At 40.1% G+C, this 102,225-nt stretch overlaps 2 protein-coding genes and 2 non-coding genes across 4 annotated transcripts; 1 reads left to right on the plus strand and 3 right to left on the minus strand.

Moving 5' to 3' along the window:
- Positions 1 to 13,247: 13,247 nt before the first annotated feature.
- Positions 13,248 to 53,209, minus strand: LOC126203361 (40S ribosomal protein S4). The gene is made up of 6 exons (XM_049937658.1): positions 53,123 to 53,209; positions 52,458 to 52,716; positions 28,195 to 28,292; positions 25,209 to 25,380; positions 18,880 to 19,009; positions 13,248 to 13,425 (listed from the first exon to the last, which is right to left on the minus strand). Exons 1-6 carry the CDS (start codon positions 53,123 to 53,125, stop codon positions 13,296 to 13,298), a joined length of 792 nt encoding a protein of 263 aa, XP_049793615.1. The 5' UTR covers positions 53,126 to 53,209; the 3' UTR covers positions 13,248 to 13,295.
- On the minus strand, positions 37,533 to 37,668 carry LOC126204732 (small nucleolar RNA SNORA16B/SNORA16A family). Its single transcript, XR_007540533.1, has one exon. It is a non-coding gene; the product is annotated as a small nucleolar RNA SNORA16B/SNORA16A family (small nucleolar RNA).
- On the minus strand, positions 46,774 to 46,908 carry LOC126204733 (small nucleolar RNA SNORA16B/SNORA16A family). Its single transcript, XR_007540534.1, has one exon. It is a non-coding gene; the product is annotated as a small nucleolar RNA SNORA16B/SNORA16A family (small nucleolar RNA).
- Positions 53,210 to 53,415: 206 nt separating the features above from the next.
- On the plus strand, positions 53,416 to 101,397 carry LOC126204078 (uncharacterized). The gene is made up of 10 exons (XM_049938498.1): positions 53,416 to 53,654; positions 53,968 to 54,191; positions 54,274 to 54,424; positions 54,505 to 54,636; positions 59,467 to 59,692; positions 60,851 to 60,953; positions 67,977 to 69,404; positions 73,356 to 73,499; positions 85,638 to 85,807; positions 101,163 to 101,397. The coding sequence occupies exons 1-10, from the start codon at positions 53,416 to 53,418 to the stop codon at positions 101,304 to 101,306; spliced, it is 2,961 nt and encodes a 986-aa protein (XP_049794455.1). The 3' UTR covers positions 101,307 to 101,397.
- Positions 101,398 to 102,225: the final 828 nt, after the last annotated feature.

Raw genomic sequence — 102,225 nt, forward strand, 5'->3', positions numbered from 1 at the left:
AAATAGGTCCTATCAACCCAAACAATCTTTTACCCAAGTTGCACCACAAACTTGTTTTCTCACCAATTCCATTCAGTTCCTTGTCATTGGCTACCCATCTAATTTTCAGCATTCTTCTGCAGCACCATATTTCAATTGTTTTTATTCTTTTATTGTCAGAACTGCTTATCAACAATATTTCACTTCTGTACAGACCCACTCTCCAGAGAAACGCCCTCAGAAAAGATTTCCCAACTTTTAAATTTATGTTCAATGTCACTAAATTTCTCTTCTTCAGAAACTCTTTCCTTACTATTTATATATTTACTATTTATTACCAGTTTATACTTTATATCCCCCTCCCTCCCCCCCCCCCCCCACTATGGCCATCATGTTATATTGCTATCCAAATAGCAAAACTCATCTACTATATTTGTGTCTCATTCTCTAATCTAATTCCCCCAGCATCACCTTATTTAATTCAATTGCATTCCACTGCCCTTGTTCTGCTTTTGTTAATGTACACATCACATTCTTTCAAGACAATGTTCATTCTGTTCAACTGCACTCCCAATTCCTTTGCTGTCTCTAGCAGAATTACAATATCATTGGCAAACCTTACACTTCTTTTCTTCTCCCCAAACTTTAAATCCCTTTCCTAATTTCTCCTTGGCTTTCTTCACTGCTTGCTCGATGAACAGACTGAATAACACCGGCGACAGGATACAACCCTGTGTTGCTCCCTTCTCAACCACAGTTTCCCTTTAATGACCTTCAATTCATAATTGTAGTCTGGTTTTTGCACAAGTTGTATATGACCTTTTGCTCCCTATATTTTAGCCCCTATACCTCCAGAATTTCAAATAGAGTATTCCCAGTCAATGCTGTCAAAAGCTTTCTGTAAGTACACAGAAGCTATACATGTAGGTTTAACCTTTAAACCTTCCAAGTTAAATCACAGGGTCAATATTACCTCAAATGATCCAACATTTCTCCAAAACCCAAACCATCTTTCCCGAGATTGGTATCTATTAGTTTTTCTATCCTTCTGAAAATAATTAGTCTCAGTGTTTTGCAACCACAACTTATTAAATTGACAGTTCCATACTATTCACACTTGTCAGCACGGCTTCCTTTCTTTGAAATTTTTATGTACTTTGAGTCTGAGGGTATTTCCTCATTTCATATCTTGCACACTACCTGGAATAGTTCCGTCATTGGCCGCTCTCCAAAAGATATCAATAGTTCTGGGGAAATATCACCTACTCCAGGAGCCTTGTTTCAGCTTAGGTCATTAAGTATCTAGCAAATTCTTCCCATAGTATCTTATCTCCCATCTCATCTTCCTCTTCCACTTCCACTTCTTTCTTGCCTTCATTTCCCTTGTCCAGCTCCTCTGTATATTCCTCCTAGCTTTTCCTTCTTCGCTAGATAGTGGTTTTCCATCTAACACTATTCACTGATGAGAAAATGATGCTGGTTCTCAACAGAAACAATCATGTTCCATGATTAAATAGTATCAAAAGAAAGCAAGACCAAGATGGATTTCAGAAAGTGTTAGCTTTTTCCAAGAACTTCAAAACCTGAGAAACAACATTATGCCTGTTGATTCCTGAATTATTGAACACAGATATCCATGTGTGAGAACTCAGCATTGGAAATATTTGCAAGCTTGGAAATTTGGGTTTGTCAGCAATAAGAAAAATAGGCCTCAGGTCCAGTTTGGTTACTTGTAGAACCCGAGTTTATTGGAAACAAACAATATCACGTTTACAGGCCTTCAGTAGCGAATGAAATTGCTGACTTACTTTGCAGTGATTCTTTAATTCCACAAAAGGAATTATCCAAATAAATACATCAAACTTGCAGGTTTCTACACTTGTGAATACATTAATTTTAGGACAGGTATATCACAGTGATTCTTCTAGTGCCCCATTTTTTAAATTAGTTTCCATAAAAATGAGGAGACACATCAGTACAACACAGTTTTTGTATATCCTGCCTGCTAGTATACTAACTTTCAAATTATTTGATGGAAACTTTTCCGGGTGCACCACATTTCACCATGCATTATCTATGAAGTAACACTCACATTGTGCAAGAAAGGCATTTTCCAGAAATACAATTGGTGCCCCCAACTTGTCTATTAGAAGGGCTTCTTTTTTTTTTAACAATTTCAGTCTGGAAACATCCCCAAGGCTGTGCCTAACCCATGTCTCCAAAATATCCTTTCTTCCAGGAGTGCTAGTTCTAGAAGGTCTGCAGGAGAGCTTCTGTGGAGTTTGGAAGGTAGTTGACAAGTTACTGGCAGAATTATAGCTGTGAGGACGGGTTGTGAGCTGTGCTTGGGTAGCTCAGATGGTAGAGCACTTGCCCGCGAAAGGCAAAGGTCCAGAGTTAGAGTCTTGGTCCAGCACAAAGTTTTAATCTGCCAGGAAGTTTCATATCAGTGCACACGCCACTGCAGAGTGAAAATTTCATTCTAGGTAACAATACATTGTCCCAGCCAATGCACTATGACCATCATACATATGATGCTGTGTGGGACACTGGATAGTTGTGACTAATGAAAATGTACAAAATTTTACCATTACTGTTTCACTTTGCTTTACAGATTCATGCAAATATGAAGGCTATTATACTTATAGAATTTTTAGATGTCTTGTGCAGAACTCATTCTCACACCACCAGCTCTGAAATTCTGTAAGTAGAATTATTTGACATATTTGTCATAATCTATGGACACCGGGCATGGTGGTGTAGCAGTTAAGCACACATCTGGAAACCAAGGGGTAACTAGATTGATTTTCACTCTAGCAACTGAAATTTTTCAATCTGCCTTTAACCTTGCTTTCAGCCCTCTAAATCTGAAGACTTAGCACCAGTGATGTGTTTGGATAACACAAACTGCAGGTTTTCGTTCTCTGGTAGGATTATTGGAGTGGACGCAGGACATTTATGTCACCGAAGTGGTAACCAATTGACAGACTTGCACCAAGCCACTGAGCCACACACAATCACTACAGTACAATGACAGTCAGGAAAATATTGCATTTTTACTTTATAGTGAAATTACCGGACTTAATACCTCATACACTGCAAGCAGCAAACTTAAGATCTAAAAATACAATACACTTGAAAGTACCAAATGCTAACCAAAATACCCGAGAATTTCATTCTAAAAACCAGAAAATTATACTTAGTTCAAATATCCTCCGATGCCTTCAAAGTAGTCACCTTGGCCATGTATGCAACGTTTTTCTAATCTTTGGAAGCACTCAAGCCAGGGTGAAGGGTGTTCAGCACCTGCTGTGATTCGCCTTGCATGTCTTTGATCAAGTCAAAACATCGCCCTTTCAACACGATTTTCATCTTCCGGAACAGGTAATAAGTAACACAGGGCGAGATCTGGCGAGTAGGGAGGATAGAGGACCTTTGCCATGGATATGGTCAGGAATTCTTTCATAATAAGCAAGAAGTCCACCGGCACATTGTCATGGTGCACCAACCAGTCTTTTTTCCACAACTCTGACCATTTACGCTGAACATTTTCACCCGAATTGCCTCAGAATGTTGCATTAAAACTGCCCATCGACAGTCTGACCAGGTGTAACAAACTCTTTATGCACTATTCCACAAAAGTTAAAAAATAAAATCAACACTGACTTCACATTGTTGTGAACCTGTAATGCATTTTTCAGCCTCTGAGAAGATGGCGTTTTCCATAATGATTATTGCTGCTTTGTTTCAAGTTCATAGCTGTAGACCCACGATTCATCACCTGTTATGACTCTGGACAAGAATTTTGGACACACTGTGCATATCTGAAACTTGAGGTTTCGTTGATCGATGCTGAGAAAGCGAAAGACAAACTTCGCTGCATTTCATATCGTGTTCAGTACATTAGCTACAATTTGTTGACATGTTCTGTACGACAGCCCAAGTCTGTTACAAAAATCATGAGTTATATGTCTTCAGTCTTCATTAATAATGCCAAGCATTTTAATGATACGTCTGGTGTTGTGTATACTGACAGTCAAAAAGAATATAATGTTCCATAGTCTCAGCCTGCCTTGAAACGCTTAACCACTCAAATGTTCTTGCTGGATTGTCACTCGCATCAAATACCTCCATCAGCAAGTACTGCACTTGAGCTGCAGTTTTACTCAACTTGAAATAGAATTTGATGCAAATCCATTTCTCCTTCACATTATTCATTTCCTGACAAGCACCATTACAATTTTCAACTTCGTATGTCCAAGATGACGCAACTTTGTGCAGCAATACCTGAGACATGTACCTTGAAACATCTAGTGACAGAATGTCGTACCAACCAGTACAATGAAATTCTCCGATGCTTTCTATATAAAAATAACCACAGATTTTACAATTGCAGGCATTCAATTAAATTGTAAAATTTATATCTAAATAATCTACCACTCAAAGTAATTTCTGACTTATGACAATTATGAATATTTGATTTAGTATCCTGTTGTCTTTGAATGCAAGAAATTCACCAGGTAAGCTATAGCTGGAAGGGAGGTAAAGAGTCCTGTACGACACACACACACACACACACACACACACACACACACACACACACACACACACACACACACACAGAACACAATGATTATGTTAAGCCTTTTCATGTGCCAGATTCAGAAGAGTGACAGTTATTTCCAGTTGTTGCGAAATTCTTGGATGGAGAATGACCACTTGTTCCCATTTAATATTACATATACACCAACAAAAAGGTGTCATATGATTCTGTAAATGTGCAAGTAACACTGATCCGTACATTGTACGTCATTACAAAAATTCAGAAGTCATCATTTGGAATCATGTGATCCATATCCTGTGTTCGTTACACATTGTCATTGGAATATGATTGACAACAATTATCAGATTTAAATGAAGGAATAATTGTAAAGTCAATCTTCTCCAACACTAGAACTAAATGTAAGCACCAAATGGTTATTATTAAAATGCAGCTATCATATGTCCAATGTGGACTGTAATTATATGGCTGTGAAACTTCATAGATATTCTAATGCATTAATGTGAAATTTATTGAAGCTAGGAAAAAATTTGTTCCAGTTTTGGCCACCAGATGCAAATCTTGCACTGAATGCAAGAAAGTTCTACTGAAATTTTTCCCCATATAATGGATTAGGAATGGAACATGGGCAGAGTAGGTTAAACAAGTGTGACAGACAATGTTGATTTTTTATTAACTGCCACACACAATTTGCTCATTGTGGGCACCAGAGACATCAACGAGATGCTGTACAACACCAGATTTGCACCTGGTGGCTAACACTGGAATGAATTCTTTTCCGGCGCAAATATGTTCCCCATTAATGCATTGGCATATCTGCCACGTTTCACTGCTGTGTGATAATTACAGCCCACACTGGACCTCTGCAAGTAGCTCCAGTTTAATATAAGCATTCAATATATTTTATAACTGAACAGAAAGATTTAAAGGACAATTTTTTTACCATTGCCTAGAATTAGTTGGTGGAACAGTTGGTTTGAAACTGTTCTATTTGGAGAGTCACTTCCACAATAAATCAAGTTTTAAGTTGCCAAACAGACTAATTACTGTCCTGTTAATTTACAACTTAAGACATGTGAACAGGATTTAAACCCATACAGGTTATGTGAACGATTCTACCAATCAGCTATCTATCTACATGCAAGTATGCAATGCCACATGTACTACACTCACGATTTGAAATGCTCTAAATTTTCAATCATGTGAATAGGTGAGTATAGAGCAATAGAGAAAGCAGTGTGAGCACTATCAGACTTATTAGCATGTAGTGATGTATTTGGCAAGTTAACTAATTCTGCCAAGAGCTTGCTATACTGAAAAGGTAGGCTCCCATCTGTAAAGGAATTGTGGCATCAGCTAAGACATTTTATCCAAGGTATGTCATTGTAATGACAAAGAAACAGCACACATTGAGGAACTTGCACGTTTTCTACATGCAACACTGTATGTAGTGTCTACTTATTACTCAATTCAATAATCAAGTTTAAGCACAGCTGAAAGTAAACAAAGTTACTGTGGTAACTGTCTTGCCTCCCTTTCTCACTGAATATTGAGTATTTGACAAACCTTACTTGGATTTATTGTGCACACCAACAATGTTGAGTCTGCAAATTTTTGCCTCACTGCAATACTGTAAAGATTGGATGAGTACCTTCAAAAATGTAATGCTGAGATGTGCACAATACTATTCATTAACACACTGACTGCCTTGTGGCTAGAGCAGATCCTCACAACTAGCGCTGTAACAGCCATCACTAAGACTACAGCAATCAGAATGTTAATGTGAAAGTATATTCCCTAAGTTAGTCCTAAATGATATTTTTGTTTCTTTCATCAAAGAAACAAATGAAACTAGTTGTTAATGAAGCAATTGCCAACCACAAGATGTACCATTCACCAGTAACAGGGAGAATTCATGTCATTTTAAATTTACATGCCAGATGCGCCAGCACACCTACGCAGGGTGTGTACATGAAAAAGAAAAAAGAATTCCCAGATTTTTCCCACATTTCCCGGGTAAAAATGCACTTTTTCCCATGTGAACTCACACTTCTTCCAAGGTGGAAAACACACTTTTTCCATGATAAGTGACAGTATACTTTCCCCTGGAGGTGTAAAAATATCAATACTTTGAATGGTAAAGGTTTTTTACACCAGTGTACGCTCTTTGATTTAAGAAATTCATTGCACATTCGCAGAAATAACATAATACATCTTGCGTAACAGGAACTTTACTTCACAATGAAGCAGGCCCCAATCAGATATTAATATTTCAGTGCGGTTCTCAGGATGCAAATTTTCTTGGGGTACTAGTACTGTATTATCTCATGTTTGATTCTTTCTTTGGTGCAATTGAAATCCAGTGAACAGTTGAAATTAGCCAAGAGTGGATGAAACAATTCATTTCTAATAAATTGATGGCCTCTGGGGAAAGACTAATAAAAGCCACATTTATTTAGCAAACCGACAAAAATAACTTCATTGTTCTGCAAGGCAACTGACTGCCAAAAACATGGAAATAACATCAGAAAACAAACTAATAACACATTAGTTTTTCATAATTATGTGAATGTATTTTAATTCGCATGATAGCTTCCAACCACATATACCTGTTTTGTTTTCATTTGACATGAGACGTGTAAACAGAAACAGCAAAAATCACTTTATGTAAACACAGCTTACATGGAGACTAACCCCCTCCCCACTACAACCCAGAGTACTACGCGCATGCGGCTATCCGACAGTCTGGGCACACCAGAAAAATTTTTCCAGATAGCATATGGATGCTTGTTGTTACTGCTGATACAGCTAACAGCCACATGTAAAGTAGCCAGAACCTAGAGAAGGTACTACCCATATGCAAATCCACCGCGCATGCGCGTGAGCCCACGGGCAACAGCTAAAACAAACTTAAATGTAAACAGTTGTGACATCACACTCGTCAGCAGCAGTTAATTGTTCTTAAGTATTAAATAGTCTTTGTCCTAAAGCCTTTGACATTTTGCTGTGTATCAGTTCTTACCAGTCAAAATTACAAAAATTTAAAGTAAGTCAATAACAATGAATAATTCCCAGAATTCTAAAAAATTCCTTCTCCTGGATGAAAAAATCCCTGGGTTTTTCCTGGATTTCCCGTAGCATATACACCCTGCTAAGGCACTCTGACCAAAGTGGAACAGAAGCAATGTTGACTTGTGTACTGTCCATTACTGGTCTGCACAACCAATGAAAGAAGCACATGGTCTACAAGGGTGCCTTACATAGCAGAAAGCCTGTGTACTGAAGTTGTGACTGCTGAGCACAGAGGACAGGCCTAAGCTGAGCACACTGAATGCAAGCTGCTTGTTTGCCACTTCTTGGTGTTGCACAAGGACAGCATCTACATGAATGTGTGAAGCAAAATGCTTTGGCTGTTGGCCCCTCATTACCTTGATTCTGTTTACTGAATAAGGGCACTGGAGCCACCAGCAAGAAGTGTTAACAGGGTGTATACGCAGACAAGGAAAAAAAATACCCAGATTTCTCCTGGATTTCCCGGTTAAAAATACACTTTCTGCCGTGTGTAAACATAGTTTTTCCCTGTTAATTGTCAGTATATTTTCTCTCTGAACTGTGTAACTTTTCAATCCTTTGAATGGTTATGGTTTTATACATGGGCGTAGAATTTCCCGGCACTTTAGAAAACGAAACTCGGGGGAAAAAACACCTTTTGGAAAGATGTTTGATGTGCAGTAACATGTACACTGCATATTTTCGTATTACGAATTCCGCCAAACACCGCATGTTACTTTCCGAAGCATTGAAATCGAGATTGCGATGCATATTTGTAAGCCAGTCATACCTCATGTCACATGATCTCACCAGCCAATGACAGCGGATATTCAGAGCTTCAGACATGTTGTGTAGTCAGCCAATAGGAACATCTCTTAAGTACCGCGAACACACGAACAGGAAAAGTTAATGGTTTAAATTTATATATATATTGCTACAAGAAAAACATAGCTTTCACATATAATATTGGTCTCTCAGGCCAATACGCTGCAAGAGAAGCTAAGCTTTCACATATAATGTTGGTCTTTTATGCACATATTACATTTTAAGATATATCAACCAAATGTGCCAGTAAATTTTTTAATAACAACATAAAAGTATGATCTTCTGGACTATAAATTCTTCTACATGGCTCGTCATGAAAGAGCTGATTTTTAAATGAGTCCCAGATTCCCAGTGAAGTAGGCATCAGATATTAAGCTTTTCAGTGTGGTTTCAGGATGTAAATTTCCTTGGGTACCAGTACTTGGTCATCTCATGTCTGGTTCTTTGTTATGGCATAAGGCCATATGTGCTAGAAGATGAAAACACACACTATTATAGCGCAGACTGCTCTGGGCGTCATCAGACCTGTATCCACAATATTTCCAAACCGGGGCAATAGTAGATAGTGGCATCCCTCGAGCGTTTGAGATAGGACGTCAATTTTTTTTTTTTTTTTTTTTTTAAATCGAGTTTTCAAAAATATTTTCATTTTGTAGCGCAAATCTTTCTGAAGAGTCTGATACATTATACATACATGTCCGAGGAATTGTAATATATGTTATTTGATCTTAACCCTAGGACGCCCAAGAGGGGGTTCGTTGAACCCACAATTTTATTTACGTCCCCTGCTTTTGTCCAAATAGCTTTCATACTACATATTCCCTTTGAGTTATTGTTTGTTGGTTATTTTATGTAACAGTGTCAATATATTTTATAGAAAATTCCTGCTTTATAAGAAAAATAAACAAACTTATTATGGCTCCAACAACCCCCCCCCCCCCTTAGGCTTCCATGGTATAGAAAATTGCCCTTAGTAGGATTTCATATTTCTCATCTCTACAACAATGCAAGTTAGTTTCTCGTTTGCTGGTATTCTTGATATTCACAACAATCGGTTTACTTTCAGAGGAAGTGATTGTTGATGTCAGCTGTTATTTATCTTGTAAACTTGCAGTGAGTTAGTGCAGTTCCCTACTGTTCACACCCAGACTTAGAAATGACTCGTCTTTAGAAAGAGTTCTGAATGAATTTTAATTGAAGATTCTGACTTGGGGAGTGAAAGTGAATATGAGGATGGCGTTATGGAGTATGATTCAGAACGGGAAAGTGATGTGGATGTTAGAGAAGATGAAGATAGCGCAGCTTCAGGCAGTGACCATCACGATGTTATTGTGGCCAAGTCTGGATGAAGGTACGTAACCACACAGCCTAGAATTCCTCGGAGGTCTGTTGCTAATATAGTAAGAGAGCAGGAGTAACTCCATCTGGCGTTTGCCATTCACCTGGAGAAGCCTTGAAGTTACTTCTTACGCCTGACATCAGGGATGTTATAGTAAAACATTCAAATGAAGAGGCAGTTAGGTGACTAATGAGAAAGAATTTTATGCTTTTGTAGGAATCCTGATACTTATGGAGGCAAATAAGGACAATTCTGTCAGTGTACACGATCTTTGGTCAGACCTAATGGGTCGGCCAATTTACAAGGGTATTATGGCAAGAGAACGTTTCAAGGAACTTATTGCAATCATAAGGTTTGATGACAGAAGTACCTGCCAGCTAAGAAGGGAAGCAGACAAGTTCACAGCAATCTCTGATGTTTTCAACAAAGTGAATGATAGGTTTACACTACTGTATAAACCAGGGGTCCACCTCACCATTGATGAGATGCTCAGCTTGTTTAGAGGGCGCTGCCCCTTCAAAGTATTTATGAAGGATAAACTGGGCAAGTATGGCATTCTTATACACATGATGTCCAATGCAGTTGACAGATACATCTTGAATATGGAACCCTATGCAGGTAATGTTCAGAATTTGTCGAAAGAAGAACACATTTTGCTGTTGGCAGACGCTTGTATGAGCACTGTGTTTTGTTGCTGTATATGGCGTATTTCCTTTGCAATTTAAGTTTTATTTCAGTTTTTTCTGTCGTTCATGTTTTATTGCTGCAGTATTATTCTGCAGTGGCAGGATACAGTAATATTCTTTGTTAGAGTATTGGTTCTTAGGAGTTAAATTTTTGTAATTTTAACTGAGAACAAAACCAATGAAAAATTCCTGGAATTCAATTAATTCCAGTTTTTCCCCCAGATGAAAAAATTACTGAGTTTTTCCCAGATCTCCCAGGTCGTAGACACCCTGGTTAAGCTGTCGTGTGGAGAGAGCAAGAGCGGGACAGCATGGTGATCAGCTGAGGCTGCAAGAGGTCTAGGTCAGTCATTAAAGGTATATGGCACAGTTTTTTCCTGTATCTAATGTCATGCTGATATTGTTTTGGGTTTTGTTAAGTGTTTCCTGCCATGCATGAGTCATTGTCCTTGTTAAAAGTTGTGAGTTGGCTGGTCTCTTGTATAAGAGAGGGGGCCTGCCGAGTCACACTTCCTTCTCGTTCGTTCCCATTTGTTAAAATTAGTGTTAAGTATGGGTTATTTTTTTTGTATGCATTTGTTAACCATGCACTTTAAGTGCTACAGAAAAGTCACACTTTACTGAGATGTTTGGTTGTGAAGCTTCCGACTGTTCCAGTACCTTTATTACACTGACAGTGCTGAGGTTATGTATCACAGTTTGGTACCTGCTGTTGATTCCAGGATGTCACCATTTGATTCCGTGAAGTTTAGTGCACCAGTTGCGCCAATGTATGTAAAGATTGGGATGTGTCTTCAAGTTGACTGATATAACTGCAATTTATGTTCTTTCATATAAAATTTTGCATGAATATTATAAAGAATTTGTTGATCAGCTGTAAAGATCTTTCATGATTCACAGGGAAAAGGTACCACTGATTCCAAAGATGCTGTTATTGAGAATTTAAATAATCATCGTAATATTTTGGGTTTAATATGTCATCACCACTGTTGTCACCTTTTGTGAATTACTGTGCCTTAATGTTTGTATGTGTGCAAGTTTGTTTGCTTTTCTAATACAATGTGCATGAAAGGCTCCCATCATGTATTTTGCTGCCAGCTGCCAGGTCAAAGACTTGTTATATCACAGCCAAATACAGGCTGGGCTGTTATCAGCCAGGGTGAATCACAATACCGTATTTACTCGAATATTAGCCGCACTCGAATCTAAGCCGCACCTGAAAAATGAGACTCGAAAACAAGGGAAAAAAATTTCCCGAATCTAAGTCGCACCTGAAATTTGAGACTCGAAATTCAAGGGAAGAGAAAAGTTTTACGACGCACCTCCAAATCCAAGCAAAGTTGGTCGATTGTAATACGAGACACAATTAGGTCAAATGAATGACGATACACCTACAGTAGTTTGGTTCGAATCTTAAGCTTAGCAGTTAAGCTTTATCAGGTAGCCATTGCTATGCGTCAGGCGCTCCGTCCGTATTTATACGGGTACCCTTCCTTTTTCACGTGCTTCATCTGGTTTGAATTGATTGCTTCTTTTTCTTTGATCTGATAAGTGCCGTTCTCTTTGTTATAGGTGTTTACGTCACTCTAAGCTGAAAATGCAGTACTGTACTGTGTCATGCATTCTTTGCCGCATTCTGGTAATGAGTGTTTACGGCCTGTCGCCGCTCGCGGCATGGCTTGCTTTTGTGCACACTACCGCCACTTACAATTTAAAAGGAAAGAGAGTAATCGTCTCATTAGCAAAACAATGGCAAGAGACTGCTATTTGTTGTTACTTACACTGCTGCTTTCTTTGATAATGATCGACAAGAACCAAACAATAGACTGCATATGATAGAAGATGTTCTGAACAAGAGTTCAGCGACAATTTTTCTCCGTCTGAAAATCTTTGCAGACGCCTCTTTAGTACATTACATTCTGAACAGAAATTAGAGTCATCTTAGATTTAAAAATCTAGTCAATTGCCGTTCTTCATTTCTGACTGTATCACTATTAGGCGTAAGAATAATACGAATATAAGCATGACATGATATGTATATTCTTCCGCGTTTGTTGTTGTCTCACTCTAGTTTCGTAGTTTATTAGGCAGACAGGATTTAAATGAGATAGCAGCAAACACGGAGGATACATGGCAAAATGTTTATATTCATATTATTCTTATGGTGAAGAGAATACTGCATGTGGTTCACAATTCATAAAAATTCCTATTAGCAACCATCTCTTCTCACGGGTAGGAAAGAATTCAGAACGTAGAGTTGGCCATATTGACAAACATCCCAGTCTTGCCAGTCGGATTTTCGTAGTACATTGAAATGCTGCTACATTCGAAGATGAACAATACGGTATTTGCATTTACTTCGGTGGATAATGTATGAAAATGCACTGGTCGAAACTCGGGGCGGAGAAAAAAAAGCTCTTCTTCCACCTTTTTTTTTAATTTATTTACTGATGAAGAGGTTTTGGCGCCAATATTTATCTTTGTGCCTGCAAAGCATGCCTGTGTAGTGCTACATATATTCGGCGGCAGAAGTTGTTCTGGTGGCATCTACCAACATTTTTCAGAACATCCGCTTAACTTTGCACTCGATTCTAAGCCGCAGGCGGTTTTTTGGATCAGAAAAACAGGAAAAAAGTGCAGCTTAGATTCGCGTAAATACGGTAAGTGAAATTCGGATTTTCGTTTCTATTAACAGATGATGAAATGGAATTTGTCGCAAAAACAATTCTCTTAGAACTCATTTCACTGGAATACCTGAGGAAGTGAAATATGTGATTAATTACAAGCTACAAAAAACAACTTTTTTCTGATGGATTTTTATTAATTAAACAGCATTTTCCACAGAACTATTACATTATCCAGATGCTGCCTTTGCAGCTAGTCTCTTATCACGTTCTTCTGCAATACTCAGTTTCACTCCCTTGCCTCTAGGCAATGAGACATATGGCTTGGTTGCCTTTCCAATGATGAATACATTATTCAACCTGAAACAGGTAAGTTGGCTGTTACTATGACATATTTGAAAAGATAATTATATTTACACACCACTGTTTTTCACATTTATTCACAAAGATGCAACAATTTTAGTTTGTTTAAGAAAAAATTATATTACATATGTATGACTATGACATTAGAACATTAAAAGATGTCTTCCAGTTTAATAATTTTACAATTGACTGATACACCCAGCAGAATTACTAACCTCTGAAGGCAATACCTTTTCTCAGTGATTAACACTTCCTCCAGAAATAAAAACTGAGGTGCAACTGAATTAATAAATCTAGCTTCAATGGAACAACATATTCAAGAAAGAGCTTTGGAGCAACACCACCTCAAAAAACTAAGCATAGCAGAGAATTTTGGATTAATAGACCACCAGCTGATAGAATACCCTAGTTCTCAGAATGAGTTGAAAACTGACCAATGTGGGATACTCAACATCACAAGCCACACTTTAAATACACGAGAAAAATGGTTTGATGAAGTCAGACTGTCTGCTTGTGTCTGTGTGTGCGTGTGTGCGCGTGTGTGTACCTGTCCTTTTTTCCCCTCTAAGGTAAGTCTTTCCGCTCCCAGGATTGGAATGACTCCATACCCTCCCCCTTAAAACCCACATCCTTTTGTCTTTCCCTCTCCTTCCCTCTTTCCTGATGAAGCAACCGTTTGTTGCAAAGCTTGAATTTTGTGTGTGTATCAACATGCCAGCACTTTCGTTTGGTACGTTACATCATCTTTGTTTTTAGATTTTATATATATATATATATATATATATATATATATATATATATATATATATATATAAACAAAGATGATGTGACTTACCGAACGAAAGCGCTGGCAGGTCGATAGACACACAAACAAACACAAACACACACACAAAATTCAAGCTTTCGCAACAAACTGTTGCCTCATCAGGAAAGAGGGAAGGAGAGGGAAAGACGAAAGGATGTGGGTTTTAAGGGAGAGGGTAAGGAGTCATTCCAATCCCGGGAGCGGAAAGACTTACCTTAGGGGGAAAAAAGGACAGGTATACACTCGCGCGCACACACACACACACACACACACACACACACACACATCCATCCACAGATATACAGACACAAGCAGACATATGTCTGCTTGTGTCTGTATATGTGTGGATGGGTGTGTGTGTGTGTGTGTGTGTGTGTGTGTGTGTGTGTGTGTGTGTGTGCGTGCGTGCGAGTGTATACCTGTCCTTTTTTCCCCCCTAAGGTAAGTCTCTCCGCTCCCGGGATTGGAATGACTCCTTACCCTCGCCCTTAAAACCCACATCCTTTCGTCTTTCCCTCTCCTTCCCTCTTTCCTGATGAGGCAACAGTTTGTTGCGAAAGCTTGAATTTTGTGTGTGTGTTTGTGTTTGTTTGTGTGTCTATCGACCTGCCAGCGCTTTCGTTCGGTAAGTCACATCATCTTTGTTTTTAGACATATTTTTCCCACGTGGAATGTTTCCCTCTATTATATTAATCACATATATAATCACACTTAATTCAGGTTATCAGGATCTGGACAGGAAGATGAGTGGCCAACATGTTTGGTGAAGATGTTACTTCAGCAAATGACTTGTGGAAACTACATCCCAAGGCAGCCACCACGTCAAGAGATTTTTACTTTTTTAGGGGTATAAGAACTATACTGAAGAAATATCATCAATACTTTCAGTAACTGCCTCTCTTGGCACTCAAGTGATCGCACCTTTAAAACAAGGCATTTCAGAGGTACTATAAAATGCCGGGAAAATTGCAGCAGGTGACAGGAGTGTTATCAGGCACCAAATCTGTAGCCTGAAATACCAGCATTGGTTCATTAGCACCGTAATAAGTAGACAGCTGCTGGAAGGACTTTATTATAGTAGAGTCCTCAAAAAAAGATGCCCAATAGCTGTAGCAGATTTCATGCAGCTGCTTCATACACCTACCTCAACCAACTGCTTCATGCAATTTTGTATGTGCCTCTACACAACATGTTTAGTGGTGTTACAGTTCTAGCTCTTTTTCACCTGCTGCTGTCTGCACTTCATAGGTGGTAGTTGCAGCACTGTTAGCAGTTATCAGAGGTCTTTTGCACACTACTATAGTTGTGTGCATGCATACAGGGCACTTCCTCTTACCGTTCCCTCATTCCTCTCAGCGGGCATCAATGCAACCATTGTAAATATTGGTCATTTATATGTTGCACACAACTCAATACTTCAAATGCAACTCTCAGTAGCATTGTGAGTTAACTCAGCAGGATGTGTCAATCGCATTGCAAAATTTTGGAAGTTTCACTGTATCTGGTTAACTGTCAGTTATTCTGACAGTTCAGGTACGGAGATTTTTCTGATCATTAGCTGTAACTCTACCAGGAAATAATTTAGCCCCGCCCTTTTAAAGGCTTCACTTACACTATTCTGTTCCACTACATTCCCTCCACATTAAATTACATGAATGAAACTCCCATTACTGGTCTTACTTTGTTTCTGATACAAACTTCATGCAGTGTCCCAATGAATAACTTGTGTAAAATACTTTGCATTGCTTGTTACCAATCTTAAACCTTGTCTGAACTAAGTATCATATAAGGTGTGGTTCCATACAATGGAGGTTTTCTTTTTGATTCACATCAGTCCAATTATAAACAGAACTAGTTATGTTTCAAGTCCAAACTTACTGCTAATTGAGTTTTCAGACATACTAACTATTTTCAAACATGAAAACACAGCTAACCCTTTCACTGCTGTGCCCATATATATACACAAGTAGCAATAGGTACATGCAGGTGCTACACACACACACACACACACACACACACACACACACAAAGGGTTCACTTTTTAATTCCGTATGCCACGCTCGTTTTAAATCCGTTTCTTATATTGCTGTATCTTGCTAAGTACTGTTCTGCTAGGTCTGTTTACTTTGCTTTAAGCTTAAAAATTGTACTGCGTCATTCATGTTGCTTTTCCAACAGGGCATAAATAATCTAGTCTACACTTCAGCCACAACATCTGTAATACTACGATTGTGATTGGGCAGATGTGCCTCTTTCCTGATATTTCCGTCTCGGCCTTTTCGGCCTTTCCAAATTCTAATTCTGAATCAGCAGATAAACATTTTCAGGTCTCTATATTATAATCCTTTTTATAATACATTCATTTAAAAACTTTTCCACCAAAGAATACATGTCACAGAAGTTACTCTTACCTGTTCTACATTTAAATAGTCAGATTTGCCTGCCTTCTGTTTATACTGTAGCACTGTTATGAGCCTTGCAGCCTTCAAAATTCAGCAACAAGGCACTTTACAGTGCATTTACCCACTCAGTAATTCCACAAACTATACAAACTACCATTGTAACTTATCCTTATATCAATCAAGAAATTTAAATAGCAACCTCCTGCAAAAAAACTTGAACAAGAACAATTTAGCCAAATAGAAATAGCTCAACTGATGAAAACGTCCTTTATAGAAAAGAAAAGCTTACCCAATAAATTACCTACACACAAGGTAAGTAAAGTGATACTGATGCTTAGATCACTACACGAAAGAAAAGGACTTATTGTCATTTAGTCGTAGTTTGATAGATGTAACTAAACAAGTGCAAGCGCACTGTGTGTGTGTGTGTGTGTGTGTGTGTAGAGCATTTTTAGAACAATGGGCATCACAAAACAACTGGAAGCAGCAAATTCTATCAAGCTGTGTAGTTGATTCCCATCTGGAAATACAGTACAACTTGCTCAAATTGTCATGTGTATGATTCGGAAATCTGCCCAAACCATACGAGTATTTCAGTCACGACACATTCAGTGCACTTTTATATGCTGATTTTTTGTATGAAGTGGAACATGCCTAATGTGGAAAATACTTAATAATTCACTGTATAATGTGGAAAAGAGCCTATGCGGTACTACTGTATTAAGTTCATTAGTTATTCATGACTCTACAAGGACGTTATTTCTAACCTCTTAAGCAGCACAAAACCATGGAAATAGGTCCAGTGCAGCACAGAGCTGCTACTGGGGACCTAAAATCATGCCGCTCTGTACAACAATGGATAAGTTGTCCTCAGTGTCAGTACAGTACAGCACAGGAATATGTTCGTTCATCAGCGCTCTATCGGCTTTTTCGTTTTCCTCATGATTGACGCACACCGGCACATAAAGGAACATTGCTGCAATGTGAGCAGTGAAAGAGGTGGGTATTGTTCGGTTAAACAATGGATTTACCTGGCAAGGTCATTATTTTCTGCCAGTTCCAGTTGACTAGTAGCACTTGAAGAGATACAGTAATATGATGTTGAACAAACGGTATGTGTCGTTAACACTTAACGAAAAGATTAATGCATTCAAGGCAACTAAGAAAGACAAACTCCACACAAAATTATGTTGCGTTTCAACTGCAGTAAAACAAATTTATGAGACTTTAAGAAACAAGGATACGATTTGGGATGAATGGATGAAATGGGCAGGCGGAAAGAAAGGCGTGGAAGACCGGAAATGAAGAAATTAACAAAATAGTGTGGGAGCATACTATCTGAAAAAGTGCAGACCAGCTAGTACTTAAGAGGTCATAGTGGTGATTATCAGTACCAAGTGGTCACACACAGCAGACAGGATCTGGAATGACTAGACAATGCATGCCTTTTCTGCCAGTTACCACACTGGAGTCCTTTTCATTTATGTTAAAAATTTGTGCACACAATAATATACATACTTGTTTGACTTTAAGTGTAGGGAACAAGTATTTACATTATTACACAGATACACCATCTCTGTGTCTATTTACATGCCTTTTGTGGTCCTACAGAGAAACTGTGATCTTTACTAAATGTATGTAGGTTACAAGAGTATTTTACAGTACACTATTTATTAGTGCTGTAGTGTGATGTTCCATACCTCTACCAGAGTCCTCAGGAAACATAATGACAATGTTATTGCTGCAATTTACAGCATTGCATTTAACTTTTTGTAGCAACCATGTTATACACCAATATAAAGATTATTATTTACATTAATTGTACACTGCATTTGACATTGTAAGACACTAATATAAACAATAAACAACGCTATCCACATTCATTGGTCGCTGTATTTGACAGTGTAACTTACTGGCTGCTATTGTAGTGTATAACAAAAATGAGTAGGCCGTACTGTGTATTAGGCTGCGGTACTAAAGATTAATGCTCCCCATCCCCAAGCATTCACTTAAATACTTAACATACAATTTGAGAACAGAGGTGTAATAAAACTGAAATGACATGTCAATGGTATTCAGTCAACAAATCGTAACCCAATTCTTAAAATGACCTACTGTGCAACTACTCTAACAAGCAATATTACAATCCCCAGCATACCACTTCTTTTGCAGCTACATCAAATAAAGTGACAGTCCTAACCACATAAAATAACTATTTAACAGCAGAAGTCTGTACATACTAACCTTGTAGCGAAAGTGTGACCATTGGCGTCCTTTATATGCACAATGTCAAAGGATCCTGGATGTCGTTCCCTGTTCACAACAGTCCCAACTCGACCCAAGTTACGGCCTCCAGTGATCATGCACAGATTTCCTGTGTGGCAGGAAATACTTATCTTAAAATAACTGCCACAAGGGTTATTTGAACATTAACTGGGCTTCACAAAGATATTATAAAGGTGTGACACACACACACACACACACACACACACACACACACACACACACACACACACACCTTTCTAAGCATAAGTAAGTTTACATGAACATTGAAAGAAAAGTATTCATTTTAAGAACATGAAATAATTAATCAGAAATAATGAGGAAAAAATGTGAACATAAATATAACGGGCATGACATTTCTTCTCACTGAAGGATATAAGACATTGGGCTAGAAATGCATGCTGAATAACGAAGTGTTGGCCAATAAAGTGTTTCAAGAAGAACATAGGTATTACAAAGCACCATGGCTTGGTTATAGTAGAAACGAATACATTGTCTATTTTATATTCATTGCCACTAGATTCTGTTTTCTTGTTTGCTCTGTTACTGCCATGTTGAAAAATGACAACTCCACAGGAGAAATAAATTGTGTTCACAAGCTTGCAAAGTATAATTGCCTCACTGATGTGCAAAGATGTTCTGGGCTGAGGTAGCGAACCAATCCTCCAAATAGATGGAACATTGACAATTTGTAAACACAGGAAGTGTATGTAAGGAAAAGCATCCTGGACACCCTCGTGTTTTCAACAAGTGTTACATGAATTCAAACCATATTTCAACAAAGTCCTACAAAATCAATATGTGCCAGTTGGGAGTTAAAACCCTCAGCGACAATAATTTAACTTGTTTTAAGATGTCAGCTGGTTACATGGCCATGAAAGTTTTAGCTGTCACAGGCTTTACATCATGACAACAAATGTAAACATGCAGCATTTTTTAGAATGCTACTGGGGTTGGGTTGCTTGGGGAAGACCAGACAGCGAGGCCATTGGTCTCATTGGATTAGGGAAGAACGGGGAAGGAAGTCGGCCATGCCCTTTCAAAGGAACCATCCCAGCATTTGCCTGGAGCAATTTAGAGAAATCACGGAAAACCTAAATCAGGATGGGCAGACATGGGAGTGAACTAGAATGCTACTGACAATTATTTTTGCACAACACATGTTCAGTGCTGAGGCGACTTTCCACATTAAGTAGAAAGTGGGAAGTAGGCAATGTTCGAATTTGCAACCAACAAAACCCACATGCACATTGAACATGTCCAAGATTCACCCAAGTTATGTGTTCTGTGAAATATCCCACTCATCTGTTTATGGACCATTCATCTTTTATGGAAACAGCAGTATCTTTCTATGTTACACAACTGGTTTTTCCGAGGTTGAACGAAGACAACATTGAACAAAATTGAGCACCCACAGCCCCTCACTACAATCACTAAGTGCATGAATATCTGAATGAAACTAACAAGCCGCTGCAATTATTGTCCAATAGCCTGCAGCTTAGCACTAATCAGCTGGCCTCCAGTCACCGGATTTGTCATCCTGTGACTTCTTCTGCAGGATTTCATTAAGGACAATGTTTGTGCAGCAACACCACCATGGTAGCTAGAAGAGTTGAACTTGATCCATACTGCCATAACATCAGTGATGATGGACGTATGCTTACCAGAGTATGAGGAGGAATTCTAGTGTCTGTGCGATATTAACTGTGGCAAAGGTGGAAAACATACTTAACATAATGTGACCACAGACTACCAGTTTTGCCCCCCCTCCCCTCCACACACACACACACACACACACACACACACACACACACACACACACACACCGTGAAGTTACTAATTTACTTTGTCGTTTTCCGATGAAGCAAATTATTGTTAATAACCAGACAGATTGTGCATCTTCATTGCTACCAAATCCTGGTAGTATCTAAGTTGCACTAGCAGGTCATGCCATCATAATGTTCAAAAATCTGAACTTCAGTCTTGCCAATGTGAACAATACCTCTTTCACCCACCAATTGCCTGATATTAGTGGTCTGCACATGAACCATGGACTTTGCCATTGGTGGGGAGGCTTGCGTGCATCAGCGATACAGATGGCCGTACCGTAGGTGCAACCACAACGGAAGGGTATTTGTTGAGAGGCCAGACAAATGTGTGGTGTCTGAAGAGGGGCAAGCAGCCTTTTCAGTAGTTGCAGGGGCAACAGTCTGGATGATTGACTGATCTGGCCTTTTAACACTAACCAAAACAGCCTTGCAGTGCTGGTACTGTGAACGGCTGAAAGCAAGGGGAAACTACAGCCGTAATTTTTCCCGAGGGCATGCAGTTTTACTATATGGTTAAATGACTAGCATGGAGAGCTGCATCAAACCAGTCTCAGGACTGAAGACCACCACCACCACCACCACCACCACCACCACCACCACCACCACCACCACCAACAACACACACAGAAATATGAAAATGGTTTACAGTGCCACCGTAGAGGCTTATGACAAAAAGTTGGCAACTGCCGCATTAAAACGGCATCTTCCAAACATGTAATAGAGAATGTGTGTAATCTTTACACATGTTATTAGTTTTATGCCACACTGGTACTGCTACTACATGGTTAAGGTTCTATACAAGTCTCCAATTATATCATGGGGTTCACTTTGGTACACGTCCTATCCAACTGTCTTTCCTTTGCATTAGTCATAACTATGTCTTCAACTCCATTTTTCTGATCCATTTCAGGTCTTTCCTAGAAATTACTAACATTTATCCAATTCACTAATTATTTTGTTTTCTAATAAATCATTTTATGCTTCGTTTCAAACCTGCTCTACTGAATTACACCAACTGAAGTTTAGTGTACAAATAAAAGCAAACGGTAAATTGTTAATGTGGTGTCACGCCAGACACACTTGCTAGGTGGTAGCCTTTAAATCGGCCGCGGTCCATTAGTATACGTCGGACCCGCGTGTCGCCACTGTCAGTGATCGCAGACCGAGTGCCACCACACGGCAGGTTTTGAGAGACGTACTGGCACTCACCCCAGTTGTACAGCAGACTTTGCTAGCGAAGCCACACTGACAAATACGCTCTCATTTGCCGAGACGATAGTTAGCATAACCTTCAGCTAAGTCATTGGCTACGACCCAGCAAGGCGCCATAGCTTTGATAATTAATATTGTGAAGCATGTATCATCAAGAGCGATGTTCTACAAATGTGGATTAAAGTTAAGTATTACTGCAACTACGTCCATTTTCTAAGTTCTCATTTCCTTTTAACTGTTCCAGACCTCACGCCAATCTGCGTGAGATTAATGCGTGCCTTTCGGCTTCCTCTCGTTGTGACTTGGCTGTCTTGCTAAGTCACAACAGTTAACATACAAGGAGGGTTCTGGTACATTCCATTGGCCAGTATTCCTTTCAGTTTAGGAACTATGAACACTCCTCTAGCACTATAGTTCAATTCTTTTATCTTGGCGGCTCGCGCATGCCCGCCTAGACGCGGGAGATTGCTGCGTTGCCAGTTGCACACGACGCACGCGCCACGAGAAGCAGCGCCATAGTATAGCATAGTTTGCAAGCTTACGTTTAGGGGGAGCGCGCAGTTCATGAAGTAAAGCCACCACGGCCGCATTAACCCTTTCGCTGCTACAAAGACGTGCTCCCTGCATTCCACGCTGTGGGCGATTTTGTCACTGCACTGCTCGCCTGTACAGACACATTGTGTTCCGACTGCTTTGACACTCTTTATCATTCGATTCCACAAAAACTATTTGGCTCAAAAATTAGATTTTTATCTATCTTCTTGACTGATACCTTCCCCCCATAAATGACTTAATTTTGTTTCGATGTTCAACGCAGTTATGCAGCATTAAATATAGTAAACCATTGCACGAAATTTTGAAGAGTTTGCAGAGGTAAAGTCCATAGAGTATACTTTCCGGATGGTCGATTTTAGTTGCCACAATGTTGAGAATGAAATGTGGGCAAGATACCTATATATTTCATTTAATTTAAGTACCACATAAGTGTCGTATGTAATATTCAGAAATATTCCACCTTTCGCGACTGTAACAAAAGTTTTACTTACACTGGGCACATTTGGCTTTATTTTAAAGCACTTCAATCAATCAAAAGGAAGTAGACAAAATACATTAAACAAAACTGTGGACTTACAAAAACATTAGGACTTGAATATACCGTCTGTCAGTGAAGTGCTCAGAGCTATGTCAAATATAATTTTGTGTGTGGCACACACAAACAGCATTTATTTGCTAAAACACTGATGAGCCAACACAAACGTTGAATATTGTGCTACCGCAGCACAAAACTACGAAAGGTGACTTGGCAATGGAGGACACAAAATACAGTCCCCTTATGATGCTTCAAAAGAGAGAAACGCATCTGGTCTAAATAAGTCTCTTATTACAGTTGCAGAAGAGGGATATATTTCAATACCATTGGTAAAACTGCAACTGTGGAACAAAAACAAGAAATAGAACTTGAATACCATTGTGTATGTGCCATACCTTTCACCGATGGAAGTGCTTTAAAATAAAGCCAAACGCGCCCTGTGTAAATAAAACTTTTATTACAGTCGCGAAAGACGGAATATTTCTCAATATTACATACGACACCTATGTGGTACTTAAATTAAATGAGATATTGTTATACAGTAAATATTATATGAAATTTAGGTATCTTGTCCACATTTCATTCTCAACATTGTGGCAACTAAAATCGACCATACGGAAAGTATACGCTATGGACTTTTACCTCTGCAAACTCATCAAAATTTCGTGCAATGGTTTACTACATTTAATGCTGCACATCAAAACAAAATTAAGTCAGTTATGGGGGGAAGGTATCAGTCAAGAAGACGTGTAAAAATCAAATTTTTTGGCCAAATAGTTTTTGTGAAATCGAATGATAAGTGTGTCAAAGCAGTGGGAACACCATGTGCCTGCACAGGCGAGAAGTGCAGTGATGACAACATCGCGCACAGCGCGGAATGCGGGGAGCACGTGTCTGCAGCAGCGAAAAAGTTAATGAAGAGGCAAAGCACTAGAAATTTCATTCAAACGAATAAAATTCGTGAAGTAAGGCACTCAAATATTGTTTTTAAATAGAGAAAATATTAAGCACTGCACAAGGTTTGAACTCTTAACCTTTCACTTGGCAGCCCAACACCTTAACCGTTCTGCTACATCGGCTCATCGAACAATGTAACTCCATAAGGACTCCAACACCTCACGCAACTTCTTATAAACACTGTTGGTATGACTATGAATTACTCATGCTTCGTCGAAGTACAATAGGAAATAAACAATTACCACTGTTCTTTATTGCGAAAAAGCAGTTCGTGAGATTGAAACAAACACCTTTCCTTGCTATCGCCTGAATTAGGAGTCTTATTGCTTGTTTGGTTTAATTAATTAATAGAATATGAAGCAATAGGTATAAAGAATGCTTTTTCCAAACTTTCTATAAAAGAAAGTCTGCTATCAAGACATTGCTTTTGTTCTATTACTTTATTTATGACTGAACGTTTCTAAAACTGAAGACACTCGTCCGTGCTCTGCACTGCAGTCGAGATCTGGCAACGTCGTTCTCTGTTCATTGGCTGACTGTGTTTTGTGACGTCAGATGTGCAGAACGAACCTAAACTCGGCCGCCAAGATATATGACGCGCACTTTAAGAAAAATTGTGATGACTTTCCAATCATGAATTTCTCATTAGCCTGTTAAAGTCTAATGGAAGCTGTAATGAAGTAGGTATTCTTTGTAACACTGAAAGACTGAATGAAAAATAGTTTCTCAAGGTTTGTTAGCACAGGCTGTTTAAACTGTTTTCTTTAGTTTTGTTTGTGACCTGAAAATGGGCCACTGTGCTACTTGTGAAACCAAACTGTTCTTTTGCTATATTAAAATCCAATGTTTTGTTTCTTAGTGGATGGTGATATCTTTTGTGAATACTTTTACATTAAAAAGGAAGCAGACATTTTTCTTGCGACGTAGGAAAATTTCAGAATTTTTTCAGAATGAGGGGTCAATTGCACCAACGAATCTGAGGACTGAAGCTTTTGCCATATTTACTTGCAATTATTTCTTCACATACAGAAAAATTATCCGTATACTGAATCTGAGCCAGGCACTGTCATCACAGTGTATATTGAAAAACTCTGAAGATTAAACTCTGTAACAAGTCATTACCTGTCACTAGTCTGACAAATATTGCTAATCACTGAAGTTACCAAACAATACCGAGTTATATTACTATGATTAATTCTCACCTGAGTCAAATTTTATGAAGTCCATTATTTTTCCTGAAGCAATATCCAGCTGAACTGTGTCATTAACTTTTATAACAGGGTCTGGATACCTGATGGTACGTCCATCATGGGTCACCAAGAAAGGGATACCTTTAGGACCAGTCTGCACCCTCTTCACTTTGCACAATTTATACTGAAAATGAAAATGACATTTAGCAAAAATAATTACCGAAATATTACAAATTTAAGTTCTACTTTTTCTCAGATGAGTAAGTGCACTTTCACAAAAGTTCAAAGCGGTGCCTGTAGTATCCTCATTGATATAACAGGATGGATTAAACGAGCTCATTTTGAGTAGCAGAATCTAAACTGCATACCCATAAGCTCTTGATTTTTTTTGCATTGCAGGTAGTAAGTTTTACAACAGAAAATTACACTCATTTACTGTTCCTAATTTATTGAACAGTTTATGGCATATTCTGAAGCAACTAATCACTGAGTGAACTATGTTTCATGCAATAAGGATATTAAATGGCACCCACTCAACCTCAGAACAGCTCTTTAAATGGTTGAACAGCCTCATGATAGATTTAGTCCCTTATTAACTTTGTTCACAGCATCTAATGGAATACTGTCCATCAAGTCCGTATGTGACACAAAAAATAGTAAGGTATTTAGCCATAAAAAACTGACCACTTGCCTAGTGATGTAGAGTTCAGTATCTGGAGTTCAGTTCCCAGAGATTTTGTGAAATTTCAAGAATTTTCACACTGAAGATCTCTGTACCCATAATCAACCATTTAAAATGCCAACAAAGCACACTGAGCACATTTGGTAAGCAGTGAACCTGTGTACCTCTTCCCCTGTCAAATTTTTATATGACTGGATTAGAGTCACATGCATAACTTGTTGAAATGATTGGATGGCAAGGACAATAACTTTCTTCAAAACACATTTAATACAATGTGTACTCCTGACATGCTATATACTACTGCACAGAACATTTAATACTGGTTTCTTCCTGTCTCTTCTCATACCAGCATTTTTAATCAGGCAATGAACCTGTCAACATCTTTTCTTGTACAAATATATTTTTTGAACTATGTGCCTAGAATGAATGGCCAGTCTTAATGGTGCCCACCTATCACCCATCCCTCAAATGAGAGGTTAAACGAAGAAAAGTGGTGTATATCATTACAATGATGTCATTAGAGATACAAAATTAGTCTTAAGAATCACATTTAAAATTCTGATTGAGTATTTCATTCAACCTCTTACTTCAATGCACCACTGCACTTCAAAACTGCACACAATGTATTAAATATTCTTTTATCCTGGGATAATAAGAACTAGGAGAACAGCTCATAAGAGCTATGGACGAGGAACGCAAACAGAGATGGCAAAAGCGGATGGAACAAATGGACTTTACGCACTCCTCACAGAAGAGCTGGAGTCTACTGAGGAAACTTGGCGGAGCACAATTCAAGGGACGGAACATCAATAATAAAATGACCCCTAACAAGATATGCTCTTCTATACTACAAACATCGAGAATCCATGCCTCCGCCTCGAAGAAAAAAGAACTGCACCAACTGATGAACGAAGAGCTAGATGCAAGCGAGGAGGAAGCAGGTTTAGCGAACTGGGTAACACAAGAAGAGATAAATATAGCACTAAAGAAAATGTCACCTGGTAAAGCAGCTGGCTGTGACGGCCTTCTTCCAGAATTCTTGAAGAACTTCGGGCCAAAGGGAAGAGCATGGCTGTCTTCTCTTTTCTCTAATATCATAGATACCAGCCGGTTACCAAAGCAATGGAAAAACGCACAAGTCATAGCCATCCAGAAACCAGGGAAAACAGGAGAGAATGCTAAAGATTATAGACCGATATCTTTATTGTGCACCACTTACAAGCTGTTTGAACGAGTCATCCTAGGCAGAATAGAAAGTAAAATAGAAGCTGCTCTTCCCCCAGAGCAAGGCGGTTTTCGAAAAGGAAGAGATTGTTGCGACCAAGTTCTCGCCCTAACCACTTTCATTGAAAGAGGTTACCAAAACAAAAAGAAAACGGGCATGGTATTATTAGATCTCACCTCAGCATACGACACCGTATGGACAAAAGGGATACTGTATAAACTGTCAAAAGTCGTGAAATGCAAGAAGATCATAGATCTAGTCAGAAATATGTTGATAAACAGGAGATTCAAGGTATCTCTGAATAGGAAAACAAGCAGCTACAGGACACTACAAAATGGTCTCCCCCAAGGGTCTGTGCTGGCTCCATGCCTTTTCAATTTATACATAGCGGACATCCCAAACCTGGAATCTCGTTCTTTTATGTATGCAGATGACATCGCTATCGCGGCTCACGCCAACACTTTCGAAGAACTGGAAGAAATTTTAAACAGGGATCTGGAACGACTACAACAATATTATGACAACTGGCACCTCAAAGTAAATCCGACTAAATCCGTGGCATCAATAATGCACTTGTGTAACAAAGATGCAAATCGTGAGCTAAAAGTGCAAATAAAAGGTAAATTGTTGAAAAACGATAGAACGCCAAAATATCTGGGTGTTAAGCTAGATCGCACCGTCGGTGCGGATATTTGTTGAAAAAGTGGGGTTTCTCCCAGGACCCCAATTGTGAGTGCGGAGAGAGTCAAACCATGCAGCATATAGTTGAGTGCGACGTACACGGACTTTAGGGAGGAAATCTGATGGACATACATGTGATAAGTGACCAAGCACTTTTGTGGCTGGAAACCCTGAAAATTTTATTGTAAATCATTGTTAATGTTAATTTAAATTTTTATGTTGATGTTTGTAAGTGTATCACGCTTTGCCTGTAGCTGAACGAGAAATAAAATTTTTAATGTGCTGGAGGATAAAGTGACACTGTGTTACACTACTTGGTAATTTTCAATGGTAGTTCATTAGGGTAACAATCTTAAAATATACTGTAGAAACTGGCCAAAAAACTGAACTCAATTCTGTTAACAACGTACCTTTGCCTCCTCAGGTGTTATTCTGTGAATTGTGAAACGGCCCTTTACATCATAAATTAGACGGAAAAACTCTCCAGTCTTTTCGATTGTCACCACATCTGAAAACATTTGGAATCAATGTAAATATAAGTTTATTCAACAATTCTTAGCAGTTAAGGCATTATCTCCAGTTAATAACACTGTCGAAGTTGCTACATTATTACTGTCTTTTTAAAGCACTGGTGGTAAAGCTAATCAACAATATTAAGGTAATTCTTAAATACAGGGTGAGCCCTGATCATAACAATTTATTACAGAATAACCATTTGACATAATAATTTACATTTGCTGTGCATGAGACTGCACCAAACATTCGCTGTCTTGCTGTAAGTGTACAGTAGACGTGGAGACTGAACCTTATATACGGACATGACGCCTATTTACCAATTCACTGACAAAAGGTGGACTCATCGGTAAAGCATATGCAATTTAAATGATCGTTAATGCCATCAATCCTGTTGAGAATCTCAGTCGCAAATTCAGCATGTGTCCGCAAATCGTTCAGTTGCAAGCCCTGCAAGATTTGCACTTTGTAAGCACGCAACCTAAGCCTTTCCGTGAAGAATCTTCACCACACTTGCTTGCGGTATTTGAAGTTCACGTGATGCTTGACGTTGAATTAGACTGACTCCATTGAAATGATTACCGAACAAGATCAACAGCTGCATCACTCACACGAGGCCTGCCACTTCGAGGGCGACAAATCCACGCCATTGTCTTCGCTGTCTAACGTAGACTAAGCTGACTACGCAAGATTTGTGACAAATGGTTCCATAATCAAGTCCCTGCCAATTTCCCTGTTGTAACCTACATATTGCAGCTTTTCTGTGTGTCTTAAGCTAGCTGCCCATGCAGATGTTGAGACGTTGTCTATTGCATCATGTGCACGTCTCTCACATCTGCAATTTTGTATTTATTGTTCTTTGCCGCAATATATGCTTTCAACCGAGCCCATACCAACTCAACTGGGTTGTAATAGCAATGGTATGGGAGTAATCAATTGATACGGTGTCCATACCACTTTGCAATTTTATCTACCTCATAAACTATGTCTGCAGGCTTGTGTTGTTAAGAATCAGAAATTCTGCTCTGGCATGCGACAAGTTACAAAGTATTCCATTAGATGACAACCATGCAATAATGTGTCTTTTTGGAGTGCATATTTGGAGCTTTGTTCACTTGCACCGAGTGGTTGCTCGCATTGTCCACAACTATAACTGGAGACACAGGAATATGCGGCAACAATTGTTGAGTAAACCAACTTTTGAAGACTCTGTACGGCATTTCAGAGTGGGAATCTTCAAAAGTCTTAGCCTTCAAGACCTTAACAATCAGCTTATCCTGGGGAATAAAGCTAGTATCTGCTGATCCGACATGAAGCACTATAATCCTATTACCCTTACCAACAGGAACTTTTACTCCACCATACCCATCACTCATTTTCCAGCACATAGCCCTGGTGTGGTTCTGATTAACGAAAGTTTTATCTAAGTAATAAATTTGTGATTTGCTACCTTCTCTGACCTCCTGCATTGTTCTCAAAAACACAGTCCTTGCAGCAACAATATCACTTCGTTTCATTAATAATTTCCTACCATCATTGTTTTCTGATACCTGAACCCCCATGTCTTTCAGTATCTTCAACATGGTCCATTTGCTTTTGTTAAAATTTTCAGCTTCTTTCATATGTGGAACTAGTTTCTCTGCTGTTGGATACTTGTCTTAGCATACATGCAGAACACTATGTGCCACAAAACATTTTTCGCAAAATCGTCTAGATCACCCACTTCTTTTCTGCAGTTGTGCTGCTTCCCTGGTGATTTGAAAACAGCCGAGCCGCAGGCATGCATAGACGTCTCAGCTTCGCTGGAGATTCCCTGAACATTCCTCAAACCAACACCACAGGTCTCAGCTGTCTGCTCCTGGCATTTGACAACGGCGCGACCCATGCCCTGCGCCAGTGTGGATTCAGTGGAAGACTGTATCAAAGTATCGCTACACAGGGAACACTATTTTTCTTGCCTGTTTTTTTTTTTTTTTTTTTTTTTGTGGTTTTCGGGCGCACAACTTCAATGGTCATTAGCGCCCTGACTACTCTAAGAATGCACCGCGAGGCACAAGTTGACAACAACAACTAAAAGGGAAAACACAAAAGACAGACTGACAGGCATAGGATTAAAAAACATCATCAAATGTCCTTAGCGAGGTTTGTCAAATTGATAAAACAAAGAACACGAGCAGCTGCTCGTGGGTCATCCGCTAAAATGGCATCTAAAGTAGTAGGCAGGTTAAGATCGAGGCGCAGTGTTTTAAGATCGGGACAGGACATTAAAATGTGACGAACCGTCAGCAAGTGCCCACATGGGCAGAACGGCGCCGGCGCAGCCGTCAGCAGATGGCGATGGCTGAACCGGCAGTGTCCAATTCTTAACCTTGCTAAAACGACCTCCTCCCGCCGAGAAAGGCGTGAGGAGGACGTCCAAGCCACGGGAAGAGGTTTTAAGGCCCGAAGCTTGTTGTCGGTAAGTGCAGCCCAATCGGCATGCCACAGCGACACAACGCGCCGACAAATGACCCTGCTAAAATCGGACGAAGGGACACAACAAGAAGCTGTCCGAGGCTGGAGGACCGCAGCCTTGGCCGCGGCATCTGCAGCTTCGTTCCCAGGGATACCGACATGGCCAGGAACCCACATAAAGCTAACCGGCGTACCGACGTCCACCAGCTGCTGAAGAGAGCGTTGGATCCGGTGTACGAAAGGGTGAACCGGGTACGGATCACTGAGGCTCTGGATGGCGCTCAGGGAATCTGAGCAGATGACATAAGCAGAATGTCGGTGGCGGCAGATGTACAGAACAGCCTGGTAGAGGGCAAAGAGCTCAGCTGTGAAGACCGAACAATGGTCATGGAGCCGGTATTGGAAACTTTGTGCCCCGACAATAAAGGAACACCCGACCCCGTCATTGGTCTTAGAGCCATCTGTATAAATGAAAGTCATGTTGTTGAACTTCGAGCGAAGTTCCAAAAAACGGGAGTGGTAGACCGAACCGGAGGTGACCTCTTTTGGGAGCGAGCTGAGGTCGAGGTGAACGCGGACCTGAGCCTGGAGCCAAGGTGGCGTGCGGCTCTCGCCCACTCGGAAGGTTGCAGGGAGTGAAAAATCAAGGTGTTGAAGGAGGCGACGAAAGCGAACTCCAGGGGGTAGCAAGGCAGAGACATACAACCCGTATTGAAGGTCAAGAGAGTCGTCAAAAAAGGAACGATAAGAAGGATGGTCGGGCATTGACAGTAGCCGACAGGCATACCGACAAAGCAGTATATCGCGCCGGTAGGTGAGTGGCAATTCGCCAGCGTCAGCATGAAGACTCTCTACGGGACTGGTATAAAATGCTCCGATCGCAAGTCGTAAACCCCGATGTTGTATGGAGTTGAGGCGGCGTAAGATGGATGGCCGTGCAGAGGAGTATACGAAGCTCCCATAATCCAGCTTGGAGCGGACGATCGACCGATATAGGCGAAGGAGGACGGTTCGATCCGCTCCCCACGACATACCACTGAGAACACGGAGGACATTTAAAGAACGGGTACAACGGGCGGCCAAATATGACACATGTGGAGACCAGCTAAGTTTCCTGTCAAAGGTAAGGCCTAAAAATTTGATTGTCTCCACGAGTGGGAGAGCAACGGGACCGAGTCGTAAGGACGGTGGGAGAAACTCTTTGTAGCGCCAGAAGTTAATACAGACCGTCTTCTCGGCAGAAAAACGGAAGCCATTGGCGACACTCCAGGAGTAAAGACTGTCAAGAGAACGCTGAAGACAGCGCTCCAAGACACGTGGACACTGCGCGCTGCAATAGATGGTAAAATCGTCCACGAAAAGGGAGCCCGATACATCAGCTGGGAGGCAATCCATTATTGGATTGATCGCGATGGCGAAGAGAGCGACGCTCAAAACTGAGCCCTGTGGCACCCCATTCTCCTGGCGAAAGGTGTCGGACAGGACAGAACCCACACGTACCCGAAACTGTCGATCCATTAAAAAGGAACGAATAAAAAGAGGGAGGCGACCGCGAAAGCCCCATGTATGCATGGTGCGGAGAATGCCCGCCCTCCAACAGGTGTCGTAAGCCTTCTCCAAATCAAAGAACACAGCCGCGGTCGGGCGCTTCCGCAAGAAGTTATTCATGATGAAGGTCGACAAGGTAACCAGATGGTCGACAGCAGAGCGGCGCCTTCGAAATCCACATTGTACATTGGTAAGTAGGCGTCGAGACTCGAGCAGCCAAACCAATCGAGAGTTAACCATTCGCTCCATCACTTTACAGACACAGCTGGTAAGCGAGATAGGTCGATAACTGGAAGGCAAGTGCTTGTCCTTCCCCGGCTTAGGAATCGGGACAACAATAGACTCGCACCAGCATGCGGGAACATGTCCCTCAATCCAGATGCGATTGTAAGTACGAAGAAGAAAACCTTGACCCGCAGGAGAAAGGTTCTTCAGCATCTGGATATGAATAGAATCAGGCCCTGGAGCGGAGGACCGTGATCGGCCAAGTGCGTTTTCCAGTTCCCGCATGGTGAAGGGGGCATTATAACCTTCACGATTCGAGGAGCGGAAGTTAGGTGGCCTCGCCTCCTCTGCCTGTTTGCGGGGGAGGAAGGCAGGGTGGTAATGAGCGGAGCTCGAAACCTCGGCGAAAAAGCGGCCGAAGGCATTGGAGACAGCCTCAGGGGCCACAAGGACTTCATTCGCGACCTTCAAGCCAGAAACTGGGGAGTGGACCTTAGTGCCAGATAGCCGGCGCAGGCTACCCCAGACAACAGAAGAAGGAGTAGAACTGTTGAAGGTGCTGGTGAAAGCAGCCCAGCTGGCTTTCTTGCTTTCTTTAATAATACGACGACACTGAGCACGTAATCGTTTATAATTAATGCAATTCGCCACTGTAGGGTGGCGTTTAAAGGTGCGTAAAGCACGTCGACGAGCACGTAAAGCGTCCCTACATGCTGCGGTCCACCAGGGGACCGGTACGCGACGTGGAGAAGAAGTAGGGTGAGGGATGGAATATTCAGCAGCAGCGAGAATGACTTCCGTGAGGTGTGCGACCTGACGATCGCAGCTTGTGAAGGTTTGATCCTGAAAGGTCGCCCTGGAAGAGAAGAGCCCCCAGTCTGCCTTGGAGATGGTCCAACGAGAGGAGCACGGAGAGGGAGTATGCTGCAGGAGATGGATAACACACGGGAAGTGGTCGCTCGAATATGCATCAGCAAGTGCATACCACTCAAACCGGCGTGCAAGTTGGGGAGTACATATAGAGAGGTCTAAATGGGAATAGGTATGAGATGTGTCCGAAAGAAAAGTAGGGGCGCCAGTATTGAGGCAGACAAGATTGAGCTGGTTGAAAAGGTCTGCTAACAAGGAGCCCCTCGGGCAGGATGCTGGAGAGCCCCAAAGAGGATGGTGGGCATTGAAGTCTCCAGTTAACAAAAATGGTGCAGGTAGCTGAGTAATAAGTTGCGTCATGTCTGCCCTGGTAACGGCAGATGACGATGGAGCGTAAACGGTACAAAAGGAAAACGTGAAAGTGGGGAGAGTAATGCGGATGGCTACTGCCTGCAGGCCGGTGTGCAACGTGATGGGATCGTAGTAAATATCATCCCGGACCAGCAACATAACCCCTCCATGAGCTGGGATACCTACCACAGGGGGTAGGTCAAAACGCACAGAGGTGTAGTGTGCCAAGGCAATTTGATCGCATGGGCGTAGCTTCGTTTCCTGGAGGGCTACGACGAGCGGACGATGCGAGCGGAGCAGCAACTTCAAGTCCTCTCGGTTGGAGCGAATGCTGCGAATATTCCAGGTAATAAGTGCCATCGTAAGAAAAGGAAGATGAGAGAAGGGGTCACCTCGAAGGCCGCTTAGGGCCTGGCTTCGAGCGAGCACTGCCGCCGCTAGCAGGAGGCGGACAGTCATCGTCCATGGGGTCTATAGGGTCATCGGCCATCTCAGGAGGATGGCCGGGAGGGGGAGCTTCCTCCGCCGGTGAACGGCCAGACGTTCGGCTACCAGCGGTGCGGCCAGGCGAAACGGATGACGGCCTGGGGCGGCAACCGCTGGGTGGCGCAGGAGAAGAAAGGCGCCGCGGCGGAGAAGGAGAACTGTGCTTCCTATGCGCCTTTTTAGAAGGACGTTTGGTGGAAGTACCGGTCGAAGGCTGGGAGGTCGAGGAACGGAGGAAGTCTGCACGGGATGGTTCCTTCTTGAAGGCCCGTGCATCTGACTTCGGGGTCTTCGACTGAGCAGAAGCTGAGGAAGTGGCTGGTGTCTGTGGGGTGATGGGAGGAAGAGGAGACGTCGACCGCGCGATCTTAGCACTGGCCGAACGGACGACCGTGGTGCTGAAGGTCAGATCGCATGTCTGGGTTGCTACCTCCCGGGTAGTCCGAGGAGAGGCGAGGACAGTGCTGTATTTCCCCGCTGGGAGCAGCGTGGGCTTCCTACTAGCCAATAGCTTGCGAGCAGCCGAGGTGGACACTTTCTCTTTGACCCGAATTTCCTGGATACAGCGTTCTTCCTTATAGACAGGACAGTCGCGGGAGGATGCGGCATGGTCACCCTGACAGTTCACACAACGAGGAGACGGAGGTGGACAGTCACCCTCATGGGCATCCCTGCCACAAGTGACACATTTAGCCGCATTGGAACAAGACTGTCGAGTGTGATTGAAACGCTGACACTGGTAGCAGCGCGTAGGTGTCGGGACATAGGGGCGAACTGAAATGACCTCGTAGCCCGCCTTGATGCGCGATGGCAGCTTAACACTATCGAAGGTTAAGAAAAGTGTCCGGGTCGGTACAAGTTCATTGTTGACCTTTTTCATGACCCTATGGACAGCCGTCACGCCCTGCTCAGCGAGGAAAGATTGAATCTCCTCGTCAGTCAAGCCGTCGAGGGATCTAGTATAGACCACACCACGAGACGAATTCAAAGTTCGGTGAGCCTCCACCCGGACAGGGAATGTGTAAAGGAGTGTGGCCCGAAGCAGTTTTTGTGCCTGAAAGGCGCTCTCAGTTTCGAGTAATAGGGTACCGTTACGCAATCTGGTACAAGATTTGACAGATCCAGCTATGGCATCGACGCCCTTCTGGATAACGAAAGGGTTGACAGAGGAAAAATCCTTTCCTTCCTCAGATCGAGAAACGACGAGGAACTGTGGGGCAGGCAGTAGTATTTTTGTCACTGTTGGCTGGTCACGTTTCCGTTTGTGGGTCGAAGTCGAAAGCGATGGAGTAGAATCCATTGCGGAGGAATCCCCCATGATTGCCAGCGTCTCCGATGGCGCGCTCCTTCCTTGTGGGGACCCTCTCAGAGGGCACTCCCGCCTTAGGTGAATGTTTACACCTCAGGTCACACCTCCCGAGAAACAGACGGAGGGACCAATCGGCATGGTCAGAAGGTATCAGCTCAGGCAATCACCCCTCCCCGGGCCTGGCCTTTACCAGGGGGTACGCGCGTGCCTTACATGTCTACCCAGGGCGGGGACTTACGCGTTACCCCGTCACCGGCTACGCGTGCGAACGCGTGGGTCGGCCTTCAGACACGCACAGGGAGGAAGGAAGAAGAGGAAAAAGAAGAGAGAGGGAGAAAGAGGACAGACTGTCTCAAACGCCGAGGCGGAGACCAGAGAAGGCAAGGAGAAGAAGGCAATGAGAAAGCAAGGAGAAGGAGGCAAGGAGAAGGCAAGGAGAAGAAGGCAATGAGAAGGCAAGGAGAAAAAGGCAATGAGAAGGCAAGGAGAAAAAGGCAATGAGAAGGCAAGGAGAAGTCAAGGGAAAGAGTAAGGAAGACAGTGAAGTGGAGAAGAGCAAAAAAAAGGAACCAACAAAAGGAATGAAGAAACGAGAAGTGAAAAACCAGAAAGACCACGATTATAGGTCGGGAAACCGTCCGTCTCCGGACGCAGGCGCTAACTACCCCCGTGAGGGGGATGGTCTCCTTTTAGTCGCCTCTTACGACAGGCAGGAATACCTCGGGCCTATTCTAATCCCCGGACCCGCAGGGGGGTCTTGCCTGTTTGTGCAGCACTTGGCACGATTGCTTACCATCACTCATAATGAACAATATGAAGGCAGTCACCACTCAGCACGCAACATTGTCTGCAATGAACAGAACTTTCTAGCACAGCATGACCCACATGCAACGAAGACAAGAATGTCATTGGCGCATGATTGGCTGAGTGTCACGTGGTACACTTACAACTGTTTTTGCGCATCTGACCCTGACCTGCCTCTGTAGGTGCTCTCCGCTCTAAATCTCATGGAACGTGCTTCGCATCGTGATTTGCATAATTAACTATATAAAACAAATGTCTCCACTGAGCTTAAAGTTATTTTAGGTGAAGGCATTTTGTGCTTCACCCCATAAATGTAAATGAACACACTTTAAAGAGCTTTTTAAGGACAATATAAAATTAAAATATTAATCCAGGGAAGCAGAAAATACTCCCATCTGATTGCACCTACGAGATTTTTTTTTTTTTTTGCCACAGTGAAATTTGGAATGGGATCATATTTACACTTTTTGTCAATTGTAGGCAGGAGGCAGTTTTTAATTTTAAGAACTCTGCTACATACTACATAATTGTAGTCTTTCTGGCATTCTCAGTGAAATTTATGATTTACAAGTTTCTGCATTTGCAGTGAGATCACTTCAATAACTTCCCAAGCAGTCTTGTCAGGCACACTCATTTCTTGCTGTTAAGAAAAACCAAACACTGATCACCGTGACTTCTCCCTCAATATTTTTCTTGGTGTTGCCCAACAATAAAAGCTTGCAGAAATTCAAATGCATTATTGTTCAACAGCACTGGAAAACTTTAGTGACAAAGAATTTACAGTTCTCTATTTGATTGGAGACTGAATAGTGAGCAAGGATATTTGCACTTGACATTTGATCAGCATAACTAGGGAAGTTGTTGAAATTATGTACAGAGAAAGTGACAACTTGTGATTTACCTGAAAACCACAACCATACCACAATGAGCACAATTACAACATATACAATGAATCTCCTCACAGTCACACTTTTGTTGCCAAGTGATTTTGGAACAGGAAAGATTATCACATACACTCCTTCCAACATAGCATGTTACATATGAAGAACTATCAAACTGAGAGTCACAGGAAACCAATAAGTCTTTACAACCTTTGTATTCATAAATGATTAAAAATCACTGAAAATTCAACTGCAGAAAACACTGAAGTTTCCTCAAACTATGAAGTAAACTGCTTGACAAATTAATTTTTGTTTTCATCCCTGGGTAATACTGACCTGATACAATCACCAAATCAGTGACCAATGGGAGAATATTTTATATTGGCCATGTTTTGACTGCCATCTGACATTAAAATTCAAATGCAGCTTCGACCAGGCCTATTGCAACACTTTCTTGCTAACTTGTGACAAAGACTTATTTCAACACAGCATACCACACTAAGAAGGCCAGGGGATCTCAAATTGCCAACCAATGGAGTCCATTTTTTACTTCAAAGAAGGCCCAATTTTTGCCCATTTCTGAGAAAACATCAGCTGAAGCTTATCATACCCAATTAAATAGGAACTTTTACTCCTAAAATTAAGCCCCATTCGAGGAAAGTACTAACAGCCAATGGCTGGGAAGCTGAAAACCTGTGTGATTACTACATGCATTCTGTAGGTTTCTTCATATGCTGGCAGAAATAAATTTAGTAATCTATTGCTAAACGTTTATGAAAGTGCAAGTTTGTTATATTTTCAGTACTTACCGTGCACTGCCTTGTGGTATATGCATCTAATCTGTTCCTATAATGTAAATTATCAAGCTATCAAGCAGATAAATTGCTAAAGAAGTCTTTCCAAAATATAAAAACACACACACACACACACACACACAATCCTCGATACGATTAAACTGAGGACTGCTGATTTGATTTTATCAAAGTACAACAGAGAGCTGTTATTGAAGGCTTTTTAACAGCAACTTCCTTTTGGAAACCAACAGGAATTGTGTAACCAAGTTGACAATTATAGTCCACAGCATCAGTCAAACTTTTAGCACCAATTTTTTCGGCAGCTTATGAAGGGTAGGCATCAAAATTAATTCCCAAAAAGAAATTTTCAAATTTAAAGAACTAGTTGCTTAAGAACTGCATTCATTGCATCTTCTTAGTGCTGTACATTTATTTTCTCCTGACATTTACACGTCAAGTACTATTAATCCAGATGTTCGAAGGAATGTGAAGGTATGTTAACAGCGAGACTGAGAAGCAACCAGGATTAAAATAGTCAATAATTACAGGTGTTTAGAACTTTACCTACCTCCTTGTTATTCTTATAAATAATTTAAGAGTCATTGAGACACGTCATCAAATACCAGGTGCAAAAGAAAGAATGAAAACTTTGCTAGCTTTCAAAAGCAATCTCTGTCCCATTGGCAGTGCGTGCACATGCATGTGCTCTAACACTGATTTCTTCAGAAAGCTAGCAAAGCTTTCATTCTTTTTTGTATGCCCGTCAAAAACTACTGTTCATTGAGTGGCCTCATTTACTCCTAAATTATTCACATTCAGCCAGAACTTCCATTACTGTACTTGTTATTCTTCCATATTGAAATCTCTCCTCCTCCTGGTCCCTACAGTGGAAACACTTTTTCGCCATCAAACCTACCAATAAGACTCAACCAAAGACCAATGTCTAACACCGTTCACTTCTCCACCCAACTGTGATCTACCCCCACTGCCCCCAAACCACCCCCTGTTAACTTTCCAGAATTTCTTAATGACAAACCTTGCCTCACCATCATTCCCAAGTCCATCAACATGCAAACCATCAAGAATCACAGTCCATCTAAAAACTGATCCCAACCTTATAATCCTACCTGAAGACAAAGGCTCCACCACTTGTTTTGAACCACAAGGATTACCTGGAAGAAGGACTCCGCCAGTTGTCAGATACATCCACCTACAAACTTTGCCACAGTGACCCCATTCCAGAAATTCAACAGAATCTCCAGTCACTGCTGAAATCCTTGGGCCCATACCAAAACCTCTCCCTAGAGTCCATCTCTACTCACCCCTAACACTCCCCACACTTCTACCTTCTACATGCTTCCCAAAGTCCATAAACCTTATCACTCAGGATGCTCCATTGTGGCCAGATAGTGTGACCCTACTGAGAGAACCTCTACTCTCACAGGTCAACACCTTCAACCTATTACCCGGAACATACCCTCTTATATAAAAAATACCAACCATTTCCTCCACTGACTATCCACAGTTCCTGTCCCTTTACCACACGATGCCCTGCTCGTCACTATTGATGTCACACCCCTTTACAACCAGCAGATGGCCTTACCGCTATTTAAGTCCGCCCCCAGTAGCTGAGTGCTCAACACGACAGACTGTCAATCCTAAGGGCCCGGGTTCGATTCCCAGCTGGGTCGGAGATTTTCTCCGCTCAGGGAATGGGTGTTGTGTTGTCCTAATCGTCATTTCATCCCCATCGGCATGCAAGTCGCCGAAGTGGCGTCAAATCTAAATACTTTCACCAGGCGAGCGGTCTACCCAACGGGAGGCCCTAGTCACACGACATTATTATTATTATTTCTTTACTTTCTCAGACGTTAAGTCTGGTTGAGAATGGAAAGTGACGCGGACCTTGATCAAGCGTCACTTCCTATTAACTGTACGGTATGTGTTATATTGCATTTAGGAACTTTCGGGTAATTGAACATGTATCAATAATTACGGATTTCTGTAGTTGTATATATATGTTTGGATGTAGCTGTATTGCATTGATGTACTGGTGGATATTGTGTGGTATGACTCCTGTAGTTGATAGTATAATTGGTATGATGTCAACTTTATCCTGATGCCACATGTCTTTGACTTCCTCAGCCAGTTGGATGTATTTTTCAATTTTTTTCTCCTGTTTTCTTTTGTATATTTATATTTATTTTGTATATTTTGTATATTTATTATTATTATTATTATATTATTATAATTATTATTATTATTATACCGCTATTGAACACAACCTATCCCAATGCCCGATAGAGTCCAAACTAACAACCTCCTTTCTAGTCACCATGACCAACTGTATCCTCAACCACAATTTCTTCTCCTTTGAAGGCATTACCTACTAACAAACCTGGGGTACAGCTATAGGCACCCGCATGGCACCATCCTATGCTAACCTATACATGAGCCATCGAGAGGAATCCTTCCCATACACATCGAATCTAAACCACTCACCTGGTTCAGATTCATTGACATCTTTGCAATCTGGATTAAGGGTTAGAACACCCATTTACTTCACCTGGTCCTTCTCAACCCAACAAGCCACCTTCCTGGATGTTTACCACCTCAAAAATAGCTACATCAGTACCACCATCCATATCAAATCTACTAACCACCAGCAATACCTTCACTTTGATGGCTGCCACCCGCTCCATACCAAGAAGTTCCATCCATATAACCTAGCCACCCGTGGTCATCACATCTGAAGTGACGAGCGGTCTCTCTCTAAATATACCAAGGGTCTTACTGAGGTCTTCACAGACTAATTATCCTCCTATAGTGAGATTAAAATAAGTTGCGACCTTTGACAGTTCAGCACAAAGCGAGTGGAGAGAAGCGTAGTTGCTAGTGTGTCCTGGACACATCAGCAAGTGACCACAGTATAATGCCACGCCTTGCTAGGTGTGGGACCTGTCAGGCTCCCACGACAGAGTAAACAGAAAGCCGCGCAAGCTGATAAATCTGCAATCTTTCTCAAACGTTTTACAGAAACTATTCGGTAATAAGCTGATTCTCACACATCTTACAGTTTAATTCGCCAGCTTCATGATGAACCGGCTATCATTTCGTTAATTGTCAAAACTACTGCAAGAACTTCTTAGTTAGCAGCGAAAAATAGGTATTGCTATGAATTGGTGTTTGGTGTGTGATAGGTTACATGTTGCTGCATATTAAGTGTAGATGATATATTTAATTATTCTTTAAACTTAAGTAATCACTGTGTTTTCAATTTCAAGAAAAATTAATGTATTCGAAGCACTCTGTGACAAACTCCTGAGTCAAGGAAAAAACTAGAATAAAATATTCATTACTCCCTCATATCTCATAAATAGTCCGAGATATCCAAACAAGATTTTGTCAAATGATAGCACGCAAAGATAAGAGTGTTTTGCCATATCATTAATATGATAGACTTCCATATCTACCGCAATATGCGACTACAGATCTTTTGAATGAAGTAATTTAATTATTGAGAGTCATTGCTAGCTGGTGAAATGAGAAATGCAATTGGTTTTGTGACAATATAAGTTAAGAAATTACAATTTTATTTCTATACTAAGAATGGGCTGTTTCATAAGCTACTGACCAGACTAGCACTCAGTTGTTAGTGTAATAATACATCATTTCAGGATTATGTTGCAATTTCAAATGCAATGGAGTGTTAATGAGATGAATATTTCTGAACTCTGTTGCATTTTGGCAAAAGAAGCAGATTTTAACATGGCAAGAAGAGAAGTTACGTATTCGTCAAAACTCATCAGTCCTTCATGAATCAATGTCTCCTGAACTGTACACTCTGTATGACCGACATATCAAGACCAGTCCTGTTGTGCAAGATTTACAGTGGCTTCTTTGGTCAGCATTTCAACCTCATTGAGCATAAACTACTGCTTGTTTTCTGCCACATTACTTTTCACCTAGGCCCATATACTCTGTTGGACTTTAATGAAGATGATACAGAGGAAGCCTGATTCACTGTCCTTCAATGCATTGTTGGAGCTTTATGCATCACAACAGAGTGGTAATGTGTTTTATCTATTACTACTGTAGAATTCTAAGGAATATTTTGCAGCAGAACTTTATCTTCCCAGCCTACGAACCTGTTCTCGGACAATACTCTTATTGAACACCTCCTATTCAGATGTACTGCACTGTTGTTGTTAATGTAACGCCAACACACATTACAACGGGAGCTGACGAACATTGATGCATCTAACGCATGCCGTTTATTCATGGTCTGGCAAAAGGGGTTCGTTACCAGCCGATCAGCTGGTGGCGTGGTAGGGAAATCTGACTCGCCATTGGTGTTATCTGGGCAACAGGGTCACGTCCCTATCCAGTCAGCCAAACATCGGAAGTCACAACTAATTTTAAATGCACTATAACCATGCAGAAAAACCAATATCTCGTACCTTGTCTTTCCTATTTACCACCACCTCCCTAAGCCCCACCGTCCAGCCACAGAGGAGCATTTCTCTTTTAACTCGGTACTCAGTACCATCCAGGATTGGAGCAGCTGAATTACATTCTCCGCCAGGGTTTCAACTACCTCTCACTGTACCCTGAAATGAGAGATGTCCTGCCCTCCCACAATGGTATTCCGCTGTCCCCCAAACCTACACAATATATTCGTCCATCTCTACACAATGCCTGCTCCCAACCCGACTTCATGGTTCATACCCTGTAATAGACCTAGATGCAAGACCTGTCTCATACATGCTCCCACCACCACCGCCTACTCCAGTCTGGTCAGGAACATCACCTTTCCCATCAAAGGCAGGGCTACCTGCGAAACCAATCATGTGATCTACAAGTTAAGCTGTAACCACTGTGGTGCATTCTATGTGGGCGTGACAACCAACAAGCTGTCTGCACGAATGGCCACCAACAAACAGGCCAAGAAACTAGTGGACCACCCGGTTGCTGAGCATGCTGCCAACATGACATTTTACCAACTGTTTCACAGCCTGAACCATATGGATCTTTCCCACCAACACCAGCTTTTCTGAATTGCACAGGTGGGAACTTTCCCTGTAACATATCCTACATTCCTGTAACCCTCCTGGTCTCAATCTTCATTGGTCATCATCCTCACCCATCCACCCTCCCTGCTCCCACTCCAGCAGTATATAGCCCTCATTCCACTATCACACCCAGTCCATTTCTCTCCTTTTTCCACTGCCCCTCTCCCCTCCCCTATGTCTAACCTCCCAACTGGACGTAACTGCACTACCCTCTCCACCTCATCCCTGCACACTCCCTAGCAGCACTACACTGTCTGCCACCCCTAAACCCTACTATCCCTCCCCCTCCACACCCCAGCCAGTTCCTTAACCCCACTCCAATCACGCACTGGTGCTGCTGCTCGTAGTGTGGGTGGTTGGTTGGTTTAAAGGCGGGAGAAGGGACCAAACTATATGAGGTCATCGGTCCCTTGTTCCTAATAAAACAATGCCACAAGTGTGAGAATAAAACTGATGAAACATAACACAAAACGGAAAGAAAGGAAAAACCACAACAACGAAGGGAAGGCAACAAACACTAAAAGGAACAAAAGAGGACAAGAAAACAACAGAGACACTAGAAACATAAAAGAGTAAAACATGAAAGCAGATTATTTTGACTGGCCAACCACGAGAATAAAAAGGGAAAGCCAGCCACTCTGCAACATATTAAAACCTCCACCCCATAAGCACTAGGGTGGAGGACACGGACAAAGGACATGTGCTAAAACCTACACAGAAGTATAAAACCATCTCTCACGGATAAAAAGTAAAACTAAAGCTGCTGTGGAGGCATTATCGCCCAACACTGAAGGCAGGGTGCTGGGAAGGTTAAAAAAAGTGTGCCGCAGAGCGGCTAAAAGTGGGCAGTCCAGCAAGAGGTGGACGACTGTCATTTGGGAGCCACAGCAACACCAAGGTGGGTCCTCGCAACTGAGGAGGTAACCATATGTGAGCCACAGATGGCCAAAGCGGAGCAGACAAAGGACAACTGATTCCCTGCGAGAAGCCCACAGGGAAGACTTGCACACATTCGCAGTCTCCTTAATGTCTCCTTGTAGTGTGCATACTGTTATGCCATTCCTTGCTGCGTAAGAAATAACGCAGGTCAGTTTCAGAGATGCTCATCTCCAGGAGCAGTTTCCAAGTAGCCTGTTTGGCCAGCCTGCCAGCAAGTTCATTGCCTGGGATTCCGACATGTGGGGTCCACACAAACACCATTGTATGACAGGACTGTTCCAGGGCAGAGATGGACTCCTGGATGTTCGCTACCAAAGGACGGAGACGGTAGCACTGGTCGATATCTTGTAAGCTGCTCAGGGAGTCAGAACAGAGAAGAAACGACTCACCAGAACAGGAACTGATGTACTGAAGTGCACGAGATATAGCCACAAACTCTGCAGTGAATACACTGCAGGAATGCTGTTCAATATGGCCTCTGTGGACATAGGCAATACCAACATTACCATCAACCATCGAACCATCAGTCTAAACAACTTCAGAGCCCCGAAAAACGTCACGAATCGAGAGAAAGTGACAGCGAAGAGCGGCAGGGTTAACCGAGTCCATAGGGCCATGTGAAAGGTCCAGACGAAGCTTTGACCGAGGTGTATGTGAATGGACCTCAAGTAGAGGTGGTAAAGGGAAGGACTTCAGTTTGGAAAGAAGGGATCGCACGCAAACCGCAATCGTGAGCCCCGACCTGGGCTGCCAATGTGGGAGATGAACTGCCGTGAGTGGGAAAAGGAGACGGTAATTCGGATGCTTCTGAGAACTACGACTGTGTGCAACGTAACTGGCGAGCAGTAGTGCAAGTCGGATCTGCAATGAAGGGACTCTGGTCACCAGACTCATTCTAAAAACTCCAGTCGCTAGGCGAATGTCACAGTTGTGCACTGAGTCGAGTAAACGCAACGCTGACAGCGCCGCTGAACCGTAAACCAGACTCCCATAGTCAAGGCAGGATTAAACAAGGGCTCTGTAGAGCTGCAGCAGTGTAAAGCAATCTGCAGCCCAGATTGTATTGCTCAACCAGCAGAGAGCATTGAGGTGCTGCCAGCAAATCCGCTTAAGCTGATGAAGGTGAGGTAGCGAACTCAACTGGGCGTCGAAAACCAGTCCTAAGAATCGATATGTCTCCATTACCGTGAGTTTATCGTCATTAGAATAAAGTTCAGATTCCAGATGAACTGTACGACACCGACAGAAGTGCATGACATGCAACTCCGCAGCTGAAAACTGGAAACCGTGGGCTAGAGCCTTGTGAATGGCTCCCTGTAGGCACTGCTCAGCAACACCAGTACTGGAGGAGCAGTACGAATGGCAGAAGTCATCCGCATACAGAGAAGGGGAGACTGACTGCCCTACAGCTGCTGCTAGGCCGTTAATGGCCACTAAAATTAGAGATGCACTCAATACAGAGCCCTGCAGAATGCCATTCTCCTGAATACAGGAACTATGGGAGGCACCAACTTGGACACAGAAAGTACACAGCGACAGGAAGTTTTGGATAAAAATCTGGAGCGGGCCCTGGAGACCCCGATCATAAGATGTGGCAAGGATATCGCCAGGGCATGTCGTATGCTTTACACAAGTAAAGAACGACTGCAATAAGGTGTTGATGTCTGGAAAAGGCTGTTCGGATGGCAGACTCCAGGGACACAAGATTATCAATGGTAGTGCAACCCTGGCTGAGGCCGCCCTGACATGGAGCCAGTAGGCCATGTGACTCCAGGACCCAACCCATCCGACACACCAGAAGTTCCAGCAACTTACAGAGAACGTTGGTGAGGTTAATGGGCCGATAGCTATCCACATAAAGTGGATTTTTATCAGGTTTTGGCACCAGAATGATAGTGCTCTCCCACCACCGCAATGGAAAGACTCCATCGCACCAGATCCGGTTGAAGATGACAGAGATATCACTTGTAGTCAGACGAAAGATGTTTAATCATCTGACTGTGGATCGGAACTTTATTTGGAACACACTTTTTATTGTGCCTATCTGCAACTCAGCATCTCCACTATTGGTGAGTAGCAACTTTCCTTTTTATAATATTGTTACATACCATCCTCGATTTTCCATTGTTTGATTTGATAATTTATTCACCACATTAATCCTCTTATTGGAAAAATCATAAAAATACCAAAACACATGCACAAATGCAGCAGTCCTACCTTCTCTGGCAAGTTGACCGTTGCTCAGCCAGCACAATTTTCTGTAATGGCTTTAACCTGATATGTACACAAGTGGCAGTCTTACTTTTTTCTATTTCTCAGGAAAATAAGCATATATGGACCCCATGACTATCAGCCCCATCAAACAAACATGAACTTTAGGGACGGTTTTCACAAAAATTGGATAGGGTGTACAGAGGTTAGTTATCTTAATATTAGATTTTAGGTGATGTGCCAAATTTGAACGCAACTGGTTGGCCATGTTTAAGATGCTCCCCTTGTAAGAGTGTTCAAATGTTAGTGCAGAAAACTACTTAACCTACAAGTTCATAAAAGCTATTGCTTAGAACTATGTTTTTCCTAATAAGCAAAACAATAATTTCACAGCAAACCAACATTAGTTTATCAGTAATTTTGACATTTGTGCACAAACTAACAAGCACTCAAAAACTTGTCAGAAGCAACTATGGAAGTCACTGAAGTTACTATCATGAAAGAAATATTGTATTCTGTAATGAAATCAACATTTTGTCTTCATCCCTGGGTAATACTGATATGATACAATCACCAAATCAGTGACCAATGAGAGAACTTTAATATTGGCCGTGTTTTGACTGCAGTTAAACATTAACAGTGGAACGCAGCTTCGACCAGGCCTTTTTTTGAAACCTGCTCAGTAATAATTTCTACTGTTCATCTGCAATACAGAAGTAACTTGCACAATTTGTAGTGGAACTACATACTAAGGTTATAACATTAGAAGCCAGCAAGTTTCTGGATATAAATGTCCTTCCAGCAAAAGGAGCCTAACTATACATTTAGTAAATATTAGTTGCCTTAAGTATCTTTATAGCCAATTGTGGAAGAAAAATTTAGCACCTTCTGTCTCCAGACTGCAGTCAACAGTACATCACAGCCAACTTATACATTCACATGTAAATGGTGGAATATAGGCTAAATAAGGGAAAGAGTAAAGTTTGTAACTCTGTATAACTGAGGTGTTTGATCACTGATAGACACACGAATAAGACTAAACATTACTAAGCTACCAGACAACCTTAAGTTTTCATATGATTGCCCTTCAAATCTGAACAGCTGATATCTGGACTGAGCCACCAGCTATCTAAAAAGCAAGTGGGACTGCTCAAGATTTTAAGTTAGTACATTTCTTTAAAATTATTAGAAGAATGCAAACAAACAAGAATGCCACAGCCAAAGTCCACGTATGGCGTCAGTGGCTCTTGCACTGCATGCTGATGTTAGTAATTTGTTTAGTCTGTGTAAGTATACAGTAGCCAATTAGGATCACTGAATGATGATTCCTTTTGAGACAAGATACAAGTTGGAAAAAGCTGTTTCCTGTATGACCTGGTTATGATATTTTTAAAGTTTGTTACTAATTTTCATATTTATTTGGCAAATGGAAAAGATTAGATGCACTGACAGACCTGTAATATGGCATGAAGCCTAGATCTGATTGCATTTCAACAATTAGTTTGCAAGTTGGTGATTCCAATGAACCTATGCAAAAATATTACTGCACAAATAGACTAACGCATAGTATAGCCCCAGATCATGTAAGAAACAGATTGCCCGATCGCATGGTCTAGCAGGCAACCCTTGTCAGGGAACGGCCACCAGGCGGCAACAGCGTCACACCCTTACTTGTGGAATCAACCACTAGATGGCACTCCATTCTGTAAAATATGTGGCAACATCAGCCAAACGCGTGCAGCTTTCCACTATTTGGCATCTGTGAAGTACAGCTGTTTCGGACATACCGGTGGTAGTGGATCGAGTCGTCATGCCGAGGGCCTGCGAGTATATCAACTGTGGAAGGAGTAGACGGACAAATGCTGAACTACAAATGTTCAGATTTCCCGTCAATGATAAAGAAAGTGGAGTGGATTTTAAATTCAGGTAAATCAATAAATTAGTTACGAGTAAGAATTAATAAAGAGCCCTAAGCATTCGATCCTATCTAAATTTTGTCGATCTTATGTTCTGATATAATGTGGCAGCCCTTCCTGTACAAGAATCATATATAATTTTTAAATGAAATCTTTGCTGCGATTTGGACTTTTTTAAACTGTTTATTCACTTCACTATCGTAATTTTGGCTGTAGAGGCATTTTGTGTGCAATGTGAAAACTGAAACCAATATAAGATATGGATAACAAACTGCAAAGCATCGCGCAGTAACATTTGGTAAAAAATTTAAGAAGCATTACCTTACAAGACCTTTCCCTTGGTGCTTTAAAATGGCTCTAGAGCTGAAATCGCAACATTGAAATAAATGAATAATAGCCATCATCTAACTGCTAGGTCATCGTGTTCCTCTAAATCCTGGTATATACTAGAGAGAACGAAGTGAGCGAGTGTAAAACCTCGTTTACACTGCTGCAAATGAGTATTCATAGATAATTCGCCAATGTTCACTGCCATTCATTTATACGTGTGAACAAGCGTTTATACTGGAAGGAAGGGAAGAGAAGAGAATAGAAGAGAACGAGCATAGCATGCAAACTATAGATGCCGCCTATTTTAATTATTTTTTTTTTATCTGTGTGCTAATAATCCTCACACAGCTTTCACTCGAAAACAACACTGCTTACAGTAACAGGTCAGCGCGAGTGCGGATATCCCTAGTAGTAACTGTGTTGCAGATAAAAGCGTACGTCTGTTGCGAATATTTGCGGGTTATCTGTAAACTGTACAAAGTAATTTTTTTACATAATTATGGTATGCCATCTGTGGCTCTTCAAAGTTGACTCCGCCAAAATATGCTCGAAAAACACGCTTTCATTTGTATATTACCGCGTTTGCAGCCCCCCTTTCAACAACAATCCAAAATTCATCGTTTTGTGCCACTCTTATATCATTTACGATAAGTTACATGCAAAGTAAAAGAATTTAAATTTGAAATGACTGTCAATGAAATATGTCAAGCCTTAATTCGCATCACAACCAAGTGCGGACATCAGCAGACAAAAATTCAGGCCAGGCACAAGTCTCTTTTTCAGAGCAGTGGTGGGTAAACTTCTTTACAAAACGTTACTATCTCAGAATGCGGATAAGCAACTTGGCAGATGTGGATAATGATCTTATGGATGCGGTGCACATACGGACGGTGGCATTTTTCCTGTCTGCGCAGACTTCTAGTTACAGCTACGATGTAAATCTTTGATATTGAGATAAGATTATTTTGCCCGCTGGTTTTGACAAAGCAAACAAAGTGGCGTAGGAAAGTAATTATGTCGGAAATGTCAGGACGCGAAACCCACTGCTCAGTGCAATATTTGTCAGTAAATTAACGGATTATATTTCAAAGACGTTGAGAAGATTTTGAAAATTTTCTAGTGTTAACCTGCACGTGGAGATATTTTTTACCACCATAATCCGTATCAGAAGAGCTGTATAACAAAGAGGAAATAGACGGCATGGAAGGCGAGTGTAAAACCTATGCGACTGCAATACAGTCTGCTTTTAAACAGTAACTCACGAGAAATATTTGTGTGTTACTTTCCATTTATTTCATTTCGCATATGACTGTGAGAAGTAACCCTACAGTAGAAATGAACTTGGTTTGTAGAATTACAAGAGCTAATCTACATTCTTCGATTGAAAACTCGGGAAAAACCATAGCCGATCATGGTCTACAGTCAGCTGTGTGACGAATGCAATTCGCGCGTAGCGCTCTAACCGAACACAAATCAGCGTCATTCACGTCACCGAAGATACAGCGTTGTCAATTCCGCGACATGGACAGGTCAGTTAGCATTGCAGCGTCGCCTGCGACATCTGTTGACCGACGGGAAAACTATTTTTACGGTTGCCTGTTCCGCCGTAAGGACGGTCAATCTGTTTCTTGCGTGACCTGGGGTATAGCCTAAGAAATACATTCATCACTGCACTAAGCCACTTTTATACCTGATTTTTTCCAATTTTGCCGAAATGTGACAATGTGATTGCATTTTAATCTGTTAAAACAGCAAACCTCTAAGAAGCATAGAAAATTATGGATCATCATTCTGATTAACTACCAACAACCCATTGCAGATCACATTTCTGAGCTCCATTCGTTAATCGTGTGAATTGTTACCAACGATGGCACATTATGCTATAGCCACTAAGTGTTACTTAACCAAATATCACAGAGCATTTCTGAGATACATTCAGGGCCAAATTTACATGGAATCTGACCTTATATTAACAAAAATGACCTCATATCAAGGTTAACTTTGAAATCTTGTCTAGACAGCAATACCAAAGTACATCACCATGAAGTAGGATATTATTTGACACACAAAAATTTGCATTTACCTGGTGGTTCAGGCACTACAGACTATACCCATATACCCACCAAATCATCTTGTGCGAAAAGTGCAACGATTTAGGAGTCATCACTGGTAGTTTTCGTTAAACAAGACATCTCCGATGCTGAGCGGGGACATTTAAATATGGCATAGTTAGGATCTGCCCACCACAGCAACATTTTCAGAAATTCATGTACAAGCCGGGTCGACAAAAGCGTCCGATCCCACGCGTCGGCTTTGATCCGTGACACAAGGGTGTTGTCGTGTGTGACATCATGACGACGCGGAGTTTGGTTTGAGTGTGGCTGTCTCCAGTTCTATTTTATCTTATTTACTTTTCTGATCTGTTCGTTCTATCCTGTGAGATTTTTTTTTTTAAAAGACAAAAAACACTAATCAGCTACTGAAGCATCTTTATCTTCTATGTGTCGCAGGGGTTACGACCCCTGGGGAGGTGGGTGGATATTCATGCATGGCTGTCTTCACTTACACGTTGTAGCTACGCAAGGCGTCTAAATTTGTTTATATTTAGTTTGCCGCCCACCCAAAACACCCCATTTCCTGCGCTCGTCCCGTTAGTGTCATTAGGCTTCTTGTGGAAAGTGTGTGTGTGTGTGTTTTTCTTTCCGCCATATTTGTGACGTCATGGGTCAAAGCAGACGGGCGGGATCGGATGCTTCCGTATTTCCTACAAGCCAAGTTGGAAATGGAGAGATTCTGAAAGGTGTGTGTCTAGAAGACAGTGGCTATCAGTGTTGGGAGGTATCATGGCACTGCTATTCGCCTGAGAAACAGCAGCTTAGCAAACCTACAATAGGGTCCGTAAGTAAGCCAGATCAGCAGTCTTAAGAATGTTGAGTTCGCAAAAACAATTTCCCTGTTTGAAGTTAAAGGCCAAACTGTGTGGTACTTAGTTGCAAAATTTGTCTTTCACAATTTAGCTGCCAATCCATCTGTGTGGAGGAGAGTATGAAGAAATTCCAGTAGCTGTAATATAATTTCCAGCAACAAATTATCATATAGAGAGAAGTTTGAAGGTCACTACTTTTTCCTCCCTTGTGGCATGACACCTATGATAAATACTGTGTATCCAAGATGTACAGCAGAACCTCATCCAGTTGATTCAAGTCTTGATATGCTTGAGAGTGTCAAATTTGACATCCAGTCCATGTTTATAAACAATCTGCCTTCAACAAGTACTACATGAGGTATGAAGGATGTAACTATCATCAAACAATATAATCAATGTAAATAACCAAAATCATTTACATCACCTATGTACAGTTAATTTACTAAACTAATTCAGTGTTTTTCAGACATGATACCACCCCCCCCCCCCGTCTATATACATTGTTTCAATTAAAGATACGCTGCATACCTAGAAATAAGTAATCACACACAGACTAATGGCAAAAAAGCAATTGTATGTGTGTATGAACATTTCTGCACACTACCTGCTGTTCTGCATATGGGCTCAACCTAGTCAAAAACCAATCATAAAATTAAAACAATTCTAACCATTACGATTACTTCGCTCTCACCCAGTGACAAGTACCTAACGATATTTAACAATATCCAGAATTTTTTTGTTAACTGACCGGCTGCAGAAGCAATTATAGTTGACATTAACAGCAAACACTCCACTACAACTAAAATCAAGCCAGTTTATAAAGGATACAATTAAGATTTTCAAGATCTGTGTTTACTAAAGAAGTATCTAAACGTCTCTCAGAATTTGGCCACCCCACTAACACACTGAAGATACAAGTTGGAACAGGAAATATACAGTTACAGTTAAGAGTGCGATAATGGACACCACCAAAGATTCAGCTGTTCTAACAGATCCGATACCGATAGTACATAGTAATGAAGACTTACACTTTAAGGGACTCACCCATGAATCCTGCTGGGTAGTTCGGATCTGTACGGACTTTTCCATCGACTTTTATTAGCCGCTGCATAACTATCTTCGTCACTTCACTGTTTGTCAGCGCATACTTGAGTCTGTTTCGAAGGAAGATGACCAAAGGCAGTGACTCTCTAAGCTTGTGAGGGCCAGTGCTGGGTCTTGGCGCATAGACACCACCAAGTTTGTCCAACATCCATGCCTTCGGCGCATTTAGACGCTTCAAATGTTTCTTGGGCCCGCGAGCCTGAAAATGAAGAGTGCATTATTCTCAATTCACAAATATTTCTACTATGAAATAACATACCATCTGTGCCATCTATAACCTCAAGTGTTTTTCAGGCGTCCTCTTATAGGAATATGCAGTAACGGTACCAAATTGCAACAATAGTCAGGTAATTATATTTCTTCCCAATTCTGAACTCTTTAGAGTTTTCTAGCTTCGCAATGAGGCGGAAAAAGAAAAATCACAAAACGAGTCCTAAACCATCTCACATGTTAAATAAACTACGATACACAAATTTCGTAAGATTTCGAATCGCAATAGTTTCCAATCATTCGAGGAGTTGAAAAATTAAAAATATCAAAATGCAAGCAAATCTTAAAACTACGATGATTATTGATATGTCGCAGTTTAGTTATTTCACACTCACCATTGCTGCTACTGTACCGGAAAAGGATGGCCACTACCAAGGATTGTATAATTGGCTGGGTTACAAAGATTCTTATATCGTCGTGCTGCTGATGTCAACAATCTCTGACTTGATCAAACAAAAACCTAATACCAAAATGCTCTAACTTTAGACATATGATTCAGTTCATAAGTTTTACCAACACTTATTTATCATTTTTACACCAATATGTACTTGTTCGTAATTCGAGAGTTGCAATATACATCTGAAGTTAATTACATTATCGATAGCAAAGGGGGGAGTGTCAGTTAAACATGGCTACATGGGCAGACGACAGGTTTGGAATGGATGATGCAGACAAATCCGATACGTCGCTGGATAACATATTATTGTCCGATGACATACAGGAGTGTATTAATGATTTTGACATCCCAGTCATGGGCAAAGTATTTGAACAACTGCCAGTATATACGACTTCAAAACTGTCAGATGAAAATACTCCGGAGTCGTCTACTTACCTCGGCCAGTTACACTCAAACGATGAAAACGCTGGGTATGAAGGGTTGTTTGTTTTTGTTCACGTGTTCCTGCGTGGTGTTTACAGTGATATGGTTCATCTGAATTTACACGTATCATTTTATTCTTTAGTTACATTTGCTGCTGGGACTTGACAATAATTATTCGCGCGAGAATTAACAATTCAAATGAGAGATAATCTGTCTAATTCCTTCTGGATGTACGACACAATCTGTTCATAGACAATGACTAACAACACTGCGTAGTACTAACAACGATTATGTTCGTTAATGTTTGACCAACAACAAAAATCAGGAAACATTGTTAATAGTTTGAAACAATTTATGCAGGTATATTCATCATACCATCAGCTCTGATCAAATATATATGCATATCAACCCAGGAAATTCCGGAAAAATGCCAGAGCATCCATCTCATGCTACTATAACAATAGAATCCACAGATCCTGCCACAAACAGGAGAGAAATTAAAAGGTATCATTGCGAATATGACGGTTGTAGCCGTACATATAGCACTGTTGGGAACCTCCGTACTCATATGAAAACTCACAAAGGTAACCTGTGCAGTTTGACTTGTTAATACGTTAGAACCATAGTGTTTTGTATTGGCACAGATTGACAATGTCTCATTTTTAGGGGAGTACAGATTCAAATGTTCAGAGCCTAGTTGTGGAAAGGCTTTCCTTACATCCTATAGTTTGAAGATCCATATTCGTGTACACACAAAGATAAAACCATTTGAATGTAATCATGATGGCTGTGAAAAAGCTTTCAATACTCTATACAGGTAAGCAGACTTGAAGAAGAAAACGTTTTATTTATCCATAGCTTGCCAGATTTTGAATATTTGTTTCATATTGTATGTAGACTGAAAGCACACCAAAGACTCCACAGTGGAAATACCTTTAATTGTGGCAGTGAAGGTTGCCTAAAATTCTTCACCACCTTAAGCGACCTTAAGAAACATGTACGGACGCATACACAGGAACGGCCATACAAGTAAGTAGTACATAATTCAGGCAATAGCAGTGTGAGTATTTGATGTGAGAGTCAGCTGTCTGAAGTCTCATGATGTCAAGAATTGAATGATAAAATATGGATGTGGTTGACAGTAATGATTATCTGAGATTCGAAATTCTCTCTATGCACTAGGTCGTTCGACTTTTGTTTTTCCTATTGTATGGCTGTTTGAATGTGTGCTGCAGAAAAAACTGTTGTTGGGTTTTCAATGGCTTCTGTTCTCGAAATCTAAAAGTGGAAAAAACAAAGAAAGCATTGTATGGTTTTCTCTGTGAACTCTACGGTAGACACTTTTATGATGTTTGAAAACTATGAACCTAAAGCAGCTTAGGTCACCAACTTTTACTCATTTTTGTTTTTTCTCCTGAAAGCAAATCAATAAATCGTATATTTCAGTCATTTTTGTTTACTAATGCCATATAGAATAATAAAACAATGGTAACCTGCCTCACAGAAATATCGTAAAATTTCATGACAGCAATCATTAGCAGCCTTAATTAATGTAATGAAATCATTCTGAAAAAAATGCTTTAACACACAACCTCTTAATTCCATTGATGAGCCAATAGAAAAATTGAGTTTTTGCTACAGTTTTTCATTAAATTTCAGAGATAATTTCCAGTGCCCAAAGCAAGTGTGATAAGAATATTGTGTAATGTTCATTCAGGATTGTTTTCTTGGAACTTCATGTGGCAGTTGACAAAAAAAACTTTTCACTGAAAATGACTGTACATTTTATACAACTGCATGAGATGCAAGCGGATTCTTGGTGATACAGTCCACTGATGTACAGCTGATTTTCAGTGTCAAACGGGCACAGTGTTTCTGTTAGCAACACCAACATCAAATGTGCTGACAAAGTGACCAACACAACTTACATTACCTCCCACCTTCCGTCTGTCCTACATCTCTAGAATAAAATTCTGTATGCTATCATGTCTACATGCATATCTGCCAAATCACTGGTAGTGTTTGTTGCAGAGGTAGTATCACTGGCATAGCTGTTGACAATCCACCTGTCTTGTGAAAGAAGCTGTCCAAATATGAACCAAGGATCTACTGTTAAATCACGAGTGCACCTAGTCAGTTAGTTAGCTAGCTAGCTAGCTAGTTAGTTAGTACATTCTCAACAGGGTCGGGGAACTTGTCCTCTGTATGATTTAAGAGAAGAATGTGGTATTCAGCAACCACAATGAGATGAATTCCAATGGGGGTGGAGCACAACAGCTATAGTCTGTAACCTCAAGAGCAAGCAGCGCTCGTGGTGGGGAAAGTGGCCCTTCCTTTAAAAATGCTGCCACTGTCCTACAGGGGCACCCAAAATCAGTTATCCATTACCTGTCTAGCGGTATAGATCAGCATGTAGTGATAAATGTTGTTTCTGTTCGTGGGATCTTAGTTCCCCGTGTCAGTCAGTTAACTTTGCATACTCACTGATAAACTTCGGTATCCAGAAATGATGGATAATCACCCTTCATTGTAAGAAAATGTGTGGAATACGAAGAAGAGGAGGTGTTTGTGGAGTAACAAACATTTGATCGTCTCTTAATGTTAAGGAGGCCACACAAAAGAACTGTCTGCTAATATTACCAGTCCCAATCAAAGGGCTGCGATTTATGCAAATGTCAGCCTCGCCACAATAGGACACATAAGGAAGGATGCGAAAATAAGCTGCATGGTTTATTGGAGTCGCCATGAAGGAAAACTGATAATTTTGGGAGGAAACCCATCATTATAGACAGTTCACAAAATCGGTTCTTCGACAAACAATGGAGAACTGTTACATAAACCAAAAAAATAGTGCTAATATTATGGAAATTACTTACTGCCGTGAAACAAAAAATACGTTTTCCTTGACAGTATGTCACCACAGATTTAAAGTGCATGCCGCGCCGGGGATGGCACTACCTTCTGAAACAGCTTATAGTAGTGCCTTGTGACGTAGCTGTGTAGGCAGAGTGGAGACTCGCTCGCTCTTCAGTTTACCAACAGACTATATGCTACCATTACTGCCTGTACAGCCACCGTGGCAAACATGAACACTGACTTGGCCAGTGCTCTCCTTCAGGCGTGGAAGGTGTGCAGAATGCTGACCTAGAAACAAGGAGGGTATATAAGCCACTTGCATCCACTGTCCCCCCCCCCCCCTCCAATCCTCCCTTTAGGATGTCGTTTTATCAGCTTGATGAAGGCGACAGGTTTGCTCACTTAAATATCTTGCCCATTGAACATGGAGAATTGACTGTACACAAGTGGACTCCTCTCTCAACAATTAGGCTTCAAAAAGTTGAAGTTAGATTTACAATGGTTCCTTCTGTACCATAAAAACATTTCAATATATATATATATATATATATATATATATATATATATATATATATATATATAAACATAGATGATGTGACTTACTGAACGAAAGTGCTGGCAGGTCGATAGACACACAAACAAACACACGAAATTCAAGCTTTCGCAACAAACTGTTGCCTCATCAGGAAAGAGGGAAGGAGAGGGATAGACGAAAGGATGTGGGTTTTAAGGGAGAGGGTAAGGAGTCATTCCAATCCCGGGAGCGGAAAGACTTACCTTAGGGGGAAAAAGGACACACACACACACACACACACACACACACACACACACACACACACACACACACACACACACACACACACACACACACACACACAGACTTGTGTGTGTGTGTGTGTGTGTGTGTGTGTGTGTGTGTATACCTGTCCTTTTTTCCACCTAAGGTAAGTCTTTCCGCTCCCAGGATTGGAATGACTCCTTACCCTCTCCCTTAAAACCCACATCCTTTCGTCTTTCCCTCTACTTCCCTCTTTCCTGATGAGGCAACAGTTTGTTGCGAAAGCTCATGTGTATGTTTGTGTTTGTTTGTGTGTCTATTGACCTGCCAGCACTTTCGTTCGGTAAGTCGCATCATCTATGTTTTTAGATATATTTTTCCCACGTGGAATGTTTCCCTCTATTATTTTCAATATATATACTTTTTTATATTATACATATATATTATTTTATATTTGTAGCATACACACACAAAAAATGCTGCTGTTATTGAAGTAAAACATTTTTTGCTATTGTGTATTTGTAGGTGTAAACCATGTGCCCATTTCTAGAAATGAATAGTGTTAAACTTCATTCCATATAAGTTGAGATCTGTCATGTGATCAAACTGTGGAAAATTGAACTCTCAAACTATCAAGAAGTAGTAATTCGCACACTGCCTCATCCCACACTTTATTGCCAGTCAAGTTTCAAAAGACCATTCATGATTGAAGCTGTGAAAAGCCTACACCCTGTATTAAAATAGTGATATTATTTGGAGAATTATTAAACAGGGAGTCATCAGTCAAACCTAACACAAATTAAATTCACCAGTTTGACACTATGTATAAGACATATGAATATTGAATGAAATCATTGAACAACATATTCAGTAGCTGCTTCATAATTGCAGAAGTCATTGGTCTAAAAATTAAATATGCTTAAGCTTACTCTGATAGGTATGCCTATGGCAAAATAGGTTATAGTTTCCAGGGACACGTTCATTCATTCACACATAGCATTCCAGAAAATCCTATCTTGTAGATCCTTCATGCATGTCAAATGAGTCAAGTTATACTAACAGGTAGAAGCAGCCACTGCTGGCTACTCCTGTAAAATATGCTAACAACAAATTGCGACTAGTGTCAGTGCATTGGCACTGATAATTATGAGTTTCTTCATATCACACAGACACCTTACAAGTCACAGACATCATTAGGTTACTGGTATTTAGTAGTTCTTGTTTCTAAGACAATGGGCTTGCTTTCAGGATGGATCTTAAACCCCAGTAAGCCTTATTGACACAATCTTTTCTGTTAGTCCACCACACCTGATCAGTTTTCTGTATCTAGTCTCTCCTGATCCACTACTTTGATTAACTTTCCCATCTGCTCAGGAATTGAGTGCCATGCCCTTTCAAATCCTGTTTGCTGGGCACTGATGACCATGCAGTTGAGCGCCCCACAAACCAATTGTCATCATCAAATCCTGTTTGCTGTAGTGCTACTGATTGCATTTTTAAAATGTGTGTACACAAGCAGAGGTTGAACTGCAGTCAAGACGAATACTCAGTATGCGTTGTCGGCTTTGACCAGTCACATAATGTTTGTCTGCTGTCTGCCCTCAGTCTAACCTGCAGCACTTCGCTGTCTGCCACTCCCACCATACTATCCCTTACCCTGCCCGTTCAGCCTCTTCCTTACCCCCACCCAGTCGCCACTTCCATCTACTCGCAGTGTGGTTTCAGTTGCCTGAGACTGCAGTCGTGTGTGTGTGTGTGTGTGTGTGTGTGTGTGTGTGTGTGTGTGTGTGTGTGTGTGTGTGTGTGTGTGTTGTTGACAAAGGCCTTAATGGCTGAAATCTATAATTGTGAGAGTCCTTTTGTTGTGCCTATCTGCAACTCGGCATCTCGGCGCTATATGGTGGGTAGCCACTTTCCTTCTCATAATATTGTAACAAAAGAGGTGTGGAGCTCCACAGATTTGAACCACAACTTTAGATTGTTACAAAATATATTTTGTGTTCTCATGTGAATAACTTAGTTTATTTCTAGACCTGCATTTTCTTCCATATAAGATGATACAAATATAACCTGTTTTAAAATTATGTACATTTCTAGAGTGCCTCTAAATTGATGAGATGAAGGGAGATTGCTTATTCATTGCTTGTAAGAGTGGATACCTTGACATTTTGGTTGCAGACGTGTAAATTTTATTTATGTATGGGTAAATCATTCTGTTGTTACAGGTGCCCTGAGGATGGATGCGGAAAGGCATTCACAGCAAGTCATCACCTTAAAACTCACAGTCGCACCCACAGTGGGGAACGTCCATATGCATGTGAACAGTGGGATTGTGGTCGTGCATTCTCCACTCCGCATAGCCTGAAGTCACATTCTAGGACTCATGTGCAGCAACGATGGGAAATTGACACTGGTGAAGGGAATAGGAACAAAGACTGTAACAACAACCAGGTCAGTGTATGCAGGTGTAGTATTTTGGTGTGAGACAAGGAATAGTTGCGCACATGCTTATGAGTTGAATTGACAAATATCAGTTGTGCCCCATAACCTAATGTTCTTGTATGTAACACCACACGTGGGCAAACAGAGGGAGAACAGACCACCTTTGATAATTGTTTTGTTTCATTTCTGTATTATTTTCCTAAATGTTGATTTGATGATAGACTTACCTGTAGCTTAGCTCAACATATAGGCTAGGTTGGAAAGTGACAGTTATATTGTGAGATGACTTTTATTTACTTACATATCTATTTCATGTTCCAAGGATCTTGTTCGCAAGCCAATTGAAAGGATATAGAATGTGTCAGATTGTACATAGTTTAGATGTAACGTGCATAAATAAAATAAGACACAATGTAAATAAAATATACCCAGTTAACAGAAAGTTTCGGTACACTGAGTAAGGATCAATAATACAGACAGTAAGCAAAGTTAAGCTATGCATTACAATCAGTAAATAAATATGTGAATATTGAATACCAAAATTTTGAATGCCTATAACAGTGCTCAAAATAAGTATTTGTAAAACAGTAGTGGTGGTATTCATTTTCTCTCAAAAATTCATCAACTACATTAAAAGATTCCTATATTAGGCACTCTTTCAGAATTTGAATGTTGACAGTTCTTTACGAAGGGATTTCATATGTGGTGGGAATGCTTAATGCTGTAGTAATCAACTCCTTTTTGAACCAGATGTAGACTTTTCATGTCAGTGTGCAAACGGTTTTTGGTACTAGTCTTGTAGCCATATTATTTGCTGTTGTCTTTGTAGAGAGAAAAGTTATTACAGACAAAGGTCAACAGGGAAAAAAAAAATTACTGTTAGGGGGTGGTAAGGATACCCAGCTTTCAAAGCAAGTATCTAGAAGTGTGTCTGTGATGGACACAATTCTATATTCTGATAGCTTTTTCAGGCAGTGAATGTATTTATTTATTTTGCGATAGGTTGTTTCCTCCACAATATAACAGTATATAATAGCCAACGAATGTGATGTGAAGCGAATATGTATAATTCTTGTTATGATGCATATCTTGCCCATAATCTAATTGCATTAAATATTTCTTTTGTTCGTTAATTTGGTAGCTGAATAACTTGTGTAAATATTGCAGGCTACAAACAATGAAAGAAGTAGTGATCTGATGGGAGAAATGTCTACCACAGACGAGAGTAATCAGAATACAATCTCTGTGGCCAATGAGGCAGAAAGTGATAGTAAGTAAAAAATAAAAAATAAAAAAAACTCTGTTATGGTTCTTAGCATTATTTGTATTTCCTTAAAGGTCCTGTAAATTCTGATTTTGTACATAGTTTGCACATACGGTGTAGTAACAAGTCAGTGTTAAAATAGTAAATACAATTCATACATGCACTGAATTTGAAATAATTAGTCAAGTGTATACATGTTGCATATTGGTAACTTACGTTTGAAAAGTCCGTGCAAAAATGAAACCTACTTATGTGTTTGGGGTAAACCTTTTTTATTTTTCGACATAGTCTCCTTTTAGACTTATACACTTTGTCCAATGCTGTTCTAATTTGTTGATCCCTTCCGAATAATAGGAATTGTCCAAGTCTGCAAAATAGCTATTAGTTGCTGCAATCACCTTGAATAAAATCTTTGTCCCGCCAGCCATTTCTTCAAATTGGGGAACCAAGTCTGGAGAATAGGGGGGATGTGAAAAGCCGATTTGCTACGAAATAATTTCTCCAAAAACACTCGTACTGGTAACATAGGAAAATATAGTTTTGTAAGTGTCGAAAAATTCTCTTAAATAACCTGGTTCTCAGGTAATTATACAGTGTAATTAGAGAATGACTGTTCTGAACGACAATGGGCTACTGTTCTCAAAAATTTTAAAAGAGCACAACTACATTTAAGCTATGGGAATGGGATCAGTAGTCAGGATACAGAAAACTTAATTCCCATATATATGTCGTAGTTCATACTACTTACACCTGACACTGTGTCCGTACAGAATGAAGTATAACAAAGAAATGACTAAAATAAAGTTAAGATGGAGGCTCGACAGAGCACTTAGCAAGTTCACAGATATTAAGTTTCATGGTCGATACAAACTATCGACGCCACAAAGTGCCCCCCCCCCTTTTCCCCGCAGTACGGAGTACTACAGATGTCCAAGGGTGAGGGTGCGCGGGCATCGACGTCTGTGAAAATCGTGCGCGTAGGCAGGTGTACCACAGGTACTTCCATCTTGAACGAGGTGGGTTGTGCAGGCGGAGCGGCGAGAGGAGGGTCCACTTAGTAGTCAATCAGCCACCGTGGGCGGATGAGACGGCGGCCGGCCTGGGTGTAAGGGGGCGGGGCGGTCGACGGTGTGGTGGAGGCGTGTGTGGCCCTTAAGTGGATTGAGCCGTCCATAGACATGAAACCACATAGAGATGCTCGATCACACTCTTGCGGGAGTGCAATGTTGACGTGTAAGGGACCGTCCGATGGCGGGACCTCGGTATCTGACAAAAGAATGAGCACTCGGTCGTCGAACGTCACTATAGAAACGTCGTTCACTCGGTGTGGCGGCACGCTGCAGGACAAACTGATAGTAGGTGTGTGTGTGTCTCTGACATTGGAGGTGAGGGCGTGAAACCTACGCAGGGTGAAACAGGGGGTGAGGTCGGGAAACCAGTGAACAGTCTTCAGTGGAGGAGTTGTGCGGTGAGGTTGATGGTAGCACGTCTCCATTCTCGACCAAGGATGGATTGTCTGCAGAGTCCGACTGCGGCGCTGTGAGCCCATCGAGGTCAATGAGAGCCAGTTTCAGGCGATGCAGAGAAACTGTCTGTGTGCAGTCTTTAATCATGATATCAAAAGTCATGTCCCACTGCCGCAGGAACTTGTAAGGTCCAAGATAAGGAGGTTGAAGAGGCTGCCTAACCGCATCATCACATAGCATGACGTGGGAGCAGTCAGAGAGTGCAGTGGGAACATAAGCCTCAGGCGGTGAGTGACTGATGGATGGGCGCAAACGCTTTTGTTGAAAATGCTTGTGCATCCGGCTAATGAAATCTGGCAAGGGGGGAAGATCCTTGCTAACCTGGGGAAGAATAAGTTCCACCGGTAGGAACAGATTCTCGCCGAATACAAATTCGGATATAGTCCCTTGTAGGTCAGGTTTATAGGTTGAGCGTAGATTGAGTAGCACCCACGGAAGAGCCTCCGACCAGAGACGAAAGGCGAAAAGGGAGGATTCGAACTGTCAAACCTGATCAGTGGTGATAGTGGTCAGGCACCCTAAACAAGCAATCCACGGGCCAATGAAAGCTTTGGCTACCGTCTCGGCAGTAATGTTAGGGAGAGGGACAGCCGTAGGCACGCAGTTTGATTAGATGACGCTTGTGAGGAACAGTGTCGAAAGCCTTCTGGAAATCTAAAAATATGGAATCAATTTGACATCCCCTGTTGATAGCACTTATTACTTCATGAGTATAAAGAACTAGTTGTGTTTCACAAGAGCAATATTTTCTGAAAGCGTGTTGACTATGTCTCAATAAATCGTTGTCTTCGAGGTACTCCATAATGTTTGAATACAATATATGTTCCAAAACCCTATTGCAAATCGACGTTAATGATATAGCCCTGTAATTCAGTGGATTACTCCTACTTCCCTTTTTGGGTATTGGTGTGACTTGAGCAATTTTCCAGTCTTTAGGTATGTATCTTTCTGTGAGGGAGTGGTCGTATATAATTGCTAAATATGGAGCTATTTTATCAGCGTACTCTGAGAGGAACCTGACTGATATACAATCTGGACCGGAGGCCTTGCCTTTATTAAGTGATGTAAGCTGCTTTGTTACACCGAGGATATCTACTTCTATGTTTCTCAACTTGGCAGTTGTTCTTAATTGGAATTCAGGAATATTTACTTCGTCTTCTTTGGTGAAGGAGTTTCGAGAAACCGTGTTTAATAACTCTGCTTTAGTGGCACTGTCATCAGTTACTTCACCGTTGTTATCGCGCAGTGAAGGCATTGATTGTGTCTTGCCACTGGTGTGCTTTATGTATGACCCGAATCTCTTTGGGTTTTCTGCCAGATTTCGAGACAGAATATCGTTGTGGAAATTATTAAAAGCATCTCTCATTGAAGTACGCGCTATATTTTGAACTTCTGTAAAACTTGGCCAATCTTGGAGATTTTGCGTTCTTTTAAATTTGGCGTGCTTTTTTCATTGCTTCTGCAACAACGATGTGACCCCTTTTGTGTACCATGGGGGATCAGTACCATCACTTATTAATTTATGTGGTATATATATCTCAATTGCTGTTGATACTATCTCTTTGAAAACATTCCACAACTTTTCTACACTTCAGATCAAAAGGAGTGAAGACTCTATCTTAAAAAGACGTTAAGAGCATTTTTATCAGCTTTTTTAAATAGATATACTTCGTGTTTCTTTTTTATGGTTGTAGGTGTTACGGTATTCAGCCTAGCAGCAACTGCCTTGTGGTTGCTAATCCCTGTATTCGTCACAACACTCACTATTTGTCCAGGATTATTTGTTGCTAAAAGGTCAAGTATGCTTTCACAACCATTTACGCTTCGAGTAGGCTCATCAACTAATTATTCAAAAAAATTTTCTGAGAAAGCATTCAGTACAATTTCGGATGATGTTTTATGCCTGCCACTGGCTTTAAACGTATAATTTTTCCAGCATATCGAGGTTAGATTGAAGTCACCAACGACTATAATTGTATGAGTGCAGTACTTATTTAAAATGAGACTCAAGTTTTCTTTGAACTGTTCAGCAACTATGTCTTCTGAGTCGGGGGTCGGTAAAATGATCCAATTAATAGTTTAGTCTGATTGTCAGGTGTAACCTCTACCCATACTATTTCACATGAATTATTTACTTCAATTTTGCTACAAGGCAAACTACCTCTGACAGCAATAAATACTCCACCACCAAATGTATTTAATCTATCCTTTCTGAACACTGTTAGATCGTTTGATAAAATTTCGGCTGAACTTATTTCCGGCTTTAGCCAGCTTCCTGTACCTAAAACTAATGTGGCATCTTTCAGCAGGATAATTGTCAAAGTCACCAGGCAAGAATCATGTTACAGTGGTTTGGGAGACATGACAGTGAACTCGCACTGATGTCTTGGGCACCAGATTAACCTGATCTGAATCCAAATTAACACATCTAGGACACTGTCAGGCACTAGCTCTACGGCCACAACCAGCCAGCCCACAATTCGCCAGTCCATTAATACTTGTTTCTGTGTACCTTATTTTCACTTCTTTGTAACTATGACTACATTGACATGTTTCTTGGTTAAGCAATTTTGTAACACTCAATATAGTATCTCTGCCTATTATTATTATTATTATTATTATTATTATTATCTGGATCTAACACTTGGACTGCAATACATCTAAATTTGTGCAATAGATTCTCCAAATTCAACTCCCCAGAACTGAATATTTGCTACTGTATGCTCAAGTAGATGTCATCCATTTTCTTGTTGCCTTTGTAAAGCAGAATGAACTTACTGCAATTTTAACTTTTGTTCAACACCAGTGGTCAGTGGTATTATAATAGACTGGTATTTGCCAGTTCCTTCTCTAAATTTGTGGGGTTGGAATGTTCACATGTATGGTATTTGTTACAGGTAGCTAAAAAATTTTGCACTTGTGGGGTTACTGAACTGACTCATTAAGACGATTTTCAGAAAGAACATTTGCTTATCGACACATTAATCTTTGTCCCTACCATATGTTCTAAACACTTGTGCCTTCCACTCGAAAGCTTGTATGAATAGTAAATTCGTGCAATTTCCTGAAGTTTCTCTAAAAATCCCAGCAGTTTGATAGTTAACAGACAGAAATATTTTTAAATATTTTTTGACCTTCTTTGACACCTGAGTTCACTCAGATGTATCAGATTTTTCCTTTGTATTTATTTCAGTAGATGTTATTGACTTGTTCGAATAGTTGTAGGAAATGCAACCAAGCAGAATTGTCCAAATCAGCTGATGTTTTAATGGGTAGCCTACTAATCATTGCTAAGGCATTAAATGCAAACTGGCTTGCTTTGTACTTAACAGAATATCCATGAAATATCAGCTGATCTGAAGAGTTCTACCTGCTCACATTTCCATAAACTATTTAAACCATGTGTATATAAGGGAAAGGTTAGAGTTCACATTATTGAGTCTTTTTAAAGGAATAAATATGTGATAGAAGCTAGTGTCCAGATGATCTTTCTTATATGAATTCCACTCCAAATTTAAGACTTTTCTTCTTCGTTCTTCTGTTCCAAAGGGCTTCTGTTCCAAGTATGAAAAAGAAACGGGGGATTATTGTTTCACCAATTACTCTGATACATACTACTAGGTGTCCCGTGTATGGAGATGCAGATGTGTTATGTGCATGTTACTAACATTAGCAAGCAAGAGTAATTTTGGAAACTTGTCTTGGATATTTATCCAGTTAGCTAGTATCAAATTGATATTTTATTTTTCTTAGTTTTTTGGATGTGAGTTGCACCCCCTAACAAATATACTTGGCTCACTCATGGTTCTTTGGTGTACTTATCCTAACTGCTCATTGAGTTACATCGGGGAGTTATTCTCATACATGTGTATACCACATGTGCTCCACTACCTGAGTAGTAACTTCTTGAGTAGTTGTTTCTTGTACTGGCATAGATGTGGTCTACTCAAAAGTTATCTAGCCAATAGTACATGTCAAAAAACGTGCACCCTAGAACCTCTGAGAATTTACAAAGGCTCTAATTTAGGCCTCCAGCGAGCTCAGAACTGCAGTTGCTCATTGGTGTAACATGACAACATTGAGCTGTTTCCAAGTTCGTCAGATAGAGTGAGCATTATTTCTATTCTACTTCCAGCCAGTCACCAAAGGACCTGGTGATCACCTACAAACACAGCGGCTGTTGTTATTCATGCTGACACAAGCCACACCATGCAGCTGACTGCCCTCATAGTGTTCAGTATTTCTTGTTAGTACCTCTTCCACATGCCATATGAGACACTGGCAAACATGTTGAGTGCATATTAGACTTTCTTCCTGACCTGACTGCAGTTGCCCTGGCCTGCATAATATTGGAGCTCACAGTAACAAACCTCTCTCTGTGCATGTTTGGAGCTTAGAGGAAGCTTCCTTCGGTACCAGTAGTTGGTGTGACTCACTTGCTCAGTCATTTTGTCAATAAAAGTTATCACTTTGTATCTGTTTTTTAGGCGTAGAGAGATAAATATGCATCCAGTACTGTTGTTAGCCATCCACCCAGAGATTTGAGGACCAATCTCTCTTGAATGAGGATCAACAGACGACGCCAAAAGCACTGGAAGGTTCATGGTGATGTCAGGAATTCTATGTGATGCTAGAGGCACCGGAGGTGGCATAATCGCCACACCAATTGCAGTAATAGTCGTAGGCAGCTCCTTAAAGCTTGTCAACTGTGGCCAACATTACTTACAGTTGTTCATGAATAGCAACCAAACCCTTCTGTATTGTTCTCAAGCCTGGACCCGGGACATTTTTTTTTCAGCAGATAAAACTAAACATGGGAAAAAATTCAGAACTAAATCTGTCTAATCTAACCTGAGAATCTAAAGATCTGACAGATAATCTGGCACTTATAACAGTAGATTCTAAAGGAGCAGACTAAGGCTTAAACTAGTTGATAGTAAATGAGTAATAACCAGTGTACAAACGTTTGTTCAAGCATTATATATCCATGTGTCCAATACTTGAGTTATTTGTACCTTCATCATCTAGTGTGTCCAAGAAGGGAAGGGAAAAGGGGGGGGGGGGGGGGGGTAGGCAACATAGGAAACACAGAAACTGTGTAAAATATGTTGAAAATTTTGAATTGGTAATGTTATATACTGTCAAGTATTGTCAGTTTGACTGAAGTTATTAATAACTACTAGAGCTTAGAATACCACCGTGATTTTAACTGTTGTGTTGCAATGTAGTAACATGAACTGAAAAAACTGTTCCATACCCTCCTAAAAATGGGGAGGAGGAAGCGTTAAAACCTTTGCTGCCATCTGCACTGTTCACTGACATTTATTCACAACCTTCTTTGTTCTGTTCATTCTGCTTTTTTAGTGCTTACAATTCAAGTTGCAGTAGGAAATCCCTAACTTCCTCCTATCTTTCTTGATACCACAAATTGTGCCTCATATTCACTAGCTGTTTTACATTTTCATCACACATTGTTTGAAAACTTAATGACATTTCTGTACAGGACTACTCAAGTTCCACCATACTGGCAGTGAGCGAATGGAAATTCAACCTTCTCAGGAATGCAGTAGTAGTACCAGTTCACTAAAAGTACCAGGTGTAATTCACAGTGAAGATCAGACCATACCTGCAATCATCAGTGTGTCATCTACCGGCCATCTAGAAGGAATACAGCTTACTGGTTGGAGCACAAGTTCTGAACATTTGCGCCAAATGGAGCGTACACAGCAACTGAATGTGTTTCCATTTACCGCATCACAAAATGAAGTGACAGTACTTGATAGTGAAAATGGTGTACCACTAGCAACATTTGAGCCCTGTCCTACAGTTGACAACATTATCAAACCAGATTCTGCAATAGTCCCTGCAGACGCTCTTGAATGCACAGACAACACACCAGCAGTTTCAACATCTTCTCAAAATGACACTCAGTGTCAGAATGTTTCTGACTTAAACTCCTCTAGGGATAAAGACAATCCCCAAACTTGGATAGATATTATGGAGTGCTCATCTCTCGTTTCGTCAGTAACAAATAATCCTACAGAAACTGAACAATTTTCAGAAAATTTCCCAGGGCCTGTCTGGTCCACAAATGTTGTAACAGAAGCAGACTCATCTGTTAACATGATTGACGTGACTCATAGTGCAAATTTTTCTTCGGATGTTGAGAAATCAACAGGTGGTTCAGCCAGAAATATACTGAAAGACATTGCTGCGGGGGCTGATATTTGCAAATGTAACCCCTGTAGGTGTGACCCATCTGTACAGGAATGTCAGAACTGTGCATCTGAAGCTGACAGTTCCAGTTTGAATCCTTGTTGTGATACTGATAAGGAAAATTGGCTTACTGGCGACCTAGAAAACAGCCATTCTGCTGACATTAATCTCACCCCATTTGTCAATAGAACTTCAGATGACAATAGAGTTACATCCGATGTGCCAAATGAGCAAATTACTACTGATGGGAACGAAATATTTCAAGACCCATCCCGAGGTGATTTTGCAAACTTTTTGGAAGGAGCTTCAGAGAATTGTGAAAATGACACTGAAGACAACTGCACACACACTGACGATCATATTGAAAATTCTGAAATTGAGCAATCAGTGTCTGTCAGTGCAGCAGCAACAGACACCTCAGTCCTAAATAGCAGTAGTGTTTCTTCAAACTTTGACATAGAGAACATCATCTCTGAAGCCACATCAACAGGAGTTGAAGACTGGCAGACTACGGTGATGCCAGAAAGTCATCCAGCAGGCCTCAGTATTGATGACCTTGTGCCAGACAGTGGGGTCACACATACTGTAGAAAATCAGTGGCAGCATGGACCTGAACAAACAGCCACTTCTAGTGCTGAAGCAAGCAGATTGCTGCCAGCCACCAGTAATGAGAAAGATAAAACTCAGCTTGAGAATGACCCTGCTCACTATAATGGTAAGTGTGCTTTACTTGAACTGTTATTTGAGTGTTTACCAGCAATGAAATTTGATTTTAATACTAATAAATGTATTTATATTCATCTCCTGCTCCTACCTTAACTTTGTTTCAACTGTTTCTACTCAGTGTCCATAGTTGATAAGTAGATGCTTTAAATAACGTGTCTTATTCATGTACAACAAATTACTAGTGATCTGAATGATGAAAATGTGAGGGGCTTGTGTTAAATAAAACCAGTCTTCACTTCGAAAGTAAAATGTGCTTAAATATCATTCTAATGACAATGATTCAGAAAACAAGGTGTATCATCTGTTTAAAATAACTTAGTGACTCAGAACTATAGGCATAGAGGGAGAAGAATTGTCAGTCATTGTGTAGTATGCTACCATCTACATATTCTCACTGTTGTTTATAGGTATATGAAAAAACAAGTACGTAGAAAAACAATTGACAAGCATGTGAACTGGATTGAAGATTCCCCAGTAGATGATGACTAGTCTTCATTACTTGACTCATTGAACTATCACAGGATCATTATAACTGAATTATAAGATGCTAGACTAGTATCTCAGAAAAAATATGTATGAATCGCTGTTGTTTCAACCTGATCTAAGATTTCTGTAACTCACTATCTGAAAGTGTCAGAATGGTTTTATTACTGTCTTCAACCATGTGTAATTGAATTAATGCTCCAATTCTAATTACCTGAATATCAGTGAGAGAGTAAACACTAACAAATATTATGGATGTGGCATATCAAATAATATCATATCATGAAAATTATTTTGAAGTATTGTCATACACATTTCGGCTGTATGACCTCTTGCATTGCTTTGCATTCAATAACTCAATGTTTTTTGTTAGTTGCTAGTGCTCTGAAAGAAAAATTGCAGCATATTATTCAACTACCTACCAGAAGTTATAGTTTTGTGGAAAAATGTCAGTCCAGTTACTCATGTGCACTGATTATACTCTACACTCCTGTTTTCACATCATGCATAGCTGCTTGATGTAACTAATGAGGATTTTCAGAACTCCAGCATTTACTGTTTTAATAGTTCATGTTCCCTGATAAATGCAACCTCACCGTAAAATAAGGGCATTTCAGTATCAGGCTCACCATCATGAACAGATTCCAACAACCAGTTGCAGTGTTGATGAGGAACAACAGTATCTGAATTGGTCAGTGTACTGCCATTACTGTGCAAAGTGTCAGAATGAGGATGTGCAAAGCTCTGTCGGCAGATGCTGCTGACACTCCAGTCAGAAGTGCTAAATTTTCTCAGCCTTCTTTCCAATGCTGCTCCCAGCTCATGTAATTTATTGTGGGATAAAACTGTCTGCCATACTGCAGGAAAAACAGTCTGAACTGCCGTATGGTAAATGGGAGCTTTCTGCTGGGGTACTAGTTCCCAATCAATGCCAGAGGCAGCACTTCAATAATATGCGAACCACTGTATAATTAATATATTAAAAATAACATAGTACACAATTTAAATTTCTAGGAGAAATCAACCAGTTCTCTGGATTAAATTGTGAGGCAAACAAAAAGAGACTCATTAAATTATAAAAAGCTTATAGAATAACTCGAAATAGGTACAGCGAAAATTAATATCTCATAACATTGCATCAGAGCAGGCAGATCTAAAGCATTGTATGTGTCACAGACTTTAATGTTTATCAGTATATCATTAACTGAAGACTTAGCAAAAGAAGAAAAAAGTATTAGATTGATGTGTAAGTTCATAGTGTTTTTCCATAAGTTTAATAAACACAACTGAAACATAAGTCATCAATAATATATTCTCCTTCACTATTTACAACAGTCTGCCAGTGCTGGGGTAACATTTTGATTCCATGACTGTAGAAATAATGTGGTTTTGAGTTGATGAACTCGTCCAGCCATGTTTGGAGCTAATTTTGATCTGGAAAGGCAGTCCCATGAAGGTTGTTCGATAGAGAGTGGAAAAGGTGAAAACTGAGAGCACGAGATCACGTGAACAACGTGAATATGGTATGACTCCCCAACCCAACTCCTGTATAATGTTTTTGTCAATATAGTAGAATGCAGGTGGGTGTTATTGTGGAGTAGCATGACTTCACACAGCTTTCTGATCATTGTTCATGGATTATGTCTGCTAGACGTTTCAGCTGTTGACAGTAAATGTTTGCAATGATAGTTACACCTCAGAGGAGCAATTCGTAGTCCACCACACCATCACCATTTCATTAGATGCATAGTATTATCTTTTGTGGATGTGCAGAGTTCTGTATATGGGGAGTTGTGGCTTTGTTAAGGCTCAACCTTTCCTTTCTTTTCCCTATGTCAGCATAAAGATATCATTTCTCATCACCAGTAAGGACGCCGGATAAGAATGGTCGTTGTTGTTCGCAAGATGACAAGCAAGCAGAGATAGCCACCTGCAAATTTTTTTGGAGCAAGTGGTACTCATACACCTGTTTTTTGAACTGTCCCTATTGCACGCAAATGTCTCACAATGATGGAATGATCACAGTTCATCACGTTTGCGAGTACACTTAGATCATTGGGGGTTAATGCATTTAAACAATCTTCATCATACCTCAAAGGTCTTCCTGAATGTGGAGAGTCACTAATGTCAAAATGATGGTCTTCAAAATGAGAAAACAATTTTCTTGCAGTGGTCTGCCCATTGGAATTATCCCCATAAACGGTGCAAATGTTTCTGACTGCCTCGACTACTGTCACGTCTCAATTGAACTCGAACAGAAGAATATGTCAGAAATGTTCTGATTTCTCCACTTTGCGCTCCATTTTCTAGCATCCACAGCTCCACTCACTATTTGCAGATGACAAAATGTAAATGTGTAAATTCAGATAGTAAAAGCAAATACAGATAAAAAAAGATAAATGTTAAATAAACCCATTCTGGTTGATATACCAAAATATCAACAAGCGAAATGAAAATGCTATGAACTTGTGCACCAACCTAACACAAAGGAACGTTTTTGGTCTGGTCTGTGTTGAGGGAATCTGGCCACATCCTCAGAGTGAACAATGATAGACCAACCAAAAGGATTTCCTACTGTGCTCTCTCAACAAAAATTAAAAACAGTTGGATACTTGATATTGAAACGGATCTTCAGGAAATAAGAGTTACCAATAAAAATCTGCAGGACAGAGTTGTATTCAAAACTTTAACTGACAAGCATCAGTTTAAAGCTAAACCAAGTTTTAAAGTCTTACATATAAAAAACATGGACAGAATAACGTAAGAAAAGTCACAGTGAGGAAATGAAGAGATTTTGGGTAAAGTGGAAGAAAGCAACCTAATCAGTGAAATAAGTTCAGTGGTGCTCCACTGCTGAGCGTAATGATTTAAAAAATGTACAGATTATCAATGAAGATGTAGAAACCATTGCTGAGCTTAAAGATGTAGGGCAGTTGAAGACAATTGGCTGGACAGGAAAAGAATTAAGCAGAAGAATAAAAATGGCATAGACTGCTTTTGGCTAAGTAAACAGAGTTTTCTATACTTCTGAAACAGGAATTTTATAATCAGTTTACGTTGGCAGTTCTGCCTCATGAAAATGACACATGGACTTTAATGGAAAAGTGTTTCAAAAACTGGTTAACTGTAAGAGGTTCAAGAAGAACAAACAATTGCATTAGGTAATGGCCTGAAGTGGAAGATGTGATTATGATTGCAATAAATGGAGAGGCCATGCAACCAGGCAAATGGCTGTTATGTAGGCAAAGAAAGTTGCTTGTTGGATTTTCTGAGATAATAAAAAGCTAAGATGATGCTCTAAGGGAAGGTGAGTAAATAATATGTAAGAAAAATTCAGGTGCATGTAACTAACTGGTGTGTGTGTGTGTGTGTGTGTGTGTGTGTGTGTGTGTGTGTGTGTGTGTGTGTTTTGTCATGTCAATAAATGTTCTGATTTGTTCTTTCCTTCCTCTCAAAGACAATGCAATATTGGTCAGCAGTGATGGGCTGGAAGAATTGAATTTTCTCTTGGAGCATGCTGGTCATAATTTGGGTCTTGATGATGCACATCATCACGTATCATCAACAGCTGAACAATGCAATGCAGAAACAGTTCAAACAGGTACAAAAACCATTGAGAATTTTACAGTAAGTTAAAATTTTGAGTTGATGTGTACAATGGCTCTGAAGTTGTTTCTATCAGTCCAGTTCTGCATTAGGATGATGAGTTGGTGAAAGAAAATGTGAATATTGTTCTGTTGTTATTGTTTTATTGGGTTTACATGAAGGAGCTTACGTCCTCTTTCTTTTCTCCTTTCATTATTTCCAGCAGTTTTTCATTCTTTCCTTCTTTTCTCTTCTTTCCTCTTCTTCCTTTTGTCCATATTACACCTTTCTTTTTCTTTGTTTTCAGTTTCTCTCAAAAAAAGTTCTTTTTGTTATTCTATTTTCACCTAACTCTTTTAGATGTGTACAGAATACAAATCTCCTGTTCCTCATTGACTGATGTTGATTCATTTTTTCATAAACTTCTTTATTGCATCTTAATTTCCATTTCTGGTTCTCGTATTTTGATCGCAATACTTTCCTGACTAATTTTCTTCCCTTCTTTTCTCTTTCACCTTACTGTTTAGCTGTATTTAATGAAAGGCATTCTGAAGGTTAAAGGATTCTGGTTTAATACACTGTTGTGCTTGAGCTTTACATTTATGGAAATAGGTTTCCATTTACAGGGTTTTTGTTAGTTGGTAGAAGCTACCTCAATTTTCCTTGTCCATGCTAAGTTAGCTTCTTTGTCCAAATCATTTAGTTGTATTATTTCATCTAGATATTTAAATTCTGTAGCCTGTTTTTATTCATCAGTAAACAATTTCCATGTATTTTGGTGCATCCTGCACATCTCTCACACACTCTTGTTTTTTTCAAAAGGTATACATTGGCCTGCTTTTTAAGCTGTCTCTTGTAGGACATTTATCTGCACTACTACATCGTCCATAGATTCAGCTAAGATGGCAGGATTGTCTGCAAAAGCCACAGTGAAAACTTAGATTATCCCCTTTCCCCCAGTTGTGATTCTTTAAATTCCTTCTCCTGTTCTTTTCCTCGATTTCTCTTATTACCTTTTCTAGCACGTAATTGAACAGCAAAATTTTGATCTCAAAAACCTTGGAGGTTTCACCAAAAACTTTGATTTTGGATCTTGTATGTGTTAGTGTGTCATATACAATAGCCACTGGTGTATCGTCAGCTCCAAACTCTCTTAAGGTTTTGAATAATGTTTTCTTGTGAATTGGATCACATGCTTTTTTGAAATCTACAAATGCCTTATAAATGCTTTTGGATCTCACTCTTCAGTACCTGATTATAAATTGTAGATTTAAAATTTATTCCACACAGTATCATCCTTCTCCAAACTCTCATTCATACTGTCCTAACTAGCGATCTAGTTGTCTTTCCAGTCTGTTTTGTAGCACTTTTGAAAGAATTTTGTAAGTTATTGGGGCCAATTTTATCTCCTCCTTTATGGACTGGATGAATTAATGTTATTATTGTTATTGTCATTATTATTGTCAATATTATGAAGAGGATAGTTGCTACTCACCATATAGAGGAGGTGCTGAGTCGCAGATAGACACAACAAAAAGACTGTCAAACAAAATTAGACAAAAACCACACACACACACACACACACACACACACACACACACTCAACTCACACACCACAGCCCTGGCTTCGGCAGCCAGAGACTGTGGTCATTGTGTGTGTGTGTGTGTGTGTGTGTGTGTGTGTGTGTGTGTGTGTGTGTGTGTGTGTGTGTCAGTCTTTTTCTTGTGCCTATCTGTGACTCAGCACCTTCACTATATGATGAGTAGCAACTGCCCTTTTCACAATATTGCCATGATTCCATCTTGGACTTTCCATTGTTTTATTATTATTATTATTATTATTATTATTGGTAGTAGTAGTAGTAGTAGTAGTAGTAGTAGTAGCATTTAAAGTAATGTAGAAAAATAGACTGTCCACAGAAACATTACTGTAGCCGTAAAAGTCAGATATAGACACAACTGAGAGTACAGCAAAGGTACTGCGTGAAAATAATATATAAAAATAGAATGTTGCAAGTACTTTCTAGAAATTGCAACCATCCTTGAAACGTGAAGATGAGTACAGACTTTTTATGAACGTTGTGATTGATTATTATTTTTCTTCTCCACAATCCCTTTTTGAAATATTATACTAGTGATTTGTGGATAATTGATTAGTAAAAAAGATAATTAGGAAGTGATTAATATGAGAGATGTTCCACTGCTCCTTTGTCTACAGTGCAATTTTTCTGTCATTGTAATAGATAAATCAGTGAGGAGAGTGTATTATAACTAGTTTTTTGTTCTTTGTTGCTAGCTCTGGTCATTTGTTTTTAACTGCTCCATTGGTTTAGGTTATTTGAGCGGCATATTTTTTGAATTCTTCATTTTCATGGTCCAGAGCTGGTTTTAATTATGAATTATTCACATAGTCTCCTTTTATAAAGTAGAAGTCATGGTTTATGTTTATGTTCATACTTCACCGGCTTCCAAATAGTGTATTGGAAATGGTAATTTACATAAATACTATTTGTGTCCCTACCCAGTCTATTTATAGAAGTTGTGGTTCAGTAAGTATTCATGTTAGGAATGAAGAAGTGTTTTAGAGAAAAAAATTGAAACATAATTTCCTTAGGGATGTATGTTTTATATGTCTTCGCCCAATGACGACATGATTTGAGCAGAAATGTTTACCTATGAACTATTACTTCATCTTTGGGAACAAGAAAAAGTAGCTGAGTTAGGGGTAAGAAGTTGGGGGGGGGGGGGGGGGGTAGCAAATCATAATACAAGCCATGCAGTTTACACTTTTGTGGATACATTACCAAATGAATGTGTTGACACATTGCTCTAAAGAAATGGCACAGATGGCATTTCGGGATACACATGTTTGTATGCAACTGGTACCGCCATTTAATAAAATATAAAACTCTCTTAAATTTCTCTAAAAACAGCTTTAAAGTTGAAAGTTACACCCAGCTGTTGTATACCATCAGCAATTGTGGCACTCAGTAGACTATCAGTTATCTTATCAACAACTTATCATTTAAAATATTAATTGCCTTTCCCGTTGATGCACCTATGGGTGCTACTACTTCACACACTTTAGGGCAGCAATCGGTGATAATCATTTTATGGACTCATTCATTAATTTATTCAGTAACATCGTCTGCCAGGCGTCCTGAGCAGTCCACATCATAATTGGATGTTTGCCCATGTTTAAATTCATCAAAATTATTTCTGTTGTCATTGGCAGCAAAGGGTCAAAGTAAATGGCAACATTTATCATGTCACATGTTTTTACATCCAAAAGCAGAAAGTGAGCTAGTGAATGGTAATGCTCTTTCCCCATGTCATGGGAATCACGTAGCATAACTTATTGAAATGGCTACAAAGTTATGAATCAGAGTCATTTTTATTTCAGCATTGTCTAGCAAATTGCGGCAAATTATGGTTAACACTAGCTTTTGTTAGTAATGAAATTTGTCTTCAGACTTGAGTTCTCATTGGACTGATAGATTTTGTGCACAAAGAATGACTGTGTTCATATCTACACCTGTACTGCACAAACCACCTTATGGTACAGGGCTGAGGATACCTTTTGTTCCACTATCAATTCCTCCTTTCCCTGTTCCAGTCGCAGATGGTTAACAGGGTGAATGATTACCTGTAAGCCTCCATGTGAGCTTGAATCTCTCTAATTTTATCTTTATGTTCTGAATGAGAGTTTAGCGAAAATTTTTCTCCGTTTGAAAATCTTTGCAGACACCTCTTTAGTACATTACATTCTGCATAGAAATTAGTCATCTTAGATTTAAAAATCTAGTCAATTGCCGTGCTTCATTTCTAACTGTATCACTATTAGGCATAAGAATAATACAAATATAAACATGACATGATATGTATGTTCTTCCGTGTTTGCTGTTGTCTCACTCTAGTTTTGTAGTTTATTAGGCAGACAGGATTTAAATGAGATAACAGCAAACACGAAAGAATACATGGCAAAATGTTTATATTCATATTAGCCTATTCTTATGGCAAAGAGAATACTGCATGTGATTCACAATTCATAAAACTTCCTATTAGCAACCATCTCTTCTCACAGGTAGGAAAAAATTCAGAACGTAGAGTTGGCCATATTGACAAACATCCCAAACAGTCTTGTCAGTCGGATTTTCGTATTACATTGAAATGCTGCTACATTCGAAGATGAACAATTCGGAATTTGTATTTACTTCGTGGGATAATGTATGAAAATGCAGTGGTCGAAACTCGGGGCGGAGAAAAAAGCTAGTCTTCCACTTTTTTTTTTTTTATTTTTTGCTGCCGCAGAGGTTTTGGCGCCAGTATTTATCGTTGTGCCTGCAAAGCATGCCTGTGTAGCACTACAGATATTCTACTGCAGAAGTTTGTTGTGACAACACGTACCAACATTTTTCAGAACTTCCACTTTCTTTGCTCTAGATTCTAAGCCACAGGCGGTTTTTTGGATTACAAAAACCGGAAAAAAGTGTGGCTTAGATTCGGGTAAATATTGTAAGGCAATGCTGTAGGGTCCAGAGGTGCCAAAGCAATTGTCTCATGTGCTTCAACACTACTGCAATGCAGAGCAGCAGCTTGATACCCATCATTTGTGGCCAACACAGCCTCCAGTTGTTTACAGACAGTAGCCAGTTCCTCCTGCATCCATACACAACAGCACAGTCTCTGTCCACCTTTAATCGTCTTTTTTCTTTTTCTTCTGCCCCCCCCCCCCTCCCCCTGCCCGCCCGCCCTGTACCGCAGATGGTGTAACACTATCCCAAGAAGTTGAACTCACTCAATACAAATGATCAAAAAATACACAAGCTGCCTCTTATAATAAAATCTCTACTGTCTCTCATTTCATATGTAGAATATGTTGGTGTAAGAAGTATAGGGAGAGTTCATATTTTAAGAGCAGTATTTCAAATGCTGGATGACTACTTTTTAGTAAGAATTTGAATTTGTGTGCTTAGTTTTATGCACTGATACCACCCAAACACCCCTTTTGCTTAGCTGTTTCTTTGAAATTTATTTTTTCTGCTGACTGGACACAATACATATCCCAGACTAACAAATACCCATGGGGTACCTTCCTTCATGGTGATCTTTTTCCATTTTTCAATCTGTATTTGTACTGTGAAAGAGGTGATTGACAGTACTCATGTTGAAAACCACATGCCTTTCAAATACAGCTTCAGAAATCTAGAAATCTTTACACTCAGTTCCTAGCACATTTACTTCTCAGTTGAATATGGTATCAGCTATAAAAATCAATTTCAGATGAACTAGAATATACAATACCAAAAAAATAAGAGTGTACTTTCTTGTCTGGAGTCAGAGTGACACTCTGTATCCTGTTGCAGAATTTTTTAACAGACTGTCCAAAACAGTAAGGAAATAATGTGGAATCCTTCACAAATTAGCAAAAAATTTAAAATGTACCTTATTAGTTGTATGAGGGTTGACTGAAAAGTAATGCCTCCACCTTCATAACTCTTCAGCAGTTGGCAGCATTGGTACGCGAAAGGTACTGGCTTGTCCTGTAGTCCCTTCTCTACAGCTCCAGTTGGCAGCAAGCCTTAGCATTGAACAGTTGTGTTGTTACAGTGTAAAGTATGGAACCCTGCATAGACAGTCGGTCAATGTGATTTAAGCAATGTGCAGTTGTTGAATTCTTGACAGCAGAAGGTGTCACCCCAAAGGAGATTCATCACAGAATGAAAGCAGCTTAAGGTGATTGTGTTGATGTGAGTACTGTGTGTCGGTAGGTGAGTAAGTTTAAAGATGCTGAGGCGGGAACATCTGACCTGCTTGACAAGCAAAGAGTTGGACAGCCTGAGACAGCAACCACCGAGTTTCACAAGCAAAATGTTGACAGATTGATTCAAGATGATCGTTGTATCACTCAGAGAGAAATTGCAAGCACAATCGGCATTTCATAAGAACGTGTGGGTCACATTATTTCTTTGCTCGGCAAACCATATACTTCACATGCCACCACAGCAAAACTTCAGAGACTGGATCTCACAACCATATGGCATCCTCCATACAGTCCAGATTTGGCACCATCTGACTTCCATCTGTTCCCAGTAACGAAAGGCGATCTGTGGGGACATCATTATGCTTCTGATGAAGTTGCTGAGAGAACTGTGAAACTGTGGTTGCGGAAACAGTATTGACTTCTTCTGTTACGGCTTCAGAAAACTTGTTCATCATTGACAGAAATGTATCCAATTGGTTGGTGATTATGTGGGCAAGTGAATATTGGTAATTAAACATCACATTCTAAGTATTATTTCTGCATTTGATTTATTAAAATATTTTCATCCAAACCCAATTAATAAAGGTGGAGTCATTACTTTTCATTCAACCCTCTTACATTGATAGTTAACCATGGTCTAGGGCTGACATCTCGACCATAAAACAGTGAACTTGTGGCTCAATCGGCGAAAATCTAGGTAGTGATGATTCCAAACTCGGATGCAAAGAGGCCTAGGTGTTGTTCTGCGAGATTCAAAAGTTTTATAGATGTGTTTCATAAACCATTCTTGAAGATTAAACTTTTGCAAGTTAGCACAATAGTGATGTAAAAAAGTAATCAGCACTCCGAATTTAAGTTACACTTCTTTTTTATTACTTTTGTTGCAACATCACTTCATAATATAAAACATACTTAAAAATATCTTCCTCACTGATAAAGTTCACATTTCATAAACTGACTACAATTTGCGTCTTTTCAACATGACGACCAAGACTTGACACTCTAATAATCACTTAAGCGCCCAAAAATCAGTGTTACAAGTACGTTAAAGATCATAGTGACAAAAAAAAAAGAACACACATAAGAATAATATCATTGCAATATAAACATATCGATGTATCAAAGTACTTCTAAATTAATGAAATCAAATCTGAATGTTGTCACAGAAATATGTTAACTATTTTACAGAAACACAGTAGAACATTGCTGGTATCGAGATATTGAGGTGAGGTTCCGTAATGGTTACGTAATTAAAGTACCATTACAATCCCAAGACTGATCATATCTGCTGCTTGAATTTTGAATACAAGTAATCAGCAAGGATGGCCCAAGACTTATTTTCTGACAATAATCTTGCCTGAGACAGCAGAAGAGCAGACACAGGTTCAAGGCAATATCATGAAATTGGGAACCTGTCCTTAAAGGCAAAAGAATCAGCAGTAAACATGGCATGAGGATGCAGAAGGTACACAGAACTCCCATGATAAATAATTAAAAATTATTTCCATTTATTAGTGGGTCCACCATTATTTATAGGGATAAATAGTGGCCATATCCCTTGGCCCTAGTATTATGCAGTCAACCTCTCTCACATACATGTCATTCACTCAGCCAACAATGCACCAGACTGTTCAGGCTCTGTAAGGGGCACACTAATACTTACTTCACACATTTATCTACAGCCCACCTGTACATCTGTACTCGGCAAACCATTTTAGTGCATGGCAGAGGGTAATCCCATTGTACGACTTATTCGGGTGTCTTCCCATCCCATTCACTTAGAGTATGGGAAAAATTATTGTTCAAATGCCTCTGTGTTTGTGCAGTTATTAATCTAATCTTGTCCTCACAAACCCTAGCAATAATTAGGGGGTTGTAGTGTATTCCTAGAGTCGTCATTGTTCTTGAAACTTTGAAACTATACTTTCTCTGAATAGTTTACTTCTATCTTCAAGAGCCTTCCAGTTCTGTGACGCTCTCCCACAGGCCACACAAACCTGTGACCATTCATGCTACCCTTCTCTGTATAGGTGGATATGTTCAATGTCCACTGTTTAGCCCTATTTGGTACAGGTCCCACTTGCCTGAGCAATATTCCAGAATGTGTCGCACAAGTAATTGTTAGCTGTCTCCTTTGTAGACTGATTGCATTTTCCCAGTATTCTAGCAATAAATCAAAGTGTGTCACCTGCTTTATCTGTGACTGAGCCTATGTGATGATTCCATTTCATATCCCTACCCAGGTATTTGTAGTAGTTGGCCGATTGCAACTAGGACTCATTTTACATTTCTGAACACATTTAAACCAAGTTGCCAATCTTTGCACCAATTTAAAATCTTATCAAGAATGACTGAATATTTATGCAGCTTCTTTCAGACAGTACTTCACTATAGGTGAATACATCATCTGCAGAAAGTCTGAGATTACTATTAACATTGTCTACAATGTCATTAATATACATCATGAACAGTAAATGTCCCAACACACTCCTGGGACATACTGGAAGCCACTTCTACATGTCTACAATGTCATTAACATACATCATGGACAGTAAATGTCCCAACACACTCCTGGGACATACTGGAAGCCACTTCTACATGTAACAATGATCCCCCATCTGAGATAACATGCTATGTTCCCTCTATCAAAAAATCCTCAATCCAGTCACAAATTTTGCTGGTAACTCACATAATCATCCTGTTGACAATAAGCATAGATGTGGTACTTTGCCAAATATTTTTTTGGAATTAAAGAAATACTGCATCTACCTGACTGCCTTGATCCAAAGCTTTCAGTATGTCGTGCGAGAAAAGTGCAACTTGGGTTTCACGTGATCAGTTATTTCAGAATCCTTGCTGGTTGGCATGGAGGAGGTCTTTCTGTTTGAAATACCTCATTACGTGTGAGCACTGAATATGTTGTAAGATTCTGCAACAAATGCTAGTCAAGGGTTTGAACAGTAGTGTTGTGAATTACTTCTACCTCTCTCCTAGTGAATGGGTGTCATCTGTGCTTTCTTTCAGATCTATGGTAGATTATAGTTAGGAGAGGGGCTAAGTCAACTGCAAATTCAGTATAGAATCTGATAGGGATTTCATCAGGTGCTGGAGCTTTGTTCAGATTTAAAAATTTCAGCTGTTTCTCAACACCATTTACAGTAAAACTTATTTCACTCATTTCTTCGGTTATACAAAGATTAAATTATGGAAGTTCTAATGGGTTTTCTATTGTAAAGCTACATATGGAAACAGTGTTAAGAATTTCAGCTTTCGCTTTGGTGCCCTCACTTTCAGTTCCTGTCTCATTTGCAAGCCACTGGAAACTAGCTTCGGTGCCACTAACAGCCATTACATATGACCACATATTCTTTGGGTTTTTGAAAGATCATTTGACAATATTCTGCTACGGTAGTCATCAAAGGCTTAACACTTTGCTATCTTTACAGCCAAATGTATTTTTCATTCAGCATCTCTTTATCTACAGCCTCCCCCCCCCCCCCCCCACACACACACACACCTGTCTTGCGCTGCTTTTTTTTTATCTGGTTTATTGAACATGTTTATCTTTCTACTTGTGTTGTTTGTACTTTGGTAATAATTGTAGGCACAACCATGTCATGGTCACTGACACTAGTTTCAGTGTGAAAATTGTCAAAGAAGCCGGGTCTATTTGTTATACTTATCAAAAGTAGCTGCTGATGAATACATCTGTTAGTCATGTTGGTGCACAGAGGAAGAACATACTGCACTGTAAAGAAAAAGTTAGATTTCAGCTTGCATATTACTATAACAACAATCCTTATCTACAAATGTTTGAATAGAGTTTCAGATGAAATGAAACATTAATTGCGCATTAAAATATTGATTCTGGCATAAAATAATTTTGTAATTAAATTATTAAAAGTACATTACATTTTTCTTTCCTGACAATTCTGTTTGTTAAAATACTTTTCAAGTCTATCTCTTAAGTTAATCCGAAATATTCATAAAATACAAAAGTTTATTCAGCATCATCCTACAACACTAGTTGCTCCTAGAAATTCTTAGCTTCATGTGAATATTTCAGAGTGTCCACTGTTAGCTTTTCAGAGTCTAGATCTGAATCTGCATGGAGTATTCGTTGTCTTTGTACCAGAGCTGCACTCGGTTGGAAAATATCTGTCATCTTATGTCATTTTAGAGTTCAAAGATCTTGCTGCACCTCACATTAGAAACAATTAACAGAAAAAAACCTTGGGACTCTTTATTTCGTCTCCAAGCATACATTCTACACTCATTTCCGGATAAAAATGAAAGAGAATGAAAAATTTTAACAGTAGTTGTTACATACGTCATGGCAAAGTATGACCTAATAAAGGTAATGGAAATCACAGTATTAAAGACACATAATGTGTGTTCATAGGAAAATGGTCGGTATTGAAAAAGTGTTATCATGATCTATCCCTTGGCAAAAAATTCAAGATTAGTCCCCCATTCAGATCTCAGGAAGAGACTGGCAGGGGGAAGCTGTGTATGAAAAAAATCTGAGAAAAATCTGAATGTGGTAGGGAAGCTATGAAATCTGAAAAGATAAATGCAAAGCCTCAGTCTAGATATACTAGGAGTCAGTGAAGTAAAATGGAAAGAAGATAAAGATTTGTGAGCAAACGCACATAAGTTAATCCCAACAGCAGCAGAAAATGGTGTAATGTGAGCAAAATGACCTAATTTATTGATAAATTAAGGCTTACTGTCATGTATAGATATGGGTGTAGAGGCAGCTATAAGCTAATAGGGTACAACACTGCTATTTTTTTTTTACCATGTAATATTTTGTTATATGAAACATAATGTACAAATAGCTATACTTCTTCTGACGACATCGATTGCATGTTAATGCTGATAAATTAAGGCTTACTGTTATGTGTAGATATGGGTGTAGAGGCAGTTATAAGCTAATAGGGTACAACATTGCTATGTTTTTACCATGTAATATTTTGTTATGTAAAACATAATGTACAAACAGCTGTAATTCTTCTGACAACATCGTTTGCATGTTAATGCTGAAAGATGGATTAAAAAAAAAGTAAATGTCCATTATGAGCAGTAGGATTATAGGGTGTACTCAGTAACAGATATATACTCAGATCATGTTTTAGTAAGGATGAAGAGTTGACTGAAGTTTAAGAGAATTGCCAAGAAGAATAAATATGGGAAAAAAATGGAATGCTGAAGTTTTGAGAAATGGTGACTGTGCTTGAAGTTCCCTGGAGTTGAAGATACTGCAGTGATGAATGTCACCATGGGAAGTGCTGTTGAAGAGGAATGGACATCTCGAGAAAAAGGCAACCACTGAAGTTGGACAGACAAATAGAGGTGTAAGGTAGGTAACTTAGAGAACTTTGGATAGCAGAAGAAATACTTCAATTGAAGTTAGACAAAAGAAGAAAGTACAAAAATGCTCTTGAAAAGCAGGAATACAGCAATATAACTTACCGAAGAATGAAATAAATATGAAGTAAAGGGAAGCTAAGTTGAAATGGCTGCAGGAAAAGTGCGAAGAAATAAAAAAAGAAATGGTTGCCAGGAGTACTGCTTCAGCATATAGAAAAGTCAAAACAATCTTCAATAGAACTAAAAGTAAAGGTAACAACATTAAGAGTGAGAGAGGAATTTCACTGTTAAACATAGAGGATAGAATGGATAGGTGGAAAGGGTACATTGGGTTTTCACATGAGGGAGAGGTACTGTCTGCTGATATGAATGTAGAAGAAAAGGGTATCAGATTGGAAGACAATGGGGATCCACTATTAGAGTTTAACAGACCTTTGGAATAATTACTGGTCAATAAGGCAGAAGGCATAGGCAACATCCCCTTGGAATTTCTGAAATTACTGTACGTAGTGGAAAACAAATGATTTTTCAGTTTAGTGTGTAGAATCGTTGAGACTGGAACATATAATCAAGCTTTCTGAAGATTATGATCCACAGAATCCTGAAGATACCATAGATAAATAAATGCGAGAAGTATTGTGCAAGCTTAACAGCTCATTCATCAAAGCTATTGACAAGAATAATGTATATCACAGTGGAGAAGAAGATTTAGAATATCATGCTAGATGATGGCCAGAGTGGCTTTAGGATAGCTAAAGACATCAGAATGGCAGTGCTGATGTATTTAATAATTGAGACAAGACTTCAGAAAAATCAAGATACTGTCATAAGGTTTGTCAACCCAGACTCGTTATAAGATTATAGTGTAGTTTCATAATTGAAGTAGGGGGGGGGGGGGGGGGGAATCCTTCCACAAAGTGCTAAGCATGAAGATAAATGCTAACCAGTTTTTGCAGTCATTGTCCAGTTTGTGTTCCATAATTCCATGGTTCTTTATTGTTTTTGTTCTCATTTCAGGTATGAATGTCATTGCTGGTGCAATTAGTGACAACACCGTTAGTTGTACCTGCTGCAGATCTAGTAAGGATAACTCAAATGAAAATGAAAATCATTCAACACCAGACATCAGTCACAAAGGCTCCTGTTGTGTAATGTTGTGTTTAAAAACATTTCATGAGTTTCAAAAGGTAAATATACAGTTACTCAAAATAAAAGCTATTACCTCTGTTTTCTTTAAATTCACAATATGAAGGAGAATCACAAGTGATATTAAACTGCTTTTGTAGACAACAATAACTTTTGTGTATCAATAGTGCTAGTCTTCTTGTGTGATGTTAAACAGGGGAATTGCTTTACTCAATTTAACAATGAAAAAAGCCCAGAATGAAAATCTACACCAATAAGAGCATTTTGCCATGAATTTTGATATAATAATTACATTTCCAAAAACTTACTCATGCCTTGTCGTGAAATGTTGCCCTTCAGCATGCAGTGTGTGTGTTTCCTGTGTTAACTAAAGTCCTTCACATTGGTAAGTTGTAAGAGTTTGATTGTAGACTTGTGATGTAGTGGTTAATGAAGCACACTATTTCATCACTTTTTTTATAAAACTGATATTTATGACCCATGATCACTGAACTAGAAGTGTACATATGTACTCGCACGCTAAGCAAAACAAGAAACCACATTTATTGTCAGGACACTGACTGGTGTGTTCATGTTGACGTACACACTGCATATTTTAGTTTCTAGTCCTTTAAAAAGCTTTTGTGCAGAAATATGCTGTGTCATGGAGACTCCATGATCAGTCTTCACCATGACAGATTATGTGTTCACTATCAGTATCACAGAAGTACCACAATACCATGCCATACAAGATGATCAGTGAATAGACATAGCACTGTTCTAGTGGAAGGAATGATGTGAATTGTCGATTTTTCATTAAAACTATGGCAGAGAGTTACCGATTGAGAGATGCCACAAAAATTTATGTTTCAAGGAGAGCTGCCTTTTCACTTTGTTACATTAGACATTGCTTTATCCCATATTGGTACTGCAAGCAGCCGAAATCAGGAGGAAACTACGACCATTATGTTTCTCAAGAATATGCAGCTTTACACTATGGTTTAATGATGATAGCACTCTGGGTGAAGTATTCCAAAGATAAAAATAGTCCCCCATTCAGATCTCCGGACAGGACTACATATGGAGATTTCATCAGAAAAACAAACATGGCACTCTGCATGTTGAAGGGTGAAATGTGAGAACCCTTAAGGGAACAGGTAGGTTAGACAATTTAAAAGGGAACTGGGTAAGTTGAAGTTAGATATAGTCAGAATTAGTGGAATGAGTTGATAAGAAAAATAGAGTTTTTGGTTAAGTGAGTACATGTACATACATATTACATGGCTACTGCATGATATGTGATGAGGGTACCTCATACCGCTACTCGTCATTTCCTTTCCACTTGCAGTTGCGGGCCTTACATGATATATACATTGGCAGCAGTTCTCCAAATTTTCTGAGTTGTGTTCCTTGGAAAGAGTGTCATCTTCCCTCCAGCGATTCTCATTTGAATTGTTGAAGCATCTGCACAATACTTGTGTGTTGTTCGAACCTACCAGTAACAAATCTAGCATCCTGCTTCTGAATTGCTCCAATGCCTTCATTCAATCCCATATGGTGGAGATTACACACAATCTGGCAGTATTCAAGAATGCAGCACAGTAGTGTTCAGTAGGAGGTCATCTTTTGTAGATGAGTTACACTTTCCTGACATTTTTCCAATAAATGGAAGTCAACTATTCACCTTCCCTATACAGCCCTTACATGGTCATTCCATTTCATAACACTTTGCAGTGTTATGCCTAGGTATTGAAACGATGTGACCATGCCAAGCAGCACACTCCTGATGCTCAATTTGAACATTCTGGGATTGTTTTTCCTGCTCATGTGCATTAACTGACATTTTTCCACATTTAGAGCTAACTGTTATTCATCACACCAACTAGAAATTTTGGCTAAGGCATCTTGTATCCTTCTACAGTTACTTGACGCCTTCCTGTACACCACAGCATCATCAGCAAACAGCAGCAGATTGCTGCTCACCCTGTTCATTAGATCATTTGTGTATATCTAAAAACAAAGATGATGTAACTTACCAAATGAAAGCATTGGTATGTTGATAGAGACACTAACAAACACAAACACACACGCAAAATTCAAGCTTTCACAACCCACGGTCGCTTCATTAGGAAATAGGGAAGGAGAGGGAAAGACTAAAGGATCTGGGTTTTAAGGGAGAGGGTAAGGAGTCATCATGAATTGCAGTCACTGTTTCATCAGTGGCAATGGTTACAGGCCTTCCGCTCCTTGGCACGTCTTCCACACTCATTCTTCCATGTTTGAAGTTGGACACCCAGTTTTCCACTGTTGCACAAGATGGAGTACTGTCCTTAAGTGTATTCCACATGTCCTCCACAATTTCCTTGGACGTCATTCCCTTCAAATGAAGATATTCAGTCACAGCACAGTTCTTGATTCTTTCGATATTTGCCATTTTGCTCACACTATGGTATATAAAGCATCCTAGCGGTAAAACTAACTAAGCTGGAGCCACAAAATTTGACTTGCATGTCCACAAAGGGTCACCATAAAAGTAAATGGTGGTGTTTGTGTGAGACATTACGGTAACTATCTCAGGCTAGAAACTTTTCAACCACCCCTTGTACATAAACAATTTACTGACAAAATTTTGACCATCATAGTGTCTTTACTCTTATCACAGTCTGATTTTGCTGTCAGCATGTCAATTGGTGAATGTTCATCAGAATTCCTCAAAGTACCTCCTAGCCTTAAAAAAATAATGTGCATTCCACAAATACTCATTACCTGAGTAACTGCCTCCTTAGTGCAGTGCATCCCTGACCTATCAAGAGAAGTCCTACAACTTTCCACCCCATAATGTCAGGCCCAGAAATCTGCAGCCAAGACTGTCATAAAGTTTACAGAGGCTGTGGGTGAATCCCTCCACTCGGCTCCAAACTAGAGGACCTTATCAACTCTGGGAACAATGCTCCAATTGCAAATTCTGCTTGCACCATACACATGAGGCCAACAGCCTTCTCCACTTCCACCAGCTACCCATAAGAACTGAAGATAGCCTCAGAATCCAGGCAACAGGCATCATAGGTACCAACGTGAGTCTCAACTTGCAGACAACTGCACCCTGCATGCTCGATAGCTACAGGCAAGGCCTCATCCACACAGGATTATGCACACAAAACCAGTATGGGTAACACAAGAGTAGGAAAATACTAGATAAGAAACTAAAAATATGGGGGAACAATTAAAAACAGTACAGTGAATATACATTATAGCCAATATTTACATACAAGAACAAAATTCACCAAATAGTATAAATATATGCGCCTGTATGCTCTGTAGATAGCAGAGAGATTGCGGAAATATATGACAATATAAAGGAAATTATGTAATATATTACTGGAGATGGAAATTTGTGATGAACTGCAGTTTAATAGTAGGAAAAGGAAGAGAATGAAAAATAGTAGCAGAAAGTGAACTGAGAGGAAGAAATGAAAGAGGAAGTGTTCTGGTAGAATTTTACACAGAGCTTAATTTAATCTTTGCTAATACTTCAAGAATCATGGACAAAGGTTGTATACGTGGAAGACGCCTGGAGGTACTGCACAGTTTCAGGTAGATTACAAAATGATAAGAGAGTGATTTTAAAACCGTATTTTAAACTGCAAAACACATCCAAGAGCAGATGCGGACTCTGTGCATAATTTATTGTTTATGAGCTGGAAAAATTGCAGAAAGGCAGAAATTTGAGACCAGGATAAGAAAGGGGGGAAAAGTGCTGAAAGGTTCAGGTCAACTGAAATGGCGAAAAGGTAACATAGTAGAAGACAACTGGGTGAGTTTGACAGATGGAATAGTGAAATTAGTAAAGGAATGAAAGACAAGGCCCAATTCAAAACCCACGAATAACACTTGAGAGTTTGAATTTAAAACAGAAGTGATATCTGGCATTCTCCGCAGAAGCATTATAGGCCCTCTACTGTTTCTAATCTAGATAAATGATTTAGGAGTCAATCTGAGCAGCTTTCTTATATTGTTTATAGATGATGTCATTTATCATCCAGTAAAATCACTGGAAGATCAAAACTAATTGCAAGTTGATTTAGACACGATATCTGCATGGCGTGAAAAGTGGTGATTGTGCTACAGCAAACCAGTACTACGCAAAGAAGGAAAGGCTGAAACATGTAAGGTATATGCAGAACAGCTGTATAAAAGAAACAATCATTAAGACAATGTTATGGTAAGGGAAGAGGAAGCAGATAAAGAGGAGAAGGGAGATGTGATATCTTGAGAAAAATTTGATGGAACACTGAAAGACCTAAGCAAAACAAGGCAACTGGAGTAGTTAACATTTCTTCAGAACTATTAATATCGTTGGGAGAACCAACCATGACAGTACTATTCCACTTGGTATGGAAAAGGTGAAGTAAGCCCCAAGAAAAATGAATACTCCTAACTGAAAGTAGCAGGTGGTCTCACATGTGTATTTACTGAACAATGAGTTTAATAATACATGGTTGCAAATTATTAACAAAAAATTTTTACAGACCAATTGAAAGACTGGTAGAAACTAACATTGAGGAAGATCAGTTTGGATTCTGGAGAAATGTAGGGTTACTTCAAACAATATTGACCCTATGACTAACCTTAGAATATAGGTTGAAGGAATGCAAACCTGCATTCATACCATTTGTAGATCTAGGAAAAGCTTGTAATAATTTTCACACTCTTTGAAATTCTGAAGGTAATAGTGATAAAATACCGGGAGAAAAACATTATGTGCTACTTGTACCAAAACCAGACTGCAGTTATACGACTTCAAGAACATGAAAGAGAAGCAAAAAGGCACTTCTTTGGATTCAAATGTTGGCATGCAGTCTGAACACACTTCAGCATGGTGTCAAATGGCTTACCACTGAACTCATAGAGGCCATAAGGAGTTATGAAGACAGTCTCTTTCCAGCCAGCTTTGTCATCCTCAATTTGCCAATAGCCTGACTACATTTACCTACTTGAGAAATACTTTGCTATTCTCAAGCAGTCTAGGGTGTCATCAATGCACAGCAGTGGGTAGATAGCTGTTTTCATTACTTCTTTCAGATTATCAGTAGTGAACACAAAAATGTCATGTGCCAGTCTTCTTCTTCACAAAGATTATAAGAGAGGACAAAGGACTCTCTGAGTGTCCAGTGATGTCATCATGCAGCATCTTTTCTGCTTCCTCCCAGATTATCCATCATTCAGCCAGCAACACCATATATGAACACTGGCTAATTGATGGATGATCCTCAGTTTTGATACAATGTTTTACCATGGGCTGCTTGGTCTGTCTCTTCTTACCTCTGGATTTCAAACCATCCAAAGATAAGCGCAGAAAGGCAACACACGCCACCATTGTTCCTCGGTCAGGCTGGATCCTATTGGCATTTAGATAATAGCATAGTTCAACTGATCATCTAGATTGATGACTGGAACTTGTCTCGTTGTTGACAGCAGGATAACAACGTCTTTAATGGCAAATAACTGCTCAGAGCAATCTTTGTTATGTGTGCTTATTGGCGTAGCTTAGTCAAACTGGAGCTCTGATGTGCCATAGTCTGGTGTCTACAAGAAGTCCCATCCGAGAATAACATTATGACTACATTCTGCTAAAACGACAAATTCAAAGGGCTGTGTTCTCTCATTGATAGCTGTTCTTCCAATACATAGTCCTGTCAGCTGGTTGTCTTTCCCATTTGCAACTGTCAGCACAATCACTTCTAGTTCATGGAACATAGTCTTCTTTTTCTGGCAATGATACACATTCTACATTACAGAAAAGGAAACCTCTCAGGTTGGCCATTGATGGTGATGTCAGTGAGATTTCCTGACATGTTGGCGACTTGTGCATGGAGGAGTTTCTTCTTTTGTGGTCTCACCTTCATAGATGATTGCCTCACTTAGTTTTCCTGAACTGGACAGCTACGTGAGTAGCTGGTACCTCTCACAGAGACAGGAACAGCTACAGTATGTTGAAAAGTGGCCTTGACCAGGGCACAGTGATAGGCTTCATCTCAGAGGTCAAATTTGTGCAGTTGACTGGCATGAGTAGAACTGTTGTGATAGTTGATGTCTGGCAGTGTAGTAGTCATCAAGAATTCCTCTTATTTTTCTACAGTACCATATAATGTGTCCATAGCATCCACAGTGGAAACCACCAGTGTGTTGTCCACTGCCCCTCCAAATGTCTGTTCTGTGGCACGTTATACATGGTGGAGGGATTCGTTGTATCTGCATTGGTAGGCAGCTGGGTTGTCATTTGATGGTTGCAGCATAAGTCAGAGTCGGCTATGCCCATCCTTCCTGGTGTGTTACTGGAGCTTGAGATTTGTGCTCAAGATTGATACACTTCTTCTTTAACATTCTCTGTCCCTCCTGGTGTGTGAACTCCGCATTCATAGCTGCTATCTCTTGCTTATTTAGTTCAGCAGTTCTGGATACCATAAAATACTGACTCTCTTCTCCTAAAAACTGTTGTATGAGAGAGGCAAGATCATGGTAGGCTTCCACAACTGCCATAGGGACCTTATTCAGAAGCTGGTCATACCTCTTTTGTCTGACTCTTTGCTGTTGCATTTTGTCAGTGTGTTGGTACCATGGGATGAATTCTGCTGTTGTTGTGATGCGATGTACCAGAAGAACTTGATACATGTCTTCTGTTTCTCCTTAGGTGTGAGATTTTGTCATCTTCTGACTTATTTGAATCACTAAGTGGCATAGGACCAAAACATTCCGTATGCGTGACTGAGTTGTTTCCCTGTGATGTTGGGCCCTGTTCTTCCATTAAGGTGACCTGCTCTGCTGATTTCCACCAAACTTTTTTTTTTCCTCTCTCTCAAATATGTGGCAGTTATTGAGCATCTTTACATTGTTCTCATACCATTGCTGAACTGTGCCATCCATGTAAAAGTTCACTCATGTCAGGCACATCATGTCTCCCATTTGTTGTATCTGACTACTCAGTTGAATACTTTCAGCCATTTTGCCATTCCTGGTCAGCATCTCCTGAAAACACTGATGGATGCCCGATGTGTAGCTGGTTTATTGTTGATTTGGAGTCCTGTGTCTCTTGAATATACCAAAAGGCAAAGGTCGCAGGTTCAAGTCCCAGTCTATCATGTAGTTTTAATCTGCATGGAAGTTTCAAATGAGTGCACACTCTGCTGCAGAATGAAAATACATTCTGGATGTACTGCTTGTGTTCAGATTGCTAACCATGTATGTGATGGCTTCTACATTGCCTAATTGGAGCCATTCTGGATGTACTGCTTGTGTTCAGATTGCTAACCATGTATGTGATGGCTTCTACATTGCCTAATTGGAGCCACAGTGATGCTGATTTTCAAGTACATGGGATCTCCACCAAACAGAGCCATGGTGTAACCAGAATCAAATCGAAATCTGAAAGCAGAGTTTACAGTGAAGAACAACACTTAGTATTGAAAGCACATTTATTACAAATGCCAGTGTACAGCCAAAACAGAACTGCCTTCTGGATAGAGTGTGCTGCTATTCCTACAAACATCACAAACTTAAGAAATTTTGAGAACCTTTTAGGAATGGTAGTTTTTAAACCATGCTGTACAGCTTTTATCATGACAAAGTGTGTGCTTTTATACTGATTTTTGTAGGATCACTTCATTTCTTCACAGGTACTTCTCCCATGTAAATAACATTTTCTTCCTGGCATATTTTGGTCGTGAATGATATCATTATTATTCATAGTTGGCCTTTACAAGTTGGTCATAGCTTATTATTTATCAAGGGAGACTGCTGAAAAGCAGGGAAGGGGCATAAGTAAAATAAAGTAAAGCCAACCACTCATCTACAGCTGACTGATCTTTGACACATAGAAACAAACAACAGAAACAGTATTTACAATAGCTTTTGAGCTCTTGCTCTTTCTCTAGTGAAAGTACACAAATTCATACACACAGGCACCCAAATGCTCACTCTCACCGTGAGACTGGCGGTTGATTATCGATAGCAGTTGTCTATGCAGATGGAAGTTGGGATGGGGGTTGGGGTAGGAAAGGATGCACGAGGTGAGGAGGGATAGCAGGATAGTGTGAGGTAGTCTATCGACAGGTGACTTAGTGGCTGAAGTTGAAAGGAGTTCAGAGTATAGAGCATGTAAGAGATGGGGTGGTGGTGGCGGGGGGGGGGGGGGGGGGGGAATTGGGAAGCATGGAAAGGAGAGGAAGGTGGAGATGAAGATGGAGGATCTTCCTCTCCCCATCTTCATCTCTATCTGCCTCCCCTTTCCTCCTCTCCCTCCCCTGCCACCTTCCTCTCTCTGCCTCTTATATGCTGTACCCTCAGAACTCCTTTTGTCTTGCTGTGCAGCCACTGTGTTATCTGTCAAAAGACCAGCATGACGTTATCTTGCTATCCCCTCCTCATCATAAGCATCCTTCTCTATCCCATCCCCACTTCCAGTGCACAGGCAACTGCTGTCGATTCAACAGTCAGTCTCACCGTGGCTGTGGATGTGTACTTTTCAGTGCATGTGTGGTTGGGTGTGTAAATGTATGTACTTTCACCAGAGAAAAGAGAAGAGTTCTGGTAATAAAGTTAGAAGATGTGAATGTCTGAAGAATGTGGCTAAGGACTTAACTAATTAGCTTCACTGTGCAAAATATTAACAGTTCATATATACATCAAAATCTATGCCAGATAGTAAATCTCTATGTAGCTGAGAGAGAGAGAGAGAGAGAGAGAGAGAGAGAGAGAGATTGGTGCCAGCACACAAGAATGTGAAGAACAAGACAAGCTACCACTGCCTAACAAAAGAAGTAGTCACATGTGGCTAAGTATAAATGACAGCAGGCATTCTATAGTATATGTGATTTTTTTCCAAACATGTATGTAAAAAGCACATCAAAGTTATCTGCGTGTCCTGTAAAGAGGACAACAAAGAATGAACATTTTATGCCATGAGATGTTTAAAATATTATGCCTGTCTTTAGAAGGTTACCTAAACTTGAAAGTTCAAAAATCAGATACTTGGGAATAAAAGACAATCAAAATAACACTGAATTTTTATCCATTTAGAAGGAAAGAAAAAGTATGTTTTAAAAAATTATCTTATGGTGCGATGAATTACATATGTGTTCGTTGTGTTCGTGTATTAAAATATCGTGTGAATACTTGATGCTTAAGGGAGATTTAAGACATTGTGTCACAATAAATAAATGAATCTGACACACTGGACTCGCATTCGGGAGGACGACGGTTCAATCCCGTCTCCGGCCATCCTGATTTAGGTTTTCCGTGATTTCCCTAAATCGCTTCAGGCAAATGCCGGGATGGTTCCTTTGAAAGGGCACGGCCGATTTCCTTCCCCATCCTTCCCTCACCCGAGCTTGCGCTCCGTCTCTAATGACCTCGTTGTCGACTGGACGTTAAACACTAACCACCACCACCACCATAAATGAATCTGATATAATCTAAACAAACAAATTTATTTTATGGCATATAATATACAAATATAACCACAATAAAATTTAACAAATTTCCACATGTATATGTCTACTCTACAAGGACTTAATTATAGAAGCTGCAGAATTCTGCAATTTTTAGTCTACTGACTCAATCAGCTGTACCCTGATGCTGTTTCTCTGTTTAGTCCATAAGAGAAAAAGCTCTTTCTGTGAGAGCATGTGATCCTGCGGCTATTGGTACAAAGCCTCTCATTTTACTATGCTGTAGCACATCAATTTCTTTGTGTTTTAAAATTTTAATCCTACTTTCTTTCTGTACCTGTTTTCACCATATTCACGGAACTCACTGTAGCTGCTGATCGGTATGAGGAGAGCACTTCCAAGGTTTGCCAATGCTGGACAAGAAACAAATGACATTCCCATTCTCATGACCCCTCAAAACGCATAGAGATGTCATTCTTTCTCCGCTTCTCACATTCCATTGAGCCAGACAACTTCTTTCTCCAAAAACACGAACAGAAAAAAGACTATATGTAGACAATAATATCAATTATTACTCTAAAACTTTTCAAGATCTGTCAATCGGGCAATTTGAACTATTGATAGTACTTCATGGGATTAATCTTTATAACAGTGATCACTGACAAAATATATGAGAGAAACAGTCAGTCAATAAGCGAGTTGGCAGGTTCTTTAAAAAAAAAAAAAAATAATAAAAAAAAGGGGCTGTAATACAGGAGATCCCGGGAAATACAGGAGAGTTGATCACCCTACTAAAACCAGACTAAATGTATATAGTACATCTGTAATGTTTATTTCCCATATAAGATGACAGATGTAACTTAAAAAGAGAGTATGAACTGAAAATTTTAATTTGAGCTCTGCAAAGGCTCATGGCAGATAATTACCTTTATTATACAATATTGTAGTTGGACATGTGAAAAACATCGCAAGTTTAGCTGTTTTATGGGAATTATCATCTTTCCTTATTGGCACGTTGATGATCTGCCCCATGCTAAATATCAGACGGACAATTTAAAAAGTAAAATATAGGGACTTCACTGTGTGAATAAAGTTGGAAAATAATTCGGGTTTGCCTCAAGTTCTGGAAATCAGGGAACTTCAAATGTGTCAGAGGAATTTGGGAACAAAAGGGAAAAAAACTCGTTTTCGTCTCCGTAGATGAAATAGTTTGTTTACTGAGATGTCATGCATTCTTGATGGCTGGGTGCAGGTGAGTGTGTGTGCTGCTTCCCTACTCCCTCATTCTCACTGCTTCTCCCCTTTCTACCACTCACCTCAGCTTGCAGTCAGTGCTGCCACCACTTTTTCCACCTAGCTGAGCAGCTGCTGATGAGAGGCAGGGAGGCATGAGCAGTGGGTTGTTTCAATCTGATTCTCAGAGACAGTTGATGCAGTGGCTGGAGACAGCAGTCATGTGTGCATGAGATGTGTCTGAGTATTTGTGTAAATATGTGTGTGCTCCCATTTTCTGGCAACCTCTGCCTTTACATATGTCAGCCAGTATCTGTATATGTGCGGATGGATGTGTGCGTGCGCGTGTGTGCGTGTGCGCGTGCGCGCGAGTGTATACCTGTCCTTTTTTCCTCCTAAGGTAAGTCTTTCCGCTCCCGGTATTGGAATGACTCCTTAGCCTCTCCCTTAAAACCCACATCCTTTCGTCTTTCCCTCTCCTTCCCTCTTTCCTGATGAAGCAACCTTGGGTTGTGAAAGCGTGAAATTTGTGTGTGTCTATGTACCAGCACTTTCTCGTTTGGTAAGTCACAGCATCTTTGTTTTTTATATATATTTTTCCCACGTGGAATGTTTCCCTCTATTATATTCATATATATGCACTGCGTGATAAATAAGTGAAGCGCTCAGGAGACATGGTCAAATGTCAGTGTAACTTCATACACATACACACCATCAGTGGGTATGTAAATGATTAGTCGCAATTCTCTGACAGGTACAATGGCCACAAGAGTGCATTAGTGCTGTTCATGTTTAGTGTTGGTATTGAGTGTGCTAAAGCGCATGAGGAGGATGAACAATGTAATATTCATGGGGATTTTTTAGATTAGGTTCCTCCCCACGGGAAACAAACCGTGGGCCTGAAAAATTACCAGTTCATGTCACGGATGTGGTTGTGCCAACTGTAAAAATTGTTAGTTCGCCTAAACAGGTCCTTCTAAAGGATTTAAATATGCTTAATCTCATGTTAGTAGATTTTCGAAGTGTCTGTAGCAAGATCCCCGAGTTACTCTCCGAAATAAACAGTAGCAGTGCCAATGTTGTATTAGGTACCGAAAGCTGGTTGAAACCAGACATAAAAAGCAGTGAAATTTTTAACTCTGATTGGACAAGGTTTAGGAAGGATAGGACTGATGCTATGGGAGGTGGTGTGTTCATTGCAGTTAAAAGCTGTTTAAACACAGTTGAGATTGATACTGGGTCAAACTGTGAAATAGTCTGGATAAAGCTGTCAATCAGACAAGGATTGACCATTGTATTAGGCTGTTTTCATAGACCGCTAGCATCCACAACAAATGTCGCAGAACATTTCAGGGAATGTCTTGAGTACATAGGAAATAAATATCCAAATTATCCATTAGTTATAGGTGGAGACTTTAACTGGCATTCATTGACTGGGAAAATTACACGTTTATCACAGGGGGCAGAAGCAAAGATTTGTGTGAGGTTATTCTAGGAGCACTCTCAACATACAACCTTGAGCAATGGGATAGAAAACCAACTCGAGATAGGAACATATTAGATATCTTGGCAACAAACAGACCTGATCTTTTTGAGGAAGTTAATCTAGAAGAAGGTATTAGCGACCATAATGTCATTGTGGCTTCTATGTCTGTGGAAGTTGCAAAAAAAACAAAGAAACAGCGTTAAGTGTCATTAATGAATATCTTCATAGTCAACTCCAAGCATTCACTGTGGGAACAAAGACATTGAGCATCTTTGGTCGGAGTTTAAAGGTATTGTCCATCATGTGCTAGAGAAGTATGTGCCTAGCGTGCTATAGAAGTATGTGTCCAGCAAAAGTATGGGGGGGGGGGGGGGGGGGAGGTTCCACCTTGGTACAAGAAACGTATTAGGAAGTTGCTGAGAAAGCAGAGAATTTTGCACAGTTGTTTTAAACATAGTCACTGCCCCGCTGACAAACAGAAATTACGCGAAATGAAAGCAGCTGTCAGAAGGACAATGAGAGATTCTTTTAACAAATTTGAAAGCAATATTTTACCTGCAGATTCTAAAAATAACCGCAAAAAATTTTGGTCGTACATAAAATCTACGAACGCTGCAAATAATTCAATACCTTCTATTGTTGACAGTACAGGTAATGTAACTGATGATGATAAACAGAAAGCTGAAATTCGAAACCTAGCTTTCAAAAACTTGTTTACGGTAGAGGACTGCAGCACCATTCCCCCTTTCAATTCTCGAACAAACGCAAGGATGGCTGACATAGTGTTTAGTGTATCTGCGATTGTAAAACATTTAAGATCCTTAGACACCAGGAAGGCATCTGGCCCAGACGGTATCCCCGTAAGATTATATGTTGACTATGCTACAAATATAGCAGCATTCTTATCCACCATCTATCAGAGGCCATTGGAACAGCAGAAAGTTCCACGGGACTGGAAGGAGGCCCAGGTCATAGCAGTCTATAAATAGGGTAGAAAATGGGATGCACAGAATTACCAGCCAATTTCACTGACATCAATTTGTTGTAGAATCATGGAACATATTTTGTGTTCAGACATGACCTTTCTAGACTCTGAGAAGCTCATCTGCAGAAACCAGCACAGTTTTAGGAAACAGCCATCATGCGAGACACAGCAGGCCCTCTTTGTGCATGATATACAACAGGCTCAAGGTACCGGCTCCCAGGTTTATGCCATATTTCTTGACTTTCGAAAGACTTTTGACTCAGTTCTGCACCGTCGCTTGCTCCAAAAAGTGCACGCTTACGGTCTATCCAATGACATATGCGGTTGGATAGAAAGTTTTCTAACAATCCTGAATGGGGTGACTTCAACAGAAACAAGCAGTCAGTGTGGTCCTTATATCTCTTCTCTCTCCAGTTAGTCATTCTGTCTGTCATCTGTGCCCATCATCTCTCTCCTGCTGACACATTGCTCTGTCCTAGATTCACGACCTAGAAACTGTGCTCGTGGCACCTCTGCTGTTGCTCTGCCTGTCCTCGAAGTCAGTTCATTGTGAGGTATCTCTTGCTTCTTCTTAATCAGACTAACTGCGGGTTCTCAGGACTTACTAAGGACAAAGCTGCTATCATGATTGATCAGCGGTTACCTTAATTGAATTATGATAGATTCTTTAATGATGTAGTTCCAGAAGTTAGTAATGCATTCTGAGTAATTCCGATAGGCATTGTTCCAGGACTGTTGTTTGGGTCTTGCAATCTGATGTGTTGTTGGTGTTCTCAGCAACAATCTTCAACAATAAGCACCATCTGACCTATATAAATCTTGCCACATTGGCAGGGTATGCTATACACCCCATATTTACATGGTTTGAAGTTGTCTTTGACACTACCAAGCACTGTTTGTGTTTTAGCTGGTGGGCAGAAGACCATCTTCACTTGGTGTTTCAGGAGAGTACATCCTATCTTTCCAGGTATGCACTACAAAAAGAATAAATGCATTGGCCACACCTTCCTTATGAAAGAGACAAGTTGAATGATACCTCGTACATCTCAGTTTCATACACAGGAACATCAATTTTAGCATGGAAGTCAAAGTGGATGGAGTGCTCTGCTTTCCAAATGCAACCTAAATGTACTTGGGGACAGCTGCCATCACCCATTGCAGAGGAATGATATGCTCAAAACATTGGTATGTAGGGCTTGCACCCTCTCTAACAGTGAAAGTCTCCACCAAGAACTTAAACATCAGAGAATGGTGTTTCAGCAGAACGGCTACAAGGAGTGGCAAATTCAGAGAGTCTATGTCCTACACCCACTATACAGCAGGCAGAAACAGAAGAGGACCCTTGGAAGGAGATGTCCATTGCATTTATTCCTTTTTGTGGGCATTAATTGCAAATATAATATGAGTTCTCTGAGAACATAAAGTGAAGACAGTCTTCTGCCCACCAGTTAAAACACGGGCACTGCTTGGTTATGTCAAAAAAGACCTAGGACTACAGTCATACTCAAATTCTGACAGTCATCTAACTTATGGGTTTGTGTCATTAAAGAATCTACTGGAATCTGATTAAGAGAAGTGCTGGTCATTTGTAATAGCAGCTGCATCCTTAGTAAGGCCTGGAACCCAAAATTAGTGTGGTTATAAAAAGGAAGGAGATATTCCAAAATAAACTGATTTCTGGGGCAGGTGGAGGAATAGCAGTGGTGCCAGCATCATATGTACATTGGCGTGGATGTAGGATACAACAGTGTTTATTGGTGGGAGGAATGGTGCAGAAGATTCTCAGCAGGGACAGGAGATACAACAGCAGATCTGAGTAAAGGGGCTGGCCCCAAGTGGTCAGATCATCAGCACACCTGATGATGGCAATGTGGTCGCTTGCCAAAATATTGTACCTGTTGGACACTGACAGCTGATCTTTCAGCCGTGAACTATTTCATCATGAATGGTGCCAGGACAAGCCGAAGAGACAGCTGCTAGAATTTTTTTACAGTGTGGGTGTAACTAAACAAGCCCACCTGTGTATCTGCATGGGCTATTGTCATACACATGAATTTACCATGATTTTTTTATGTCGGTGTTTTTTACATATTCATAACGTAATTACAATTAGTGTCTGCAGTACAAACATGGCTGTTGCACCTGCTGAGAGATTTAGTTTTCAGTTAATGAAATACACAAAGCTTTTGTAGCAGAGTGGACTGAAACTGCAAATGTAAAAAAGAGAGAGGTAGCACCATGTGTTGCATTTTGGTGTTTTGTTATAGGTTCTACAAAGTGGGTGTACAGGTGCAAGAAACTCCTTACGTGCTGCACTCTCTCTGCACTTGGATGCTGCTGGTGATGGTGATAGTAATTCCAGTGGTAATGGAAACAGCTGCTGTTCAACACAGAAAACCAAGTTTCAGTGAATGATGTTGGTACTGTTAATTAGTCATATGACTCTGTGTCCAGCACAAGTAGATGACCATCTTGTAACTGTGTCAAGCTGGATTCGAAAGATTTTTTATATGTGGAGAGAGAAAAGAAATATCAGTGACATGCCATATTATTAGAGATTAAGATATGAGAAAGAACTCGAATTAACTCGCAGCAGAATTTTTTTTATTTATGTCTCACATCCAGTATGTTCATAGCTTCAGTGTTGATCTTTCTGTTGATGCAATTGTGATCTCAGTACTAGCACACAGGTGACCAAGGTACAAACAGTGCTGCTGCCGATTTTAGCCAGAAGCTAAGACAGTACCCTAATAGTATTTCACACAATGATGACCATGAGTTTAGTGTCTTAATGTATATATTTCTGGCACATTTCTCATTTCACATGATCAGGTTATTGTTTCATAAATTACTTATACAGTATATATACTTCACAAACTAATTTATTCTTCATTTGCAGAATATGTTTCGTGACCATACTGCATAAGAGAAACCTATAATGGTGGTAAAAAGGAAATAATAGAGGCTTACATCAAGAATAAAAAAGTTTTAGGGTTTTTTTCATAAAGAAAAGTGTAATAGTCACAACAGTGCTGTTTGACTTCATTTCTGGTATATTTTTCGCACATTCATGTTTCTTCATATTTTTAACAGAACAGAAGGGAGACAGCATTTTAATGAATATTTTTATCAATTGCATTTCATGCAACATATTCCAGCATCATGTATATTACAACTCTACATCGTTATTTTTTCCTCTGCATTATTTGTAGTTAACCAGAACCATGTTATTTGTTATTTTATTGGCATCTTCAACATTTCTCTGGCAAAAATTATTGAATTCAGCATCTTTGCATGTATTACATTCTATTCCTTTTCACTTTCCTACTA

Source organism: Schistocerca nitens, chromosome 9, assembly GCF_023898315.1.
Source record: "Schistocerca nitens isolate TAMUIC-IGC-003100 chromosome 9, iqSchNite1.1, whole genome shotgun sequence".
NCBI classification, from domain to species: Eukaryota; Metazoa; Arthropoda; class Insecta; order Orthoptera; family Acrididae; genus Schistocerca; species Schistocerca nitens.

Excerpts from the sequence above, each read along its gene's own strand:
- LOC126204078 (XM_049938498.1), top strand. The coding sequence starts at position 53,416 with ATGGCTACATGGGCAGACGACAGGTTTGGAATGGATGATGCAGACAAA. Across the intron at positions 53,655-53,967 it reads TCAAACGATGAAAACGCTGG|GTATATTCATCATACCATCA; the intron begins GTATGAAGGGTT and ends CAATTTATGCAG. Across the intron at positions 60,954-67,976 it reads CAATGAGGCAGAAAGTGATA|GACTACTCAAGTTCCACCAT; the intron begins GTAAGTAAAAAA and ends ATTTCTGTACAG.
- LOC126203361 (XM_049937658.1), bottom strand. Across the intron at positions 28,293-52,457 it reads CTACCCAGCAGGATTCATGG|ATGTGGTGACAATCGAAAAG; the intron begins GTGAGTCCCTTA and ends AAATGTTTTCAG. Across the intron at positions 13,426-18,879 it reads GGTCACACTTTCGCTACAAG|GTTGAATAATGTATTCATCA; the intron begins GTTAGTATGTAC and ends TACCTGTTTCAG.